Source organism: Furipterus horrens, unplaced genomic scaffold (assembly GCF_987537825.1).
Source record: "Furipterus horrens unplaced genomic scaffold, mFurHor1.1.pri manual_scaffold_6, whole genome shotgun sequence".
Taxonomy (NCBI): Eukaryota; Metazoa; Chordata; class Mammalia; order Chiroptera; family Furipteridae; genus Furipterus; species Furipterus horrens.
In genome coordinates this window covers 126,112,754-126,256,932 of record NW_028327176.1, presented here as the reverse complement: position 1 = coordinate 126,256,932, position 144,179 = coordinate 126,112,754, and the positions used below count along the sequence as shown (strand labels likewise).

The window sequence follows — 144,179 nt, the reverse complement described above, 5'->3', positions numbered from 1 at the left end:
CAAAGAGGATATACAGATGGTCAATAGACATAAGAAAGATGCTAACATCACTAATCATCAGAGAAATGCAAATTAAAACCACAATGAGATAGCACCTCACACCTGTCAAAATGGCTATCATTAATAAATCAACAAACAAGTGCTGCTAAGGATGTAAAGAAAGGGGAACCCTTTTGCACTATTGATGGGAATGCAGACTGGTGCAGCCACTGTGGAAAGCAGTATGGAGATACCTCAAAAAATTACAAATGGATCTGCTTTTTGACCCAGTGATATCACTTCTGGGAATATCTCTGAATGAAACCAAATCACTAATTCATAAGAACATAAGCACCTCTGTGTTCACTGCAGCATTATTTACAATTACCAAGATATGAAAGCAGCCCAGGTGCCCATCAGTAGAGGAGTGGATAAAACAACTATGGGACATTTACATGATGGAATACTGCTTGGCCGTAAAAAAGAAGAAAATTTTACCCTTTGCCACAGTATATAGATGGACCTGGAGAACATTATGCTAAGTGAAATAAGCCAGACAGATAAAGACAAATACCATATGATTTCACTCATGTGCGGAATCTAATGCACAAACTGAACTAACAAGCAAAATAGAGACAAACTTATAAACAGAATGACACCTAAGTTGGGGAGGAGGTTAGGGAGTAAACGGACTGAGCTCAAAGGTCAAAGGACTCATGCACTTGGACAACACTGAGCTTGTTGCTAGGGGGATGGGTATATAAGGGAGCTAAAAGGCAATGGAAAAAATACAATTTAAAAAAAGACCAAAAATTCTTGTAGCACAAAGAATAAAAATGAAAATACTTCTATTGTTTATCTGAAATTCAACTTAAACTGAGCATCCCGCATTTTACCTAGCAGCCCTGGTTGTGGGTAATAGGGAGAGGGGTAGGTAGTGGTACTTGAGTCAAGAATTCAAGGTATCAGTACCTTAACTATATCTCCTTTATCATGTCTAACACATGGCCTGTTTAACAATCAAGGTGATTATTTTCACAGCTGTCTATATCCTGAGGGTCCAGATCTCTTGGAACCTGAAACTGTAGGCAGCTGTACTTCATGGCATAGAGATAAATATTTTACCAGGAATGAATACTTGTAAGAGAATCTAGATCATGTTTTCTGGTTAATGTGAAATAGGCAGTAATCAGACTATTTTAAAACCAGGGTATGCAGATAGAATATATCAATATATATTACATATTTTATACAAACATACAAATATATGCACATATACATAGTAAAAGCTAGAAGACACCAAAAATGTTAATTCTGGTTATTTCTAAGTGATGGGGTCATGGTTGAATTTTTTTTAGAGTTTTGACATGTTCCAAATTTTCTATATAACTTCAAAAAGTATAATCCTAATATTTCTCAGTCTCAATGTGGAATTTTATTTACAATAATGTACAGCATAACTTTTTAAAAATTCCATTTCCCCAAATGCTCTCAAACACTCAAGATATATTCCAAATTCTTTCTTTTTCTCTCACACCTCAAAATCCCCTCAGATCTGACTGCATTAGTCAAAACACCAAGTCTTAAATAACCAATACAAAGTAATTTACACTTTTAAAAAAATCATATTGGTTTATATAACTAAAAAGTTATTTTAAAAAAGTGCAAGATGGTTTGACTACAAGCATAGCTATATTGTCAAATTGAGTTCTTTTGAGGCCCTAAAAGTGGATTTTGGGAGCCAGAATAATTATTCACTGAGAAACTTGGTATATTAATATTCCATTTTTAAAAGTAACCAATTCAAAACACTCCTTTCAATTTTTATTTCATTTATAAATTTTATTCTAATTATCAATTGAGACTATTTTAATCCTTTATAATAGAAGTTTTGCCATGTAATTATGAATATTCCCTTAAATACTTTTAAACTGTAGCTACAAATGTAATATATTTTATTTCCTTTTGAAGTACACGCAGATTACTAAAGAAGTTTTTTTATGTACTTCAGTAATTCTCATTAAGCTATACTTATAAATATAATAAACTTTGGGATTTCCTATGTTATAATATTTTCAAAATGCTATAAGATATAATGAAAAAGCACAAGTTTAAGCAAATTACTCAGTTCATTACTGACTTATTCATTGCTCTAGTAAGATAAAATGTCTCATTTGAAAATAAAAGTTTAAAATCCCCAAAACTGCACAAATTGTATTTCAACACACACCAAAAAATTGCAGTACTGTATATTCGGTCTGTATTATCACTCTAGCCTCAATTTTCAGAGCTAGAATTTAAATTCACTTTAAGAGTTAACATTACTTAAGCCTTAGAAGGCAACTATCTTCTCAGTTAGCAAGGCTGAGGTTGTTTGAAGACCAGGAGTATTACCTTGAGGGTGAAATTTGGAATTGTAGACATCCGAGGTAATATTTTTCGTAACCCTAAAAACTAAACTAAACTTTCTTTTATTATTACTGTGTCATGGGGTTTGTTTAGAAGTCCACAGAGTCCACCTTTTTGAGATATATTCTATCAAGCCCTAACACTTCCACTTTATTGCAGAAAGTTAACATTTTTTAAATTAACTATTTTCTGAGTGACTAATATTTACATATATACTGTAGTGTGTATGTATGTCTTTATACTACATATGTAGCTATATGTATATGTATATACACACCACAACTAAATTCCTTAAATGATCTGTTGTTCTCACATTCTTCAGTTCTCTAGAAATATTTATGTTGCATCTATTGTAGTTCTATGCTATACATGCAATAACTCCAAGAGGCACCATAGACCATAATGTGAATTGGGCTTTCTGAAATTGTGAGCTTAGGACCTCTAGAAAGATACCAAAGCTGTTGCATGGGTTCTCGACATTCTTTTAATTTGAAGAAATCCTGCAGCATTTTATATTATTCTCATTAGCAAGATTTATAACTCTTAAAAATGATTTCTAAAAAAACACTTAAAATTAAATTGTGTCATGTGTCTTAACCTTCACTTATAGCTTCTGAGGTCATTCTAAGGACAACCATGGAGGAAATCATAAGTCCAGGAGCAGTCACTCTTCAGATACAACTTGACCCATTTCAATGAGGGCTTTCTCTTTTTGTCTCTCAGTTCTGGTTTCTTTTTCTCACTTTCTTGTTTTCTCTTTCTCTCACTCCCTCTCTCTGTCTCTCTCAGCTTCATTTTAAGGCACTTGCTTCAAGAATGGCAAAAAGGTAGACACTGGCAGAGCAACTCTAAGGTAAAGGTTAATAGAGTTAGGATCTTATCCCCATCACTAAATATATGTGAGATTGAGGCAAGATATTTTACCTTGGGTTCCTTATTCATAAATGAGGATAATAAGAGGTCTTCTATTACATAATTTTGTGAGAATTAGCAAGGTATACATAAAGTAATTTGACTGAATACAAATTAAGTTCACCACAAAATAAAGAATTTTGTATTATTCTATTCTCTCTTTACCTTCTATATTGTCCCATTGTTTTACCAGTTTCTTCTGGCTTATGTAACAGACTCCCTGAGACTTTTGAGGCAACCAGGAACTTGCAAACTTTTATATTCAGAAATTATCAATGCTCTAATTTTTAAAAAAAACAAATACTTTTTTTAGAAAATATCTTTAAAATGTTCTCCATAAGCAGAAATTTAACATAAAATGATAAAAGAAAATAATAGCAAAAACTTTAGAAGTATTTTCTATATTTCATTTACTCTCAGAGAGCTTTCTTTAATAACTAGGTTTTGTTGATTTACACAACTATTTAGTACCATCAGGCCCTATATCTCTTAGCCACTATATTTCTCCTTTCTTCCCCTAGAGGCATCCACATTCACTTGCTATTCTCCCTGCCTAGTTTCCAGTTCCTAACTTCAAACCTTCCTTCATTTGAGCTAGCCTAGCTTTCAACATTTTTAAAGTACCTTCTCTAATAAAAGATGCCCCAGTTGACTCTTGATTCCTCTATACCAAATTTATTTATTCCCTATTTAGCAAATCTATAATTGTCTGCTATGTAATTGTAAATACTGTATGCTCAATATGTATTCTGGATCTGCAACTAAATTGTAAGTTAATGACCCCATTTTCAGGATGGCAATATTGTACATAACAGTAATTTTAACAACTTTAATACAAACAGAAGAACATTTAAAGGACAAAAAAAAGTCTAAGTGAAAGCTAGGTACCATATTTTTTACTCATCTTTGTATTTTCCTCAATATCTAGCATAGGGCCATGCCTACAGTAGCCATGCATTTAATCTCCTGCAAAAAAAAATTATTAAAAAATATGTAATAAGTTTATCAAATTTAAAAAATGACCTAAAACAGAGAGCACTACCCATTTTGATTAATAGACTAAAAAAAGATTTAAAGAGGTCTAAGGACATTGTAGAATGATGAGAAATTCCAACAAGATGAGATGTAATAGAATAAAGTGTTGCCCTTAGGGAATGTTGAGAAAACATGGAGTAGTATGCCCAGAAATCAAAATTAGAATACTTCTACTCACTACAAGAAAAACCATCCTAAAAAAGTCTTTGTAGATTCATCAAAACAACGTATTCTATGTTCCTATCAACTTGTTCACACTAGAAACTTCCTCTATATTCTTTCCACCCCTGGTTCCCACCCCATAACTTCTGAACTCAACCTAAAATTGAGAATGACTGGTCTTAGGTACAACATTAAATTCTGAGCAGTTTTCTATCATATGTCAGCTTTTTCATTGAAAATAAGAGACTATTTTAACAATAAATTTACATAGCATTTACAAAGTTGTTTTACAAATGTCATTTTATTTTATCTTTGTGGTAATCCTTTAAAGTAGTAATAGAGATATTATATTCCTCATTTTTATGAGAAGTTTGAATTTCAGAGAGAATTGTATTTTCCCAAGGGCATAATAGAACCAAGGTTAAAACCAAAACTGACAAAAATAAAGTTATTAAATTCCTAATATGGGTGTATCTTAATAATAAGGGAGTAAAAATATATGCTCCATGTGGAAATACAGATGGAATTCATTGAAGGAAGCATAAAGAAAAGCTGCCTAGGAAAAATCATACTTTACCTAGCTCTAATAATACCTTTGAGTGAATTCTTTATCTTTTAAATGCTCCTTCTTGCTTTCTTGTCTGTCTCTAAAATTTAACTACTGTATAACTAATAAAAGCTAGTAGTTATATACAAGATATCAGCCAATAAGAGATAAAATAAAAGGTGAAAGATTTATACAATCTGAAGAGACCCACATATTTGCTGTCTACGAGAAACACACCTCAAAACAAAAGATTTACACAGACTGAAAGTAAAGGGATATAAAAAGTATTCCAAGCAAATGAACATGAAAAAAAAAAAAAGACGGGGTAGCAGTACTTATATCAGACAAAACGGATTTCAAAGCAAGGGCAATAAAAAGAGACAAAGAAGGACATTTCATAATACTTAAGGGGACAAACCATCAAGAAGATATAACACTGATAAACACATATGTACTCAATATAGGAGCATTCAAATACATAAAGGAAATACTAGAAGACAACAAGAAGGATATTAACAGCAACACACTCACAGTAGGGGACTTTAACACTCCATTATCAACAATAGACAGATCTTTGAAGCAAAGAAACACCAAGGACATACAGGCATTGAACAACACACTAAACCACATGGACTTAACTCATATATATAGAACTTTTCACCCAAAAGAAGCAAAATATGCATTCTTTTCAAATGTACATGGGACATTTTCAAAGACAGACCACATGATAGGACACAAAACAAGCCTCAACAAATTCAAGAAAATTGAAATCACCTCAAGCATCTTTTCAGACCACAATGCCTTGAAACTAAAAATCAACCTCAGAGAAAAAAATCAAAGACATTCAAACTATGGAGAATGAATAACATGCTATTAAATAATGAATGGGTTAACAATGACATCAAAGAAGAAATCAAGAAATTTATGGAAACTAATGATAATGAACACACAACAGCCCAAAACCCATGGGACACAGAAAAAGCAGTCCAAAGAGGGAATTTCATAGCAATACAGGCATATCTGAAAAGAATAAAAGAATCTCAAATAAAAATCTAACGCTAAGGCTACAAGAACTAGAACAACAACAACAAACAAAGCCTAGGGCAAGAAGAAGGAAGGAAATCATCAAGATCAGAGCAGAATTAAATGACATAGAGACTAAACAAGCAACTCAAAAGATCAACAAAACTAGGAGCTGATTATTTGAAAAAATAAACAAAATTGACAAGCCTTTAGCCAGGCTCATCAAGAGAAAAAGAGAGAAGGCCCAATAAACAAAATCGGAAATGAAAGAGGAGAAATCACGACTGATACCACAGAAGTACAAAGGATTGTAAAAAATTACTACAAACAACTGTATGGCAAGAAAGTTGACAACCTAGAAGAAATCGACAAATTTCTAGAAACATATAACCTTTCAAAACTGAATCAAGAAGAAGGAGTAAGTCTCAACAGACCAATAACAAAGAAGGAAATTGAGACAGTAATCAAAAATCTCCTGGTACACAAAAGCCCTGGACCAGTTGGCTTCACAGGCAAATTTTACAAAATATTTAGGGAAGAACTAACTCTTACCCTCCTCAAACTATTCCAAAAAATCCAAGAAGAGGGAAAAATCCCAAACTCTTTCTATGAAGCCAGTATTACCCTAATTCCAAAACCAGGTCAAGACACAACAAAGAAAGAAAACTACAGGCCAATATCACTGGTGAACATAGATGCTAAAATCCTCAACAAAATATTGGCAAACAGGATCGAGCAACACATTAAAAAGATCATACACCACGGTCAAGTGTGATTCATCCCAGTGAATCAAGGATGGTTTAATATTCACAAATCAATAAATATAATACATCACCTAAACAAAATGAAAGACAAAAATCACATGATCATATCAATAGATGCAGAAAAAGCATTTGATTAAGTACAACACCCATTTATGATGAAAACACTCAGCAAAATGGGAATAGAAGGAGCATACCTTAACATAATTAAGGCTATATATGAGAAGCCTGAAGCCAACATACTTAACGGACAAAAACTGAAAGCATTCCCCCTGAAATCAGGAACAAGACAAGGATGTCTACTTTCTTTACTCCTATTCAACATAGTGTTGGAAGTCCTAGCCACAGCAATCAGACGAGAAAAAGAAAAAAAAGGCACCCAAATTGGGAAAGAAGTAATAAAACTATCATTATATGCAGATGACATGATAGTATACATAGAAAACCATATAAACTCCACTAAAAAACTACTCGATATAATAAGCAAATCTAGCAAAATAGCAGGGTACAAAATAAATATACAGAAATCTAAGGCATTTCTGTACACCAACAATAAAATATCAGAGACAGAAACAAAAAAGAAAACATCATCTACTATAGTCGGTAGCCGTCCGTCTCGAGAGACGATGGTGTAGCTTCTTAAGAGTCTATCTGCACCGCCGAGAATGGTTGTGCAGTCCGACTCGGGAGTGACACGGTATCTGTCTCCTCCCGTGTTGAATCGACCTCTTACGATGACGCTGGAGTGTCCTCTCCAGCTAAGCTGAAGCTACAGAGCCTGGGCAGGGTGATATGGAGGGTCTGCTGTTGCCCATGCAGCAGACCCCCCCTCTCTTCGCAGCTGAAGGGTCCAAGGGGAAGACGGAGTCGATACAGCTTGGCTTCAGGTGCGCCGCAGGAGTTGCCGGTGTTGACTACAACGTCAAACCGCCTTAGGGACTCCGGCTCCGGATTTTCTGTCGGGGTTTACTCCCTTAGCCTTTCCCCTGAAGAGGTATGCCGCAAGGCAGCGGAGGTTTTTTGGAGTCAGAGTTTTCCTTCTCTGATGTGCCCTAACTGGAAGATCGAACCAGCGACACTTAGCTCGCAGGCCGACGCTCAATCCACTGAGCCAAACCAGCCATGGTAAATCATCTACTATAACAATAAGAAAAATAAAGTACCTTGAATAAACTTAGCCAAAGAGATAAAAGACCTGTACTCTGAAAATTATGTAACATTGAAGAAAGAAATTAAGGAAGATACAAATAAGTGGAAGCAAATAGCATGTTCTTGGATGGGAAGAATCAACATCATCAAAATGGTCATACTACCCAAAGCAATTTACAGATTCAATGCAATCCCTATTAAAATATCAATGACATATTTCACAGACCTAGAACAAATACTCCAAAAATTTATATGGAACCAAAAAAGACTCCAAATAGCCAAAGAAATCTTGAGACAGAAGAACACAGCAGGAGGAATCACAATACCAGACATCAAACATTACTACAAAGCCACTGTGATCAAAACAGCCTGGTACTGGCATAAGAACAGACATATAGATCAATGGAACAGAATAGAGTCCAGAAATAAATCCAGGACTATACAGTCAGCTAATATTTAATAAAGGAGGAAGGAACATAAAATGGAGGGAGAAGAGCCTCTTCAACAATGGTGCTGGGAGAACTGGATGGGGACATGCAAAAAAATAAGACTAGACGACCAACTTACAGCACACATGAGAATAAACTCAAGATGGATCAAAGACTTAAATGTAAGCCGTGACACTGTAAAAGTCCTAGAGGTAAACATAGGCAGGAAAATTTCAGATATCCCACATAACAATATTTTCATGGATACATCTCCTAAGGCAAGAGAAATAAAGAAAAAAATACACAAATGGGACTACATCAAACTAAAGAGTTTCTGCTCAGCAAAAGAAAACGTCAGCAAGATGAAAAGGAAACCAACCATATGGGGAAACATATTTGCCAATGATATCTCAGACAGGGGACTGATCTACAAAATATATAAAGAGCTTGTACGGCTCAACATCAAGAAAACAGACAACCCAATTTAAAAATGGGCAAAAGAACTGAACAAACACTTCTCTGAAGAGGACATACAGAAGGTCCATAGACACATGAAAAATGCTCAACATCATTAGCCATCAGAGAGATGCAAATAAAAACCACAATGAGATACCACCTCACACTGGTCAGAATGGCCATCATCAACAAATCAACAAACAACAAGTGCTGGCGAGGATGTGGAGAAACAGGAACCCTACTGCACTGTTGGTGGGAATGCAGACTGGTGCAGCCACTATGGAAAACAGTATAGAATTTCCTCAAAAAACTAAAAATGGAACTGCCTTTTGAACCAGAGATTCCACTGCCAGGATTATACCTGAAAAATCCTAAAACCCTAATTCCAAAGAACTTATGCACCCCTATGTTCATAGCAGCACTGTTTACAATAGCTAAGTGCTGGAAACAGCCTAAGTGCCCATCTGTAGATGAGTGGATCAGAAAACTGTGGTACATTTACACAATGGAATACTATGCAGCAGACAGAAAAAAGGAACTCCTGCCACTTGCAACAACATGGATGGAACTAGAGAGAATTATGCTTAGTGAAATAAGCCAGACAAAGAAAGAAAAATACCATATGATATCACCTAATACAAGAAACTAAAGAACAACATAAACAAATGAACTAAATAGAACAAGGAGCAGAATAACAGTCAATAGGGGGTATGGGAGAGGGAGAGAAGGGGCATAGGTAAGGGAAGGGTTTAGTCAAGGAACGTGTATAAATGACTCATGGACATGGACAATGGGGAGGGATATGACTGTGGGAGAAGGTGTGGGCTGGGTGGGGGGAGCAATGGGGAAAAAATGGGACAACTGTCATTGAAAAAACAAAAAATAAAATTTAAAGAAAAGAGATAAAATAACCCAAAATGTGTTTCCTTGAATATTCATATTTATATAGTTTTTCACTATATGTAGTGTATCGTCGTCGGCAGCCGTGCGTCTCGAGAGACGATGGTGTAGCTTCTTAAGAGTCTATCTGCACCGCCGAGAATGGCTGTGCAGTCCGACTCGGGAGTGACACGGTATCTGTCTCCTCCCATGTTGAATCGACCTCTTACGATGACGCTGGAGTGTCCTCTCTAGTGAAGCTACAGAGCCTGGGCAGGGTGATATGGAGGGTCTGCTGTTGCCCATGCAGCAGACCCTCCCTCTCTTCGCAGCTGAAGGGTCCAAGGGAAAGACGGAGTCAATACAGCTTGGCTTCAGGTGCGCCGCAGGAGTTGCCGGTGATGACTACAACGTCAAACCGCCTTAGGGACTCCGGCTCCGGATTTTCTGTCGGGGTTTACTCCCTTAGCCTTTCCCCTGAAGAGGTATGCCGCAAGGCAGCGGAGGTTTTTTGGAGTCAGAGTTTTCCTTCTCTGATGTGCCCTGACTGGAAGATCGAACCAGCGACACTTAGCTCGCAGGCCGACGCTCAATCCACTGAGCCAAACCAGCCAGGGATGTAGTGTATATACATATATAATTATATATTTATTATATCATATATACTTGTAGACAATTCAACCCTATAAATAACTTCATTATACTCATTAAACTAAAAAGATATTTTTCTATAGTAATAGTGATCAGTCAACACATAAGTAGCGACAGCTGAATTTTAGAGAATTTGAGTATGTAATTTGAGGGCATGGTTTGGCTCACATTACTGGGTTGTCCTACTGAAAGCATGACCAGACCATAGGAACTGAGAAACACATTTATCAAAAGTGAAATGTTCAAAGACTCCTTTTACTATGTACTAAATACACTATGCACCTATCATGATTATAAGGTTATGACTGAAAATTTAGTCTCCTGGTTTTGAACATAAACGAAGGTCTTCATTTACACGCCAGATAATATTTTTCAGGTGATGTGTGAGATTCCCAAGGTAGGTAAATTGAGAATATCCAGAAATCCATGTAAATACCAGATGATTAGTAATGAAAATTCCATCCATATTTTTAGAAAGTCATTTTTATAACAACTGAAGGGAAATTACAAAGTTGTAAGTAACAGACTAGAGATGTATGGATCATAACTGAATAAATTTTTACTTCTTTCTTACTGTATTTTTTTTCTATAATTGAAAATACCAAATCCAACCAGGTTAAATGGGGCTGATTCACTTCTTGTCTTTAATGTTATGTGCCACAGGTAAAGGAATTGCTTTCACAACATCAACACAAACTTCATCATAATTCACTGTACTTTTTGCTCACCTCATTTAGCATGGCTTGAATTTTATATTTATGTGACAGTTTCTTTCAATCTTATGTTCCTACCCCTCACCAGATGCTACAAAGACAGGACCATGTTTTTTATTTGCCTATCATTGACTCTTAGAACCTAGCAGAGGTATTAAATGGGTAGATGACCAGAGGACTAGAAGGTCTGGAGTAAGACAGGTCTTCAATACACAGAATGCAATAATGGCATATCTGAGATGGCCCAGTTGTCCTTAGAAGTAGTGGTAACCAGTCCCAAAGGGGGGAAAAATGTAAATATGCTTGCAATGTCACAGAACTTTAGCACTCTTAGCCAAAATTTTCTAACCTTCTCATTTTCTTTGCTACATTTTTGTTTAAAATATTTTATACTCACAAATAATGGCTATTCCTGACTATTTAAAATTGTGTAAAAATTGTGACGTTGAAGACACTGGAAACTACAGCACTGCTCATGGAAGAAGAGTAATTTGGGACCCTCATGGAAATAAAAAAAAATGAATGGGTCAACAGAGTCCTGTGGCTAGAGAAAAACTAGGGTGGAGTTTTATAAAAGAACTGAAGCACTGTGTAGGAATGAAAAGAAGCCCAGTATAAAGTGTACCTAAAACTGACAAAAGTGGCCTCTGGTCTACATGCCTCTCTCATAAAGCATATGGTACACTGAAGGAAAACTTCTGGCTTCCATAGACTTCAGTCCAAAACAACTGCAAGAGAGCATGTTGTGTTCTTTAGAGACAGAGGAAGCCTGTTATCTTAACCTATGTTATTTCTTCACCATTTTGAAAACGTCAATTCTGTAGAAAATGAGTCTTTTTATGGTAGACAGTTCTACTTGTTCATAATTCACAGAGTTTTTTTTTTTTAAATAGGAAGTTCATACAACAAGGGAACGCAATGGTAGTTGCCTATGCTCATATTCACAGCTTCTCCAATCCTGTATTTTTCTTTTCCTTCGTTGACTCTTCCCATTTAGATGAAGCCCCACTGTGTCAGAATCACAGGGGGTTCAGGGACCTGAACTTTCATGTGTCTAGGCACACATTCCTATATGAAGCTTCACAACCTGTTTTCTTTACTTTCATATCATATTTTTAAATTTCCTTCTATTTTGTGCATTTTCCATTTCTTCAGTAACATATGTGTTGTATTTAATGGGAAAAATCAAAGTACAAATATAATAATGTCTCTGCTTTACTGGACCAGGTCCAGTGCCCTTGCTAGTCAGTCACCTCCATGCTAGGGATTCCACTACAAATGCTCTTCTTTCTCTTATAGGTCATGGCCAGCATTTCACCTCCATCATTTTTTCTCACCTACTTTGATGGTAAACCTCCCCTATGAATTCAGCTCTTGATCTAGAATTAATGTTTTGAACATATTTCCTACTTTGAAATCCTCATCCCAGTCTCTTCAAAGGACTCAGATCTTTTTGCTTTGTTCACGTCTGCAGCCATAATCTAGTTCAATCCCATCCACCCCAAATTTCAGGAATGTCTGAGTGGGTCACAGCCTGGGCCCCTTTACTTCCCCAACAGGGTCATCCTGTGCAGGGCCTGGGAGGGGTCCTGATTTTAAGGGAACCTCTGAGAATTTAATGTCTGAAAGTTCAAGTCAACATACTAATAAAAAAAACGAAATTAAAAATCAATTTTTAAGGTTATCACTGGGTTAAACCCCAAAACATCCTCAGAGTGCTGTTGGAATTTCAGTGTTTTAAACTGACATTTTAAAACTTCAAACTTCTTGTAGACCAAAGAAAGAAATCTGAATTGATTATCTTCTACTTATATATGTGCTCTAATGACAAGAAATTCAGTTATGATCTAATGTGCTTCATAGATTCAATCAGGCATGGAGTTTAAAAGTGAATTCAGATAAACGGGAGATCTCCCTAAGGCTCCCACAGTGTTTCTCTATCTAAACCATTTTGCAGGTGGACATGTATATTCACTAATATCTGCTTTCAAGGACCAATATCAGGATTTTCTTGACATATTGTTGAGTTTATTATTTACTGAAACTCAAAATATAAATATGTTGCCCAGAATCAGTAGAATGCCAACCCCCTGACCACCACTGGTATATTACCAAAGGAGATAATAATCAAGAACTCCCAAAGGGCTAGAAATCAGAACAGTTAAGTCAGATTTCACTAGAAGTTGGAAACTCATGGTGAATCATGACATGGGTGACTTGAGGGAAAAAAGCAGTTTAGTTTAGTTTAGTTTAGTTTAGTTTAGTTTAGTTTAGTTTAGTTTAGTTTAGTTTAGTTTAGTTTAGATTAGATTCCTAGGCTATAGATATAAGAAAGGACAGGGCAGGGGAGAGAAAACCAGAACACTGGACCTACCTAAGACCACTAGAGGAGGGAGAGTGAGGATATATAACCATTAAGCGGGCTGTGTTTCCTTCTTAGTTGGCAGGAAGATGCATCAGACTTGAGAGCATCATGAGCAACCTGAAGGGAAAAATGCTCAATTACCTCATCACACAGTACAGGAAACATGCACAGCTGCTAGACTCAAATCATGGATGTTGATGTTTGATGGATTCTAACTATCAGCTGATCTTTGAAAGCTGAAGTGATTTTCTCAGTGGCACAGAATGTAAGTGACATTTCTGAGACTAGAATTTCTGACTCCTACTTCAGAAGCCTTTCACGCAAACCATGGTCTAATGACAAATCTGTCAGTCAATCCCCACTCTGTTGTCCATGTCCATTAGTCATTTATATATGCTCCTTGACTAGACCTTTCCCCTGCTTTGCCCACTTCTCCCTACACCCTGGTTCTGGTCACTGTCAGTCTGTTCCTTGTTTCCATGCCTCTCAATCTAATTTGGACATTTCTTTGCTTTGTACATTAGGTTCCTGTTATAGGTGAGATCATATGGTATTTGTCTTTCTCTGCCTGGCTTATTTCCCTTAGAATAATAGTCTCCAGTTCCATCCATGCTGTCCTAAATGTAGGGGTTCCTTCTTTCTTTCTACTGTGTAGTACTCCATTGTGTAAATGTACCAAAAAGGGGCCCTGCAAACCTCACCATGCAGGCAGAGCCTGCATTGCGTCTCCTCCACCTCCTCCTCTGACCACAAGCCCAGGGCCCCCCATTTACTGATGGGCAGTTAGGCTGTTTTCACCACAGGGCTATTGTAAATAACACTGCTATGAACATAGGGGTGCATAGGTCCCTTTGAATTGGTGTTTTACGATTCTTCTGGTATAATCCCAACAGTGGAATTTCTGGGTCAAAGGCAATCACACTTTTAGTTTTTTGAGAAAATTCCATACTGTTTTCCACAGTGGCTGCACCAGTCTGCATTCCCACCATCAGTGCAGTAGGGTTCCCTTTTCTCTGTATCTTTGCCAGCACTTGTTGTTTGTTGATTTGTTAATGATGGCCATTCTGACTGGTGTGAGGTGGTATCTCATTGTGGTTTTAATTTGCATTTCTCTGATCATTAGTGATGTTGAGCATCCTTTCATATGTCTGTGGGCCCTCTGTATGCCCTCTTTGGAGAAATGTCTGTTCAGGTCCTTGGCCCATTTTTTAATTGGGTTGCTTGTCTTCCTGGTGTTGAGTCATATGAATTCTTTACATAAATGAGTTCGAACCCTGTCTGAGGTATCATTGGCAAATATGTTTTCCCATATGGTCAGTTCCCTTTTCATTTTGCTCATGTTTTCTTCAGTCATGCAGAAGCTTCTTAGTTTGATATGGTCCCATTTGTTTATTCTTTCCTTTATTTCCCTTGCCCTATGAATTATATCAGCAAAAATATCGCTATGTGTGATACCTAAAATTTTACTGCCTATGTCTACCTTAGGACTTTTATGGTATCACAGCTATGTTTAAGTCTTTTATCCATTTTGAGTTTATTCTGGTATATGATGTAAGTTGATGGTATAGTCTCATTTTTCTGCATATCCCTGTCTAGATCTCTCAACACCATTTATTGATGAGGCTATTTTTACTCCATTTTATTCTTCTGTCCCCTTTGTCAAATATTAATTGACCATAGAGACCTGGGTTTATTTCTGGGCTCTCTATTCTGTTCCACTGATCTATGTGTCTGTTCTTGTGCCAGTACCAGACTGTTTTCTTTACAGCAGCCTTGTAATATAGCTTGACATCAGGTACTGTGATCCCTCATACTTTGTTTTTTTTTCCTCAAGATTGCTGAGGCTATTCTAGAACATGTTTAATTCAATATAACTTTTTGAAATATTTGTCCTAAACCTGTGAACTATGTCATTGGTATTTTAACAGGGATTGCATTGAATCTATAGATTGTTTTGGGTAGTATGGACATTTTAATGATGTTAATTCTTTTAATCCATGGGCACTATATATGTTTCCATTTATTTGTATATTCCTTAATTTCTTTAGTGTTCCGTGGTTTTCTGAATACAGGTCTTTTGACTCCTTGGTTAAGTTTATTCCTAGGTACTTTATTTTTACTGTAGCTATAGTAAATGGGAATTTTTTTCCTTAGTTACTTATTCATTGTCTTTTTTCCCTTTGTACCTGTGTTCCTCTTTCTCCCTCTCTTTTTCTTCATTTCTTAAAACAGTTCCTTTAGCATCTCTTGCAATGCTGGTTCAGTGGAGATGTATTTCTTTAGCCTTTTTTGTCTTGGGAATTCCTTATTTGACCTTCCATTTTGAATGAGAGCCTTGCTGGGTAGAGCAGTCTTGGTTGTAGACTTTTGCCTTTCATTACTTGGAATATTTGTTGTCATTCCCTTCTGGCTTATAATGTTTCTGTTGTAAAATCAACTGATATTCTTATTGGAGTTCCTTTGTATGTTACTAGCTGTTTCTCCTTTGCTGCCTCTTTGTATTTGAGTTTTGCCATTCTAATTATGATGTGTCTTGGAGTGGGAATCTTTGGGTTGATCTTGATTGGGACCCTTTGTGCTTCCTGGACTTGCCAGACTCTCTCTCTCTCATCAAGTTAGGGAAATTTCCTGTCATTACTTTTTCAAACAGGTTTTCTATCCCTTGATCCTCTACTCCTTCTGACATCCCTATGATAGGGGTATTATTATGTCTTCTGTTTTCCTGAAGCTCCCTTGAATGCTCTTCATTCTTTTTCAGTCCTTTTTTCATTTTGTTGCTCCATCCAGAAATGTTTTTCTACCTTGTCCTCTAGCTCACTGATCTGATCCCCTCCTTCTTCTAGCCTGCTTTTAATTCCTTCTAATATATTCATTTCAGATACTGTATTCTTCATTTCCTCTTGGCTCTTATTGGTAGTTTCTATGTCCTTTTTAATGCTGGTGTAGTTCGCAGTAAGTTCCTTGTAGCTTCCCTGGAGTTATTTGTAGTTCTCACTGAGCTCATTGAGAATCCTTACAACCATTATTTTGACTCAGTATCTGATAGTTTGTATACCTTTATTTCATTTAGCACTCTTTCTTGAGATTCCTCTTCTTCTTTCAATGGGGGTTGTTTCTTTGTCTCCCCATTTTAGGAGACTCTTCCTGTTTTTTTTCTGCATCTTAGATTAATCTGCTTTGACTCCCTGTCTTTGTAGTGTGACCTTCTGCAGCAGGAGTCTTGTGAGATTCAGTAATGTAATCCACTTGACCTCCTGAACTTGATGCTTTGGGGATGCCCTTTATGCCATCTGTGTGGCCTTTCTGGTTGTAATTGGATTTTGGTTGTTGTTGGGTCATTATTTGGTGGGTCCTTCCCTCTGGCTGGCTTACTGAGTCACTATATCTATCATGTATTGTATGCTGTTGTACAGGTGCAGCCATAACAAAACCAAACAGCCCACACCCACAAAAATAACCCCCACTGACAATCACACTATCAACAGAAAATGAGTCAGTATTAATAAAGGCGTAAAGGGATTAAAACTATTATAAAAAATTAATATGAGATGACTACCTGAAAGAAAAATGATTTTGAGATGGTAGAGGGAAGAGCAGTATAAGAAAAAGGAATAGGGAAAAGGCGATAAGAGAAAGAAAGTAAAATTTACATTGTAAATAAAAAAGGGAGGGAAGAATGCAGAAGCAAGTAAGAGAAGGGAAGTGTATAATATTAGGTTTAAACAGAAGTTAAATATATATGTGTGTGTGTGTGTGTGTGTGTGTGTGTGTGTGTGTGTGAGGGAGAGAGAGAGAGAGAGAGAGAGAGAGAGCAAGAACAAAAAAAAGAAAAAGTAGGAACCAAACTGAAGAAAAAGATCCACCATAGCTCTATCAACAACCAATGAGCAAAGACTAATATAGGTGGGTTGTGAATAAGAGTGAAAAAAGAAAAATAAAAGTTTAAGAGATGTCTAGAGGAAAGAAAAGTGATTTTGAGATGATAAAAAGAGAAGGAATAATAAGAGTGAGGAATGAAAACCAAGGTAAGACAGGGAAAAATTCAAATTTAAAATGAAAAAAATAAAGGGCAGGAGAAAGGCAAAATGGAGTAAGAGAGGGGAATGGTAAAATTTGAAATTTGAAATACAAAAGTAGTGAAGATCTAAGAATAAAATTGAGGAAATGCAACAACCACCACCATACCCACAAAAAAAAAAAAGCAAAGATTGATAAAGGTGGAGGAAGAATAAGGGTATTTTAGGAACTGGAAAAAGAATGTAAGATGACTGATAACAAGAAAAATTATTTTGAGAGGCTGGAGAGGGGAGAAATAATAAGAGTGCAGAATGAACACAAGTAATAGCAAGAGAGGAAATAGGCTATAATATAAAAACTAGTGACAAACTTGTGCACAAACTTGAAGGACAAAAATGAATATTAAAAAGGGGTGCAGGAAAGAAAATAATGAAAATCATAAAGAAGACCACAGTGGTTTTTGTCTCAGTAGAATCTAGCATTTACCACTGTTTTCTCTTCCTGGATCTGCCCTTGGTGCTGTCAGATTGTGTAACAGTCTGGGCCTAAGCAGCCTGTTTGAGACTACCGGGGACCCACAGTCTGTGGCTATCTCCCTCAGATGTTAATCTAGTCAATCTGTATTCAGCAGTCAGGTTTAAAGGACCACAGGATAGGGCAGAGTAATTCCTGCAGGCGGGGCTATTGCTTCCCATCAGACTGATACCACTTATGGGGGACTGCTCTGTGTGAGTAAGATGGCTCAGTACAGGGATCCTATCAGTTTTTCCCTCAGTTCTTTCCCCAAAGCCACCATTCCTAGACTCCTTAAGCATCTCTAGTACACTCCTCCAGAGCCTAGGGTAAGTGGCTTTGCCAGAACCCAGGATAAGTGGCTGCAAATGAAATTTTATGCACTGGCCCATTAAAAGGTTCTTTGTGGCTCCAGACATCTCTCCCTGACAGACAGAAACCCTGCTGCTTTTTGCAGCTAGATGTTGTCTGAGTTCCTTTCCAGCTCTGATGCTGTAAGCTGGAGGGGCCAGCTTGGAGTTTGGACCCCAAACTTCTCAGGGAGATTCCCCCCCGCTGCTGCCAGCACTTCATTTGCCACCTGTGGGAGCCCAGCAAGCCTTCTTGTATCTCCTTTGCACTCCATACCAGTCATGTTGTGGTGAAGCAGTTTTTTCTGTCTGTCCATAGTTACAAGGCTTCTCTCCAGCTATTGTTCAGTTGGTTATTACAGATGATTTCTCCACAATTTAATTATAATTCAAGATTGATCCTGGAAGGAAGTTAGTGTAGCTACGACTTACTCCTCTATGATCTTGGATCTGCTCTGAATATTTTTAAAAGGCACTGTGTCATCTGACTATATTTAACCTTTTTGTTATTTTACCTTAACCATCTAGAACTTTTCTGAAAATTTTCTAAATACCTCACGCATGAACAATTTACAATTGCATGGATTAATCATAATAATATTATGTAAAGAAGAGGATTAAAGGCAACAAAAAATTTACTGTGTAATTAAACTGTTTAATTAAACTCAACACTTTGGAAATTTAAATTTAAAAAGCAAGGCTATATTCCTCCATTGTTTACTTTTATAAGAAAATTTTACAGATGAAGTTATGTCAATAGGAAATAAATCATATAATTTATTGCTTTAGTTCCTCATCTGCTTTGTGAATTATTTGAAAAATAAAACATATATATGTCATTTAAGACTACCGCTAATAATTTTAAGTAATGAGTATTATTAATTTGAATAAGCTTGTTATTTGTATCTTAAAAACATAAAAGAAAAGCATATATTCTCTATGAAAAAGTAGCTAGAATAAAGACAAACTTCTGCAAATGTTTTCTTCCCCTACTCCCATTTTAATTTACATTCCAGTGGTTTGTGCTCAGAGTTGGAGTATAAAATCAGGTGTTCAGTTTTAATTGCCTGATGTTAACTTACAACCCAAACATTTTTTATAGTGCCAAATTCTTGAAACTACAGCTGAACCAGAAGCAAGGCATACAAAGACAGTCCAGGAGAATGCCAACTATGACAAGGAGGCAGACCCAAAGGGATACAGCAACTCATAACAAGAAACTCAGCAAAGGAATCTGCTCCCTGCCAGATCATTGCAGTCATCACAACACTTCCAGGCCTTACATCACCTACTGAGATATTTGCTAACAATTCAAAGCAGATATAACATTATCATAGTACCGTTTTATCTAAGGACCACACAAAATCTCTTAAAACTAAAATAGAAAACTTTACTTAGTTATCCCACATCTATCACAGAAAAAAATGAATTAACAATAAAGCAAACTGAAATTGTCACTTTGCAAAATGTGTGAAATTAAGGGAACTAAAAATGTGCACTAGTGTTAACCACCACCACCCCCCATTGATCTGTAGGAATGGAGAACAGGTATCTAGAAAAATTTTGAGTGATAAGAGGGGCAGGAAAACACTTTATACTATACTTCTCAAATGGCAAGAGCTCAAATGATTTTTTTTAATTCAAAATTATTTTCTTCAAGTTTGTTAACAAAATGAAGGTCTGTATCCCTCATAAAATACACAGAGACATATTCTTATCCCAGAACCTCTAGAGAGGATAGACCTGTCATGAGTCCCATATTGAAACAATTTGTTCATGAATGTTTAGTTACAGATTTCATATTTACACCAAAAAAAGCAGAACAATATTTCCATGTTACAAAGTATGTTGGGAATAATTTATAGTCGGGCATATGCTATATTCTACTCATGCTGAAAGAAAAAATGTCAGATGCTTCTAAAACATGTTATTTGTCAGATTATATTCCCTTCCTTATTTAATGAAACTCAATCAACTAAGACAGAAATCTGGAAGTCCTCCCATTTCTTTTGCCTCTCCTCTATCTTTCATTTTACATAGGTCATAAAGTTCTGCTCATTTCCTTCTTTAGCATCTTTAAAATCTCTTCTCTCTTCCTTTATCCTCACTGCTCACAATTACATCAGTTTCTCCTCTGGACCATTGGAGAGCCTCCTAAACCTTCATTCTGCCTCCTTTCTTTCTCCCATCCCTTTCACACTGTACAATCTAGCCAGCAAAATAACTCTAGATGTTGAATGTGATTATTTTATTCCCTTATGGATACATTGACTTTATGATCTGGTTCTGTCTGATTCAATTTTCATTATAATCTCCCCACCCTGTGTACACTGCATGCTACCTACTGAAATAGCTACCATTCATTGAGCACACGCTGTTCTCTCACACTTTGCTCTTCTCTGTTTATAATGCCCTCGCCTCCAAAATTTAACTTTACCTTCCAAATATAGCTTATCCTTCAAAACTGCAGATATCTCTCCTCTTTAAAATATTTTATGCTCTTTTTTTCCCCAAATTCACTCCCTTCCCGATGTTCTCCCAAACCCCTGTATGCCTTTATTAACCATAGCATTTAAACTTCTTTCCACTGAGGGCTATGTGAAAGCAGGGTCTATTCACCTATGGGTTCCCATGGCCCACTGAATGCAGTCCCAAGCAGACACTCAATAAACACTTGCAAAATTGAATTGATTTAACCAAGTTGAATATTTATAAAAACTGCTCTTAAGTAACATCTATGAATAAAAACAAACAAAAAAAGGATAGGCAAAAACATAATTAGGAGACTAACACTGCAAGAAATTGAAAGTTCATCTTTTGATATTTTGATACTCATGGACTTAAACTATATACAATACCAAGAATGTTCACACAATAGAAAGAATTGTCCTAGATAGAATGTCTTAGAAAGAATGCCCATACAATACAAAATAAATAAATAAGATCCTTTTAAGGTAAAAATGTCTAATTTATTGACTGTTCTTCTGAAATTACCATTGTTCCAAGCAATATGCAACCTGAATTCCAGACCTAAATTCATGCAGGATGTCTGAAATAATAACAGGGCGCCTGAAAGCCCAGAACATTTTCTTCAGCCTAGGAGAGTCTGGGGTAGAGGAGGCCAAAAAGAACTCTAACTTGAGTCCCAAATGTTAAACCCATGTGCATTAATCCACAGGAAAGCTATCGTCTACTCCCTTACTCCAGCTAATCCTTTAATCCAAGGTTTCCTGAAGTCTTTGAGACTATCCATTCATCCACTGAGTGCCGTCTGATAATTTTTTTAAATACTGCCAAAAGCAATGCTTTCCAGACTTGCTCCATTATAAATAAGTGGGGGGAAAAATGGACATATTTTTTCTCATTAATTTGGTGCTCAAAAGTCTTGAATGTCTTTTTAGTCCTTTTTCCTTATGTACTGGATACAAATTACACACTTGGAGACACTGCAAAAATTTAAACTTCTGAATATCTCAACTATTTTGCTACTTGTCAATTTCTTCTGCTTTTCTTCTTCACTCAAATTCCTTGAGGTCCTGCTTTCCTTCTTTGTTTCAGAAGACAGAATTCATTGAAGGAGCCCTCTCACATGTGTACACTACTATACAGAATTACTCCAGATGTTCTTTGCAGCCTTAATAATCCTAAGATATTTTAAAATCTTGTATAATTCATATTTTGTGAACTTTTTAAAATAACACCTGAGAGCATCTATTCATTTATTCACTTAATAAATACTAATTAAAGCCAGAGGTTTTTCCTTTGATGTTCATTCATTCTCTGGGAATTTAATAACTCTTCCCAGAAAGCATGCCCATACACACAAAAATATTACCTATAATTAATTTCAAGTGCTTTAAGGACCTCTGAAGCTTGATCAGAACTGTTTCTCAAAGTTTTGACATTCATTATCCACTTAATGTGTTTTTATTCTCATGCAAAAAAAATACATAACAATATAGAAAAATTGAAATAGCACCCACTTTGAAATTATTGTTAATAACTGTTTCCTATCTGTGGCCAGCAGCAAAGCATTTGGTATCTTAGTCAGGTAATTTGCATAACTAGATAGACATGGATTCAGGAGTAATAGAATAATGGCTTACTAAAAAGTACTATTAAAGTTCCATTAGTTGATAAATAGATGATTATTTCCTTCTCAAATACTGGGAGGTTGATTGTCATAACTTGAGAAAGACATAGATTTCTTATCTACTCTCTGGAAAACTATTTGACTCTGGAAAACTATTACTTCATATTCTGTAACAACATTATGACCAGGCATATGATCTCAATTTATCTTTTAGATGAGTGAAGAAATTTATAAATCCTTGGGCACATGCCTCTAGCAGAAGCTATAACACTCACTGTATATGCCCACTAATTATTCTCATACATTCCCCAGTCTCCCTGAATTAAGTAGAACCATGTGACTCATTCTGGCCAATGAAATAAAAGTGACATTGGCACACAGCAATTCCAAGTTGGAGCAATGAGAAGCTTGTGTGTGAGTATCCAGATTCTCTCCTTCTCTGTTATAGTGACTGGGAGATTGTACATTCCAGATGAGGTAACTAGAGGATGGTAGAACTTCTATCATATTTGATTCCTTATAGAGCCATCACAGCCCCACAATGATCAGAAGTAAGAATAATAAATCAATCTTTATGATTTTAAGCCACTGAGGTTTCAAGGAAGCCTTTACACTGAAATGTAGCCCTAACTTAGTCTAACAGTAATGTGATTGTAGCTACCGGGACATTTGCACCAAAGTCCAATCTATTTTAGTAATCTCAATGTCCTCAGCCTTCACAAATCATGATATTTTATAGTATTGAAAATAGTTTGCTTTACGTGTGACCATTGAAAATATTAAACATGTTTTAATACCTTTTATGATATTTTAAAATCTTTTAATTTTTTCCTCATTTCAAAAACATTTTGTACCTTTTTTCCTTCAACAGCAGGCACAGTTCAATGTCAAAAGCAGAATCGTCTTGTAGTTGCAATAAGTGTTATAATATGCATGTTGAAAAGACATATGTCTAGTGACCAGGTTCTCAGTTTTGTGCTTCTTTTATACCATTGAATCAGGATTCAGAAAAAAATTGTTGTCATCAGTAGCTAAACAATATATGGATTAGAGTTCATGTTATATAGCAGAAGCTCTGTGACTAGCAGTCTACCAAAATATTTTCTTTCCTTCATGTACAGCAGATTTCAGACTGGAAAGTGGCTTCCCATCCAGGCCTCACATTTCTCAATTCCCAAGGAATTAAATGTGACCGTATCATGGAGTTCCAACCACTAGGGCATGAATGAAAATAATGAGTGCCACTTACAGGTCTTGCTCATAAAGTCTCCAGTATGGTGGTCCTTCATACTTTTCTTTGTTACTGGCATGGAGAAGACCCCCGGAGTAACCTTAAAGAGGACAGAGACTCTGTCAGTGTTGGTCCTTGAAGAACTATGTCAAACAGGGATACCCACAATATTTTCACCCATCAAGTGCTGCTAGCAGATCAAGGAAAATCTATTACATTAAATATTAAAATATTTGGGTATATTTGATATAGAAGTTAAGTTTTTCTAGCTAGTATAGATAGAATCTCTTGTGTTCAAATGCCAATTGCATTCCTTGCTGAATACATAAATAGTACCCAGAGGATAATTATCTTATACTTTTTCAAGTGTGTATTAAAGAGTACAATATATATTTTAAACTAATTTTTTAAAATTCTCATATACCATGAATTTTTAATGTTGAATAAAACAAAAAACTCAGAAGTACCACTCTCTCATATAGGCATCAACCTATTCCCAGAAGTGATTCACATTCAGCATATTATCATGCTTGTCTACTCCATATTGTCACTAGTTTTCTATTATTGCCATTGGCTCAACTTTCTAATTTGTGGCACTTCAAATACTATTTCCATGATGACGAATATAATTATGCTTTAATTATTTAGTGGTAAGAACTACTTAGGGCACTAGAAATACAAAGATAGGCAGGCCATCTGGATTTGCTCACAGTCTAGCCCAACAATTTTTAAATGTCTTTCCACATACCCCTAGGAATGTTAGTAACTTTTATATGAACAAAATGCTATTGGTCAAATGAACTTAGGATGCTATTATATAAGAGCATCAGCTCTGAAATCAGATTACAAACTCTACCCCATCCAATTCTATGACTTTAAAAAATCTGTTTAACCTCTCTATTCTTGTTTATTTGTGAAGTGGAAATAAAATTTTACTCCTTACTTAAAGGATAAAAATCATATTTAAAGTGATTGCCATGGTGCTTGACTCATAGAAGAGCTCAATAAAAAGTTTTGATTGTTATTCTCCTTTCATTTCTATCTTGGAGACTCATCACATACACCAGCCTAGTATAGTCTCTGAGATATCGTGCAATACGCCAAGTCAAACATGAGAACAACAATAACAAAACCTCTGCTTACCAGGGTGAAGAGAGACAGATACATGATAGATAGATAAACAGATAAGTAGATAGATAGATAGATAGATAGATAGATAGATAGATAGATAGATAGAGTGTTCTGAGGAAAGACTTTTTTTTATCATTACACTTACGTGTGTACATGTATATGTATTTAGTTATTTGGGAAAGTCTCTATTTTTCTTATCATTATACCTATTAACATTCAACAGCACTATTTTCCATTAATGAAAGTTTGGTACCCACTAGTCAATTTAGATATCAGAAGGGCACCTGCTCAACACAGAAACAATCTTCAAGAAGAAAATGTCTTCTCAGCTAACTGCTTCTTAGAAGATTCTCCTTAACTTAAGAGTGTAAGTTAGTTGGGCACTTAGTGAAAATTTAGTGAACAAACTATATTATGTTCATTTCTGCTTCATCAAAGAACTTTCTTCACAGATTGAACTTTCCCTTGCATATTAACCCAAACTGTCCCAGCATGAGCTCACCATGATTGCTCAGTTTTGACATTTCTGTCATTTTCACCTGATCAGCTCCCCCCCTGGAGAGAGCTGCTAGAATGCTTCACAGTTAAAGATCCTTTGAGAGTACATTTCGTGACATGTATCTCTATACTTTCTAATTTTCTTTTGCAAATTTCCTAGACAAATTGGCAAGATAAATATTTTTAAGTCAAGTACTGCATTTAAGTCTAATAAAGTACCAGACCTAGAGTAGACACTCAATAAATGATAGGGATTTTCCCCCTATTTTGTGATTCCCCTTCATGTATCATGTTAATGGCACTATACAGTAATTTCATGATAATAGGAAGTCTTTATAAATAGGTTTAGCTGATTAAAACTCCCAGATTTCAAAGTAACTGCCTTTATTCACCGATATTCTTTATCCTTCAACTTAAAAAAACAGTTGGAATATTAGTATCACTTTAACTTTACTTAAATCGTGTTTAACATCTTGTATCATTATTATAAATATCAGTTACTAATAGTATTATATTTGCAGGAAATTATTAAAGGACAGAAGTTTGTCCCTGAACTAAAGAAACCTAAATTACTGTTCTATGGTTCTTTTTCTTGTTATTATTTCTTTTGTTGTTGTTATTATTTGATTTGGTTTATAAGAGAATAACAACTACATAAATGTTTTTTTAAATTTGCATTTCCCTGTACTCTTTCTAAGATCTTCCCTCACTGTTTTTATTGTGTCTGGCCACACGAGCTCTTGTTTCCACTTCAATATTATCTCTAAATTTTTGTTAACTTGAAAAATAAATAACCAACTTATTAAACTTGAGGTTAAAATGTACATAAGTTAGGTATGAGTGTAGGCCTGAAATATTCCTTCTACAAAGTACTTTAGGCACATGAAATCTGAGGGTTTTTTTTTTGTTAATGATTAGATTCTTGTAGAATTTTAGAAAATGATGTTGCTAGAAACATAAATTCTAGATATTATTATTCTATAATATTAATGAAACAAAAACACTAAAAGGAAGAGACTTGTAAAGGTAGAGTAACTCAAATGGGAGATATTATATATTTGTTCATGTAACTTGTTATTTTGCAGCTAAAAATATGTGGGTACTAAATCAGTTGAGTTTACTTCTATAATTTGAAAATTTCTTCTGCAATCTATTAAGTAACATTATCATTTAAAAATCACTTTCTATTTGTGGAACATAAACAATGAAAATGTGCCTTGAAAAATTTTGAAACTGTTTATTTCTTATTTCAGGGCATTTTTAAAGAAGTTTTATCAGTGAACAAAAGCAGTTTTGCTCTCTACTGTGCATAAAATAGATTCTTTTCAACATGGAATGTGCTAATATAAGACAGTAGGAACATAAAGCCTAAGGTAGTTATCTTGTAACATTTTAAAATATATTTATACACCAAAATATGTGGTAATTAATGTTGATTATTACTATTTTGGTTTGTAAATACATAAAAACATGAGTCAATGGAATCAAGCTATTGAAAATGTCCCAAAAAGTATGTAATAAACCAATGGAATACAGTCAATAATTCCTAAGATGGCTAAATTTAAAGTCTGCCTGATTCGAAATTCATTATACCTATTCTAAAGTACAAATTTACAAAATAATTTAATTAAAAATCAGATTTTGAAACTATTTCTGTACCTTATATTTAGGAGTCATAATTACTAATTTAGATCCCTATTATACCTTTAGCTAGCTATTCCTACAATAATTTTTTAACAGCATATTGGGAAAACATAATTATCTCAGTGAGAAATATGATAGAAATAGTTACATAGATTATCTAGAAGATGATGTTCAGCTCTTAGAACTTTGGAATATTGAGTAATAGATTTCCCATTTGATTTTAACTTAAGAGGGTGAATTTTAATCTGCTTTCTCTCAAAATTTATGAAAGAGTCCAGAGCAATTATTTAAACTTAATAAAGCCTATAATCACATGCATATAAATAAAATGTATTGTCATCCTCAAATAAAAGCATGTTGTAGCACTGTGGTAAAGAATACCAGTAATAAAACTGACTTCCTGTTATCAAACAGCAGTTTACCCACTTTACTCATTTATTTCACAAAATATATTATATGCTAAGCATCATGTTAGGGTTGCAGATATGCTCATAGTCCATACCATTATGGATCATCTAGTGATCAAACAGGTGCTCAAAAAAGTAGAGATGCATGATGCAGTGAGAGCAGAGCACAGGGCAGCTGCAGAGACCCTGCCCAAATGAAGAGGCTGGGGAAAAGCTTCTCCAGGAGAGGAAAGCTAAAGAAAGGTAAGGAGTTACAGTCTGCTTGCTTGTTGGGTGACCTTGGGAAAGTTACTTAGATTAAATAAGCCTCAGTTTTCTTATCTGGAAAATAATAGTGCCAGTCTCATAAATTACTCAGAGAATTAAATTACATCACACTTATAAATCACTTAACATAATTCTTGTCATATACAAAACAGTCAACATGTTTAGGAAGGCAGGTCCTCATGCTCTTTGTTAGCAACTGTCATTATTTCAGTAATAATCAATATTTTAAATAAAACACAATTAACGAATATTACCTTTTAGAGACATTACCAATGTCTTCAAACATTTGTCAATCATACTCAAAATAAATGAAAAATAATATATGATTTTTTAGAAAGTGGTATCAATTAAGTTTTATCATATGAAATTGCCAGTTTTATATGTCAAAATGGTCAAATAACACAATTCACATTTCTCAGTATGAATGCTAATGTTATCAACATTTTCATCAACCTTAGGGAAGGGATAGTTAATATATATTGACCCATCTCAGGTGTTTTGCAAAAAAAAAAAAAAAAAAAAAAAAAAAAAAATTTTACTCTATCCAAGAGGCCAGAAATTTTCTTGTACTAAATTTTCTTCAGACTTAGAGTCCAGTACTACAAACCATTTCACTTCAAAATATGACCAAAATAATAATCACTTGTGACAAGATAATGTTAAGAAAGAGCATACATTTTCCTTAGAAATTTGGATCTGAATTGCAAAGTCACTTTCTTGAAAAGAAACATAAAAAGAAATTGCTTTACAATTTTCCTGTGATCAAGTAATTGAGGGAAATTGTTGTCTCCCTCACTATTCTGAGTCAAACAAGTTCATGAATCTTTGTTATCCCAGATGTGAAAAAGGAAGTTCCATATAAAACTCTCCAAGATATAGATGAGAAAAAGAATGTGAAAGATATATCTTTATGGAATGATAAATTTGGTACATTATATATGATTAATGGCACATTTCTACAACTGTAAAATTCAAGGGCCCCTCAGCCACAAACACAAATTGCTAATGTGTTTCACCTCAGTTGAATACTTAATTTAATTTGCTTCAACTCATTGTCATTTAAAAACACAGGTAAATATTTCCTGTTATAATTTAATGAAACATCTCTAGGTTTATATAATCTTTTGAATATTTGGTAATCACTGAAGAGAAATATTTCGCTAAAAAAGGATTATGACTTAGTCCCTCATGCTACCAGTTTCAGAAGTGCCACTTTCATTTTATTCATAGAAAGATGTATCCAGTGTTAAGTTTGAAAACTATTGCTTTATTTGGAGAAGGTAGCAATCAAAAACATGTTGGATTATGCAGTAGATATATCAAAACTTTAGTTATTGTCTTGACTTTAAACATCCATAAGTGAAGGGTTATCATTTTTTTTGAATAAGGCAACAAAACTAATTTAGTGTTCATGTTGTAGGGGTGCTGAAGTATTGTTCTAGAATAGCAGTGTGCAAATACAATACAATGCAGATTATTGAATATGATGTACATTATTGTGTATTCTTATGTACACTAATATAAATATTTACCAAACACTATCTCTAAAGCAAGTACAATGTGAAAAGCTAGAAAAAATAGACAAATAAAGCTCATAACCTTTCTAAGAAGTAGTTATGTAAGCATCAACACGTAACATGGTAAATTGGTTCTTGTTATTTGCAATAGTTTTCTTCTATAAAGTTGCCAGAACACTGAATTAGCAAAGGAAAACAGCTGATTCACAGTAAGAATAGTGAACTTTGTAGAAATTTAACTTACCCTGCTCTTCTTCCTCTTTCTCAGCTCAGAAAAATAATAGTGTGCATTCCCAGTATTGGGGGGAGGAGAATGGATCTAATTCACAAGTAATTGTAATTATTTGTTTTGACCTGTGTGGTAGCTCCCTACATGATCAGCTTCATTTTGCCTAATTTGAAACTGACTCAATGCAAAGTTGCATCCTGGAGACAATGGTCAAAAAAAATTGTAGGCTGATATGTTGGTTGCTGCTGCCTGAGGCAATGGACAAATGCTGGGACTGTCACAGACTGTTATGAACTAGCCAAGAAGCTTTGAAGGGAAGGCTAAGAAATGAGATGTAGATAGATGCTTTGAAAAGTCTCCAACTAATTCTCGGAAATACATAAGTCCATACACATGGTTAGGCATATGTACATGTTCAGGAAAGACCTGAGAAGATCCTTATCTCTTACTTATTGCTGACCTTGAGGGTCTGTAGAAACAGGAAGCAAAACCTAAGGCTGAGCTTTTTTTTTCCAGAAGGATATTTCATTTATTAAAGAAAAGCAACATAGTTGGTTAGACTTGTGAGTGAACCTCGACACCAGGGAGGAGGCAGGTGGATGCTGGTGAACATCATCTTAATTGGCTGCCCCCTACTGGCAATCCAAGAGAGGTCATCTGTAGTCAGTCTTCAGCTGGATGCAGTCATTCATTCACTCACAAAGTCTGTATGTACAGGCTCATGCTAACTATCTCCAGCACAGTTTTGGTCTTTGGCTATTTTCAATGATAGGTCCTCACTCTTCCCACAAAGCACATGTCAACTTGGCCTCTCAAGCTGAAGGTCAGTATTTCTCTAGCAAAAAGTACACAGATTATCTGCACACAGAAACAACTGAGCAAAGACCACATATGTGTAAGTAAAAGTCTAATGGATCCAGAGAAGAGAAACATACCTGAAGATCAAATGTAGCCAGCCCACATGTTAACACCAAACTCCAAGCAAACCTACTCAGAATGAGTCCCATTCAAACAATACTTATCAAAGTTTATGCATGCTATTCACAATTTTAAAGTAAATTCACTTTATAAGCAGCAAGGGAATTCTTTATTTAACACATAAAAGTTAATATAAATGCTTTCAAACCATGAAAGCATGAGCTGTATGGCAACCTAGAAATAGAAACTGAAAGAAGAGAAACATAAAACCTTAGAGATTCAGTAACTTTTAAAAACTGTCCCATAATCATCAAGTGAATACCATTTGGATGTCAGCATACAAGGTATACAAGTTCTTCAGGAAGGTGAGAGACCTTTTGACTGCCCTTCATTTGCCTCCAACTGCTGGTCCTGTGGAACTTCTTTCAGGAGGTGGTTTTGTTTCTAACTCAGTTTGGGGTTTGACACCTGTGCATTCAGATTTCTGGGAAATGTGATCATCCTGTTGAGCCCTTGCTTAAAATGACACCTTCTACCAATAAAGCCTTCCCTGTTTCCACAAATAATTTCCCTTTGTCTGTTTCTCCAAGTTTCTGTAACTCAATGTACTTCTCCACAAACCATTGACAGGTAGACTTTAAGTCTGGATTGAACAGATCAAAAGCTTTTTGACCAGATGCATACGCTGAATAAAATTTCATTCAAATCCAACCTTGGGGGGAGAAGATGTCCTGGATGAGAGCTTTGGCTTTGCCATATCAAAAGCAGGGCCTTCAGAAGACTGGCTCCCTCAGCAGAGGAAAGGGCTTATAAATGTTAAAATCAGAGGGACCTCACCTGAATGAGGTCCCGAGTTTGTGAGAAAATGTTGGCCATGGTTTCCAGCCAGCTCCCTGCCACGTCCGGGCCTCTTCCCCAGCTGGGTTAGTGGGTAAGGCTGTTTTAAATGCTCTGGTTTAGCATTAAAGGTGAGAAAATATTCCCAACATAGAGCCAAACTGAGAGACTGGGAGATATTTTGTTAGTTTGTTTACTTTTTGCTACAGGTACTTAATGAAACTCTGTCAAATCACTAGCTAACAGAATAGAGACTTCAGAAGAAATTGCAGGAACCACTCACAACAAAGAATATAGAATTTGCAAAATTATTTTAGCAAAGTCACCAAACAACTACAAAAAATAGCAACAACAATGAAGCTGTAGAAAGGAGAAAATCTGATTTTCCAAATTGGCAACATCATAAATTTCAAAATGTCTGATTTTCAATGCAAAATTATAAGCCATTCAAAAAACAAGAAAGTATGGCCCATACACAGCAAAAAAAGGGAAATCAATAGAAAGTATCTCAAGTTCAGATATTGAGAGACAAACATTTAAATGAGCTATTACAAATATGGTCAGTATGCTAAAGGAAATTATGCCTGAAAAACTAAAGGAAGTATGAGAATAATATCTTATCAAGTAGAAAACATCAATAAAAAGATAGAAATTATAAAAAATAAATTTTGGAGTTAATAAATACAATAAATGGGAAAAATTTCACTAGAAGGACTCGAGAGCAGATTTGAGCAGACAAAAAAATTCATGAACTTTATGAGGTCAATTGAGATTACCCATTTTGAAAAACAGAAAGGAAAAACAATAAGAAGAAATTAACAGGACTTCCGGCCAAGATGGAGGCTTAGACGGACACGCTAGGTCTCCCTCTACAACTATAGAGGAATACAACTACTTCAAAACAAAGGATAACTAGAAATTCCAGAAAATAAAACTACACGGAAGTCCAACATATGAAGTTATAAACCAGCGGTGCCATTTGGGCAGATAAGAGTTAAAGAGGGCAGCGCTGTTTGCGGTCGCACCCCGGAGCGGCGGGCGGCGAGCGGGGAGGAATCCCGGCTGCGCAAGCCCCTGGCGGTGCGCGACCCCGGCGAGGAATCCCGGCGGCCAAGCCCCTGGCGGTGCGCGACTCCGGCGCTGGGGAGAGCGGCCGCCGCATTGCCTTGAACAGTGAGGCCCAGGGGGGCGGGAGGATGGATCCTGGTCTCCTAGCTGAATAACTGTGTGAATCCATCTTGGACCCCCGCCCCCAAAGAAAGCACCACAGGGCTGCGAAATAGGTCGCGGACAGGCAGGCGCCGGTCGCTAATTTGTGACGCGTACACAGGCACTGCCCCCGACAGCCAGCCCAAGAAAACAAAACGCATCTGTCAAAATGAGGCAGACAACTATAGAAATCCCGGTGACACAGCTCACCAGGCAACAGATAGAGAACCTGACAGATGAACAGATAAGAAACCTGTCAGAGGCTCAGTTCTGGGCCATTGTTATCAGGTGGCTTACAGAATTCACAAAAGAGCAGGAAAAAGATATGAAAGAAGCGAAAAACTTTCATAACGAAAGGAACAAAACCGTATACGAGACAGAAGGAAAGGAAATAAAATCCAGAGTTCATTTCAACAAACTGGAATATGGAGAAGGAACAAGCAGTCAACCAATGCAGCGAGAGGAAATGGGAAGCAACAATGAAAGGATCAGAAACCTCTGGGACAGCTATAAAAGGCCCAACATAAGAATCATTGGTTTGCCAGAGAATGAGGAAGATGAACTAGAACTTGAAAAACTGAGTGAAAATATAATAAAGGAGAACTTCCCAGACTTGGGGAAGGGAATAGACCTGCAGGTCCAGGAAGCAAGGAGAGTTCCCAAGAGACTGGACCCAGGGAGAACCACTCCAAGACACATTATAATCAAAATGTCAAAAATTAAAGATAAAGAGAGAATCTTAAAAGCAGCAAGAGAGAAGAAAAGAATTATGTACAAAGGGGTCCCAATTAGACTATCAGCTGACTTCTCAAGGGAAACCCTACAGGCAAGAAGAGACTGGCAAGAAATATTCAAAGTAATGAAAATCCAAAACCTACAACCACGAATACTCTATCCAGCGAAATTGTCATTCAGAATAGAAGGACAGAGAAAGTGTTTCCAGGACAAAATAAAACTGAAAGAGTTCATTAGATCCAAACCACTGTTATATGAGAAGTTAAAGGGACTGGTTTAAAAAAAAACAGAAGCTAGGGAGATGAAACAAAGGCAAACTAAATAGGCAACGAGAGTGGAAGAGGAACTGTGGGTACGGGAAGCATATTGGGGGGAGGTCAACAGGGAGGGGGAATGAGGAAAGGGAGGGAGATGATATAGGAATTGGGGATCAAGGTAGGAGGGAATGGAATAGACGGAGAGAGGTTGGGAGGAACTGTATGCACAACTAATGGACATAATCTAAAAGGGGGGGACAACTGGAGGGAGGGGGGCCACCGGGTGGAGGGGAGCAGAGGGAAGGGAAATTGGCACAAATGTAATAATTTAATCAATAAAACACATTAAATCTGAAAAAAAAAAAAAAAGAAAGAAATTAACAGAGTGTAAGAGACCTGTGAAACACCAGAAAGTGATAACATACCCATCATGGGAATCCTAGGAGAGGAGAGAGCAAAAAAGGCAAAATTAATGTTTTGGAAAAAAAAAAAAAAACCCTAAACTTCCAAAAGTTGATGAAACACATTTATATACACACCTTAAAAGCTCAACAAATTCCAAGTAAGATAACATCAAGAATAACCACACAGAGCACATTATAACCAAACTGAAGAAAATTCAAGACAAAGAGAGAATTTTGAAAGCAGAGAGTAGCAAGTTATCATATAAAGTGATGCTCCAAAAAGATTAACAGTTGACTTTCCATCAGAAATTATAGAATCAAAAAGGCAATGGAATTACATATTTAAAGTGCTAAAAGAAAAAAATAATTGTCAAATAAGAATTCTATATCCTGCAACCTATCTTTCAACAATAAAGAAAACATTAAAATATTCCCAGGTAAACTAAAGCTGAAGAAGTCATCATTATCATGTCTACCCTACAAAAAATTCTAAGTGTAGTCCTTCGAGCTGAAATGAAAAAACACTAGACAGTAAGTCAACTCTAAATGAAAAAATAGAAAACACTGCAAAAACTAACTCACATAGGTAAAGATAAGACACTACAAATGTATATTTTCTTTTCAACTTCTTTTCTCTATTTTATTTGAAAGGGAACTGCATAAAGCAACAATTTTAAACTGAGGTTGATGGCATACAAGGTATAAAGATAAAATTTGTGGCTATAAGAACATAAAGATTGGAGGCAAGCACTATAGAAACAAAGTTTTTATATACTATTGAAATTAATTTGAGGATAATCTGAACTAGGTTGTTATAAATTAAGATGTTAGCTGTAATCCCTACAGTAACAATAAGAAAATAACAAAAAAATATAGTAAAAGAAATGGCAAAGATATGTAATTTTTTAACCTCCCCTGAGGAATTTTCTTCATTTTTTTAAGAGAGAGGAAGGGAGAGAGAGAAACATCAATGCAAGAGAGAAGCATCAATCAGGTGCCTCCCATATATGCCCAGACCAGGGATCATATGAAATGGTGCTCCAACCAACTGAACCACATCAGCTAGGATGAAAAAGATATTTAAAAGGTACAATATAAATAGCTGTGTAACACAAAATAAAGAAATAATGGAGAAAAAAGGTGGTGGCGGAGTAGGTAGCAGTGCTGTCTGCTTGCTCCCATCGCAGAAGTAGAGTGAGGGAGTGTGGATTTCAGACAGGATGAGTGGGGAAAGGAGTGTGGGAGTGGAGTGGAAAGGGGCAGAAAGCTCAGCCTGCACTCTCCAAGCAGAGTTGCTGGGCTTCCCAGCCTGGAGCCTCTGCTGCACCACACTCGAAAGGGGCAGCTGACTGGCTCATTAACTGGGATCTGCTTAGAAACTTTCCCCTGCCATAGGCGCCCTGACTAGCAAAGTCCTGGAGGGAGTCAGGTTTGGTTGAAACAGCCAGAGGTGTGGGAAGACAGAGAACAGCCTGGACTGTGAGAAGCTCTGTGAACTGAATCTTGGTGGGGACCCCCTGGGCTGGCTACCCAGGGGCACTTACATCAAAGGCTCCACCAAACAAAAACAGAGAACTGAGCTGCAAGACACAGGCCAGTGCTGCAGCTTGGAGGCAACACAGAGATTCTTTTGGTAGAGGAGCAGACACAGGACCCGAGGCTGAGCAGGGACTATGGGCATGTGCACTGGCTCTCCAGCAGAGTAGCATTGCTAGACAAGCCTGAGGAGTGCTGGAGGGTGCTGCAGGGCAAGTGAGGGGGACCCAACTCAGTGCAGCTCACAGCAGAGTGGTGGCAGGCCCTCGAGTGAGAGACTAGCAGCCTCAGAATCCAGCTAGATCTCCTCACAGCCAGCCAACCAGGAAAGAAGATTTGAAACCCATGGAATTTTGACCAGGGTTGGATCCAGAAAAAGAAGACAGCACCCAAAGGTTGTACTGGGGAAAGTTCTTTCTTTAATCTGTTTCCTACCTTCTTTCCCTCCTATTCTTCTTCTTTAATTTTTTTTTTTTGGTCTTTTTTGCTTATCCTCCCTCTTGCACTAAATATATAATACATAACTGCTATATAAACCTAATACTACACACTTCCACTTTCTCACTTCATTCTTCATTCTTCCTTCCCTTTCTCAATATACAATATAAATATTACTTACTGTCTTGCATAGCCTTGACACTACTATTATTATTCTACTGTCATCCCTCTCAAAAATCATCTTTCTTTCAGTTAAAAGAACCCTTATCTGTTTTTCCTATAGTATAATAGTCTTAACCTCTTTATATCTATATTAATACTGGCTCATTTGCTGCTGATAGTGTGATTGTGGGTGGGGGATACTTTTGAGGGTGCAGGTTTCTTGCCTGGGTTGTGTGTTTAGGTTTTAACAGCATCTCCACAAAAGAACTCAAGATAAGATGGGCAGAGTGACTCTCAATCAACTAGCTGGGGAAAAGTTACACCAAAGAGGAACTGAAATACAACCAGACAGCTTAAAAAATTGTATAAAGGGCGTCCGAAGAGCATCAAGTTCAGGAGATCAAAGAGACTGCATCACTGAATCTGCCAGGTATCCTATACAGAATCTCATACCACAAAGGTGGGAAATCTAAGCAGACAAATTTAAGAAACAAAAACAAACAAGAAGCATCCAACATGGGTAGACACAGAAACAACCTCCCAATGAAAGGAAAAGAGGAATCCCCAGAAAGAAAGATAGATGGAACAGATGTTAGCCAACTATCAGACATGGAATTCAAAAGAGTGGTTTTAAGGAAGCTCAATGAACTTGACAAACTCAGAGAAAAGTACAACAAACTCCAGGGGAACTACAAAGAACTCCAGGGAAACTACAAGGAACTTATGGAGAACTATATCAGCATCAAAAAGGACATAGAAACTATAAATAATAACCAGGAAGAAATGAAGAATACAATTTCTGAACTGAAGAACACAGTAGAATCAATTAAAACAGGCTAAATGAAGCAGAGGATCAGATCAGTGAGTTAGAAGACAATGTAGAAAAAATTTCCAAACAATACAACAAAATGAAAAAATATTTAGAAAGAATTAAGAGGGTTTAAGAGAACAGCAGGATAACATGAAATGAAACAATATCCGTATCACAGACATACAAGAAGGAGAAGAAGAGGAGTATGAAATAGAACCCTTGATTTAAATATAATGACAAAAAAATTTTCTAACTTGATGAGAGAAGAAGTCATGCAAGGCCAGGAAGCACAGAGTGTTCCAATGATGATGAAACCAAAAAAGCCCACTCCAAGGCACATCACAATTAAAATGGCAACATTCAAAGACAAAGAGAGAATCCTAAAGTCAGCAAGAGAAAAACAGCAAATAACATACAAGGGAGCTACAATAAGGCTATCAACTGATTTCTCAACAGAAACACTACAAGCCATAAGGAAATGGCAAAAAAATATTTCAAGCAATGAAAAACAAAGGCCTACAACCAAGACTACTCTATCCAGCAAGGCTCTCGTTCAAAATGGAATGTGAAATAAAAGTTTCCCAGACAAAAGAAGACTAAAAGAATACATATCCACCAAACCAGCATTACAAGAGATGCTAAAGGGAATTCTCTAAGAAAAAAGAAGAAAAAGAGAGGGAGAGAGGAACACAGGTACAAAGGGAAATGAATAAACACCTGTTAATAAAAACCTTAAATGTAAATGGATTAAATGCTCCAATCAAAAGACATAGGGTAGCAGAGTGGTTATGAAAACATGACCCACATATATGCTGTCTACAAGAGACACACCTCAAAACAAAACATTTACACAGATTGAAAGTGAAGGGATGGAAAAAAGTATCCCAAGCAAATGGAAATAAAAAAAAAAAAAAAAAAAAAAAAAAAGCTGGGGTAGCAATACTTATATCAGACAAAACAGATTTCAGAGCAAAGGCCATAAAAGAGACAAAGAAGGGCATTTCATAATACTTAAGGGAAGAAACCATCAAGAAGATAAAACCCTGGTCAACATATATACACCCAACATGGGAGCACCCAAATATATAAGAAAAATATTGGAAGACTACAAGAAGGATATCAACAGCAACACACCCATACTACGGGACTTTAACACCCAATTATCAATGATAAACAGACCTTTGAAGCAAAGAAACACCAAGAATATTGAGGCATTGAACAACACTCCAGATCAAATGAACTTAATTGATAAATATAGAACTTTTCACCCCAAAGAAGCAAAATATACATTCTTTTCAAATGCACATGAAACATTTTCAAAGATAGACCACATGGTAGGACACAAAACATGCTTCAACAAATTCAATAAAATTAAAATTATGTCAAGCATCTTCTCAGATCACAATGACTTAAAACTAGAAATCAACCTCAGAGAAAAAAATCAAAGACATTCAAACTCATGGAAAATAAATAACATGCTATTAAATAATGAATGGGTTAAAATGACATCAGGGAAGAAATCAAGACGTTTCTGGAAACTAAAGGTAAAAAATACACAACAGCCCAAAACTTATGGGACACAGCAAAAGCAGTTCCGAGAGGAAAGTTCATAGCAATACAGGCCTACCTGAAAAGGATAGAAGAATCTCAAATAAAAAATCTAAATCTACAGCTACAAGAACTAGAGGAACAACAACAAACAAAGCCCAGAGCAAGTAGAAGGAAGGAAATCATCAAGATCAGAGTAGAATGAAATGACACAGAGACTAAACAAACAATTCAAAAGGTCAATAAAAGTAGGAGTTGGTTCTTTGAAAAGATAAAGAAAATCAACAAGCTTTTATCCAGGCTAATCAAGAAAAAGAGAGAAGGCCCAAATAAACAAAATCAGAAAAGAAGGAGAAATCACAACCCATACCACAGAAATACAAAGGATTGTAAGAAATTACTACAAACAACTGTATGGCAAGAAACCTGACAACCTAGAGAAATGGACAAATTTCCAGAAACATATAAACTTCCAAAACTGAATCAAGAAGAAGCAGAAAGCCTGAACAGACCAATAACAAAGAGTGAAATTGAAAAAGTAATCAAAAAACTCCCAGCACACAAAAATTCTGGACCGGATGGCTTCACAGGCAAATTTTACAAATATTTAAGGAAGAACTAACTTTCATACTTCTCAAGCTATTCCAAATAATCCAAGAAGAGGGAAGACTCCCAAACTCTGTCTATGAAACCAGTATTACCCTAATTCCAAAACCAGGTCAAGACACAACAAAGAAAGAAAACTACAGGCCAATATCACTAGTGAACATAGATACTAAAATCCTCAACAAAGTTTAGGCAAACCAAACCCAGAAACACATTAAAAAGATGATACACCACAACCAACTGGAATTCATCCCAGGGATACAAGGATGGTTTAATAGTCACAAATCAATAAGTGTAATACACCACATAAACAAAACGAAAGAAAAAAATCACATGATCATATCAATAGATGCTGAAAAAGCATTTGATAATGTACAATACCCATTTACAATGAAAACACTCAGCAAAATGGGAATAGAGGGAGCATAGCTCAACATAATAAAGGCCATATGCAGGAAACCTGAAGCCAACATCATATTCAATGGGCAAAAACTGAAAGTATTTCCCCTAAAATCAGGAATAAGACATGGATGTCCACTCTTTCCACTCCTATTCAACATAGTCTTGGAAGTTCTAGCCACAGCAATCAGACAAGAAAGAGAAAGAAAAGGCATCCAAATTGGAAAAGAGGAAGTAAAACTGTCATTATTTGCAGATGACATAATAGTATACACAGAAAACACTATAGACTCCACCAGAATACTACTCAACCTAATAAGTGAATTTGGCAAAATAGCAGGGTACAGAGTCAATATTCAGAAACCGAAGGCATTTCTGTATATCAACAATAAAATATCAGAGATAAAAACTAAAAAAAATTCCCATTTACCATAGCAACAAGGAAAATAAAGTACCTAGGAATAAACTTAACGAAAGAGATAAAAGACCTGTGCTCGGAATACTACATAACACTGATGAAAGAAATTAAGGAAGATACAAATAAATGGAAGCATATACCAAGTTCATGAATTAGAAGAATCAACATCATTAAAATGTCCATACTACCAAAGCAATTTACAGATTCAATACAATCCCTATTAAAATACCAGTGACATATTTCACAGACCTAGAACAAATACTTCTAAAATTTATATGGAACCAAAAAAGACCCCGAATAGCCACAGCAATCTTGAGGAGGAAGAACACAGTAGGAGCAATCACAATACCTGACATCAAACTATACTACTATACTACAAAGCCACTGTGATCAAAACAGCCTGGTGCTGGTATAAGAACTGACATATAGCTCAATGAACAGAATAGAGAGCCCAGAAATTAACCCAGGTCTATATGGTCAACTAATATTTGACAAAGGGGGAAGGAACATAAAATGGAGTGAGAAGAGCCTCTTCAACAAATGGTGTTGGGAGAACTGGACAGGGACATGCAAAAAAATGAAACTGATGACCAAGTTACACCACACTCCAGAGTAAACTCAAGATGGATCAAAGACTTAAATGTAAGACATGACACCATAAAAGTCCTAGGGGAAAACATAGGCAGGAAAATTTCATATATCCCACATAGCAATATTTTCACACATACATCTCCTAAGGCAAGGGAAATAAAGGAAAGAATAAACAAATGGGACTACATCAAACTAAAGAGTTTCTTTTGCTCAGCAAAAGAAAACATCAGCAAGATGAAAAGGGAACCAACCATATGGGAAAACATATATATTAACCGTGATACCTCAGACAAGGGATTGATCTCCAAAATATATAAAGAACTTACATGTCTCAACACCAAGAAGACAGACAGCCCAATTAAAAAATGGGCAAAGGACCTGAACAAACATTCTCCAAGGAGGATATAGATAGGATCCATAGGCATATGAAAGCATGCTCAACATCACTAGCCATCAGAGAGATGCAAATAAAAACTACAATGAGATACAACTTTAAACCAGTCAGAATGACCATCATCAACAAATTAACAAACAACAAGTGCTGGAGAAGATATAGGGAACCCTACTGCACTGTTGGTGGGAATGCAGACTGGTGCAACCACTATGGAAAACAGTATGGAATTTCCTCAAAAAACTAAAAATGAAACTGCCTTTTGAACCAGAGATTCTACTGCTAGGATTATACCTGAAGAATCCTGAAACCCCAATTCAAAAGAACTTATGCACCCCTATGTTCATAGCAGCCCTGTTTACAATAGCTAAGTGCTGGAAATAGCCTAGGTGCCCATCTGTAGATGAGTGTGTTAAAAAAAATGGTACATTTACACAATGGAATACTATGCAGCAGAAAGAAAGAAGGAACTCCTGCCATTTGCGACAACATGGAGGGAACTAGAGGAAATTATACTTAGTGAAATAAGCCAGGCAATGAAAGAAAGAAAAAAAAAAAAAACGTATGATATCACCTAATACAGGAAACTAATGAACAACACAAACAAATGAACAAAATTGAAGAAGGAACAGAATAACAGGTATCAGAGGGAAGTGGGGGAGGGAGAGAAGGGGGTAATAGGGGAAGGGTTTAGTAAAGGAACTGGTAAATAACCCATGGACATGGACAACAGGGTGGAGAATGATGTGGGAGAAGGGGTGGGCTCGGGGGGGAGCAATGGGGGAAAAATGGGACAACTGTAATAGAAGAACAATAAATTTTAAAAAAGAATAAATAATGTAGAAATTGAAGAACAAAACAAAGATATAAGACAGATTGAGAAATAAAATCTAGAATATGAGCATAGGAGTGGATAAAAAAAGCATATGGAGAAAAGTATTACTAGAAATGAAAGGTCAAGGAATGAACAACCTGTGGTAGTAGAATTTTTATCCCCACGGGTATTAAAGTGGCAGAAGAGATAAGAGGTATCAGATAGGCAGTGAAGGTCCAGGAGCAAATATCTCCACTGGGTGAGAAAGAATGAGGAGAACATAGGCAGTAACACAAACAAGGAGACAGAGAAAATATTCTAGTCTCAAAAGAAAAGTAGATGGGTGCCAAAGTTACGGTTCACAGCAGTGAAAGAAAGCAGGAAGACACAACACCTGGTGCTGGCCAATGGGATGTAAGAGAAAAGAAATATACTGTTAAAGAGAGCAGTGGGAAAACAAGAGTCCTCTCGGGGGAGGTGGGATAGGTTTCAGCTAAGCTAGTAGGTGATAGAAATATTCACATACACCAAAAAATTAAGTTTATTTTCCCCCTTTAGCACTATTTCTTCAGTTTCCTTTTCCAAATGCCACAGTGGTAATACTTGCGTTCTCCAGCAATAACCATTAAGTAGAACTTTGAAGAAACACAAAAAGAGTAAACTAACATAGACAATTCATTAGGACAGTGTTCTAAATAACAATTTTTAAAAACTCTGTTTTAAAACAGGCAAAATATTCTCAAGCATCCCTATAGTAAGACACTAGCTATTATAGTAAAAACAAAACAAAATTATTTGGAAACAAGTAAATGTTCCATATTCAAAAGACAATCATGTAAATTTTAATTGAGAAAGGAAATCTGAACAGCAAAATAGTTTGGTAGGCTGAATAATCATGCAGAGAAAACTGCAGTTCATTAAGTAAAGACATTCATTCAGATGATGCTTATAATTATGTGCTATTATTAACTTTCAAAGAGCTAATCTACTGAAATGAGCTTCTAAAGCTAAAATTGTGCAAAAGATAAGAATATTCAAATGAGAGGCCTCTGCCTCTGTGTGTGTACTGATGCATTGACTTCTGTCTGCTTTGGGTTTTGTTCTTGCCAGCTCCTAATACAAATGACATCACATTTTCCTAGCAAATTATTTAAATTCTAAAACAATCCCCGTATTCTAATATGTTCTATTCATATTTTGAAATAGCCACTTTTTTCTCATTCTGTGAATTTTACCACCTTAGTGCATGGTTAAAATCACAAACTAGGAACATGGCATTTAATGTATATGTAACATTAGCCTAGTTTCTTAACTTCCCTGTAACTCAGTTTTCACATATGTAACATGCAAAAAAAATATTATCTATCTCATAAAATTGTGGTAAAATTAAACAACTTAATACACATAATATATCATATAAAGTGATCAGCACCTATCAAGGATCAAATAAATGTTAGCTGATGGTGCTTAATAGACAAATGTTTATTTTCTGCTTTATTTTTATATAAAGTTATAAATGTGTATGGCTAAAAACAACATTTTTAATAGTCTTTTCTATGTCTAGACTAATTTCCCCAAACCAACACCTAGGCCAATAATAAAAGCCCAAGATTTAGTGAAGTTACATGGTAACCTCTATGGTTTTTGCCTGATAGAGAATGTAACCAATTTTGGTCAGGTGGAAAGATAATCCTAAATGATACAATTTATTATCCTGTAGGCCATTAAGCAATTTTGTATCTAACTCAGCAATCTTATTCTAACACTACTTCCATAAATTGCATAACTATATTTAGTAGTTCAAATGCTCTCTGAACTACATTTTACTAATTCATAGCATCTTACTAATTCCCTCTTTAATTAATGAACTGAATAAAATATTTGACACATCTTCATTTTACAACTGCATGAGCCATAATTTTACCTTTTTGAAAATTATGTTTGAACATAACTAATCTTAAATTTTCCTCCAAGAGCAACTCAAAATATGTAAAAATTATTTCTAGTGTTACTTCTGAATTTATCAGATTTAGATATCTAAGCACTAATTTATTATTTATTATTTATTACCTAAGGACTTCCTGCTATTACTAATGAGGATTCACTCTCTGTAGGGCCACAGCTTTTAATATATTTCTGATTAATAGTTTAATTACTCTCTAGCTTACTTTTACAACATTTAGGTAATAAAATAAATTTATTTTTTGTTTCTTTAACTTACAACAGTATCATTTAATCATTTTATAAGATATATCTATAAATATCATGCCCTACTTTTCAGATCTTTATCTCGTTTCACCTGTCTATATTTTTCCATTGTCCTTAATGAACAACAGTTTGAATAGGACATGTAAAGGGAAATTTTTTTATTCCTCATGCTTGCCATTCTCTGAGATCTTTGTATGTGTAGTTTAATACCTTGCATTATTTAGGGCATATTTCTTCTCTCCATCATCTCTTACATTTCTTGGACTTCGATATCATGAACAGTACAATATTGTCTTATACTCCATGAATTTCTCTGCCTTTTTAAAATGTGTTTCCTCTCCTTGCTTCCACTTTAATAATTTCTTGTAACTTATCTTCAAGTTATTGAATTTTTTTCTTTTGTTATGTTAACTTTTCTAACAAAGCTGTAATGGAATTCTTGCTCTCTGATATCCTGTTTTCGACATTTCTATCATACCTATTTGACTCTTTATGGTTTTCATTTCTCTGCTGAAATTCTCCATATGTTCATGAATTCATATTTTCCACTACATGATTTAACATATTTTTCAATTATTTTAAATTCCCTAAGAATTGTCTCATCTGGGTCATCTCCATGTCTAGTTATTTTATTGTTTACCTCCTGAAAATGTGTATGGTTCTTTATTCAGTGTTTGTGTATGTGTGAGCTAATATTATTGCTGTATGCATTTCATGGTATATAAAGCAGTAGAAACCATCTCTTCTCTGTCTTTTCCTGTGATATTCACTACTTATACATTTAAAATATAAACTTGTTGATCCCTACTATCATTTCTGAAAATGAAATTTAACTTGTAGAATCACTAGATTCAGACATAACTATTTTACTTTTCTAGAATTATCCCTCATGCTACTATTACTATTTTACTCTTTTTTTAAAAATCTGAATTGAATTGCTAGAACCCATCAAATATTCCTCTTCCTAAGTTACTTGTATAAACTTATTTTTGTATATGTTTCCCAGTGAAAAGAAGTCATCAACAACATACACTTGGTCAATATTTCCAGACACTACATAGAAAATGGTCATCAAATGTAGTTCAACTCCAATCTAATTTCATCTTGTATATAAATGAATACTTCTGAAGAGATTAAATAAATGAAATCTATTTGGCAATGTCCCCTTTAGGGTAAGTCATAAAAAATCTTTGCATGATATTTATTTTCAAAATATTGTATTTATTCAAAAGGATACAAATATTTTAATAATAGATTTATAATAACCATGTTAAAGGGAAAAATCAAACAAAGATATTGTGACTCATTTAGAAACTGATTAGAACTTGGGACAGTTTGCTCTAATTTAGTAATTACTGATACTTTGAATTAATAGAAATAAAAATGGTTAAAATATCTCAGAATCATGCAATTTTCACTCCATGACACTTTAAAAAATTGGATAGCCTTTCAAAAATTATCTACATAAATATAAAACAAATTAAAAAACCAGTTTGGTTGCCAGATAATAGACAGACGATCCAGTTGAGTTTCAGATAAATAACAAACAATGTTTTAGTTTAAGTATGCCCCAAATACTACATGGACCACATATTTTGTATATTTTTTTAAAAAGATAATTGAGTGAAAATTAAAACATATAACATAAAGGGGAATATATGAAAAAATTGGAGTTAAGACAGACAAGTTTTGTCTGTTAGCCATAAGTACTTAGAAGCATTCTTCAGCTTGTCTGATGCTCAATTTTTCTCATCTGTAAAATGGGGCTAATAATATGATCCAAATATTGATATATATGTGGTGTGTATGTGTGTGTGTGTATTTAGAGAGAGAGAGACAGAGAACCACTTCCAAATACTCTCTACTAAGAAACGGATACAAATCCTAAGTCAAAGAAATGTAAAATGATACAGCCATTCTGGAAACCAGTTTGGAAGTTTCTCAAACACGTAAATATACAAAACATACACTAATCAAGTGACCAGCTATCTCACTCCTAAATATTTACCCCAGAGGAATAAAAATTTATGTTCACCCAAAATTTGTATATGAAGGTTTATAGCAACTCTATTCATAATCACCAAAATCTGGAAACAAATGTCCTTCAAAGAGTGAATGAAAAATCAAATATAGTTAATCAACACAGTTCCATGGCTTAATACTAAGCATTAAAAAAACTGAACCATTGATACATCAACAACGGGTATCAATCCCAAGAAATGCTTCAAGTTTATCTTCAGTATGACCTATTTCTATGACATTCCCAAAAATACAAATCTATAGTAACAAAGCACTGATTTGTAGTTTCCAGAGCTTAGGGGTGAAAGCACACTGTAATTTTAAAAATAAAGTGAGGATTCTTGAGGTGTTGAAGGTACTGTCTGTATCTTGATTTTGATGTTGGTTATATAATTTATAAATATCTTAAAATTTATAGAGCTATATATCATAAATTAACCAAATGCTAATTTAAAAATAATATGAAACAAATAAATACTTTAGTGGTCTGAAGATTTTAATTCAAAAGCAAAAGTTTTTGAGACTGAATACAAAATCAAAATGCAACTATATGCTTTCTACAAAAACAACAAAAAACCCACTCTCAATATAAAAGTAAAAGAGTGTCAAAGATATATCATGCAAATGCTCATCAAATAAAACCTGGTGTGGTTATATTAATATCAGAAAGAGCAGGTTTTAGATAAAGAAATAATATCAGAGATAAAGTTGAATTTTTATAATGATATAAAAGTTAATTTATCAAGAAGTTATAAAAATCCTGAATGTGGATGTGAATGTGGATGTAAAATCAGTTTTAAAGGACATGAAGCAAGAACTGACATAACTGAAATGAGAAATAGAAAAAAAGTAGATATAACTGAAAACTTCAACCTTATGCTTCTGAGAACTGATAAAATATGAAGACAAAGAAATTGACAGGAACAAGACTTGAATAAAATTATCAACCACCTTGACATAGTAGATGTTTATATAACACTCCCCAAGAATAGCAGAATGTACAATTTTAAATATCATATCAAACAGTCTCCAGGATGGAATATATAACCATAAAACAAAGTAACACTGAAAAAATTAAGATTATACAAAGGATATTCTTTAATCACAGGTAATTAAATTATATAGCAGTAGTGAATTCTATCAAAGCTTTAATAAAGAAATAATACTAAGCTTCTAAAAAAAATTTTATAATATAGAGAAGGGGAACACTTCCCAAATAATTTTATGAGACTCTATTACCCTGATATTAAAACTATTCAAAGACATTAATAAAGAGAACTGTAAACTTTATAAACATTATGCAAAAAAATGGAGAGGTGAGCGAGGGAGGCAGAGAGGTAGACCAACACACATATGATCAGTTGATTTTCAACAAATGAATTAAATTAACTTAAAGAAGATAATCTTAACAATAAACGGTGCTGTAAAATCTGTAATCAGTTCATATGGAGAAAACAATGGCAAACCTTACCTCCCACACTGCACAAAAACTGGCACACAGTCAATCACATATCTAAACCTAAAGCTAAAACTATAACCACAGAAGAAAATCTTTGTGCTGTTTGGAGAAGCAAAGACTTCTTACATTAGTCACCAAAAGTTCTAATAAGAAAAAAACAAAATTTGTAAATTGGGCTTTTTAAAAAATAAAAAATTCCATTCTTCACAATAAAAGAGCAAACTCTAGACTTAAAGGAAAAAAAAAATATATATATATATATATATATATATGAAAGCACCAGTAACCAGAACATAATAACTTTCAAAACATAAGACCAGAAAAGCAGAAAAAATGGACAACAAATTTTAACAGATATTTCACAGGAGAATATATATGAATGCTTAATAGGTACATAATAAAATTCTCAACAGCATTAGTCATCAGAGAAATGTAAATTAAACCATAATGATATACCACTATACACTTACCAAAAAGGCTAAAATTAAAAAGACTGAATACTGACAAGCATTGACAAGGATGCAGAACTACAAGAACTCTCATACACTGCCCTGTTACGGAATATAAAATGGTAGAAGCACAGTGCAAAACGATTTTTGAGAGTGTAGCTAAACTACTCCAAGACATTGCTGCCTCAGCATCCATTTATGTGGCCAAGCAGCCCTTGAGGTCCTGAAACTGTCTCTAATCCCTCCCTCAGTCCATGTTGTAGAACAGCCTATGGAGGCATAACTAAATGTAAGTTCCTGATATGACTCCCCCCAAACCCTTGTGATTACAGTCCCCCCACTACCTCTGTTTCCCAGCACCTTCCCCTTATGTGCCCCTTAGATAAAACTCCCAAAAGCTTACCAAAACCCCACTCTTTTTGGTTGAATTGATCTACTCAGCCTTATCCTGGGAATCCCAAAGCACTCTACCCATGAATTCTAATAAAGGCATGTACCCCAGGTCTTGCCACATTCTCTGCCTGCACCATTCAATGTGCCCCATGTGGCCCTTCAAGGCATGCCATGTACTTCTTCTAGAACCTGGGAGTAATAAACATCTCTATTTTAATTCCTTGTTGTCTTTTCTTAAGTCATCTGACACCCCAGGGGTCTACTTAACAAATGTTAGCCTAACACAGTCACAATAACCAAGTATAAGATTTCATATAATGATATTAACTATTAATTTATTATATGCATACAGGCTAGGACTATTTAGCTTTCCTAGGAATTACTCAGAAGATATAAAGACATATGTCCACACAAAAACTTGTACTCAAATATTCAAGGCAGCTTTGTTTATAATAGACCAAAACTGGAAACATTTCAAATGTCCATCAAGGCATAAATGATGAATACATGCTTTCAGTAGAAAAATATGAGGTTAATTATGCACACTGCCTGATGTGTCTAAAAAGAGCCTCCCCACAAAATAGCAAACTTACTGAATGAATCTGAGGAAGAAACAACTCACCAATTGTGAGTGAAGTCTGTCAGCAGCAGACTTTGCAATGAAATGGCTCTTATCAGTCCAAATATAAATATTAATAACATCCTGAGGCTCACCATTTTATGTCAAACAAAATATCTCATGGGAATTTCTAACGTGTATACCAAATTATGGCAATGACTAACAGAAAAATGATAGGAATCATGACTCATAAGGATTTATGTGAAGGCATTGATGCTGATGGTTAGAAAAATTCATGGGTGTTCAGGAATAAGAAAAGAAAGTGACCTGATCTAATACATTTTTGTGTATGTGTGAAAATTTGACCATCATGGGAGTGACCATACAAATTGACACCTTTCCCTGTTAATTCTCACACATTCTTATTCAATGTCAGTGTTCATTAACATGACATCACAGAAAGACAAAAAGAGGTGTCTTGAATTTCATTAAAGAATAATAAAATAGTTTACTCTTTTAAACTCTAATTATGATTTGTTCTTTTGCCAGGAACTACCCATATAATTGTCACTTATATAAAACTGTTACTACATTTACACATTTTCTGACACTATTTATTTTACTAATTTATTTTCATACACACACACACATGAGTAATTGCTGGGGAAGTGTCATGTTCCCAGAAATCGCAGATGAAAGAAGGGAATCCAAGTAAATTGAATTATTCTATTTCTTTGAATTATCTCAAGCTTATCAGCCCATGCCTATTCACCAAAGTCATGATAAACTAGTTCATCTAACATCAATCTATTAAGTAATTTCTCCACTAAGATAAATTTGCCAGGCATGCCAGTGTGATGTCTCAAATGAGGGAAAGAAAAGCTGATTCAGAAGTAGCTGGTAGTATAAACACAGTCAAGCAACACTTACAGTCTCTGCCTTCACAGTCATGGTGATTAATGAAAGAGGTAACTAAAAACAACTACACGACAGATGGTAAGAAGCATAGCAACAGCACCTGACTTTCTGCAATGCCTTCTGTGGCTGCTAACCTGCATAAGGCATAATGAGAAAACTGACACAACTTTAATAAAATGAGGCAGTGTAGGTAAAAAAATCTAGATGTTAAAGAGTAACACAATAGCATAATAGATAGTAACACATTAGATAAATGACTTGCCCCTAGCTACTGGCTAAGATTTTAAATTCCAGGAGCTTAGGAAATCCAGCCAAAGGATGTAGTCTTTTTTCAGAGTCTGTCACAGGATCCTGCAGCCACTCCAAAGACTGCACACACCATGTGACCAACATGTAGAATCACATCTTGGCACCACACCATTGTGTGAAATGTTACAACTTTGCCACAGCAGCCAAGAAAAATATGAAATTAAATGAGATGTATAAAAACAAGCTTGTGCGAGCATGAGAACAGCTTTTGAAAAAATTGGACTCTTCCTCCATAATCAGTTCAGGCCAAAAAAAAGAATCTAACCATTTGAAGCTGGTTCCATAGTGACCACAATCTCAAAGACAGCCCTACTCATTAATTTCCTAATTGTTGCCTCCTTTCTCCTGCACTTTCCTGTTCTTCTTTGACCAGAGATATAGACTTTTTATTGTCAGGATGATACTGTATTTTGTGGGGTGAGGGGTGGGGGTAAAAGAAAATCTTAATGGCATTTTTCTCTTTATGATTTAAAAAATAACCTTGCTGCTTCAAACAAAGACTGAAATAAATGCAACTATTGCTTGAATGCCTATTACTAGTTATATAAGTACTTGATTTTTATGAGCAGGGTTATTACACAGTTGTGCAGTTGGACATATGTGTACCCAGCCAAAGTGCAAGTAGGTGCTGAAATCTTCCTCCAGGATGAAAAGCCTCTTCCTTCTAATTTGCCTGTCCAAGGGTGGTGCCTGTTTGTAATTTGTCTGCTAGTGGGGAGGGGATGTCTTTTACTAAGGCACACATGTAGTGTTATGCAAGCAAGGATCCTAAATACGAAGAGAACCTAATCAAAATTTTAAAAAACTTGATAGGTATAATAAGGGCTAAAGAAATAAAAAAGGGAACCGAAAGTGGTAGGTAAAGTTTTTATAGAAGATCCAGAAGGCTGGATCTTGAAGAAAGGGCAAGATTGAATATCTAGAGAGAAGATTATAGGTATCATGAGCACTGGAGCTAAACAGGAACACAATCAGCATATCTCCAAGCTCCATCATTCATTCAAATTTGCATGAGATTAGAGCTGTGCTTAATAACTGAGAAGATGCATTTTTTCTACACATGTACTTTTATCAGTATAGGAAACACTTTAATCTTTTTAAGAAAAATATCCCCAGAGACCATAAGAATATTTATTTGCTTAAAAGATAATATATTTCCACTCTGAATTTTGCCTCATAATAGTATAACTCAGGGTTTTATAAAAATAAAAATTGTCAAAGAAAAAAGTGGGTTTGTTGGTTGTTTTATGAAAAAGCAGTTAGTCCACTGAAGAGTGACATGTATGTATTCTAGAAAAATAAGTTAAGTAAGGTAATCACAAAGTACTGACAAAAAGATAGGAGATGCAGGCCATGAAGATACACAATGCATCAATGTGAATGATATTTAATATGAGAAAATTGTGGGGAAAATGCCTGCTTTTTTTTCCTTCTATATATAGATGCATTAGTTTAGAATAACTTTTTTCATTTATTGTATTTTTGTCATTACCATTTATCTCCCTTATGCCTCCTCCCCCTGCAATCATCACACTGCTGTCCCTGTCCACGAGTCCTTTCTCCTTTTTTCTCAGTCCCTGCACCCCCTAACAGCCCCCCGCAACCGCCCCAGGACTGTCAGCCTGCTCTCTATCTATGAGACTATCTCTATTTTGCCTGTTAGTTCAGTTTGTCCATAACTTTTACGTAACACATCTCACAACAATGACAGAAGACTTCCATGTTTCTATCTAGTTTAATACTTGAGGCTATGATTATCCCACCATTTAAGTTCACCTATATGAGGAACCTTATTCATTTTCTTCCACGCCTTTAATCCTTCAATTATCATTATACCCTCCTTTTCTTTTCAGTGTCTTTATTTTATGCTTGCACTTTACTCCATTTTCTTCCTCACTAGTGTCCAATGTCTCAAGTCACTTCCTAACAACCAACATTGTTATAATCCAACCTAGTACAAAGTATGTCTTTTACACCCATGTATGTATAGAAATGAGGCCAACTATTTCTGGTGCTCACTGAATTCTTTTTGAATAAACCTACACATAAAAAGTACTGAAGTGTAGCCAGATTGGAACAGATACAAAGGAAGCAACCAGGACAGAAAGGATAATACAAATGCAGCCTCCTGAGGAAGAGAAGGGCTCCTCCCGGGTCATCCATAAATTGTTTCTCCACTTAGAACCCCTCCATGACCCCTCCCACTTGGCGGGGTTTCCCACCATTCATTCTCTAACTTGGTGTCATCCCTTCTGCAAAGATTGACCTGACTTCTCCTTACTTCTGGGGCTCTCAGAGCCCTTTTAACTAATCATTACACATACCATGATTCCTTGGGGGGAAAGAATCATGCCCATGCCCCCATGTAGATGAAAATGTGAAAGAAATGGGAGGGAGGGAGAGAGGGAGGGAGAGAGAAGGGGAAAGAAGGGAAAGAGAGAAGGAGGAAAGAATGACAAAGATAAAGAGAACAATGTTTAATTCTGAAGGAGAAGCCATTAAAAATGTAACAGCTTTATTAAGACATTTGAAAGAGTTTCATGTAGGAAAGAAGTCTTATACTTCATGGTTGAATGAACAGAAGAGTGGCCAATGGTAAGAGGATTCAGAGAGGCAGTTTTTGACTCACAATATAAGAACTGAAAAAGGAAAAAGTACCATGTTCTTTTCTCTGGGCATATTAACATCGTCGTCGGCAGCCGTCCGTCTCGAGAGACGATGGCGTAGCTTCCTGGGAGTCTATCTGCACCGCCGAGAATGGCTGTGCAGTCCGATTCGGGAGTGACAATCCCTGCCGCACTTGGTACAGGTGAAGGCAGATGGCTGTTGTTGCTGCTGCTGATGCTGCTTCCGCCTCGATCTTTTCTGGACCGCCTCCTCGTTGCGCGCAGCCTCCGCGCGTGACGTGCCTTGCCTGACCGCGAGCCTCCAGGCTAGGCGGTCGTCTGCTTGAACTTCCCATGTGTTGAGATTGATGGAGCATTGTGTCATATCCTTTTTGCAGATGTCTTTGAACCGCAGTTTTGGGCGCCCTGTCATCCTCTGGCCTTCTGCTAGCTCGCCGTAGAGGAGGTCTTTGGGAACACGGCCTGCATCCATTCTTTTGACATGGCCGAGCCACCTGAGGCGTCTCTCGCTAAGAACTGCATGCAAACTGCTCATATTGGCTCGCTTCAGCACCTCGGTGTTGGGGACCTTATCCTGCCAGGTGACATGCAGGACGCGTCGCAGGCACCTCATGTGGAAGCTGTTGAGTTCCCTTTCGTGCCTTGCGTAGGTGGTCCACGTCTCGCTGCCATAGAGGAGAGTGCTGAGTACACAGGCTTGGTAGATGCGCAGTCTGGTTTTCTCAGTGAGGCTGGAATTGTTCCACGCTCGCCGGTTCAGTCTGGCCATAACTGTGGCTGCCCTGGCGATTCTCCGGTTGACCTCCAAGTCGACTGACAGAGAGCTCGAGATGGTGGACCCGAGGTAAGTGAAGTCGTTGACAACCTCCAGGGTGTATCCGTCGATGGTGATGCATGGGGGAGTCCCCGTGCCTTGAGCCATAACATTCGTCTTTGTCAGGCTGATGGCTAGTCCGAACTCCTTGCATGCGTGGGAAAGGCAAGTGACTAGCTGCTGGAGTCCTTCTTCGGAGTGTGATGTCAAAGCTGCGTCGTCGGCGAAGAGCATCTCACGGATGAGCACCTCTTTGACTTTGTTCTTGGCTTGTAGACGGGCCAGGTTGTAGAGCTTGCCATCGGATCTGGTGTGAATGAAGACACCCTCGCTGCAGTCCTTAAAGGCGTATTGGAGGAGCATGGAGAAGAAGATTCCGAACAGCGTAGGCGCGAGGACGCAGCCCTGCTTCACTCCGCTGCTGACTGGGAAGGCCTCAGAGGTTGCGCCGTTGTAGGACACCGTGCTGTGCATGTTGTCGTGAAAGGACATGACCACAGCAAGCAGATGTGGTGGACAGCCAATCTTCTGTAGCAAGCTGAAGAGTCCGCTTCGACTGACCAGATCAAACGCCTTCGTGAGGTCAATAAAGGCGAGGTAGAGTGGTTTATGCTGCTCGTGACACTTCTCCTGCAGCTGGCGTAGGGAGAAGATCATATCCACTGTTGATCGGCCAGCTCTGAAGCCACACTGGGACTCTGGGTAGACGCGGGAAGCAAGGGTCTGCAGGCGGGCAAGAGCGACCCGGGCGAATACTTTGCCGACGACGCTGAGGAGAGAGATGCCCCGGTAGTTGTTGCAGTCGCTGCGGTCTCCTTTGTTCTTGTACATGGTGATAATGTTGGCGTCTCTCATATCCTGGGGGATGTAACCCTCCTTCCAGCAGAGACAGAGTAGATGGTGGAGCGGCTGTAGCAGAACTGGTTTCCCACTCTTTAGGATTTCTGGAGGGATTCCGTCGCTTCCTGGTGCTTTCCCGCAAGCGAGGCGGTCGATGGCTTTGCCGAGCTCTGCCGCAGTAGGTGGGGTGTCTAGCTCCTCCATGACTGGTAGGTCTGGGATGGCGTTAAGAGCAGTGTCTGTTACGGTGTTCTTCGTTGCGTACAGCTCGAGGTAGTGCTCGGTCCATCGCCGCATTTGCTGTTCCTGGTCAGTGATGACCTCACCTGTCTTGGACTTAAGGGGGGCGATCTTGGAGGGGATTGGGCCTGTTGCCTTCTTGATACCCTCATACATTCCTCGTGCATTGCCTATATCGGCGGCTTCCTGAATGCTTCTGCACAGGTTTAGCCAATAGGTGTTGGCACAGTGGCGGGCGGCCTTCTGGACTTTGTTCCTGGCAGCCCGTAGAGCTTGAAGTGTACTGGGAGTGGGCGTGACCTTGTAAGCCAGTAGGGCCTTCCTCTTAGCCTCGATCACGGGTTCCATTTCTTCCCAGTGAGCCTCGTACCAGTCAGCGTTCTTCCGCTCTTTCTTCCCGTAAGCAATAATGGCGGAGTTGTATATGGCGTCGCGGAGACGTGGCCAATTGGATTCGATAATGTCATCTGCCGCCACTCCCTCGCCGAGTGCATCTTCCATCTTGTTGATGAATTGCTGGGTCTTAACTGGGTTGCTGGCACAACTGGTGTTGATGCGTGGGCGACCCTTCATCTTGGAGTGGTGCAACCTCTTCGGCATTATGCGCACCTTGCTTACCACGAGGGCATGGTCCGTGTCGCAGTCTGCACTGTGGTAGCTGCGGGTGAGGAGGGTGCTGCCAATATCCGTTCTTCTGGTGATGACGAGGTCAAGCTGGTGCCAATGGCGGGAGCGGGGGTGCCTCCATGACACCTGGTGGATCTCTTTGCACTTGAAGAATGTGTTTGTCACGCACAGGCCGTGGTGACACAAAAGCTCAAGCAGTCGCTGACCATTCTCATTGATCTTTCCTCTCCCAAAGTTTCCAAGGCAGGTGGGCCAGGCCATGTGGTCGGCTCCTACTCTTGCGTTGAAGTCTCCAAGGAGATAGAGAGCGTTACTTCTGGGAATCTTGGATAATGCTTCGTCCAGTGCATGGTAGAACTGTTCTTTCTCTTCGGTGGTGGCGCAGAGGGTTGGGGCATACGCGCTAAGAATGCTGACTGGGCCGAAAGTTGTTGACAATCGGAGGGTTAGTAATCTCTCTGTGCCTCCTGTGGGTGGCTCTATGGAGTTAACAAGCGTGTTCTTCACAGCGAACCCAACACCGTGCTGTCTTGGTTGGTCCGGAGACTTCCCTTGCCAGTAGAAGGTGTAGTTGGTTTCTCTGATGGTTCCGTTGTCGGCCAACCGGGTCTCCTGTAGAGCCGCAATGTCGATGTTTAGTCGTGCCAGTTCCCTATCGATGACAGCGGTTTTCCTGGCACCCTTGATCCACGGAAGGTCTGCAGTAAGTCCGGGGCACATGGTCCTGATGTTCCAGCTAGCGAGGCGAAGAGCCGGAGGCTTCTTTCTTGTTGTTTGCTTGGAATTAACTGGTGCGGGTGTTTTGTGGCCCACTTTTCGAGAGGCGCCTCTCTGATCCCCACACACCCAGTGGGGCAGGCGAGCCATGGCGAGATGGTAGCTGTCCAGTGAGGTGCGATGACCTCTCCCACCGTCAGAGGAGACCCCTGGCGCTCGTTTCCTTCGCCAATCGGATGAGCTTATAACCGGTATCTGTCTCCTCCCGTGTTGAGTCGACATCTTGCGATGACGCTGGAGTGTCCTCTCAAGTGAAACTGAAGCTACAGAGCCTGGGCAGGGTGATATGGAGGGTCTGCTGTTGCCAGGCATATTAACATAAAGCCTGGAAAATTACTTTGAAGAGACACTGACAGCTGTCAGAATGGGGTGGGGGTGGGGATGGGGCTTTGTGAAAAAGGTGAAGGAATTACGGAAAAGAAAAAACAACTCAGACACAGACAACAGCATGGTGATTGCCAGAGGGAAAGAGGCTGGGGAGGTAGGAAAGGGTTTGGGGGGATAAATGGTGACTGAAGGAGACTTGGGGTGGTGAACATGCAATACAAAATTGTACACCTGAAACCTACATAATTTTATTAACCTATATCACCCCAATAAACTTAATTTAAAAAGAAAAACATTGATGTGAGATTCATACAATAGATAACAGTTGGTCAAGAATAATATTGAAAATGCTTTCAAGCTTGGAATATATTCTTTTGTTGAATTTCAACATCTTCAGGGGAAACAAAACATTGCTTAATGTTATATTTCTCTCTCTCTCTCTCTCTCTGCTATTTGGCTCTGCACAGAGGGTAGTATTTTCAACAAATATTTATTTTACAAATTTGCAGTGGTCTTCTGAAAGAACAAAAAGCATTTCATGAAATCCTTATGGTAAGTTATCACATTACACAGATTGACATCTGAAAACAGTTTTTAAAAGGACAAGGCAATGAGACATACCCAAGTAAACATTCTTGTGCCTACTGTACATGAGACAAAAAGAAATTCAAAATATATAAACCATATTTATCAAAAAATTGCCAGAGATCAGTAAACAAAAGCTACAAGCAGACTACATACAAGTAATGATAATTTCTAAATATAGTCATTACACATTAATATGATGTTTTTAGCTTGTGGATATATCTAGAATGCTTTGTGTTGATCAAAAGTTGTACAACTTTTTTGCCAATATTTGAAATTTGGCAAAACTTAAAGTGAATTTTTCCACTATTTATTAAGCCCATATGAATTTCAAAGATTATTTATGAGAATGGTTTGATTTATTTGGAAGATTTCTAGTAATGGATTTGTTTATAAAAGCATGGAAATGCCTAGAAAATGTACTCAATTAAACAAATTTTTCAGATAAGTTTTTCCCATCAGAGGGAATATTAATCTGAATTTATCCTAAGGCCTAGGATTCTAATCCCTCTCTGGCCACATTTCCTTAGCAGTTCAACCATTTCCTGGTACTCACTCCCTGCCAGGGACTTCACATGTGTACCACTGAAAACCTGGCTGAGTTTGTTTCCTAAGAAATTTATTTTTTGATTAAGAAAAGACTAATCAGAAATTGGACTGGGCTTGGTGTAGCCCCATGTGAAATAGACAGCTGATGTCCCAGATGGTCTTATTTAAGGCTAAATAGCCTAGATTTTAAGTAAAGAAACTGATTTTCAACTTCTGTGGGAACTGGGAACCACATTATTGATGCCACAGGGCCGCAATGGAAGTCTTACAAAAAAATGAGGTAAATATCCAATATTTTGCATAAGGCCTTAAAACTATGTTTTTCAGTGTAAAAGTGCCAAAGAGTTCAAAATCATTAGCATACATTATTAAAATAATCTTAGGACATGAAGCTATGCATAACCGCTAATTTCCACAGGCTTCTGAACATAAAGGAGACATAAATTTACTCCTTGATTATAGTGGAGGAAAAAGGTTGTACATAATTTTATGGATAAATGCAAACAAATGTTGAGTAGCTTTCAAAAAGACATTTCTTCTACATGAAAACTGCATTAAACTGATTATTTAACTTTCCATAGAAATCATCTTTAAATTTTTTAAAATTTTTTGAAGCTAATTTAATCAAATAGTGTACTCCAAAAAATTTTTTTACCATCTCCCTCACCCCCCCCCAAATTCTAAACATGTTAGGGTATGTTATTCACTTGGGGAACACATGGCAGCTGCCCCAGTGCTCCGTTACACCATGCACTGAATCAGCTGCAAACTGCAAAGAGAGCAGCTTTAAATAACATGATTTGTGAAATGAGTTGCTATGCATAGTAGTCACCATTTAATATGCAGAAAGCTTGGTAGAGTGAGATGAGGACCAGAAAGTTAAATTTATTTTTTTAAATCAAAAGATGATATTTATTATTTTGAATATTTCAAGTCCAAGGATTGTTTTTGGTTTTTTTTTTTTAAATTTTCTTAACCACTAAGCTACTAGCCACCATATGTTTTTTCCTTCCTCTTTCTTTCATGTGTTTTCTTTTTCCAACTCCAAATCTTACAGGATTCTCCTTAAAACATAATCTTTAAAACATGAGCACTATTTTAGAACAAAATCTGATTCTGTTACCATGAGATGAGACCCATTGTTTTCTCCTCATGTAACATAATAACAGCACCTATCATTTGTCAGAATAAAACAGAAAAGCAAATAAAACACCTTTCCTACCTCATAATACTACATATGCAAAGATCTTGAAAATGTACTTAACTACTTTTTAGCATACAAAATGTTTCAATGGCATGACCATTCCTCTGCTGCATTTATGTTCACCCAAATCTGCTGAGAGTTAGGCTGAAGACAGGGAATGAAATCAAGGAAACAGTGTTTAAGCTGTTGGCACTATTTTCTTCCTTTGCCTAAACCTGGCATTCTAAGAATAAAGAAGGTATCTGAGGCAAGACTTGAGTCTATTTTTTTTAGTTCCCTTCCTCATAACCTTCTCATCTGGTTTGTGCCTGATACTCTGACTCTGCCCACTTTACTCCTCCTTTTCTTACTTCCACTGGATGCTAAATTCTTGGCTTGTACATAAATGCTTAGTGATGCTTCTTGAATTATAAAGCTTGTGTTAATAAAAACAAAACCATAACATACTATCAAAAGAGCAAAACTAAACTTTCAAAAGAATATTGATTTTAGCTATATCCCTATAAGAAAGCAAGGTGTTTTGTACTTAGTTTTCTATAATGTCATGTGCACAGTAAGCTCACTAAGTGTTGAATTTCCACTGGTCAGAGAATGCATGTGTAGGGAAATTTAAAAACAAACAAACAAAAAAACAGGCAAGAGAGAGAGAAGAACTTTGGACACCTTAATTTTAAAATTATCCCTCAGAAAATTAAAAAGATAAAATGTATTTTTACTTCACCAAATGAGGCTGCTGAGCAAAAGCCATTTCCTTTCTCCTGCTCTGCTGGTCATCTCCCTTCCTCCATGATAATCTGAAAATTCCAGCTATTCAATTTACTTGCCTCACTTGCCAGTAGGTGGGACATGAAGGGATTCCATAGAGAGGCTCTTGATGACAATATCCACTCCCTGATTAAAAGAGCAAGACCCCTGAAGATGCTAGTGTTACCCCGCATCCTCTTCCTTCTTGTCTTTCTGTAGGTCCTGTCCTCAAGCAGCAGCAGCAGTCATCTTACAACCATGAAAAATATACCAAGGACCAAAGGCAACACACAGCCCGGCAAAGAGTAAGGACTGAAGGAGTCAGGGACTCCCAATTCTAGTGTTTAAGTGATATTTACCTGATTGTTCTGTATCATGGGTGAGGTGGGTGCTCTGCCAAATACTTTACATGCACTTTATTCTAAAAACACCCTGTAGGAGATGCCTGTGCCCGGTTTCAAAGAAGAAGAAAACCGGTTCTCAAGGGGTACAGTTCCATCCCAACATCATACTAACTGGCAAGCTCGAGGTTCAAAACCACAACTGTCTGAGACAGAACAGTCTATAATTCAATTACATTTTAACACATTAATCTGCTCTTCTCGTCGTTTCTCAATATGAAGAGGAAAGAGTGTACAAGCAACTATTTCAATGCAATTGAGCCTTACTTCAAAAAGATGACGTATGAGAACAATATAGGGGAAAGGTCTTGGGGTATGCCTGATAAATCAGCATGACATGATTTAGAGTTTGCTGCTTTTGCACCCAGTAACCTGGGCAGGTAACATAATCCCCCCCAAAAATGTCGATCTCACCTCAACTCTAGGACTATGCATTTCTAACATTCAATAGGATAGTTTCATAGGCGACACTCAGTAAATGTCCATGTATGGACAAATAACTGAACAAATGCTGATGATTGGAACAGGTGAGGAAGTAAATATATGAGGATCAGGTCAAATTAATTTTTTTCCACAGGAGGCTAAAGTAGCAAGTAGTAAGCCAAGTGCTTCCTGAAGGAAGGAAAAAAAAGAGAGGGGTAGGGAAGGAGAGAAGGATGAAAGAAGAAACCTAACAAAAGCTCCTGCCATAATTTATTATAACTGCAGCTACATCTGAATATTGTAATGCTGGTCTAGGTCCCTCACATTACTCTCATTGATTTTTAGGGTTCCAGTGATCACATAGATGAGGACACGTCTTGTTCTTCACTCCTGCAGTGTCTGCCAGTGGCTCTCCTGATCTTGGCTTCTGATTTCTCTGATCTTTTATGGCTGGAAACATCTGAGCCTCTTTGATGGCATCTGGCTCCATGAGAGTTTCCACACATGCCTGTTATTTGGTCATTGACCTAGTGCTCAGACTTATACTGATTTTCCAATTCTTGTATTTCTGTCCTAACATTAGTATACGCTACTACTGCCCTTTCTACCATTCTCCTTGGATTACTCTTTCCTGATTTTCTTCTGGATCTGAACCCAAACTGTTTTAAGGCATTTTATCTCACTCCCATTTGTTATGTCTAAATGTTGTGTCTTCCCAAATTCACATGTTGAAGTCCTAATGCCCAATTGTGATAATGTTAGAAGGAGGGGCTTTGGGGAGATTATAAGGTCATGAGGGTGGAGCCCTCATAAATTAGGTTAGTGCACTTATAAGAACAGATCCCACGGGGCTCCCTATTCTCTTCCACAATGTGAGGATAGAATGAGAAGTATGCAACCTAGAGGAGGACCCTCACCAACCACATTGGCACTAATCTTGAACTTATAGTCCCCAGAATTGAGAGCAGTTAATTTCTACTGTTTATATACCACTCATCTGTGGTATTTTTTGTAGTAACCTGAACAGACTAAGACATCATTCATTCCTTTCAAGATATTGCTTGAACATTAATTAAAGCACACTAATGCAGTGGTTCTCAGAGTGTGGTCCCTGGACCAGCAAAATAAATGTCACTCGAAAACTGGTTAGAAATGCACATTCTTAGGCTTTCCCTCAGACCTACTGATCAAATTCTGGGAATGGGTCTCAGCAATTTGCATTCTAACAAGCCTTCCAGTGATTCTCATGATTACTAAAAAGTTTGAGAACAACTACATAAATTATACTATTGGATACTTAACTTGAAAGAAATACATTTATCATTCTTGTTTAAGTTCAGAAACGATGAGAAACACTTCTAATGAATTATTGCAACAGACAGATACTATGCTGAGTTATTAGGCTTAGTTTGGGCTTGAAAGGAAAGTCTGAGACAAAAATTAAAATGAAGATAGCCTTTCTAGGAAATAATAGCTGGAAGAAAAGGTGAAGGAGTATCGGGATCACAGTTAGCAGCAGAAATTCAGCTTTGCCAGGGCTTCTCAGATGGGTACAGAAAATATATATATATTTATAAATATTTGATCCAAAGTGTGGAAGTGTAGAGCACTTACCCACTGATTCCAGTTCCCCATTATTTGAGGGTTTGCCCAAGGATTACCAGCACCCTGCACTATAGGTTGCACCTGCATGAAGCTGAAGACAACAGCTCTGTCTGGAGAAAATCCTGCAGCAGAAGAATGGAATGATTCATGACAGATCCCTGAGGCAGGATGCTCCCTATGCCCAGATCTGCCCACCATGGCTGGGATTCATATTCCACATGGGATGAGAGGATGGAACATGAAGCACCAAATACCTCTCCTACAGTTCCTGTCACAAAATTACAATGAAGTGTTTTTAAGGTTTCAAAATGACAAACCTTAATCCTGGGAAAGAGAAGACTGCTAAATTGCTTTTCATGTTGTTTGTTTTTAACTCACGGTAATTTCATCTTTACTTTAGTTATATTTGAAGTGACTGATGAGAGGTACACTTTATGAACAATTACTATTTCCTATTTGAGTCATGTTTTATAACTAGCCACAATTATTTGGCACATGTGTCACCAACTTTGACAATCAGATAACCTTAAATGGGAGTCAGGTCTGAGAACATATCTTAGATAATTGTGGATAGTTACAAAACATGATTAATGAGTCTACTAATTAAAGGGTTTTTTCCACTGCTTCAAAACTCAGTTTATTTCCAAACACAGAGTAGATACTTTAAGCACACAATCATAAAGAAAGAAAGAAAGTTTGGATGAAATTAATCATTTCATAGTTTTTTTAATTAAAAATTTCTCATTTGACAGGAAGATTGGGCTCTTTGGTGTAGTTTATTCCTAAATACTTTATTTTTATTGTTGATATACTGAATGAAATTTTTTTTCTAGTATCTATCTCTGATGGTTCATTGTTGGTATACAAAAATGCCTTCAATTTCTGAATATTGACTTTGTATCCCACTATTTTGCCAAATTCACTTATTATGTCAAGTAGTTTTCTGGTGGAGCCTATAGGGTGTTCTATGTACACTATTATGTCATCTGTAAATAGACAGTTTTACTTCCTCCTTTTCAATTTGGATGCCTTTTATTTCTTTTTCTTGTCTAATTGCTGCAGCTAGAACTTTCAATACTATGTTAAATAAAAGTGATGAAAGCAGACACCATTGCCTTGTTCCTGATCTTAAGGGGAAAACTTTTAGTTTTTGCCCACTGAGTACAATGTTGGCTTCAGGTTTCTTGTATATAGCTTATATTATATTGAGTTATGCTCCCTCTATTCCCACTTTGCTGAGTGTTTTATCATAAATGGGTGATGTACTTTATCAAATGCTCTTTCAGCATCTATTGATATGATCATATGATTTTTGTCTTTCATTTTGTTTATGTTTTGTGACAGCACGATGGAACTGGAAAGTATTATGCTAAGTGAAATTAAGCTAAACAGCAAAAGACAAATACCATCTGATCTAACCTATAAGAGGAATCTAATAAACAAACAAACAAACAAACAAAAAAGCAAAAGAGCAAAACAAAACCAGAGGCATGGAAACAAGGAACAGACTGACAGTGACCAGAGGGGTGGGCAGGAGGTAGGGGGGAATGAAGGAGAAGGGTCTAGTCAAGGAACAGGGTGGAAACTGACAGTGGGAGTGGGGGTGGGGAGAGCAATTGGGGAAAAATTGGGACACCTATAATATAAAACTAAAATTTTAACAAAAGGAAAAATAAAAGGAACATTGATATTTCTGCTTCTTCTTTCCTTTATCAAAGAGGAGGGCTATAGTATATTGTGTTCAAAGCAGACATTTCTCTATGGTTTAAATAATAGAATTTACTGACATCATGCCCCACCATGTAATCAGTAAATTCTGTTTCCCTGCTTCTTTGTCTCTAAACTCTGCATACTACATGCCAGAGCCTGCTGGTTGTCCCACAGTGTTTCTTTTCCCCTTCCTCCGCAAAGAACCCTCAGTTTTTAGCAAGGTATTTGGTGGATCAGAATGAAGACTACTTATCACATCCTCTCTTGCAGCTATGCGTAATCATGTGACTAAATGTGATCAATTAGATATAAGTGAAAAGGTCATGTGACAGCCTTTCTTAAAATCCAGCCTATGTTTCTTAATTCCTTCCTCCTTCTTGCTAAGTTATACAGCTGTGAAGATTCAGCAATCATTTGATGCTTTAGATATTCTGGGGCAGGGGTCAGCAAACTACAGCCCCTGGGAGAAATTTGGCCAGCTGCCTATTTCTATAATATTTAGCTGGCAGGCAAAGAATGGATTTTACATTTTTAGATACTAAAAACAAGAATAGTATTTCATGACACATTAAAATCATTTGAAATTCAAATGTTAGTGTTGATAAAACATAATGTATTGGAACACAGCCACATTCGTTAGTTTACTTACTGTCTATGGCTGATTTTGCATTACGATGGCAGAGTTGAGTACTTGCAGCAGAAATCATATGGCCCTAAATATTTAGTATCTTGACCTTTACAGAAAAAAAGTTGTAGAATTCTAATCTTGGCAATAGAGACCACGCTAAGCAGAACAATAAATACAGAAACTATCAGGAGCAGGAGCCAGGTCCTTCAGGACTTTATTTAGTGAAGCTGCCATGTAGCCCTGAATCAACTACCTCCAGACCTTCATGTGAGAGTAACATAAATTCCTGTCTTTTTTAAGCCACTGTTACTTAATATAATAAACTGAATATTGGCCCCAATTCCTCACCTCTCCCTGAAAATCCCACCTGCCATGTGTCTATACAGTTCCTCCCACAATAGACAGAGTATACTTTCTCAATCTTTACCTTTGGCCTTGGCCAACTGGATGTTACCAGCCAATACACAAGCAGAGGCTTGAAATACATTTGTTCAGTTTAGCTTTTCCTATTATGCTACTGCCATTGTCATGAGAAGAAATTCTCCTAGTAACCCACAGGTCCCTGAAGGAGAGAAAGACTGATTGGAAGCTTACCTTCAAATCTGCAACTGAAGCAGAACCACTCCAGCTGACCCACTGACCATCAGTTTTAGTTGAAACAACCCCACCGGACCCGTGAATATGATAATGCTTGATTGCTGCATGCAACAAAGTTTTGAGTGGTTTATTTTGCAGCAACAATTGACTAATACAGGAGGTAATTTTTAGTCTCTGATTCTTGCAGAAACTTAAACCTATGTTGCTTTTTCTGGCAATTATCCTAAACTGAGAAGAGAGGAAATTCCAAGCTTTCAGAAGAGGTATCACACTATGGAATAGCAGGCTTAGGTAATAATAATAACGCATAAATTCAGCTCTATCACATAACATTTGTGTAATCACAGATGTGTTATTTAACCTCTCTGAGCCTAAGTGCCTCATCTGAAATATGACAATTATTCTGTGTACATTCTGGTGTTCTCTAAAATTTAATAAGAAAATCTAGAAAAAACTTGCTATGTAATACAGTTATAAAAATTAACATTTATTGAGGGTTTCTCATGTGCTTACCACTGGGCCCAAACAATCACTTAAGAAATATTCTGTTTTTATTCTCACATTACATATTAGGAAACCAAGGCTTAGTGGATTTAAGTAACTCATCCACAGATACATTGTTAGAAAATAGCAGAACTGGTGCTCAACCCCTGAAAGTCTCACTCCACAATTTATGATCTTAACTTCCATTATTTAACATCTTCATCCTCTTTCCTTTCTTATATTCCTTGTATTCCTGGTAGCCTCATTAACATCTGCTTTAAGGACAAAGTCATATATCTGATAAGCTAAATGCACCAACTAAATGTGTACATGGAAAGCAGAGTCAATTACCACATTTTTATTTTAAGAGCAGACTTAGTAGCACTCAGGTATACCCTTGAACTTGCGGTGTCCTGGTAAATGTTTAACAACTAACTCACCTTCCCACCCCTAACTTTTTGTAGCAGTTGTAAATTTCCAGGATGCAGTTCAGACTACAAACTCAGGCAACACTGATCATAGCTTGAGAAGAAATGTAGATGATGGGCTGTGAGGGTTCTTTACAACATAACACTGCCCTCAAACCCATCACATAAAAGAAAAGTCAAAATAAAGATTTTCAGCAACTCAGTTTTCCTTCAGATGGTGGAGGCAGGATGAAGTCTGAGGGGTTAAAAATTTGCACATATACATGGCTTCAGAGCCCAGACAATTAGTATTACTGCAATGCAGGGCAACAGTGTTGAGAGTAAAAATGGTGAGGCCAGTGATGAGCCAGAGATAGTGTAGAGTCCTGCAAAAAAGCATTCAAAGTCAGGTTTGTTTAAAATACGAGCTGACTCTACACATTTGCAAACACATACAAACAAATCTAAATACTGGAGTAAGGTGTGAGCCACCTGTTTTCAAGTTCTGCTTCTCTGTAACTCAAAAATTAGTAATAGACTGTGTTTGAGGACTGTGTGCGAACCAGTTACTCAGGAACCTCCAAAATAAATTTTGCTCATATAGCCTTTCTCATGGTCCTATGAAACAATATTATTTTCACTATAACAAAACAAAAACAAAATGACAAAATTCTATTGATGTCTTCATTGCCTGTTATCCTTAATTAACCCAGTATAGCAAGACAAATGTCTACTTTGAATTTCAAGCTGCACTTTTTGTAGATCTATACTCCTCATGAACACAAAGGTGCCCTGCTTGAAAACATTAATCTCAAAGCAGTATTAGTTACTAAGCTACCAACTCTATTTCCATGGTTTTAAAAAATACCTCAGACAGAGATTTGGAATGAAGAGATCCAAAATCTGGGACCAATCAAGAAATCACTCCCTAAAAATCTTGTTAGCTCCATTAAGTGTTTCCATCTAAAAACTGAGTTTTACTTTAGAACAATTCCAAATCCTCTGAATTAATTTTCCATTTTCCTTTTCACTGTTCCAGCACTTCTTTTCATATATGCCTCTGTTTTTTCCAGCCTGGCAGATGTTTTAAAATTTTAATGAGTAAATTCAAGTTCTTAAATTAATTCAGGATAGGATTATACCAATCTATTTTGGCCAGTAAATTACCACTTTATATTAAATCACCAAGCAACCAAAGTCCATATTCTTGTAAAAACAATCCAAATCCATGTTTAAACTGTCTAAACATTTCATAATATTTTTTGAGATTTGCTGTTGCCAAACATATGGCATTATGCCAAGGAATGCAACCATGAATGGTCAGCTCTTCAAATCTTATCAAAGCCCATCCAAAGCACATGCAGGCACCCATTCCTGCAAAACAAGGACTTCCATGTTGTGTTCTAGGCTTCTACAGGTGGGTTTTAAGAACAAGGCCTAGCCAAGATAGCAGATTTCAGAGTCTCACAAGAAGTTTGGCCTTATATATTGGGGTTCTACCAAAGATTTCACTAGAAAAGGAAGGTTTCTGATGTTTAAAATATCTGAAAACTGTACCTGAATAATGCTATATTTTATATTTAAATCAATCCTGAGCATAAGAAATCTTTGTGATTACACTATAGCATACTGATTCCAGGACACTAATGATCTTGAGTATTGTTATAAAGAAGCACACCAAAACACTATACTGTAAAACCTTAAATGTGATTGCGTAGTATTTACTGAGGTCTCTGCACACCTCAGTGCCCTCATATGTAGCAATACTTGAAAAATATATTTTAGAGTTAAGTTGGATAAGTGCAGCTTTAATTATGATATTCAAAAAAATATATCTAATCATATATGTCTTTTTACTTCTAACTTGTATAGACTTGGAACAAAATCCATGTCACAGAAATAACCAGTTTATGTACACAACTTTCTGACTTAAGTTCTAGTTTCTATTTTTATCTTCATATATTAATTTATATTTTCACAAGGCTAACATGTTTTATTTATTTACTGCTTTATGATAGTTACATTATTTCAAATATAAGCTTAATTTTATGAAGATCTGCTCAGAAAAAGTCCAGCCATTATTAATATAATGAGAACAGTTTACACAACATCGTGTAACCTTGCAGCCAATAAGAGTGGGGTGGAATGCTCATTCGTGAACAATGACAACTATATTGTACTAGTCAGTGGGGGTGGTAGATACCATTGAGTGAATATGTGTGCTGTGTGGCCATCACATTCAAAATGAGCAAGTAGAGCAACGAATCTGCATCAAATTTTGCATTAAGCTTGAATATTCCTCTAGGGAAACTATTAGGATGAAACAGAAGGCTGGCTGCAGCTATAAGCAACGGGTGATGGGCAGCTTCATCATGACAATGCAAAGTTTTTTTTGAAACATCTAATCACCCAAGTGACTCAGCCCCACTACAGCCCAGATTTGGCACCCTGAGACTTCTGGCTCTTTCCAAACTAAAAATCACCTTTGAAAGGGAAAATATTTCAGACCATCAATGAGATTCCGGAAAATATGAAGGGGCAGCTGATGGTAATAAGGGAGAACTGTATGAGGTTCCAACGTGCTTTTGAAGGAGACTAAGGCAGCATTGTCCTGTGTACAATGTTTCCTGAATCTTCTTCAATAAATGTCTCTATTTCTCATAATCCCTGGCTGAATACTTTCTGGGCAGACCTCTATAACAGAAACATGAAACAGCTAGGTAGAAATATATTTCTCTTTCATGTGAAAGGTTCTGATCCTTAAGAATATCCAGGGCCTCAAGTTCCCTCTATCTCTCCCTTAGATCTATGATGTGGTCTTTATTTGCTTGATCCATGATGGCGCACCCACCACATCCACATCCTATGTAGCAAGAAAACGGCCAGGCTAGAAGAGCAGCACAGACCTTCTCCTTAAGGACACCATCAGGAAGTTGTACACATCAGTTCCACACATATCACATTGGACAAATCCAGTCACACATATAATCTTATATCTGGGTCTGTGTCTGTGGATTCTATTACATAAAAAGGAAGCAAAGAACAGATATTGGAAGAAAAAAAGAAATTAATACATTTTCCTAGTATCATGGCCTAAGTCATTGCTTCTCAAACATTAGCAAACCACATATTTACCAGGAATGTGCTTATTAAAATCACAAATTCCTCAGCAACCAGTCCTGACTTGCTGAACAAGAATTTCACAGAAGAAGGCCTGTTAATCTGTATATAGTATTCCCTCACTTATCGCGGGTATTATGTTCTAGACCACCCCAGCCGCAATAGGTGAAAATCCACGAAGTAGGAACCTTACATTTATTTTAGTATTTATATATATTTTAAGGCTTTATAAATCCTTCCCATACACTTATAAACCATTCCCAGTCCCTTATTTACCTTTCCTGCTCCCTTAGTAACCTTTTCCACACATTTGTAAACACTACTTATGTTCTTAAACATACTCTACACTCTTAAACCTGCATAACTTTAACAATATACATATACAGTACCGCAAAATTTCATAATATAGCAAAAAATCTGCGATAAATGATTAAATATAATATTTTTTAAAATCCCACAATACAGTGAGGCTGCGATAAGTGAACCACGATATAGAGAGGGACTACTGTAGTTAATAATCATTCCATATGATTTTGATGATTGCGTATATTTGATAAGCCATGAAGTTAATTAATTTTGTTTTCAATAAGAAATCTATCCTAAACTAAGTGCTTCAGCTATCATTATCTCTTTAAATCATTTGGAGAATAAAAAGAAACATGATAAATAACATCACCCCAGTGCATAACCTCCTAATGGCCTCTTCTTTTCCCATTCATCTCTTTTTAATGCATACCTGCCATTTCCTCCTATATTAGGGTTTTTCACCACAGTACTACTTGAGCTCACCTCCATATTCCTAAACACAGCCAGTCATAATTCCAACATTATCCTTGACAGTACGTGGTGTCATGAGGAAACAGCACATTAACAAATAATTACATTGCAATAAATATGACAATTACTATGGTGGAGGCATGGGAAGATTGATCAAAATGATGAATAAAGTGGTGATATCATAGAATCCTCAAAATAAGCCTCAATATCAAGTCTTGGAGTAAATGGAGAGAAGAAACAAAACCAAAGATGCCCAGGCTAATATGAACAGCAGGGTCATCAAAGGCCAAAGATGTGCAAAGGCTTTTTGCAGCTCACAAGGTGACATGGAAAGCCTGATCTGAAACCTCTGGGGAAATAGTATATCCCCTCTTAAATCTTCACAAGAGCATTTTCCTCCTATTGTTAAGGTGGCTCATAGACTGGCAACTCTCCAGGAAGCCTCTCCCTCAGGTCTCTATGATGGTGACCAGGTCATCATTAGACTGGATCTTCCCTGCTTGAATTCTTAAGTCAGACAATTCAGAGAGACAAAGAAATTTTTTTTAAAGTTCTCATAGACAGGGCTTCTCACTAGGCTCACAAACCTGTGGGTTATACACAAGTGGACATCATGGCCAGAATAAACGGTGCTTCTTCCCAGTGCCCCATTAGCCAATTCCTGATTTGCTCCAACAAGTTTGCACTTAATCACACTAATTGTGTGTTTAAAACTCCAAAGCATTCTAAAGTTTGTTTATTTACAGTTGAAAATTATTCTCATTTCTAACTTTACAAAGAAACAATAATAAATGTGAATAATATTACAGAACTACACTAGCCCCCCCTTCTACACTTTTGCTTTCCATGATTTCAGCTACCTGTAGTTAAATGAAAATATTAAATGAAAAATTCCAGAACTAAACAATTCGTAAATTTTAAATTACACATCATTCTGAGTATTGTGATGAAATCTCACACCATCTCTCTCAATGTGAATCACCCCTTTGTCCTGTGTATCCATGCTCTCTATACGCTCTAGACATGGAACAACCATCTAAGTTATCAGATTGACTGTCACAGTATCACAGGGGTTGTGTTCAAGTAACCCTCATTTAACCTACCACTGGTCCCAAAGTGTGAGAGAAGTGATGCTCGCTTTTCGGATATGCCAAAAAGAAGCTATAAACTTTATCTTAGGTATGTATGTAAAAGAAAAAGAATAGTATATATAGAGTCCAGGACTAGCCACAGTTTCAGGCAGCCACAAGGGGTCTTGGAACTTACCTTGGATAAAGGAGGACTACTGTGCATTTATTGCCACATTTTGAGGTTCACATATATTCCAGAAAGTAAGATTTTATCCTTCTATCTCCAAGCTAAAACATATGCACTTTCAAAACCATACTTATCTGGAGGTTAAGAATATAGGCTGACACATATAGCTAGTATGGAGTTCATGCTATGTTACTAAACAAGTGACCTAGTGATCTAAAGAAGAAAAGATTCCCACCCTAGGTATCCGAATAAACCTTAACATAAAAAGGAGTCACCAGACAGCAAAATATTCTCAGAAATAGAGCCTCTGTAACCAACATAGATAGAAAAAAAGAATTTGGAAGTTCATGCCCAGGTATGTACATTCAAAATAAGCAGGTCCAAACCGTACCTGGTATTAAAAAATAAAAATATTTTATCTGATTCCTTGCTTTATGTACAATTGTAACACTTAAGGAGGTGTTACAATATATTTCATATTTCATATATAACTGAAATTAGTTTGTGATACACAATTTAAAAATTCACAGGTTTTGCAGTAATTAAAACTTAATCTCATTTTCTATCATAAAATTGGCATACAATTTCTCACTAGAGCTAAAATAATTCAGAAATATTTTACCATTAATATTTTTGCAATGAAATATAATGAGTTAAAAATATTATAAGTCAGGGATTAAAGCATCATATTTTTCAGATCATAGAATTATTTATTCAAAAAATTCAGACAACATGAAAATTATTAGACTTAATAAGAAAGTTCACTAAGTGACGGGATACCAGAGAATAAACAAATATAGAGAATTTTCTTGCATGTCAGCCATATTATTTAGAAAATAAAACTCTGATTTAAATATAAAGAAAATATAAAATAATTATATAAAATGCCTGGAAACAAGTAAATATTAATTTTAAGAAATCTATAAAAATAAAAGTCTAATATTTGAGGAATGTAAAATGGATCTGATTAAGTATGCACCAAATTATGTTCATTATTTGGAAAACTCAGTATTGTAAAAATGTTGATTCTCTGTATATTTGTAACTGAACAGAAATTGGGGTTCTACTGCTCACTGCCACCCTCTAGGGAAAATTCCCCTTCCCACTTTCCCCTTTCCTCTTTCCCTTTGCTCCTATGGACCTGCAACGTGGACTGGAAGTCACCTTTCCTCTGTTTCCCTAAAAAAAAAAAAAGATTGAAACCATATTAAAAAAAGAAAATATAGGTAAATAGTTACATGATTACTGGAAAGAAAAAAAAGGTTTTAAAAACAAATAAAAATGATAAAATCAGTTGATTTATTTTATAAAAACTTAGTTCTATGCATTAAAAAGAAACCATAATAAAAACATTAAAAGGAAGATGACAAGCCAGGAACAAAATATTCATAAAATGTATTGCTGAGAGGTAGAAAGGCTGATATTCTTGACGTATTCAAATTCTTTAGAGAATAGAAACACTCTAAAAGAAAAATGGCCAAAGAAATTCTAATGGCCATCAAGTAAGTGAACAAAATCTTGCACCATCATAATCAAAAGCCTACGGATTTAAACAAGGGTAATATTTTTTTAAGTTTGGCAATAAGCCAATTGTATGCATGGTTTAAAATGTTTTAAGGAACTAGGCACATTTTTCTCTTTGTGGAGGAATATAAATTGCCCGTTCTGAAGGGCATGTCAACAGTATTTATGAAAGCCTTTGAAAAGAGACCAATGTCAATACTAAGGAACTGTTAAGGTATACCTAGGCTCATTCATTCATTCTTTATTTTTTTAATTTCTTTTTTTATTGTTGTACTATTACAGTTGTCCCATTTTCTCCTCATTGCTCTCCTCCGCCCCTCTCCAACAGTCAATCCCCACCCTGTTTCATTCATTCTTAAAAGGGGTTCTGAGCACCCAATTTCATTATAAAAAGGGGAGTCTCCCTTCCTCATACTACCAAGCAATGCTTCAGGACATCAGCTGGGTGTCTTAAATTCAACTCAATTCTCATACTATCACCTGGATATAGCACTAGATTCCACAGATTAGCCCTCAGGCCTACAAGACTGCCTCTGATTGCACTTTGAATGCCAGTTACAAGCTCAGGTTATCACCTGTGCTGACTGACTGGCTATGTATAGTTCAGAGGTTCTGAGGACCCCCTCATAAGGTTTAATTTAATTTGCTGGTAGCTCACAGAACTCAGGAAAATATTTTATTTACTGGATTACCAGTTTATTATAAAAGGATATACCCCTGGAACAACCAGATAAAAGTGATACATAGCACAAGATATGAGTAAAAGGCACTGAGTTTCCGTGCTTATGGAGGCTTCGTTATGTATACATGATTGATTAAACCTCTGGCCATGGAGACTGATTCAATCAATCTCTGGTCCCTTGCTTCCTCCTCTTCCCAGAGTTAGGGATGTAGGACTGAAACTTCCAACCCTCCAATCACAAAGTTGGCTCCACTGGCAACCTTCCCCCATTCTTGAGTTTTGCCTAAAAGTTACCTCATTAAAATAACAAAAGACACTTTTGTGAGTTTTAGGAGCTTTGTGTCAGAAACTGGAAAAATACCAAGTATTTATTTCTTATTACAAATCACAATATCATAATATTATAAAGTAAAAACCCAAATGTAGGAGTAAATACATTTTTGACATAAAATATGACAAAGAGCTAAATGAGTAATAAAAAAACAAGTTACAAAACAGTATATGAAAAGCAATTTCTTAAATAAATAAATATATGACTACAAAGAGCTATAATAAAAGAGTAATAACTGTATTCTCTGGATGATGACATTTTCAATAATTTTGTTTAATTCTTATCTTTGTTTTCCAGATTTTTTGTACTGAAAATGTTTTCATCTAGAATTGTGCAAAAACTCTAAATAACAACAAACCCCACAGAGAAATAGTGTGGACCCTGTGACAGTTAATTTCATGTGTGAACTTGACTGGCCACAGGACATCCAGATTAATCCACTCTGGGCATGTCTATGAGGATGCTGCCAAATGAGATTCACATGTGAATTTGTGGACTCAGTAAAGCAGATTACCTACCCAATGTGAGTAAGCATTAATCAGCCAATCCTTTGAGGGCATGAATAGAACAAAAAGAAGAGAAAAGAGGAATTTGTCCTTTTTTTCCCCTCTGACTCATTGATTTTCTAGGAGATCTCACTCATCTCTTTGGCCCTTGGACTGGGATTTACACCATTGGTTCCCCTGGTTCTGAGACCTTCAGACTTGGAATGAATCACACCATCTGACTACCACCTTTCCTGGGTCTCCAGTGTGCAAAGAGCAGATTGTGGAATTTCTCAGTTTACATAATAGTGTGAGCCAGCTCCTCATAATAAGTATGTGACTATTCTTACATAAAAATATATACACACGTATATATATGATCTATCATTGAGATATGCCATATATATCATTATATGCTGGTTTTGTTTCTCTGGAGAACCTTGGCTAATACACCTATAAAGCAATCTAAGCACTGGAGAAGCATGGATTCCTATGCTTTTACTTTAACAATGGAAGTTAAAAAATGGTTATTAAGCTAAAGTAAGTAATCCAGCTATTTAGCATCACTCAAATAAATACCTAGGTAGGTGGTCCCATTTTTCACTTGTAAATTGTTGGCCTGGTTTTAAATGGGCACAAGTTGATCAGTAGGTCCCGAATGTGCCCAAGTACCACTGACCATGGGATTAGATTTCTATATGAAACCAAACATTCAGACCAGTTGAGGCTTTCCTCATTAAGAGATCACATAAATCATTTCACCAAAATAAAAGTGGCAGCCATTCTCAACAGTCTTCTGCTACCACGAGAGGAGCCAGAGGAGGTACTAACTCAGTTACCAATTGAGCAACAACCTGAAATGTGAAAAATCAAATCTTTGGATCTGGGAAGGACTAAAACATTAATGCACAGCTTGGAATCAACAGAAAAGTTTATATTTCATCAACTATAGAGCTGTTGAAGAAACGGCTTTTTTGCTATTGCTGCTCACAGTTTCTTCTGCATTAGCTGAAGTTTATGTCAGAGGGATAAATTCTATAAATCTTACCTTCTATTTAACTTTGCTTCCCTTGTTCTAGTTCACAAGTATTGTTTTTCTACTTGCCTACTTCCATGACCTCCTCATATGGCTCCTTCTATCACTCTAACCTATCTCTATTCTAGAGGTGTCCACTTGACCCCACATGCCCCAGGGGCTATGAAGTCAAACTCCTAGAGTAATGAAAGAATTATTAGGTCTTCTACTTATATTTACTTTCATCCCCCAAATTTAATACATATAAATTAAGAAATAATTCATGTTTTTATCTATACTAGGAGGACTAGTACTTTTACTCATAGAGCTTCTATAATGATTAGTTAATCTAGAAGAGTGCCTGGAAAAAAAGTAAGGTCTGAATAAAGATTGGCTATAATTATTAGGTAAGTCAGTGCTAACACTCTCTGTTGCAGGATGCCTGCCCCCCATTCCTAGTGACACCGTAATTATCCTGAAGGGAAAGAGGGCATTCCACGTATGGGGAAGTTGACAGGGAAGGGCCTTTCAACATAATGTCTCACAAAGCTGTTAAAATAGGGTTTTGATAATATTCTTCAGTTTTAATCAATCTGGTCATCACTGAATCATGAGAACAAGATTTTTAAAGCAGTATTGCCAATGGTGAAAGTAGATCTCAGTATCCGAGTTCTGGCTAAGAAATAATTCAAAGCCAAGACCCAAACTTGCAAAAGAAAGTTTATTCAGCAAGCAAAGCAAAAGTACACTTGAAAGAAAGTTTAAAAGAGCTGCCCTGGAGTGTGGGCTAGGGCTCCTTTTAACCCCTTGAGGGGGTTCACTAATTTCTTCTTTGAGTTGACCTATCATGGCCTGTTCCATCAACCCCTATCCTTGTAGGAAAGTCATATGGGTTTTTCTCCAACATTCTTGTTCTTTTGTAAGCTGAGGGGAGGGGGGAATCTACCACATGACTAGCTATGCTACATGCCAGGGAGAAAAAAATCAGTGGGAGGATCTGACCCACACTCCACATGACCAGACCATCAAGGGGAGGAAAGGGTACCTTAGGGTCAAGGTCCTAATTAACAATATTTATTTCCAGTACTTGCTCTCCCAGTTCTGCTCATTGCTAGGTGTCCATTGCAAGGTTTCTGGAACTTTCTACACTGGTGACATTTATACTAGCCTGTTGTCCCACTCTGCTCATGCCTGTCTGACTATCTACCATATAATCAGGATTATAGAGCTGATTTATTAAAAATTAAAAATCTTACATCTTTTAATTAGTAATAAATGTTTGATATCAGGAAAAAGAAAATTTTTCTAGTCAAACTTTAATACAGAACGCTTCAGAATTTTTTTTTTAAATGTTTTTTATTGATTATATTGTTACAACAGTTCCAATTTTCTCCCCCTTGTTCCCCTCCCCCCAGCACCCCCCTCCCCCAGCGATCCCCCCCAAGTCCATACCCCTGGCAGAACGCTTCAGAATTTAAAAACAGGATTTAAAAGTGAACAAATACCACTTTGTTTTTTTGTTTTTGTTTTTGTTTTTATTTATTGTTTTTATATTACAGTTGTCCCACTTTTTCCCCCATTGCTCCCCCTCCATTCCAACCACTCTTTCTTGCAAGTCAATCTCCACCATGTTGTCCATGTCCATGAATCATTTATACTAGTTCCTTGACTAGACCCTCCCCCTAATTACCTCCTTTCTCTCCCTCCCCTCTCCCCCTTGATTACTGTTAGTATGTTCCTTGCTTACATGCCTCTGGTTCAATTTTGCTTGTTTGTTTGTATTGTTCATTAGTTCTCTGTATTAGGTAATATCATATGGTATTTGTCTTTCATTGCCTGGCATATTTCACTAAGCATATTTCTCTCTAGTTCCATCCATGTTGTCGCAAATGGTAGGAGTTCCTTCTTTCTACTGCATAGTAGTGCATGGTGTAAATGCACGAGTTTTTTTGATCTGCTCATCTACACATGGGCACTTAGGCTGTTTCCAGCATTCGGCTATTGTAAATAGTGCTGCTATGAACATAGGGGTGCATAGGTTCTTTTGAATTGGTGTTTCAGGATTCTTCAGGTATAATCCTAGCAATGGAATTGCTGGTTCAAAAGGCAGTTCTATTTTTAGTTATTTGAAGAAATTCTATATTGTTTTCCATAGTGACTGCACCAGTCTGTATTCCCACCAACAGTGTACTAAGGTTCCCTTATCTCCACATCCTCGCCAGCACTTGTTGTTTGTTGATTTGCTGATGATGGCCATTCTGACCTGTGTGAGACGGTATCTCGTGTGGTTTTTATTTGCATCTCTCCCATGGCTAGTGATGTTGAGTATTTTTTCATATGCCTATGGAACCTCTGTATGTCCTCTTTGGAAAAGTGTTTGTTCAGGTCCTTTGACCATTTTTTTAATTGGGTTGTCTGTCTTCTAGCTGTTGAGTAATTAATATAAGTTCTGTATATATTTTGGAGACCAAACCCTTGTCAGAGGTATCATTGGCAAATATGTTTTCCCATATAGTTGGTTCCCTTTTCATCTTGTCTATATTTTCTTTTGCTGAGCAGAAACTCTTTAGTTTGATGTAGTCCCATTAGTTTATTCTTTCCTTTATTTCCCTTGCCTTAGGAGATATATCGACAAAAATATTGCTACGTGGGATACCTAAAATTGTCCTGCCTATGTTTTCCTCTAGGACTTTTATGGTGTCACAACTTACATTTAAGTCTTTTATCCATCTTGAGTTTATTTTGGTGCATGGTGTAAGTTGGTGGTCCAGTTTCATTTTTTTGTATGTCCTGACCAGTTCTCCCAGCACCATTTGTTGAAGAAGCTCTTATCATTCCATCTGATGTTCCTCCCCACTTTGTCAAATGTTAGTTGGCCATATAGACCTGAGTTTATTTCTGGGCTCTGTATTCTGTTCCATTGATCTATATGTCTGTTTTTATGCCATTACCAGACTGTTTTGATTACAGTGGCTTTGTAGTACAGTTTGATATCAGGTATTGTGATTCCTCCTACTTTGTTCTTTCTAAAATTGCCGTGACTCTTTAGGGTCTTTTTTGGTTCCATATAAATTTCTGAAGTATTTGTTCTAGATCTGTGAAACATGTCACGGGTATTTTACTAGGGGTTGCATTGAATCTGTAAATTGCTTTGGGTAGTATGGACATTTTAATGATGTTGATTTTTGCTATCCAAGAACACGGTATATGCTTCTATTTATCTGTGTCTTCCTTAATTTCTTTCTTCAGTGTTCTGTAGTTTTCTGAGTACAGGTCTTTTACCCCCTTGGTTAAGTTTACTCCTAGGTATTTTATTCTTCTTATTGCTATAGTAAATGAGAATTTTATTCTAGTTTCTATCTCTGATATTTTACTGGTGGTGTACAGAAATGCTTTCAATTTCTGAATATTGACTTTGTACCCTGCTATTTTACCAAATTAACTTATTAGGTCAGGTAGGTTTTTCTGTGGAGTCTATAGGGTTTTCTACGTACACTATCATGTCATCTTTTTACTTCTTCTTTTCCAATTTGAATGCCTTTTATTTCTTTTTCTTGTCTGATTGCTGTGGCTACAACTTCCAATACTATCTTGAATAAAAGTGGAGAGAGTGGACATCCTTGCCTTGTTCCTGGTCTTAGGAGAAATGCTTTCATTTTTTGCCATTGAGTATGATGTTGGTTTCAATTTTCTTGTATATGGCCTTTATTATGTTGAAGTATGCTCCTTCTATTCCCATTTTGCTGGGTGTTTTCATCATAAATGGGTGTTTACTTTATCAAATGCTTTTTCAGCATCTATTGATATGATCGTGTGATTTTTGTCTTCCATTTTGTTTATGTGGTGTATTATGTTTATTGATTTGCAAATATTAAACCATCCTTGTATCTCTAGAATGAATCCCACTTGATCGTGGCGTATGATCTTTCTAATGTGTTGTTGGATCTGGTTTGCCAATATTTTGTTGAGGATTTTAGCATCTATGTTCACCAGCAACACTGGCCTGTAGTTTTCTTTCTTTGTTGTGTCTTGACCTGATTTTGGAATTTGGGGTTTTTCCCTCTTCTTGGATTTTTTGGAATAGTTTGAGAAGGATAGGAGTTAGTTATTCCCCAAATGTTTTGTGAAATTCACCTGTGAAGCCATCCGGTTCAGGGCTTTTGTGTGCCAGGAGTGTTTTTTATTACTGCTTCAATTCACTCTTTGTTATTAGTCTGTTCAGGCTTTCTGCTTCTTCTTGATTCAGTTTTGAAAGGTTATATGTTTCTAGAAATTTGTCCATTTCTTCTAGGTTGTCAAATTTCTTGTCATATGGTTGTTTTTAGTAATTTCTTAATATCCTTTTTATTTCTGTGGTATCAGTTGGGTTTCTCCCCTTTCATATCTGATTTTGTTTATTTGGTAAATTTCTTTTTTTTTTTTTCTTGATTAGCCTGGTTAAAGGTTTTTCAATTTTGCTTATTTTTTCAAATAACCCACTCCTAGTTTTATTGATCTTTTGAATTGTTTGTTTAGTCTCTATGTCATTTTATTCTGCTCTGATCTTGATGATTTCCTTTCTTCTACTCGCTCTGGCCTTTGTTTGTTGTTGTTCCTCTAGTTCTTGAAGCTGTAGGGTTACATTTTTTATTTGAGATTCTTCTATCCTTTTTAGGTAGGCCTGTACTGCTATAAACTTTCCTCCCAGAACTGCTTTCATTGTGTCCCATAGATTTTATACTGTTTTGTGTTTATTGCCATTTGATTTATTCCTTGTTAATCCATTCGTTATTTAATAGCATGTTATTCATTTTCAATGAGTTTGAATATTTTTGAGTTTTTTCCTTGAGGTTTAAAAAGATGCTTGATATAATTTCAATTTTATTGAATTTGTTGAGGCTTGTTTTGTATACTACCATATGGTCTATCTTTGAAAATGTTCTATGTGTACTTGAAAAGAGTGTATATTTTGCTTCTTCGCAGTGAAAAGTTCTTTATATATCAACTAAGTCCATTTGATCTAGAGTGTTGTTCAATGCCTCAATATCTTTGGTGTTTCTTTGCTTCAAAAGCTGTCCATTGTTGACAATGGGGTGTTAAAGTCCCCTACTATGAGTGTGTTGCTGTTGACATCCTCCTTGTAGTCTTCCATGAATTTCCTTATATATTTGGGTGTTCCTATGTTGGGTGCATATATGTTGACCACGGTTATATCTTCTTGATGGTTTGTTCCCTTAAGTATTATGAACTGTCCTTCTTTGTCTTTTTTTATGGCCTTTGTTGTGAAATCTATTTTGTCTGATATAAGTACTGCTACCCCAGATTTCTTTTTCATGTCTATTTGCTTGAAATACTTTTTTCCCATCCCTTTGCTTTCAGTCTGTGTAGACCTTTTGTTCTGAGGTGAGTCTCTTGTAGACAGCATATATGTGGGTCATGTTTTCACATCTATTCCACTACCCTATGTCTTTAGATTGAAGGATTTAATCCATTTACATTTAACGTTATTATTGACAGGTATTTATTCATTCTGACTTTTCTCCTTTGTACCCATGTTCCTCTCCCTCTCTATTTTTCTTCTTCTTTTTAAAAGCATTCCCTTTAGCATCTCTTCCAATGTTGGCTTGGTGGAGATGTATTCTTTTAGTCTTCCTTTGTCTGAGAAACTCATTATTTCACCTTTCATTTTTGAAAGAGCTTTGCTGGGTAGAGTAGTCTTGGTTGTAGGCCTTTGTTTTTCATTGCTTGAAATATTTTTTGCCATTCCTTTCTGGCTTGTAGTGTTTCTTTTGAGAAATCAGCTGAAAGCCTTATCAGAGCTTCCTTGTAAATTATTTGCTATTTTTTTCTTGCTGCCTTTAGGATTCTCTCTTTGTCTTTGAATGTTGCCATTTTAATCATGATGTGCCTTGGAGTGGACTTCCTTGGGTTCATCTTCATTGGGACTCTGTGCTTCCTGTACTTGTGCACCTTTTTCTTTCCTCATATTCAGGAATTTTTCTGTCATTACTTATTCAATCGAGTTTTCTATCCCATGCTTCTCTTCTTCTCCTTCTGGTGTCCCTATGATGCAAATATTATTACATTTCATGTTGTCCTGCAGCTCTCTTCAGAGAAGGAAAACTCTGACTCCAAAAAACCTCCGCTGCCTTGCGGCATACCTCTTCAGGGGAAAGGCTAAGGGAGTAAACCCCGACAGAAAATCCGGAGCCGGAGTCCCTAAGGCGGTTTGACGTTGTAGTCAACACCGGCAACTCCTGCGGCGCACCTGAAGCCAAGCTGTATTGACTCTGTCTTTCCCTTGGACCCTTCAGCTGCGAAGAGAGGGGGGGTCTGCTGCTTGGGCAACAGCAGACCCTCCATATCACCCTGCCCAGGCTCTGTAGCTTCAGCTTCACTGGAGAGGACACTCCAGCGTCATCACAAGATGTCGATTCAACACGGGAGGAGACAGATACCGTGTCACTCCCGAGTCGGACTGCACAGCCATTCTCGGCGGTGCAGATAGACTCTTAAGAAGCTACACCATCATCTCTCGAGACGGACGGCTGCCAATGACGATGATGCAGCTCTCTTAAACCCTCTTCATTCTTTTTATTTTCCTTTTTCTTTTTCTTTTTCTTTTTTTTTTCTTTCTTTGTTTTGTTTTCTTGCACTGTCTGGGAATATTTTTCTATGCTATCCTCTAGCTCACTGACCTGATCCTCTGCTTCATTTTGCCTGCTTTTGAGTCCTTCCACTGTGTTCTTAAATTCAGAAATTGTAGTCTTCATTTCTTCCTGGTTCTTATTGATAGTTTCTATGTCCTTTTTCTCACTGGTTTTGTTCTTGGTAAGTTCCTTGTAGCTTCCCTGGAGTTCTTTGTAGTTCCCCTGGAATTCATTGTAGTTTTCCCTGAGTTTGTTGAGTTCACTGAGGTTCCTGATTACATTGTCTTGAATTCAATGTCTGATAGTTTCATCTATCCCTCCTTCTTGGAATGTCTCCTTTCCTTTTGATGGGGTGTTGTTTTTTTGACTGCCATTTTAGGTGGCTTCTCTTGTTTGTTTCTGCTTCTTAGATTGATCTCCTTTTATTTCCTGCCTTTGTGGTATGACTTTCTGTGGTAGGAATCCTGTGTGATTCAGTGGTGCAGGCTCCTTGATCTCTTGAACTTTATGCTCTTGGGATGCCCTTTATGCCTTTTATTTGGACTCTCTGGTAGTATTTGGTTTGGGTTGTTGTGTTGCTCTTTGGTGGGACCTTCCCTCCAATTAGCTGACTGAGAATCACTCCTCCCACCTTGTCTTGTAGACAGTTGTTGAGATGCTGCTAAAACAAAGCCACAGGTCCAGGCAAGAATCCCACACTCACAATGCTATCCCTCTCCCTCAATCACCGTATCAACTACAAATGGGCCAGTATTAATATGGATGTATAGAGAGCAGGCAACAGAAAACTCCTGTAGAAGATCTCAGTGGAATTGGTCTCTGTAGTATCTGTTTTTTTTTCCACTTTCTTCTCTTTCTGGATCCACCCCTAATGTCCCAGTCTGGATCTAGGCAGGCTATCCGAGCCTATTAGCATTCTAGTGCCCATATCTGTCTCTTTCAGTTGTTTTGGCTCTAGTTGCTCTGTAATTTGCAGTCAGGCTTAAGCACCATGGTGGGTGGGGCTGAGTAATTTCTCTGAAAGGGGCTACTGCTCACCCTCCAGCTGATGCCACTTGGAGGGGAGTAGTCTGCTTATGAACTTTCTCCCATAGCACTGGGGCTGAGTCTGCACTGGGATCCAGACTGCTGCTCCCCCAGCTCTCTCTTCAAAACCAGCACCCAAAACTTTTCCAAAGCACCTCTAGTTCACTTCACCCTCCTTCAGCCGCAGCCCAGGTCAAGTGGGCTGGGGTCACTCCCGCACACACATACCACTCATCCCAAGGTGGAGGCCCTGTCCACTCCTGTGCCTGCACTCCTCAAGAATCTCACCCCAACCCCAACCCCTCCTCCATGATCCACAAAAAACAATAAAATAGACATACACACACAAAACAAACAAACAAACAAACAAACAAAAAAACATGCTGTTCTTGGCCTCCCAGAGCCAGACACCACCTGGCCAACTCCTGGCTCTGTCAGCAGGCACAGCCTCAATCTCCACTCCTGACTCCTCTCAGGGAAAACCTAGAAGCATTGAAAAAACTTTGTGCACCACCAGCCACTGCCCAGAGAGCCAAGCCAGACATAACGTATCTATCCTATGTCCCCTCCACTATCCTCACCAGACAGGTCACTCCAAGGTGGCCTTCTCCACTGCCAGCAACGCCAAGGCTCAACTCCCACCCATATCCAGATGTTAACTGAGATGCTCTGTCCACATTTAGCTGAAACTACAGACCAGTCTCAGGAGCAAGCAAGCTCAACCTCCCATCACTCCTCTGCCATGTTTCCTTTTTCAAATACCACTTTGTAATGTATATGATTGTCTGACCACTTTGCTGTAGATCTGAAACTAGTAGAAAGTAATATTAAATGTAAAATACATTTGAAAAAATAAAAACAAATTTTAAAAGTACATAAATATCATGAAAATTGAATAAAATTATGAAAATTGAATAAATATTATAGCTACAATGGCAGGAACAGAATTAAAGCATCAGACAAACTGAATTTAGACCAGCACTTCATATAGCTCCATCGCAAAGTATAAACTACAGGGTTTTTTTAAAGAAATATATTTAATCACACTGTCCTCAATATAAATATACATAAATTATATTTAGAAGTAGACTTTTATCACTATCTAATTTTATATTAGGAAAGAAAAGTATTTTACTTTTAATAGGAAAATTTAAAAATTAATAATGAGATTAACTTTTGTACAATTTTATAATATACATAATCTTACTACTATAACACTAGAAATATAATTTATAAACAATAATATAAAGGGGGTTCATGAGCAGTCAAAAAAGCTGGAAAAATAAACACTGCTCTAGTCTTTAATTCTCACAGCTGCTAAAGTTATTCTCTTAATACACTTGAATCCTGCCTTATGCTTCTTTAAAAAGCTGTTAATGGCTCCCTATGGCCTAATGAACAAAATACAAACTCCTTAGCAAAATACATGAGTGACCAGGTCAAACATTTTCAGCCTAATATCTATCGGGCCTCAAACATGACTAATTCCCCATATTTCCATAGCACTTGACCTGTAACTTCAGCTCAGTATTCATTATACTCTGCAGTATTATTAGAAGTTTCTGAGGAATGGTGAATAAAACAGTGAGCAGAGTCAATAAACTTCTGATTGCATGCAGCTCTACTTTTGCATAATCATAAGACTCTGACATGGTACTTTATCTATCTGGGCTTCAATTCCTCATCTTTAAAATGGAGATAATGAGAGACTGGTAGAAAATGATATACATGCATTCTAGTTAAGTTTTTGGTCTTTAGTAGTCACTCAATAAATACTATTTGAATCAATACACCAATGAGAAATGAACTTTTATGTAGAATTTGACTAAAAATGAATTAATTGTATTCTTATTTATACAGATCTCTAATGGACTTAGTCATTTTGACTAATGAAATACAAAATTAATACAGAGACTATGTGTTACAAGGAAGAAAACTAATTTTCAAAAACATAAATGTAACAAATTCATAATACTTGTAACTTCATCTTAATCACCTTTATTTCCAATGCACATTTAAATTTTGTTGCCATTTAATACCTATAGCATTTGGTTTGTTTTTGTTTCTGGCTATTTTATTTAAGAGTTGTCTCTATTTGGTTTTCAAAAATATTCACCACTTCTCACCACTTATTACAGAAAAAGAGTGTTCAGGTGTTAAAAAACAATGTCATCTTTTTCTTCACTCTACATACTCACAGCAGAAAGCAATATTTAACCACACAACTCTTCCAAAATGCATACATATGTATAAATAATGAAAAATACCCAATGAGCATATGAGCCATTTAAAGGACAAATAAAACTTCAAACTTGGCTGAGCTCATGTTGATTAGTAAAAACAGTGTTTATGACATAACAGGAAGGCATATATATATATATATATATATATATATATATATATGTATATATATATATATATATATTAAATAAATATAATGTGACCCATATTTTGAGTAAAATAAAATATGAACATGTATCTGTAAATATTCCAGAGGCATTTCTCTAGGTGTATTACATGGATGTATTTCTCAGAAAGTGTCACAGAAATTCATGTGTGCTTGGGGTCAACAGAAAGGCAAAGCAATTACTCAATCCCTGTAGAATACTGAATGGTTTTAATGCCTCCAGTTGAACCCAAGCCAGGAATATACTGAAACACTCTGGCTGAAAACATTATTAATAAAATTATTTACTATGAAATTATTTCTTGGTTCTAAAAATGCTGTAAGACCCTGGAGAGCTCACCATTGAACTTTACTAGTATGCTTCAGACCGGAGAGCATTCACATTTAGTTATCCACCAAGCAGAACAAAGACAAATCCTGAAACTCATGAATTTTTGAAACAAAGAACAAGGATGTGGAGAAAAAAGAAGTATACAATTAAGTTCTAATATCATATGCAGACTTTAACTTTCAACTTTTATTTCAGTAGGTGGATGGAAGACTCCTTGACCATTGATTGAAGATACCCTATAAGAACCTTAGCTATCAAGGTAAATAAGACTTTTTAAAAATCACAATACAAATCTTGGGGAAAGCATTTTAATAAATTTCAAATGCACTTACACTTTTCTAATTTTGAATTTCCAAATGACATTGAGCCTGCTGGTATTAGAAAACTACTTTGGAAATACAAGTTTTGTTTCTAAGGAGAAGTATTGAAAAGACATGCCATGATAACCCCAGCCTTGTCCTCCACCCACAAAACTACCCTTAAATGAATAATTAAATTAATGAATAGTTAAATTTTTTCCTAAAATTTATATGGATTTAAATATCAAGTTGAATATATCATGAAATTTATTTTAAACTGTTACACTCACTTTTGTAAAAGCAAGTGTTAATCATTTGATAAATCTATCAAACCAAGTTTGGTGTATTGGGGTGTATTTGTTGAGGTGACAGTAAGAATGTTATTTAGCATATCTTATGTTGAGGTAATTTATGAAACTGAAAAGAGCATTTTTCCCAGAGTTAATTTTTCTTTCTAAAATATATCCTAGGGATATGCTCTAAAGTGTAGAAAATCTACAGAACTAGATTCCTTATGCTTTAGAGATACATACTATTGGGTTGGCCAGAAAGTTCATTCGTTGTTTTCCATAAGAAGGCTCTAGTAGCACTTAGTTTTCTTTAACTTCATGCATTGTGACAGCTATCATGTCAGCACAAATTTTTTTTTAAAAAATCAAAATTGGTGAATCTTTGTGTAGCCATTTTAATACTGAAGATGAAAAAAATATGCAACATGTTTGGCATATCATGCTTTATTATTTCAAGAAAGGTAAAAACACAAAGGAAATGCAAAAAAAAGAAAAGAAAAAATTTGTTCAGTGTATGGAGAAGGTGCTGTAACCAATCAAACTTGGTGGTTTGCAAAGTTTTGTGCTGGAGATTTCTCTCTCACTGGATGATGCTCCACAGTTGGGTAGACCAACTGAAGTTTACAGCAATCAAATTGAGACATAAACTGAGAACAATCAATGTTATACCATCTGGGAGATAGCCAACATTCTCAAATTATCCAAATCAATAGTTATTGGTGAAAATGAAAGATGTTTTTATATTATGGAAAAAAACTAAACAAACTTTTTGGCTAACACAATAAAATGGAAGGTGCATTAGTGAATATAACATGTTCTCATTTGCAGAAAATGTAGAAATGGGTATATATATATATATATACATACATATATATATATATATACATACACACAGATAGATAGACAGATACTTATATCTGTATCAATAGACAGATAAGTTACTAGTTTTCTAATGCTGCTAAATCAAATTGCCTCAAATTTGGTGGCTTAAAACACCACAAATTTATTCTGAGGTTAGAAGACCAAAATGGGCCTTACAGTGCTAAATCAAGATATTCATATAAAAGGGGTTGCCTGGAAGACCTAATGAGCTCAGTAAATGAAAGTAACCACACAAGATATTCCGATCATAAAAATTCCTATCTGAGCAGGTTATAATGAGAAGTCAGGTCCTAAGATTGTGTGACAGAGTAATCTTTACTTTGAGCAAGGCCTATCTGTTGTTTTTGTGCATCAAGGATAATATGCTTAATATGTCAGGATGATCCAGTCCTCCAGAGATTTACATCCTGATACCAGGGCAAGATGATGTCAATAGTCCCTTTATCTTTTACTGGCAAACCTCTATAGACCAAGTATGTTAAATATTAACCATCCTTCACCCACCACTGTAAAAGAAGCATGTATCTCCCTATTTTACTTTTTATCCAATCCTAGATATTTCCCCACTTTACTTTTTCCTACCTCCTTAATCTAACACCAACGGGTGTCACATAACCTTCTTTAAATCTTCTCCTTTGATTTTAATGTATACAATAAACTGCAAAACTACTCTTCTTTGGAGCACATTCTCAACCTTTTGAGATTTTGCTCCCAGATCTGGCCTTTATCCTTGGCTCAGATAAAACTCTTGAAACTTTTTTCTCTAGGTTTAGAATTTTTCATCAACAAAGGTGTGGATGGGTTACATTTATTTTATATGTTCTAAGGAGAATTCATTTCCTTGCATTTTCCAGCTTCCAGAGTTCACCTGCACTTCTTGGCTCATGGCCCTTTGCACCATCTTTAAAGCCAGCAGTATAGCATGCTCAAATGTCTCTGACTCTGACCCTCTTGCCTCCGTTTTGTAAGAAAAGGACCTTTAAGATTCCATTGAGCACACCTGCATAATCCAGAATGCTATCCCTGTCTCACAACTGTTAAAGTACAGTATTCCCTCACTTATCACAGGTATTACGTTCCAGATGCCCCGCGAAATAGGAACCTTAAATTTATTCTACACTCTTAAACTTACGTAACTTTAACAACATACGTATATAGTACTGCAAAATCCTGTGATATAGTGGAAAATCCATGATAAATAATTAAATATGATATTTTTTAAAATCCCGTGACACAGTGATGCCATGATAAGTGAACTGCAATATAGCGAGGGACTACTGTATTCATATCCACAAAGTCCCTTTTAGCATGTGAGGAAACACAGTCATAGGTTTCAGAGATTAGGATGTGAGTATCTTTGGGACAGGGACATTATTCTGCCTAACAGACATACAGGGTAGGGCAAAAGTAGGTTTATTTGTATGGTATATACTGCAATAATCAATAAATAATAATACAAGAATAAATTCTGTGTTTCATGTACTCATAACTGTAAACCTACTTTTTCCCACCCCTGTATAGATATTGTATATGGTGGTCTGAGATAGGAAAGTGATTAACTATTTACTGTATATTATTTTGCACTTTGAATCTTTCCCTTGTGTATGCATATTGTAAAGCCTTATGTTTAAAATGTCACCAAAATAGTTGATCATTTAGATAACATTTTAGGGAAATATAACAGTACCTGTCAAACAAAATTAAGAGTAAATGTTATATTCAGTAGTTTTTATTTGTTTGTTTTTCTTTTGTTTTTTTTTATTATTGATTATGCTGTTACAATTGTCCCAATTTCCTTCCCCCCTGTTCTCCGCCTCCCTTCAGTTGTCTCCCCCCTTAGTCCATGCCCATTGGTCCTGCATGTAGTTCTTCTCAACATCTTCCTGTCCACTCCACTTACTTCCACTATGCTTCCCAATTCCTGCACCATCTCCCTCCCTCTCCCCCCTCCCTCTCCCCACTGACCTCCCCCCAATATGCTCCCCTTACCTATAATTCTTTCCACTCTCATTGCCTACTTAGTTTGCCCTTGCCTCAGTTCCCTAGCTTCTGCTGTTGGTTGTTGTAATACAGTTTTCATTTTAATGTTCATTGTCCTGATCCTCCTTCTTCTAAACAAGTCCCTTTAACATTTCATATAACAGTGGTTTGGACCTAACAAACTCCTTCAGTCTTACTTTGTCCTGGAAACACTTTCTCTGCCCTTCTATCCTGAATGACAGCTTCACTGGATAGAGTAATCGTGGCTGTAGGTTTTTGATTTTCATTGAATATTTCTTGCCAGTCCCTTTTTGCCTGTAAAATCTCCTTTGAGAAATCTGCTGTCAGTCTAATTGGGACCCCTTTGTACATGATTCTTCTCTTCTCTCTTGCTGCCTTTAAGATGCTCTCTTTATCTTTAATTTTTGACATTTAGATGATAATGTGTCTTGGTGTGGTCCTCCCTGGGTCCAGCCTATCCAGAACTCTCTGTGCTTCTTGGACCTGTAAGTTCACCTCCTTCCCCAAGTTAGGGAAGTTCTGCTTCATTGTTTTTTCACATAATTTTTCAATTTCTAGTTCTTCTTCACCCTCTGGCAACCCAATAGATAACCCAAATGTTCATTCTCTTATAGCTGTCCCGGAGGTTTCTGAACCTCTCGTCATATTCCTCACTCTTCGTTTCCTCTTTCTGCACTGGTTGACTGTTTCTTCCCTCCATATGTGCTGATTTGTTGGTTTGATCCATGGCTTTCCCTTCCTCACCACTTGTCTTGTTTGTATTTTTATTCATTTCAGCAGGGCTAGCCTTCATTCCTTCCCGGTCCTGATTCAGCCCCACTGTTAGGTCTGTAAGCTGCCTTATGACTATAGCTCTGAACTGAGCCTTGGAAAGATTCGTTATTTGTTCCTTGGTCAAGGCTTTATTTGTTTTTTCGTTAGCTGTGTGATTGGTATTTCAATCATTAATTCTGCCATTCTGACCATTTTGTTTATCTTTCCCTCTTGGGCGGGGTGTTGTGACACCTCCTACGCTGTATTGGGCGGCGCCCCGTGTGCTCATCACAACCTGGCAACCTTTCTCTCCAACCTGTGGTGCTTTGCCTGGGGGTGGGTGCTACAAGATGGATTCCTGCTGTTACTCTCTGCTGGGGAACAGGGCTGCCTCCCAACGGGGTCTGCCCTCTCTGGCGTTGGAATTGGGAGCGGAAGGATTTGGTCTGCAGCTGGGGCCAGCCCCCAGGCGCCTCTCTCCTCCTCCCAAACACAGGTGTCTGATCACCAGGTCCTGCCGTTCGCAGCTGCGGCTGCTGCCTCCAGCGCAGTTCGATCTCTCTTAGTCGCAGGCTCACATTTCCTACCCCTCCGGACAAGCACCGCTTTTATATGACTTCATACGTTGGACTTCCATGTAGCTTTATTTTCAGGAACTTTTTATTATTTTTAGTTTTGCATTAGCTGTAATCCTTCTTAGTTGTAGAGGGAGACTGAGCGTGTCAGTCTATACCTCCATCTTGGCCGGAAGTCTATATTCAGTAGTTTTAAAAGTGACTTTAATACAAAAAAGACCTTTGTGTGGTTGGAGATTAATTTAAATATATCTTAAATTCTGAGTTTTTGGTAGCCTTTGTCTCCATTTATTTTAAGATGACTATAATCTGTTTTAAGCATAAATGGGCATTTAGGAAATATAGCCATACATTTAGAAATACTGATCATAAGGTTAGAATATGTTTTTACTTATTACATTTATTTATTAAGTTTAATTAATTAATTAGTTTAATTAATTCAAATGAGCATATTCTTGGAAATATGAAAAATGGAAGATTATTAAGTTTAATCAGAATGAACACGTTGTTCTTAGAAATATGAAAAAAGGAAAAGATAAGTTTATTATGGTCTATGCCAGATATCACCTTCACTCTCAGGTACCACAAAGTAATAGGTATAGTAGTATAGGATGTGGAAATGTGCTCTCATCTGTGGTTAAGAGAACAAAAGTGGGGCAATACCTACTCTGTTACATGAAGATAGATAACATATGTGGAAGCAGCAGTCAGGACAGTTGACAAAAGGACTTTAAAGCCTCAAAAGCATAGAAAAAAGAGTCAGAACCAAGCCTAAATGGGCATGAGCAGTAGTAGATGGACAAATAGCAATCCTAATATATGCCACATGCACAGTTTGGTTTGCTGAGTCCTAACAGGAAAATGACCAAAAATAATGAACTCGATTTTCTTTCAAGAACCTTTGTTTTTTACAATGACCTAGAAATTGCAACAACTAAATCTCTTTTCCATTGTTTTGCTCCTTTTCTCCTAGATATTAAATGTTGCAATGAAAACAGCAGTTTTAAAGGTTCCTCTATTTCTGTTTTTGGTCATTAACATTCCGCACAACATGCTCAGGAGACATTCAGATTCTAACTCTCATGGAGGAATTAATGAGGAAGCCAGAAAAAGGTGGTAGCTTAGATACCAGATTCATGAATGAACAATGTCATGTCTATGTATGAGACTGATATCTCAGCTGCAATTCTTCCCACTAACTTCATTCTTAAATCTTACTAAAACATGTCCCATGTTTTTAAAATTAATTAATGGATCACTATCAGGTTTGTACTTATACAATTTTGTAATTTATCCCATTTGTGGTAATAAAAATTGTATTTATATTTTTTAAATTACTAACAATTCTATATTTTTATGACAGCATATACATAAATCTAAGTATTCAACTGAAAATATTTTTATATTAACTGTTTCATCTTATAAAAATATATATATACCGATGGGCTGTTCCTTAATGGCACATGGTTACTCATAATTGCAACAGTGTTTTCCCACCCCTTATTAGTAAATTCAAACTATAAGCGACTTTTTCCCTAGAGTAGGAAATTAAAGACAATATTCTGAGCCCTTGTTATGTGCCAGCACTATCTATTTTTAACGTATGTCATTTAATCCTGGTGAAAACCTTGTAAGAATGGTTTCATCCTCAATTTAGAGATTAGCAACACAAAACACAGGAATTAACAAATTAATTTAGTTTAAGAATTCTCAGGTGGTGATTTAAACTCAATTTAACAGATCCTAAATCCACACGTGCCATGTCCCCAGCACAACGTGATCATCCTCAGAGTACTTCCTTGTGGAACCAGAAATGCGTTACTAGGAATTTCATTTTGCTCATTTATTCAAGTTAAAAAAATGCATAAATCTACACAGGTAGTCTTTAATAACATTATATTCTATTAAAATTTTAAGTATTAGTCATCTTTAAAGTTTTTATTAGAAAAAGAATAGGAAGACAGTAACAGTTATCCAATCCTGATACCACTTTGATACATTACAATTATATGAATGACTTAAATTATATCTAGAATGAGAAATGATAGCAAATAACAATCTAAAGACAGACTAAAATTTGACAGTAGATGGCTAAGGTTGAAAAGTTTAAGGAACTGATGCATTCTTTAAAGAGTTTCTTGGTTTAAGAGACAGAAATTGCTGACTTCCACCATGGTAAACATGCTATTGGTCAAGTCCCCCTTATCTCTACAGAGGTTATTTGGGCTTATTTCCCCTATTTTTGTGGGAGACTCTCAGCCAACCAAGAACTACACATATCCCACTTCCCCTAAGGGGTGTGCAAGATGATTCACAGCATAATAAACACTTGTTTCAATTAACACTTCATTGCTATTTCTACTTTGTTCCAATGATTAGCTTTTACTGCTTCCTTTCCTATTGGTTTCTTATAGCCTTAAAGACAACTTGCACTCAAAACCTTCTGAGAGAGGCAGGCTGGGAAAACCACAGGCATTTCCTACAACCACTACGCCCAGAGTGCGGTGAATTTTACAACCGAGATCCGAGCTGTAGGGCCTAATGTGTCTGCTGGCAAACGGGACTCGGTATTCTACCCGCTCTCATCCTTTCTATCCTGGCCCCAGTCATGCTGTGTAATTCCAAAAGTGTCTCATAACACTATTCAATTTTAAATCAGTCTTCATAAATCTCTTTCATAGCTTCATCTACTTTCACCAGCAATTTGTGATTGCCCTTTCAAAACCTTTTGACACATTTCTTTCTCATAGCTGTCCTTGTGCAGCAATTTTTACTGGCAATAAGATGAAGTCTATTGAATCTCTGAATGCCAGTCCTTCTACCATGTTCCTGTGTCATTATAAACTCATTCTTCACAGTCCACATCCTCTGTGGGCAGGCAAAGGCAATTAAGATTTCCAAGTCATATTTATGAGTTGTATGTGAAAGCGATATATGTATGACATTTTTTAGCTGTATTTTTGTCCAAGCAAGGTTTTCATAAAAACTAGGGTCTGCTTTACATTTGCAGGAGGTAGTCAACTTATTAATTAACCATACTAACCAATTTGTAAATAATAATACACTAGAGTAAGAACTTGAGAGATTCACCTTCAAAGCAATCCCTAGTAGTTCAGGAGGGGCTATTCATCACTGATTGCCATCACTTAAGAAACCTGAAAGGTTCTGAACCATTTCCATAGATGCTCCTATTAAAGAGATGTACCAGAGGGGGAGATAAAAAGAGAAGAAACTCTTCATCTGTCACCCCATCAGCCTAGCCCCAAGGCTTGGCTCTTCTCACCATCAGTGTGAATCTGTGTTAATCAGCTTTATTTCCCAGTCAAGTTCTCACATTGAGAATAAAGCTATATAATCCAGGATGACAGAGTGGACTTTTTTAAAAATTCATTTTGGACTCTCACTTTTCTTCTTCATCCAATCTTGATGTCAGCACTACCTTGGTTCAACAAGATTCATGATACTTTAGTGTTTTGGGTAGTTATAATGATAACAAATGTTAATATTAAACCTTTCTATTTAACTACTTTATTATTTATTTGAGCCTCACTGTAACCCAGTTGAAGCTTTAAATCATCACCATTTCACAGATGATGAACCAAGGCTTATAGAAGGTATGTGTCTAAATTAAAGGCAATCAACTATTACATATAAAGGTGGCTTAAGCCCAATTTTTTATTATTTCAAAGCTCTCTTCTGCTTCAACTATGTCATACTAGATTTTCCTTGATGAAAAAGGGTGATCCACTCAGGGAGACTCTTACTGACCACAGAAGCTATTTTGATTCTGCATGTGAATCTCTATTTCAAATATGCCTAGTTCAGTATTATATTGATGTTATTCGAAATCAAACAAGCAAAGATATATAGTTCTTTGTATGTCAAATTCTGTTTTAACATTTATTTTTTTCTAGAGAATACATATGAATCAAGGAGAATCTTTTTTAAAACTCTATAAAAATGGGAAGTATAATGATCTTTAGTTTTGCTTTTTGACAATACGTGTCAGTGTATGTCAGACATCTTTCTGATTCAATGACTAGTGCCTTAATGGCTATAAATTGAGGAACTACCAACATAATTAGCAACCAAAAATACACATCCAACAGGACTCCTAAAGGATACATAGCACCTTGAGTTTTAACAGATTAGCCAAAAATATATTACCTACCTTCCCTTATCCAAAAACTATGCTTTTAAAGTGCTTGCTAAAGGTCATTTCACTTTCCTTAGATGTGAACACCAGATCTAATTAAAAAGGAAATTAATTTCAAATAAATAAATAAGTAAAATATACCTAGCTCAATAGCTCTTAATACAGCAATAATATTTTACTATATGCTATTATCCTTATGTAATGTTGATTTTTAAAAAACATTGTTCAAAATATTTAAATAACCTGCCTATGGATCAGAGAGTTTAGTGTAACTATGCCTGTAGTATCTATGACAAAGTCTGCTCTATTTGTTTGAAGACTATTAACTCTTGAGGAGAATAAATACAGCAGAAAAATAGCTTAATTTTATCAAAGAACTTAGATATCACACTTGGACTTGTTCCCTGAGATATCAGAAAAACTTCACATAAAAGTCAAGGGAGAATTTAGAACTTAATTGTGAAATGTTTATAAAATTTTTCTGACTCAAAGCCAACATAAAAAAATTGTATTCCAGAAAACAAAGAAAGGACTATGAAACTACTGTGTTGTTAAGGAAATGGAACAAACATTTATTGAACACATAAACAGACACTCAAAATTAGTACAAATATTCATAACCATAAGAGATGGGTTGTCCCAGTTTCAAAGGAACTGAAGAGCTTTCAAATGGTCTTTTCAATTGTTAATGGCAAAACTCTAAATTGACTATAGGTCTAACAGATAAAGTCTGTGCCCTTTTTTGCTGAGTGCTTTCAGCCATCGTCCTACCACTGTTTTCCTCAAATATTAAGTGTTTTACACTCTGCAAGTGAAAATAAACAATTTCCACAAAGACAAGCTTTTTTTTTAGTGGGCCCCTCCTTTCTTCTAGTAGGCCTCTGGCTACCACCACCACCTCTGCACCATTCCCTTTCCTTCTTAATGTCCTTTGACATCATCAGCATAGTGACTCTTTTAAATATGGTCCCCTTAGTTTATTAGAGTTCTAGATCCAATATAATTTATTTTCCCAGTGCTTTAGTCCATTAAAAACTTGCTCAAGCCAGATGACAGTTGAATGGTGGACATTTTTTGTACCCTAGCAGTCCAAGCAGACAATTTGTTTCCCCTAAATTGGGTTATGAACAGAAATTCTTTCGGAGAAGGTGCAGAGATATTTTAATCTCTCCTTTACAAATGAAGGTATCCTGAGTACAAAAGCTAAGAGGCAGAACCTGGTTAAGTAGGTTTCGCAGGATACCATTTTCTAAAGGCTTCACTGGCTTAAATAGATGTTGGAGGGTAAGTGGATTTTCTATTTTTATGTTTTCTCTAGAGAGGCAAGATGTAGTTACACATATTTGGGTGTAATCCCAACTTCATCTAGTTAGCATTAACTAACTTTCTCTTTATCTCTCTCTCTCTCTCTCTCTCTCTCTCTCTTGCTCTCTCTATCTATCTCTCTGAAATACTATTTTGCTTTCATCTGTAGAATCATGATAAGACCACATAACTTGGGTTGAAGTGTAAGCAAGGTCATGTGTGTAAAGCTCTTAATACAGTACCTAATCCATAAGAAATGTTCAGGAAATGTCCAGTCTTCATATCTGAGTTCACTGGCAAAATGTGGCATGTTGTCCTATTTTCATGATACCTATCCTACACATTTCAGGGAATTCATTTCAAACAATTAGTTTAACTTTAGGAATGATTTAAGTTCAGGTACAGAAGTGGAAAGTGAAAAGACAGAGGTCTAGGAAAGAAGACAATACAGAATTGTGATGAGAGAAGTGATGTAATTAATAGTATTGCCAATCAAAATAATTTGAACAGTTACAGAATCAATAAAGAGTCTCCTGCCTGAGCAAATATCCTCTAACTGAAAGATGCTTGTGTATTTGCAGATCATATTAAGCCACCATGGATTTCAAAATTGATTGAAGACCTTAAAAACAAAGGAATCATTCAACTGCTGTTATTTTACTGTGAGACTTTATATATAAACCATAATGGAAAAATCCATGTTTGGTTATGATATAATTTAAAATACTAGGATACATCTATGCCCTTTACACAAGACACAGCAAGACTGCAAGAGTAACTATCAGCATATGTACATCAGCTTGGATATAGCAAATGAAGCATCATATGCAATGAACTGTAAATGTCATCCCTCAGAACACACTTTACCATTTTTCTGGTCTCTAACAATGGAAACAAGTGAAAAAATTAAACCTATAACTTTATCTAGGCAAGCTTTACAAATTCGGGAAGAAGAAAAAAACTTACCTCTCCTGCATGATAACTAGTAAACAAATCATCCTAGCACCAATGGATATTAATGGGCCAGGACCTAATAAATCTATTCAAGAACATGAGAAAAGACATGAAGAGGGGGAACTCCTTGAATTCACTACTCAAGCCCACAAACAAGAATTTCAGTAGACTTCCCATGATGTTCTGGATCACACCAATGTCCACAGAGCACCGACACGTGAAACAACATCACGATACCCACACCACATCTGAATGTGATGAATACACAAAGCCCTGGATTTTAAGGCCTAGAACTACATTCCAGAAAACAGTGATATTTCTGGTTGCCAATAACTTTCTTCTTCATGTTCAAAGATTAGATTAAGCAAACTAATCTGAGGCTCCTTTGGAAATTCCTAGGCCGAGGGAAGAACAATTAAGCCTTTCGTCTAAAAAACTAGGGATCTGCCATGGCCTCTAATAATTGTGCTGTAATTACCTCTACAGCAGAGGGTATGCTATTGCCAGAAAAATAAGCCAAGATAATGGTGCCAGAGCCTGGTTTAAGCTTCAGTTAGCTCATTCACCCACCCTTTGCAAACCTTTGCCTTGGCAAATTCAGGTAAGTGGAGTTGGCATCAAGAGTTAGCTCTAGGCAACTCTGTGAAGCTTATGCAATTTGACTGCAAACATTATTTCCATCATCATCTTTTACTTCTATTTTCCATAACCCCCTGTAAAGCTTTAATAAGCCTTCTGATTCCCTTTCTATGTACTCCCCTCCACCCCCAAATCTAACTCTCCTGGGTTTCATTCTATAAGCAATGGGGTAAATTGGTTTAATCACCAACTTGTTTCTAAGCCCTATGTTCTGAGCCTCTAAGAAGCACTAGGGATATGACATTGTTAAGACTTCATATATACTGTAAATGACTAACAGTTAGTTTGGAGGAGAAGGTAAGCATATGAAACTATTAATAGTATACAATAAAATGTTAATGTGAGCTATGCCCCATGTGCAAAAGGACTTAAAGAAGTAAGAGATCAGTATAAGAATACAAGTAAACTGATTTTTGGAGGAGGTCAGACAAGAACCGAACTTTGAAGCATGAAGAGAATAATGTTATATGCAGGGAAAGTATTGCATATGGAAAACAGTTTGATCAGAGTAAGAAAAAAATAGAGGCAAGTGAATTTGATACTATTCTGCTTAAACAAAAATGTGACTATTTATTGAGATTTCATTTCTTCAATTCACACAGACACTAAATGGCTAGTACAATATTGGTGGGGGTGGGAGGAAAAAGCCTTTGAATCCTTGAATTCATACCTTGTTCAAAGTTGTCTAAACACCCCACCCCTGCCTAGCACACAGGGGCAAGCCTTGGACAGCGCTAAAACCAGAACCAGCTTTGGAATTACTCATCTGTACCCCCCAGAAGGTAGGATCAACTGTGGATCTAATCCTATTTGCTTTTGTTGCTTTACCGAGACAGAATCTTTCTCTCTTAATAGCACATACACACACACAGAGACATATACACATAATTTTGTTTTGTATGTTTTGTTAAAAGTCATGTCCTAAGTATTTCAACGTGGTAAAAAATAAACAAAAAGACCTTAGAATAGACACTTTTACCTGGAAAAATATTAATGCCTTACCATGCACTAGCCATGTTTCTACTATAGTAAAATAATGAGTTGAAAAGTGAAAATCTTTTTCAGAATGTGTTTTGGCAAAAGGCAGAGAAAAAACTTAAAAATTCAGTTGCTTTTCTGATTTCAGAACCCATTCAGAGGTTGGTTTATTTTTAAAGCTGAATTTGATCAAATGGGTATGTGTGTGAAAACTCTTTCCATGTGGAACTACTTACGGGACTAAAGAACAGCTTTATTATGGAGAACTTAGTAAAATGCAGGTTCCAGTTCAGTAGGGCTGGGGTGGGGCCTGAGACTCCCCATCTCTAACAAGCTTCCAGGTGGTATGTACACTGCTGATTCATGAGCCATACTCAGAACAGTGAGGCTGTGGATTATGGGAAATAGTTTTACATCTTTTATACTGATATTCACTTTGCATGCTGTTTTAGGTTTTAAAATTGATATGCTTTACAATTATTAAACTGTAACAATGAATATTGTTTGTGGAAATATACCTCCCTCAAAATATTTCTACTGGGAAGCAGAGAGATGCCCTAAGTACATAATAGCGGAGTAGAGACCACCTGCAGGTACCTTTAGGCCCAAAACAATTCAATTCCACTCACCTGCTGAATCCTCCAGAAAGTACTAAAGTAAATACTATTAAAAGACTGCTGTCTCCCACTAAAATGTAAGCTCCATGAGGGCAAAAACTTTCTTATTTGTGACTTTCCCCCAGGACAGAAAACATGGCTTGGTTTACTGTAGGCACTGAACGTTTGTTGAATGGCCGAATGAATTAATAAATGGAAGGCAAAATAATGCAATGTCTTAACTCCACTAGTATTTCTTCCATGCTAGTAACTCTTAGTTCAGCCCCTGAATACAATCTGTAAGATTGTATTTAAATTTGATCCTTCCTATAATATCTTCTGCAATGAAGGCAGCTCAGGATCTTCCAGAGCTAAAAAACAGTCACTTCCTCTCCACATTTCTATTAAGGCAAAGTGAAAATTAAATCATAGCCTAGAGTCTGTTTTTCCATGAATATCTCAGCACATTGCCCTAAGCCAGCCCCACAGCTCGATTTTCCTAACATTTCTTAACTAAATTATATTATATTATAAAAGTGCAAAAGCAGGTAAAAACAAGCTTAATTTCTCATGGAACTCAGGATTCATGCACATCTAACATTGAATGCACAGTTTCGCCTATATTTCCTCTACTATCTGCCATTTGTAGCGGTTAGCACTAATAGTGGGAGAATACAGTACTCTTACCACTTGGAAAGAAAGGATTTCAAATAACTCTATCGAATCATGTTTACAGAAGGAGTCTAAAATCAATGAGCTTAAAATCTAATCTTAATCCATTCTTAATGACCTACAAATTCTGTTTACCAAGAATAGTACTTGTCAAAAAGAAAAAAATTAAGAGGCCAGGAACAAGTTTAAATTTGTTTTTTTTTACAGTACCACTTTCATGACAAGAAAATATTCACTGCCTCTCAGCCTATTATTTTCTATGTATTATTTCTCTGAAATTTTAGAAACAAAGCTTGGGTGATTGTGGCTTTTCATGATTGCAATCACAATGCCTTTTCACTTTTAGTTTTTGGCTACTACGTGTCCTGCAGTGGTATATAAAGGGATACTCTATACCAGTACAAGACAATCCAGTATGTATCCGGTCTGGCTTAGTTCAGGTTTCATAGATCTTACCAAATTTGGCCTTATCATTCCTTTGGTATGTGAAAACACAAAGTGCTTTTCATGAAACTTTTTTTCTTTTTACCGCAACTCTCACCCAACAATAAATCCATTTTCCCACTTTGAAATACTTAGCTAATTTTAAAGAGATATTTTTTTATTTCTCCTCACTCTATATTTCTGGTTAACATATGTAAAATATTGAAGGAGATTTCAAAATTTCTGCCAATGGCCATGTCTGAATCAGGAGAAAGCAGGAATGAAACATACAGAATGGCATAAATTCTTTTCACCCAATTTAAAATTGCCTCTGTTATTAATCTCAGGTGATGTTGGTAAAAGCAGTAAAGCATCTCAGTTAAGAACATGAGTTACCAGATTTGAAACTCTTTGGTTCAAATCACTAAGCAGTTGTGTTCTTGGGTTACCTCCTTACCCTCTCTTCCCAGTCTCAGTCTTCTCACATTTTAATGTGAGAGAGACAAGAGAATAACCCTCAAGGGACTGTTGTGAAAATAAAATGTGATCACACCCATAGAGTACTCAGCTCTGTCTGGCATGTAATGGGAGTAAGCACTCAATAAATATTAGCTGTTAGTAGTATAGTAGTAACAAAAGAATTCAATAAAAACAAGAAAAACCAGTGAAGCAGTTATAAAATATTAAACAACATATCAAACGAGTAAGCATTGATAAGTGGGAGGTTAGTACTATTTGTTGGCATAAAGCTCTGGTGTGAAAATCATTATTGTCATATTTAAAAGAAAGATAACTTGCTTGAAAATGTTGGCTTCTATATGTTTTAAAATCACAATTCCAATTTCAGGGAAGAAATGCATCTCTTAAGAATGCTGACATCTAGCTGACTATGTTTCTTTTGTGCTCACAATGTTAAGGCTTCTCATTGGTTGGTAAGTAGTCACCAGCCTCAGTGAGAGAATCAATATAGGGCCCACTTCCTAAGGAGACAATGAATTGAATTTGAATAGGTACCATTATTGATTATGACTTTAAAAAAACTCCAAGATTATTGCACTACATGTAATTTGCATGATGTTGCCACAGAAATCTGGATATACAAATAAGGTCATATATCTCAGAAACTTCCCCTACATGTTATCACAGACAGCCCATCTGCTTGTCCTGACTGAATTGTTCATATAACAGTCAATATACCCAGCACAATCATATTGACTATCTGATAATTAAGTGTTAACCAGGATGGACAGCTTAATTAGTTTAAATTCTCAGTGTGACAACCCTAACCAGATGTTAGGAGAACTCTGTAGGAGAAACTCCTGTGCAGAGTTCTTTATCATAATGCTAGAGGACATAATTTGGTCACTTTACTAACTAGGAAACAGAGCCAGAGATGAGAAATGACCAGTTCAAAGTCACACAGCTTATAAGTGGCATAGCTGGGATGATATGGGTTCCTAGTTTCCAGTCTCAAAGAAGTATCCTCCTCATGTTATACAACATCCTCCATGTATGAAGTAAAATATATTTATTTTTCTTATTAAGTAAAATATAGACCATTTTAATAAACTATTTCTATTTAATATAAAATTGCAATGGTGCAAAAAGCTGCAACTACATAATAAGTTTTAAAGATTTTTTTCACCTTATCGAAGTATAATTAACAAATACAATTGTAAGATATTTAAAGCATACACTGTGATAACTCAATACACATATACATTGTGAAAGAATTCCTCCCATCTAGTTGAGTTAATTAACACATCCATGTATGTGTATAGATACACATACATGATAAGACTATTTAAGGTCTAATCTCTTAGCAAATTTCAACTATACAATACAGTGTAATCAACTATAGTCACTGCAATGTACATTAGAGCCTCAGAACTGATTCATCTTAAGAGTTGGAAGTTTATACCCTTTTTCCACTTCTCCCTATTTCCCCAACTGCCCAGCCCTACAATGATTTTTCTACTCTCTTTTCCTATGGGTTTGACTCTTTTTTAGATTCCACATAGAAGTGATTCTATGTAGTATTTGTCTCCTTTTTTCTGACTTATTTCACCTAGCATAATGTCCTCAGGTATATCTATGTAGTTACAAATAGCAATATTTCTATCTTTCTCATGGCTGAATAATATTTTACTATATATATATACATCTGTCTTTTTTATCCATCCATCAACAGGCCATTTAGGTTGGCTATTATGAATAATGCTTCAAAGAATATGGGAGTGCAGATATTTCTTTAATATCCTGTTTTCATTTCTTTTGGATATATACATACCCACAAGTGGGATTACTGCAACAAATTATGGTAATTCTATCTTTATTTTCTTGAGTAACCTTCATACTGTTTTCCATAGTGGTTGAGACAATCTACATTCCCACCAACAGTGAACAAAAGGTTTCCTTTTCTCCACATCCTCCCAACACATGTATTTCTTATCTTTTTTATAATAGCCATTCTAACAGGTGTGATAGCTATCTCATTGTGGTTTTGATTTGTATTTGCCTGATAATCCATGATGTTGAGCACCTTCTCACGTACCTGTTGGTCATCTGTTTGTCTTCTTTGGAGAAATGTCTATTCAGATCTCCTGTCCACTAATAATCACATTGGAGTTTTTTTGTTTTTGTTTTTGTTTTTGCTATTGAGTTATATGAGTTGTTTATATATTGAATATATTAGATATAAGTTCCTTATCAGATACATAATTTGTAAATATCTTTTTCCACTCAGTAATTTGTCTTTTCATTTTCTACCAAAACTGCTTTACTAAAATTTTTGTGATGCAGAGAAGAATATTCATGGCTTCAAAATAAGGGTTCCATGCATATATTCGAAGTGTGTTTTTAGATAATTCTCTGTAGGTCTCTTACATACCTGCATACCTTATGAGAGAAACACTACTACCTTTTTTTTATGAACTATCATTTCAAGGATAATTGTATAATGAATGCACTTGTAAGACAGTAACAATGTCTCCCTTTAAAACAAGAGTTCTCCTCCCTGGATGCTGTGGCTCTGTGGATTGAGCGTCAGCCTGCAAGCCAAGTGTTGCTGGTTCGATTCCCAGTCAGGGCACATGACTAGGTTGCACGTCAGGTCCCCAGTTGGGGGCACAATGAGAGGCAACCACACAGTGATGTTTCTCTCCCTCTTTTTCTCCTTTCCCCTCTCTCTACAAATAAATAAATAATATTTTTTTAAAAAACAAGAGTTTTCAATCAAGAGTGATTTTGTCCCTTGGAAGACATTTGGAAATGTCTGGAGACATTTTTTATTGTCATGACTGAGGGTGCTATTGGCATCTAGAGGGCAAAGGCCTGAAAGTTGCTGAATAACCCACAATGCACAGGACAGCTACCCACAACAAAGGTTGATCTGGCTCAAAATGCCAGTAGTGCTGAGCTGAGAAACCACACTACAGCAAAGAGAAGACATGCTAACTTCCCATTATAAAATACCCAGGTTCCCTATGTTCAGAGTTCATCTCCTGTGATGCATCCTACTGTTTGTGCAGGTGTCATATGGAATAAAGGAAATGTAGATGTAGGCAGATAGATAGAAGACAAAATTAGTGAATGGGACAATGAAAAAGCAAATGGCACATGGCTCTGAATGTACAGCATTTAGAATCAAAATCAAGATTTTCTGCAGTCATGCACACATGTGAAAATAACGGCACTGGAATAAAGGTGGAAAGGATATCAGATAAAATAGTGTCTGTGAATCCTCTGCATTGGATCAACTTGAGGTAAATCTCAAATTATATTTTGGCAGCCTTCTCCATACACTCACCACCACCCCCCCCAACTGTCCCTGCTTTTCTTAGTCTTCTGATTCAGAACCTCTGGGTCCCTGGGCTCAGAAATTGGCACTTGCAACAAGTTTTGCAGGTACCCTTGACCTCACATTGTCTGAAAATCGATAGAAATGCTCTCAATTTTACAAGTAGAGTATGTTGAAGCCAGAATCTCAACTGCTTTACCTCCTGGCTGTACCATCCATTCTTGTTCAAAGCCCACTCTTCCATTCCTCCTATGAAAAGGAAAAGGTATCCCCACTCTTTACTAAGTTCTTCTTAACTTCTACCTGTTGATGATCAATACCCCCCTTTCTCCTTCCTTAGTCCACACACCTTTGGTAAACATAAAAAGCCACTGAATTGTATTTCTGTTGGCTTGGAGGTATGGCTGTTTTAAATTATAGTCTGAAGTGGCAATATAAGATGAATGCAGGGTGAAATTTTTTAAAAAGCTAATATTTAAACATCAAGTTTTACATACACAGCTGGGTCCTTCATGAATTTCAGTCTGTAACAGTCCTTACACAAAAAGGAAAAAAAGAACAAACTGACAGAGATAAAGGCTACCGCCCAAACAAGCAGCAACTTTTAGTTTAAAATGTAAAGTTAGGTACAAAAGAAGAATGTTTACCAAACAGAGCTGCGGTTCAGGGTCTCTTTGCTTTAATCCTTCTGAGTGCTCATGGTTACAGCTGCCAAGGAGATTTCATAATAAAAGACCTGCTTCTAAGACCTACCCATCTTTGCAGTTCTAAGTAATTTTTACTAGTATTCAATTTAGATTGTTATGTCATTTTTATAGCCATAAAAGTAGAAGTTTCCTTTCCATTAAGTTTGCTAACCATTTAAAATGCTTTTCATTTTTATTTACTCTCATTTTGGGTTTTTTCTTTCGGTATGTGTTTTTAAGTATATTTTTTGGCATTTCTAGAACTAAAATGTTGGTTGCTACATTTTTAAATGTAATGTCCTTTAAGAAATTAATTAAAGGTTATGTCCAGCAAACCAAATACTTATTGCTATTCAGTGCCCCTCCCAACTTTTAAATGTCTACTGACATATTCAGCCATTTTTTTCTTAGTACTTGGTGTAGAATATCAGTGATTTGCCTGAGCAACTGCTTTGTTTTCATCCTATAGACACATCAGTAATCCATCATATTGTCCTCTCTACTTTGATTTCCTCAAAGTTCAAAGACAAATCAATGGCCTCCCTTTAGTACCCATTAAGAAAGTCTCCATCACAAAAACTGTGAACTCACCTCAACCCACATATTATTTTTCATGTTTATTTTCTCTTTTGCTAAATTTGCTTACTTGGTTGTTTCATTTATTATTTCAGAGTGGCTTAAATAATGTTTGGAGCCAAGCAGAATATAAACAAATAAGTTAGACTTGAGCACTGCAACAGTTCTCATTGAAACAAAGTTTTGTCCCATTATGCTCACCAACTCCTGGTTGACAAAAATCATCCTTAAAAAATAAAAATGTCCCTTTGTGGATGCTTAGCCACTCAGCAAGGCATTCGTATCATTTGTTCAGTAGCATACATTTGAAATTACCATTTGGTTCCATTAATAGTCCAGGTACACACCGTCTTCCCAGAGGCTAATCATAAAACTGTTTCCTCCATCTGCTGCTTGTTGCCTAGTCAGTGCAGTGAAGCATTCCTAGGAAAGCCCTAGAGCCACAAACTTCTCCTTGTCTTTTACTTGCAGCACCAGCAATTAGGAAGGCACAAAACAAAAATAAACTAACAAAATCCCACTGTGCCAGCCTCCTGTGGGGCAGCATTTACTGTTTCGTACTCTTGGCTGCTTAGTGGTTCTTGGCATTACTTGCCTCTTAGTGGCATGTTTCTTTATATTTGTACAGATAAAGCAGGCTTGCTGTCTACTCTATTTGTTTGGCTTTCTGTTCTTGATAAAGCAATATATTTTAAAAGGGTCTGTACTCTTAGCTTAATACTATTCTTTTAAGAGCATTTCAACCTGGATGCAGAGCCCATATATGGGAAGGTATGTGCACAGACGATTTCACAGGTACAAATCAATGCATCTTTTTAAGGGAACTCCTCCAGATCAGCAATTCTCCCAGCAGTATGCAACTGCAGGACTGTGACTTTTACCCAGACTGTTAAGGAACACGAATCTTTGTAGTGACGCAGGAAGCCCAGGAGGAAGTGCCAGCTAAATGTATTTGGTGACTCATATCCATTTGCTCTCCAGCTCACTTGCAGTTTGCTCATTAGCATCAGTGCTGGGGGCTAATGGATACTCAGTAGGAAGTAATTTTTCTTTGGAAATGTCTGATAAAAAATAGAAATGAAAACCCTATGAGGGCTCTCCTCCTGAGAAAGCTTTTCAAGGCCAACAGAGATTGTGTTTGGAAAGGTCTGGTTATAAGGAGCAGTTGTAAATTTGGTGTTCTTAGGACTGATTATCTTTCTACTAAAATAGGTTTTCAATCACAAATACATAGTATGAAAAAAAAAAGTATAGCTAAGTCAGAGGTTGTATGTAATTCTATTGTTGGTTTGTTTCTTTTAAATTATTAGAGGGAAATTTTTAACCACCACGCATTCATTATGTATCCAAGATCCCAGTGGTGTGTTCATCAATGTTTGACAACTGTCTCTGGGAAAAGAGAAGAAGCCCTGATTTCCACTGTTTCCTAATTTCCATGGTGTAAATACTCTCACCATGGATAATTTCAAGCTATAACATGAGCCACTAAATGCAGAAGGAGAAAAAATTCAAACATTCAGCACCAGCTCCAACATGATAGGCCCTTTAAATGAACATTGGGGCTCGTCTCCATATGGAATGAAAAATCATGACCTTTTTTCTCACAGAGGTCCTCCAAAAAACCAAAGTGTGATTCTGTTTGGCTAAAGGCCACATATATAAATATTTATTTAATTTTTTCAAGTATCTATATTTTTATTCTCATTCCTGACACATTCAGTTCTCTTGGGTCCTACTAGTTGTCCTAGAAGTATTAGGTAATAGAAATGGTCAATTCACTGAAGATAAAAACTGAGGTGCCTTCTGATATTAGGAAGGTTTTCAAAATTTATTTTTTGTACAAAAAGACTCTAGCACCATGGCACAAAACCAATGACACACTAACCACATGGAGTAGTACCTTATTGCGTACTATTACAAGGTTTTTTACATTTTTTAAATCCAAATGTTTAATGCTTCTGATGGTGATTAGTTGTATGGTAATTAAAAGAAGCGATATATAATTATTATATAAAAATAATTCTGGGAATATGCATAGACTCTATGTCTTTATTTAACTTTGAAAAATGAAGTGAAAATATTGCTACTTAAATGAATAAAATCCAATACCCAATCAACTTAATGTCATGGTTGTGGATCTATTGTAAAAAAAAAAAAAAAAAAAAAAAAAAAAGATGGGCTATACGTAAAGTACTACCAAAATATTCTGTGTTAAAACTCTAGAATGCATAGACTTTTAAGACAAAAGGCAACTAAGAAGCAAGATTGCGAGTCAGGCTAGCAACATGTTCCTCAAGGGCTAGAATACTGGGTTAGAGTGTGGGCCCTGAAGGTAGACTGAAGGCTAGCTCCCCACTTACTGGCTGCACCTACAGCTCCTTTTAGGGGTAACCTGTAGCCCCCTAAAAGGAGTTTGTGCATGTCTCGTGCCCTCAGAAAATGCACCCTTTGATCACCTGGCTTGGAGAGCCAGTGAAGCTTGTGTTTGAAGGTCCTATAAGACTGTACTAAAAAGAGAAACAGTTCTTAACTGGTTACATCCCCAGGGTTCAGAGGGAACACACAGAAATGCCCCGCTCCCAGAATTTCCTAAAAGAGGCCTATTTGCAAACTTTTAAAGTTCCCACTTCCAATCAGCCTGCATCTAAGTAGATTGAGATCCCCTATTTGGGACAATGACAGGTTTTTACACACTCTCCACATCTGGCAGCCACTAAGAACAAAGAAAACAACTTGGACAATCACAAAGGTTTGAGAGACAACCAAGATCTATAACTGGGCTGACAAATGCAGTTTATCTCCTACAGTGCTCATTCTACCAAGACCGGAAGATGTAGCTGTTGTATCTAATGCATAAAAATCAATACAGATAACCAAGGAAAATAAAGAAACAAAGGAATATGTTCCACAAAAATAAGTTAAAGCTCCAGTAACAGATGTTAATTAAATGAAGATACTAAATGTTTTATGTTGAAAGGAGTTCAAAATAAGTCATTAAAATGATAAGGTCAGAAGAATAACAAAGTAAGAACTTCACAAACAGATAGAAAATGTTTAAAAAGTACCAGACAGAAAACCTAGAGCTGAACAATATAATAACTACACTGGAAACGTCAATAGAAGGACTCAACAGCAGACTAGATGAAGTAAAAAAGAATCAGCAAACTCAAAGGCAGAGCAGTGTAATTCATTTAGAAGAGCAAAAAAACAAATTAAAAAAAAAAAAAAAAGCTTTAAAAACAGTAAGCAGTGACCCTACACTGCTGCAATCTGGCTCCAGGAAGAATCTGGGACAGACTGAGCTGTGTAGCTCTAGGACAGGGAACGTTTTTCCCTCCCACATCTGGTCAGTGAGGAGCCCTCCCTTCACACAACCAAATTTGGTCTGTTTGGGCTTGATAACTCTTCTGGTCTCACCCTGATTACTCCCTGAGATCCTGCCCCACCAAAAGTATACAAACAATCTACTGAATGGCAGCAAAACTTGGTATACCCTGGAACAATTACTGAGTGGCCTCAGATCCAGCACTAGCACTGAGTTTGAACTTGTATTGATCTGGTGAACACCAGTCATCACTACCTGGTGACTCACTGAGAACCTACCTTGTGCAAGTCATGTACCACCAGAGGCTCTTTCAGTGACTGAACTTAACTGGATCAGCAGGCAAAGGGAGGAAAAGGTGGATCTTGGGTGCCTCAGGATTTTGCTGACCTGCCCCTGGTCCCAGTGCTGGTAAAAACCAGTCTTGGTATGCAGCTTCATCTGTCCATAAAACCCCAAGCCCAGTAGACGCAGCCACAAACTGTGGATTGCTTTGTAGCTCCAAACAGGTTGCCCAGGGCCAGTCACAGTCCATGTCCAACACTGTTCTGCACCAGACCATGTCCCAAGAGGCCACAGAACCAACATTTGCAGCTTCAAAGATCTTCAGAGCAGGATTCAATTAGGTTCACAAGCAGAATATCCAAAGGAAGATCTTGGCAGGCACTAGAGCCTGCTAAGGCAAATTTTGCTTCATGTGGTCATGACCTGCACAGAAGCTTGTACATTGTGTTCAGGGTGGATCCTCACAGTCAACCAGCCTATCAGTTGACCCCATGCATGAATGATACAGTAGCAATCAAGACTCAATTGCCAAAAAGGGCCCACATCACCCACACAAGGAACATTCCTGTAGCACCCTACTCAAGTGATGAAAGACTGACACAGAGTCCCACAGGACACCTACTACATAAGGCTACCCAACCAAGACTGGAAGCCATAGCAGATCTACCTAATACATAGAAATAAACACAAAGAGGCAGCCAAAATGGGGAGAAAAAAAAATGCCCCAAATGAATAAATAGGAGAACTCTCTAAAAAAGGAGCTAAATGTAATAAAGGAAAACAATTTATCAGATATAAAGTTCAAAAAAATGATTATAAGGATGCTCAAGGAACTTAATGAAAAGTACAACAGCATGAAAAAGGACATGTAAACCATAAAAAATGGGCCAAAAGTGAAGAATACAATATCTGAAATGGAGCATACACTAGAAGGAATAAACAGTAGGTTGGACGAAGCAGAGGATCAAACCAATCATTTGGAAGATAAGGTAGCAGAAAACACCCAATTAAGGCAGCAAAAGAAGTTATTTAAAAAAGAAGAGGATAACTTAAGGGACCTTGGAGATAGCATAAAGGGTACCATAAGGAGAAGAGATAGAGTGAGGAATCAAGCACCTATTTGAAGAAATAATGATTGAAATATTCCCTAATTTGGTGAAGGAAAAAGGCACATAAGTCCAGGAAGCATAGTAAGTCCCAAACAAAATGGACCCAAAGAGACCTACACCAAGATACATCATAATTAAAATATCAAAGGTTAAAGACAAAGAGAGAATCTTAAAAGTCACAACAGAAAGGTAGTCACTTATAAGGGAGCTCCCATAAGATTGTAAGCTTATTTTTCACCAGAAATTTTTCTGGCCAGAAGGGATTGGCTTGAAATATTCAAAGTGATGAAATGGAAAGAACTACAATCAAGAATATTTTAGTCAGCAAGGCTATCATTTAAAATTGAAGGAGGAATAGCTTCCCAGACAAAAAAAAAAAAAAAAAAAAAAAAAGCAAAAGAAGTTTGTTACCACCAAACCGGCATTACAAGAAATGTTAAAGGGTCTTATTTAAGGAGAATAAAAAAGAAGAGTAGAGAATAAAAAAGGAACATAGTTAAAAGAATAAAATGGCATTAAATATGTATCTATGAATAGTCATGTTAAATGTAAATGACTTAAATACTCCAGTTGAAAGATATAAAGTAGCTGAATAAATAAGAAAACCAAATCCATATATATGTCTCAGAAAAAAACAGATATACACAGACTAAAAGTAAAGGAATGGGGAGGGAGGAGGTTTTAAGGGGAACAAAAAAATATATACAATAAAAAAGAACTAAGGCTCCAGGTCACACATTTAGTAAGAGGGGGAGCCAGGATTCAAACCCAGGTGGGCAAATCCCTGAGCCATGTATTTATAAATAAATAAATAAATAAATAAACAAATAAATAAATGTAAAGGGATGGGAAAAAAGATATTTTATGCAAATGAAAAGGAACAAAGCTGGAGTAGCAATACTTATACCAGACAAAATAAACTTTAAAACCATGACTACAGTAAGAGACAAAGATGAGCACTAATGAAAAAGGAAGCAATCCAACAAGAGAATATAATCCTTGTAAACATATATGCACCCAACATAAGTGCACCTGAATACATAAAGTGAATCATTTTTTCTTTTTCTTTTTGTTATTCACGTAATATTTTATTTATTAATTTATTTATTTTTAAAGAGACGGAAAAGGGGAAAGAGAAGGAGCGAAGCATCACTGTGTGGTTGCTTCTCACATGCCCCCAACTGGGGACCTGACGTGCAACCTAGTCATGTGACCTGACTGCGAATCAAACCAGTGACACTTGGTTTGCAGGCTGACGCTCAATCCACTGAGCCACAGCAGCCAGAGGGACATAAAATGAATCTTGATGAACATAAAGGAAGAGATTAACAGTAATATAGTCATATTAGGGGACTTAACATCCCAAAAACATCAATGGAAAGATCTTTCAGGCAGAAAATCAACAAAGAAATGGCGACATTAAATGATGCACTAGATCTGATGGATTTAATTGATATCTTAAGAGTATTTCACTCCAAAGCAGTAGAATATACATTCTTTTGGAGTGCAAATAGGATAAACCACATGTTAGGACACAAAACAAGTCTCAATAAATTTCAGAAGATTGATATCATACCAAGCATCTTCTCTGACCATAATGTTATTAAACTAGAAATCAACAACAAGAAAAAACTGAAAACACACAAATTCATGGAGGCTAAATAACATGTTACTAAACAATGAATGATTTAATGATGAGATCAAGGAAGAAATGAAAAGATGCTTTGAAACAAATGAAAATGAGTATACAATACCCCCAAATCTGTGGGACACAGCAAAAGCAGTCCTAAGAGGGAAATTCATAGCATCAGAAGTCTACTTCAGAAAACAAGAAATATCTCAAATAAACAATCAACTTTACACTTAAAAAATCTTAAGGAACAGCAAACAAAGCCCAAAGTGAATAGAAAGAAAGAAATAATAAAGATCTCAGCACAAATAAACAAAACAATACAAAAGTCCAATGAAATCAAGAGCTGGTTCTTTGGAACAATAAACAAGATTTACAAACCTATAACCAGGCTCATCAATTAAAAGAGAAGACCTAAATAAATAAAATCAGAAATGAAAAAGAAGTATCAACTGACACAAAAGAAACACAAAGAATTGTATTAAAATATTGCAAACATTATATGCCAACAAGTTGAACAATCCTGAAAAAATGGATAATTCCTAGAAACACACAATCTTCCTAAACTAAATCAGAAAGAGTAGAAGAATCGGAATAAACAGACTACAACTAGTGAAAATGAAGCAGTAATCAAAAAACTCCAACAAACAAAAGTCCTGGACAGGATGGCTACACAGGTAAATTTTACTAATAATTCAAAGAAGAACTAACATCTATACTTCTCAAACTACTCCAAAAACTTCAAGAGGAGGGAGTACTCCAAAACTCACTTTAAGAAGCCAGCATTATTCTAATTCCAAAACCAGACAAGGGAACTACAAAAAAAGGAAATTATAGGCCATTATTTCTGAACAGACATTTCTCCAAAGAGGACATGTAGATGGTCAACAAATATATGAACAGATGCTCAATGTCATTAATTATCATTGCAATGCAAATTAAAACCACAATGAAACATCACCTCACTCTTGTCAAAATGTCTATCATCAATAAATCAACAAACAACTATTGGCAAGGATGTGGAGAAAAGGGAACTCTCATGCACTGTTGATGGGATTACAGATTGGTGCAGCCACTGTGTAAGGAAGTATAGAGTTACTTCCATAAACAATTCCACTTCTGGGAATTTATCTGAAAAACCTTGAAACACTAATTCAAGAGAATATGTGCACCCCTCTGTTCATTGCAGTGTTATTTACAATAACCAAGATTTGGAAGCAACCCAAGTAACTTCGAGTGGTAAGCACACAATACAATATACAGATGATGTACTATAGAATTGTATACCTGGAATCTATATAACTTTGTTAACCAGTGTCACCACAGTAAATACAATTTAAAAAAAGAAAAGAGTAAGCAGCTAAGCCAAAGTCACAGAGCTGTAAGATTGGCACTTAGCTTTCCTTGATGCAAAAGTCATGCTCTTTCCACTCCTCCATACTGATTTTATAGACACATACACATACCATGTTAGCTCTGGAAAAGACCTTATGGAGCATACACCATAAATTCTCATTTCAATTATGAGGCACCTGAGACTCAGAACAGTTAGACGATCTGTCTTCCTAAAATATGTCCAAGAATGAAATAGAACAATCTAGTGCTCTCATCAATGAATATACTCAGAAATTATTGGTATAAAGCAGATGGAAAATTAAGTTGAAGCAAAAATCAAATACCTTTGATTAAGAAAAAAAGAAAGTGAGATTAAGACTCTTGAAGAACACAAGACTAAAAATATAAGTTCATTACAACAGATTGTGTCGGCAGTGATGAAGTGTGTTGTTACGAGAAGCAGATTTGGTATCAGAGAGAAGGATCTGAGGATTTCCAGGAAACAGAAAAGCTGTGCTATAACTGAGGAGCACAGCCTCTAAATGACCCAATGGTAGCTCTTGCCAGGAAGGCCCTGGTAAATTTCACTTGTTATATCTTACACTGGCAAAGCCAAACAAAAATTAGCTTCTAAGATGAAAAAAGTCAGCATTTACTATGTACCTTTTGAATGTCTATAGTCCAAGTCTCCTTTCTTGCTTCACAAACTGTATCACTGTGCACATCTGTAGGGAAAAAAGCAGACTGTTAGGTAATGTACACAATAATATAAACATGTATGCATGCATCCATGCACACATGCACATACATAGAGGCAGACAAAGGAAAAAAAGTAATCTTTTGAAATGTCAATAGTTACAGCTGGAAGATAGGATCATGACTGGTTTTTTAAATATGTCTCATTGCTTTTCTATATTTTCTAAATATCTACACTGAATATATACTACGTTTATAATAGAAAAGTAAATGAAAACATTTAAAGATCCATTTGATGACTGCATGGTGCTACAGTTACAATGTAAATGGGCAAATTGACCTTGGGAGTTTTAAATATATTTTCACATTAAATATCAATCTAATTTTTACAATAAACTAACATATATGATGTCCAATAAAATGATTCAAAATCAGTTACATTATATTTGTTCACCATTTTTGATAGTATAAGAAATGGAAAATATATCAGATGTGATAAAAGATGCTTTCTTTAAAAACTAGATCACTATTATTTTGTTTAATTTTCCAAGACTGAAGTAAATTACAACCATATTTTATATTTGAACATATAAATGTGCACCAAAATTTTAAAAACCAACTACTTTCACTTAAAATAAAAGTTGGTTTAGTTCATCAATATAATTATTGAGCATTGAAATCATTCATTGGAAGGTGTTTGTTTTAGAAAAATGCATTTGAATTTATAATCTCTAATCTAATGTTGAGGATGAAGTATTCATGGTATATACTAAAAAGAATTTTATCTCAAAATATTGAAAGAAATCTTTTATATAACCAGTTTTGAATGTTTATTTTTTAAATATTTTTATTGAGAAAATAGAGATGTCAGTACAGATATTATTTAAATTAAAAAAATCACATTCAGTTCATAGATTCACAGATTCAGAAATATTTTATTTTCAACAAAGTGGCATAAGATATATGAAAAAGACAACTTAAACTTTTTAAAACTCCTGAAGCAAAGAAAAATACATAATAGCAGACATTTGTCCTTTTGTCAAGATGTTCTCTTATTTGAGGCAGCCCATAACTAACTAAAGAATCCAAAGTGGTAAAATATTCCCTTTCTCAACTTCTAGGCTTGACAACTCAGACACTCAAACTTGGGACTTGACTTTTCTGCAGGTGACTCACAGCCTTTATTCAGTCTGCATTATTTGTGGTGCCTGGTGCTGAACTGAAATTCCTGTGCCATGATGATGAATTTCCCTGGGGAGCAGGCTTCAGAGGTAACAACATTAAGTGGCCATTAGTGATGGCACCAGTATTCATACCACAGAAAGGCTACTCCTTTGGCTACATTCTTGGCTGACTTTGTGTTCATTGGTTCCTGCCCATTTTCCAAGTCTAATTCTTCAGGGTCCCCATTAACTTTGTGAACTACTCAACAAATATTCTCCTTTTAAGAAAATGTTTATGCATTTCAACTGGCCTGGTCAAGACTGACCATAAGATATATATGACTGCATAACCCAAATTGCATTAGGTAAGGCAAAAGCCTTTGAATTGAATGAAAGAGGTTATAAGAAAAAAAATTACATAAAGTTTATATTGATTGCAGCAACTAAGGCAGTGGACTTTGGTAAATATTTGTCATTTTGAAAGCCCAACAAGCAACACACTTTCTATCTGGTGTCAATTCTAAAACAATTGGGAATCAAGATTTCACCTACCAAAATGGAAGTTAATGAGGTTTCCTTCAGATCCCAGACAAGCAGCATATAGGCTCAACCAATCAAGTACTTCCAGCTAGGACCTAGAATATAGAGTTCATGACCTAAAGCCTCAGAAAAATTTATAGATTACTCATTATGGGTTTGGCACAATTGAAAGAATATCCGCAGGCAGCAGGTATCCAGGAACAGCAGAGGTGAGTCATGGCAGCTCCTCTTCATTGTAACAGCATAGCATTGCTGTGGATTGATCTTGAGTGCCACTGGCCTGCTTGGTGCCTGCCAATTTCCTAAGCCTGGTGCTCCAGTGTCCCATTGCTTTTATGAGCTACCCAATTAACTTCCAACAAAACTCCTTTTCCATCTTACTTAGCTGTTTGGGTTGCCTGCAACCAAATACACTGATTGTTAAAGAGCCAAAGACCCAAAACTCCAATACTTAGCATGTATATTTTCCATAAATACTAAGTTCACGGGTGTTCAGTTCATGGGTATGTTTTCCATAAATGTTAAGTAAGTGGCTAGTAGCTACCATATCAGATAGCATAGTAGTAGATCAGATTGGCCTTCTCAGTCATGGTAAAGTTTGAAATTTAAGTAGAGTGAGAACCCACTGGATGGTTTTCAATAAGAAGATAATAAAATGTGAATTATCTGCTGGTAATTTATGGATTCTTTTTTCTAACATTCAAACATAATAAAAAATACATTCGAAAATATTTTGGCATGATATACGAACCTAATATTCTTCCCCCAGATAAAATCAATTATACTGTACCACTTTTGGGAATAATGGAATATATGGAAACCAATCAATTCTCACCATTCCCACTACTGCTGTCCTGGTCCAACCACTATCACCTCTTTTCTGGGTCAGAGATGTCCCTCCCTGTTCCTCTCTTGCTCTTCTGCAGCCTATTCTCAACCCAGATGCCAGAATAATCTTATTAAGACCTAAAGCAGATCACAAAAAAAAAAACCTCAATATCTCCTCATTGCCCTCTCTACATGTCTACTAAGGCCCTAACTGCATTGGCCTCCTGTTAATCTATCTGTGACTTCATCTCATACTAGGTGCTGCCTTGATGTCGCTTCCTCAGCCTCTCTGGCCTTCTTGATGTTGTGAAAACACACCAGGCATTCTCCTGCTTCAGGACTTTGCCCTTGTTCTTCTCTCTTTCCCTATAAATATACCTCTTATCCTCACCTCCTCCTCTTCTCTCATTTATGTGAGCTGTTTTCCACTTTCATTGAAAGAAAAGAAAAAGTCTGAAAAATGCTAACTTGAGTTACCTTTATTTTTCTTCAATTATGACAGCCCTCTATCAGGTATATAAAAGTGAACCTAGTGTCAGAGATGACTACCATTTACCATAGATGAAAAGAATTTAAGAAACAGAAAAAGTGAACACCTCAAGTAAAAATGCTCTAGTCACTATCAACCATTCCTATCTAGATAACTGAATGAAATTTTCTTCATAAAACTGAGGATGTCAGCATACAAGTGACCCTTGAGCAATGCTGGGGTTAGGAATTCTGACCTTCCAAGGAGTATAAAGTCTATGGATAATTTTGACTCCCTAAAAACTTTACTATTAATAGTCTATATTGACCAGAAGCCTTACTAATAACATAAACTGTCAATTAGAACATATTTTGTAAGTTACATGTATTATATACTATTGTTACAATAAAGTAAGCTAGAAAATGTCATTAAGAAAATCATAATGAAAATCGTCGGCAGCCGTCCGTCTCGAGAGACGATGGTGTAGCTTCTTAAGAGTCTATCTGCACCGCCGAGAATGGCTGTGCAGTCCGACTCGGGAGTGACATGGTATCTGTCTCCTCCCGTGTTGAATCGACATCATGCGATGACGCTGAAGCTACAGAGCCTGGGCAGGGTAATATGGAGGGTCTGCTGTTGCCCATGCAGCAGACCCCCCCTCTCTTCGCAGCTGAAGGGTCCAAGGGAAAGACGGAGTCGATACAGCTTGGCTTCAGGTGCGCCGCAGGAGTTGCCGGTGTTGACTACAACGTCAAACCGCCTTAGGGACTCCGGCTCCGGATTTTCTGTCGGGGTTTACTCCCTTAGCCTTTCCCCTGAAGAGGTATGCCGCAAGGCAGCGGAGGTTTTTTGGAGTCAGAGTTTTCCTTCTCTGAAAATACACTTATAGTAATGTATTCATTTATTGAAAAAATCCACATAGAAGTGGATTGCACTGCTCAAACCCATGCTGCTCAAGGGTCAAATATAGTTTCTTTTCTATTTTCACTTGAATGTGTTAAAATGCAGTTAAAGCAATTATAAATGGATTTAAATTTGTATATCACTCATAGCATTTTGTTGCATAATTAATTTTTCAGGAAAATTGAAAACAACCAAAGATTTATAATGTGCCCTGCTTCCCTGCTGTGGAATAGGACATACACGTTGGGTAATTTTTTCCAAGTATGAGAAGGGATTTGCACTTCTCCAGCCACACTGTGCTTTGCCATCAGCTAGTAGAATGCATTAGCAAGGAGAGGGGCTGAGAACAACAGTGCAAGCATGACTGCATAAACTGGCCCACCCAGGGACTGAATCCATAAACATGATTTCCTTTATATAGTGCTTTAATCAACTGAATTAAGCAACCACAGTTAATTAAAGATCTAAACCTGTCTACCACTCGCACACCTCTAACCTACAAGTCAGTCCTTTCATTGTCTCTCTTTATCATCGAAACACTTCTGGTTTAAGAATGGGCTTAATTAGCAGTCAATATCATAAAACAGTTATAAAAACTACATTACATATTTTTCCTTAATGCTTTACTTAGCAGAACAAGAGCACACTAAGAAAATTGTTGTCTTCCCAAACTGACAATTTCATGAAGAAAAGAAACATCAAAATTAATATTAATAGTAACACAATCTGATTGGTTTAAAGAAGCAGTATAGTGTAACAGAAAAGCACACCGGAGTTCAGAACTTTGAAGTTCAATTTCTGGCTTTGCCTCTTACTGTCATATGACTCCTGGTCAACTAGCCTGCTCTCAACCATAATTTCCTTACCTGCCTTACCTGACAAAATGGAGTAATGACATTACTATGAGAACTAATTGGTCTGATGGATGTTAAGTGCCTGGCATATAAAAACCAGTCAATGCATTTTATTGTTACAGACACATTACTCTGGTTCCTTTCATAAGGACAGATTAAATAAATCAAGAATGGAGGAAGGGAAACAAGCAAAGAGGTTGTTGAAATAATACTGATTTCAAAAACAGATTTGAGAGATATTAAGGAGACCTAATCAATAGTTGGCATGCGGTGGCAAGGAGTAGTGAAAGCAGTGAAATGCAGAGAAGGGGTGCCTAAGAAATAAACATCCTAAGTGGGTCTCATGAAGACTATATTCTACAGAATTCTGGAAGAGGGAAAGGTGATAAAGCCAGCAAAATTTATGTGAAGTATCGTCTTTATGCTGAAATTCAATGTTCCTAGATTCTGGATTCGAATTTCCTGGAAACTAGATTTATAATAAGAAATATATAAATCTATATGAACTTCAAAATAGCCTTGTAAATAAATATTATTCTCCTCATATTTTATCACTATTTTATAATCCATGTCAATGCTGCAGTGATTAATAAATTACAATTTCTAAAAAATAATTTTGTTATTATTTACATGTTTTAATTGTCAAATATCATGCCATGTTTTAGTAAATGGGTCAGAATATATTTCTCTCTTTTTATTTTCTTTAAGAAGAGTCCTGAATCAGAGCATTGAGAAGAAACCGAAGGTAGCAGGCTCTGAGTCACATGACAAGTAGAGAAATGATGATGACGACAATGGTGATGGTGATGAAAATAACAGCTAACTTCTTAAAACAAGTCCTATGTGTGGGTAAAGACCAGACTTCAGGGAGACAAAAGTGTGGAAAATGGAGGTAGTATCTAAATGACAAGATGCTCAGAGATGCCTGATAGATGAGCTCCTGCAACCTATCTCAGCCTCAGTGGGTGAGGGAGGGAAATAGGGAAGAACAAGAAAAACAATCGGGAAAAGAAATGAATGCCAGAAGCAAGAAGTAAGATTATCTGACAAATGAGAGCATGGGAAGTTCAGTCTCTGGGAACCATGGAAGACACAGAAAAACAGGAGGTAGAACCACTTCTAAGGACACCCAGCAACCAGGTCTCCTAATTCCCAGTCTTGACACATAGTGCCCTACTTTGCTGGGGAGTCCTGTGTTGGACTGGATCTGCATAAAGATGATTCCAGTCTCCAAACTTCTCTCCTATGAAGCCCATCTAAAGGGTTTTAAATTTCCATTAGGGGAGATGAAAATATTTGAAAACTTAATTGTCATAATAGTTGCACAACTTCATACATTTACTCAAAAGTCATCAATTTTACTAGGGGTGAACATAATAATATATAAATCTTATTTCAATAAAATTGTTCAAAAAAAAAAAAAGAAGAGTCCTTGTTCTTGAAAATAATACTAATTAGGATTACGCAGTTCTTGGTAACCACCTTCTGATTTCAGAAATTTTTCTGATTATTTGAGAGTTAAAAAAAATACAACCATAATGGAGAGGAATTAAGCAGAAAGCTATGGAGTATTCTGCTGTATCCAAACAATGGCATTTATGTTTGGTAATTGTTTTTCTTTGCATCAATTATTTCAGTTGCTGTGATTGTTCTCATAAATATTTGTACACAGCTGGACATAATTCTGCAGTGCTTATTGCCCTGTTAAAACCTCTCCTCAACCCAAAGGTCTTCTAACCAATACTTGAGTGAAGATTCCTCCAGGTAATTGCAATAAAATCTGTATTCCCTATAAAAGGGTTTAGCTTGATGGGTTAAGAGGAGACTAATGAGAAAAGATGGAGAAGGAGTGAGGGGAGGCTGCGCTTTCTGGCTCCCAAGACCCGTCTGTAGTTTGGGCTAACTGCAGACAGAACATTTCGGTGAGCAGCTGGACACAGGCAGGAATTGAGCATTGGCAATGCTGGATTAGAGAAAACCATCTGGGAGCAACCTATTTGGTGAGGATAGAGGAGGAAAGAGACAAGACGGGATTTCTGACTGGGGAGGCTCCCTGAGCTGCGGCTGGAAGTACACAAAGGCTTTTTAGCGACTACAGGCTTCCGCAGAGAGGAATCGGGAGGAGAGCGGATCTCTGCCCACTGGCAGAGACAGGAGAGGACCAGGTGGCATCTGGCACTGAAAGACAAGAAACAACATACTGCTGTGCATGTGAGAACGTGGTTTTCCTTTATTTTTTTCTCTTGTGAACTGCAGAGAGAGGAGGAAAGGTTGAGGGTGATAGGACATTCTTGAGGAGCGCAAGGGCAGAAGTATGCTCGCCCACTCCCTAACCCTCCCCTCGGGTAGCACAGGTGCGCACAGGGAAGTGCCCTCATACACTGGCCCAGGCGCACAACCAGGTTGCCAGCCGCGTGTCTGGATGCCCCTTGGACACACCCCAACAGACATAAAATCAGTGCCCCAACAGTGCAGGGCTGGGCACACAGAAGACTGTGCACAGAAACCCCTGGCCAGCCCCAGTGGGCACCAGGCGGGAGCAGAGCCCATTTGCACTAGCTCTGCTCATGCCCACGCAGGCAGGTGTGGGAACAGCGGGCGGCTGTGGCGCCAGAACAGCAGGCAGCGGCGACTCACAGACGCCCACTTCCACAAGTGTCCGAGGCCCCGCCCCAATGGGCGAGAGACCGACTCCCGGGGCGCAGCTTGGCAGGCCTGAGGCTAGCGCGCAGGCCACCTTGCACGAGCATGTGCATGCACGCACAAGCACCCCGGCCAGCTCCAAACAGGCGCCAAACCTGCAAAGATCAGGAACCTCTGGCCCCCCTCATTAGACCAGCTGTGGATCCAGAAAAAGAAGACAACACACAAAAGTTGAACTGAGTAAAAACTTTCCTTCTGTATATATATATTTTTAAATTTTTATTTCTATTTTCGTTTTTTTATTTGTATTTTATTTTATTTTAATTTTTTTTACTTTCTTATATTTTATTTTAATTTTAATTTTTACTTTTATTTAAAAAATTATTTTTAACTATCTCTTTCATTTGTTTCAAACCATCTCTCATTCTTAACCTTACCCTTTAATTTTTGTTTATTTGTTTGTCTGTTTTGTTTAGCCTCCCTTTCACTCTAAATAAACAGAATGTAACTACTATAGAAATCTAATACTATACAATTCCACTTTCTTACTATATTCTGCATTCTTCTCTCTTTTTATTTTATTATTATTAACATACAATGTAAATATTACCTACTGTCTTGCATAGTCTCGACACTACTTGCTACTATTATTAATCTATCATTTCCTCTCTCAAAAATCATATTTTTCCTCTTTAAAAACAACTCTTATCTATTCTTCCTATAGTATAAAAGCCCTAACCTCTCTGCATTTATATTAATACTGGCTCATTTGCTGATGATAGCGGGATAGAGGGTGGGGGATATTTTTGAAGGTGTGGGTTTCCTGCCTGGGCTGTGTGTTTATGTTTTTAGCAGCATCTCCACAAAAGAACTCAAGACAAAGTGGACAGAGTCTCTCAATCAACTAGCCAGAGGGAAGATCTCACCAAAGAGCATCTGAAATATAACCAGACAGCATAAACAAATGACATAAAGGGTAACCCAAGAACATCAGGCTCAGGAGATCAAAGAGACTGCACCACTGAAATCCCCAGATCTCCTATAAAGAATCTCATACCACAAAGGTGGGAAGTCAAAGCACATAAACGCAAAAAACAAAAATGAACAAGAAGAATCCAACATGGTAAGACACAGAAACAACCCCTCAATGAAAAGAAAAGAGGAATCCCCAGAAAGAGAGGTAAATGGAATAGACATAGCCCAAATGTCAGACATGGAATTCAAAACAATGATGGTGAAGAAGCTCAGTATACTCGACAACCTCAAAAACAACTATGACAACCTCCAAGGAAGTTACCAACAGCTCCAAGAAAATTACAGGGAACTTACGGAGAACTACACCAGAATTAAAAAAAAGGACATAGAAACTATAAACAAGAACCAGGAAGAAATGAAGAATGCAATCTCTGAACTGAAAAACACAGTAGAATCAATGAAAAGCAGGCTAAATGAAGCAGAGAATTGAATCAGTGAGTTAGAGGACAATGTAGAAAAAAATTCCCAGACAATAAGCAAAATGAAAAAATATTGAAAAAGTACAAAGAATATGTAAGGGAATTACAGGATAGCATGAGGAAAAATAACATCCAAGTCATTGGAATTAAAGAGGGATCAGAAGAACAAGGAATAGAAAAGCTGATAGGAGAAATAATGACAGAAAATTTTCCCAACCTGATGAGAGAAAAAGTTATGCAAGTTCAGGAAGCACAGAGAGTCCCAATGAAGAGAAACCAAAAAAAAAAAAAAAAAAAAAAAAAAAAAAACCCACTCTAAGGCACATCATAATTAAAATGGCAACATTCCAAGACAAAGAGAGAATCCTAAAAGCAGCAAGAGGAAAACAGCAAATAACATACAAATGAGCTCTGATAAGGCTATCAACCGATTTCCCAACAGAAACACTACAAGCCAGAAGGGAATGGTCAAAAATATTTCAAGCAATGAAAAACAAAGGCCTACAACCAAGAATACTCTACCGAGCAAGGCTCTCATTCAAAATGAAAGGTGAAATAAGGAGTTTCACAGACAAAGGATGAACATAGATGCTAAAATCCTCAACAAAATATTGGCAAACAGGATCCAGCAACACATCAAAAAGATCATACACCACGATCAAGTGGGATTCATCCCAGGGATGCAAGGATGGTTTAATATTCACAAATCAATAGATATAATACATCACCTAAACACAATGAAAGACAAAAATCACATGATCATATCAATAGATGCAGAAAAAGCATTTGATTAAGTAAAACACCCATTTATGATGAAAACACTTAGCAAAATGGGAATAGAGGGAGCATACCTTAACATAATTAAGGCTATATATGAGAAGCATGAAGCCAACATCATAGTCAATGGACAAAAACTGAAAGCATTCCCCCTGAAATCAGGAACAACACAAGGATGTCCACTCTCTCCACTCCTATTGAACATAGTGTTGGAAGTCCTAGCCACAGCAATCAGACAAGAAAAAGAAATAAAAGGCATCCAAATTGGGAAAGAAGAAGTAAAACTATCATTATATGCAGATGACATAATAGTATACCTAGAAAACCCTATAAACTCCACTAAAAGACTACTCAATATAATAAGTGAATTTGGCAAAATAGCAGGGTACAAAATAAATATACAGAAATCTAAGGCATTTCTGTACACCAACAATAAAATATCAGAGACAGAGACAAAAAAGGAAAATCTCATTTACTATAACAACAAGAAAAATAAAGTACCTAAAAATAAACTTAACCAAAGAGATAAAAGACGTGTACTCTGAAAATTATGTAACATTGAAGAAAGAAATTAAGGAAGATACAAATAAGTGGAAGCAAATACCATGTTCTTGGATGGGAAGAACCAACATCATCAAAATGGTCATACTACCCAAAGCAACTTACAGATTCAATGCAATCCCTATTAAAATACCAATGACATATTTGACAGACCTAGAACAAATACTCCAAAAATTCATATGGAACCAAAAAAGACGCTGAATAGCCAAAGCAATCTTGAGACAGAAGAACACAGCAGGAGGAATCACAATACCAGACATCAAACATTACTACAAAGCCACTGTGATCAAAACAGCCTGGTACTGGCATAAGAACAGACATATAGATCAATGGAACACAATAGAGTCCAGAAATAAATCCAGGACTAAACAGTCAGCTAATATTTAATAAAGGAGGAAGGAACATAAAATGGAGGGAGAAGAGCCTCTTCAACAAATGGTGCTGGGAGAACTGGATAGGGACATGCAAAAAGATAAAACTAGACGACCAACTTACACCACACATGAGAATAAACTCAAGATGGATAAAAGACTTAAATGTAAGCCATGACACTGTAAAAGTCCTAGAGGAAAACATAGGCAGGAAAATTTCAGATATCCCACGTAACAGTATTTTCACGGATACATCTCCTAAGGCAAGAGAAATAAAGAAAAAATAATCAAATGGGACTACATCAAACTGAAGAGTTTCTGCTCAGCAAAAGAAAACATGAGCAAGATGGAAAGGAAAACAACCATATGGGAAGATATATTTGCCAATAATATCTCAGACAGGGGATTGATCTGCAAAATATATAAAGAGCTTGTACGGCTCAACATCAAGAAAACAGACAACCCAATTTAAAAATGGGCAAAAGAACTGAACAAACACTTCTCTGAAGAGGACATACAGAAGGTCCATAGACACATGAAAAATGCTCAACATCACTAGCCATCAGAGAGATGTAAATAAAAACCACAATGAGATACCACCTCACACTGGTCAGAATGCCCATCCTCAACAAATCAACAAACAACAAGTGCTGGCGAGGATGTGGAGAAATGGGAACCCTACTGCACTGTTGGTGGGAATGCAGCCTGGTGCAGCCATTATGGAAAACAATATGGAATTTCCTCAAAAAACTAAAAATGGAAATGCCTTTTGAACCAGAGACTCCATGCTAGGATTATACCCCAAAAATCCTAAAAGCCTAATTCAAAAGAACTTATGCACCCCTATGTTCATAGCAGCACTGTTTACAATAGCTAAGTGCTGGAAACAGCCTAAGTGCCCATCTGTAGATGAGTGGATCAAAAAAACTGTGGTACATTTACACAATGGAATACTATGCAGCAGAGAGAAAGAAGGAACTCCTGCCATTTGTGACAACATGGATGGAACTAGAGAGAATTATGCTTAGTGAAATAAGCCAGGCAAAGAAAGAAAAATACCATATGATATCACATAATACAGGAAACTAAAGAACAACATAAACTAATGAACTAAATAGGACAAGGAGCAGAACAACAGTCAATAGAGGGGAGGCTGTGGGAGAGAAGGGGAATAAGTGAGGGAGGGGTTTAGTCAAGGAACGTGTATGGAGGACTCATGGACATAGACAATGGGGAGGGATATGATTGTGGGAGAAGGGGTGGGCTGGGTGGGGGGGAGCAATGGGGGACAAATGGGACAACTGTAATTGAAAAATCAAAAAAATAACATTAAAAAGAAAAAGAAAAAGAAAAAAGAGGAGACTAACATTAATCTAGAATAGAAGGAAATGGTAAATAGAGAGATGAGTTGCAAACATTGCCTTCCTGTCATTTTAACACAGCCAGCATATTAGTCATTGGATCTGCATTTTCAGTTGGGTTGTACATAGCAAGGTTAGTATTATCCAAGTCAGAAAAAAATGAGAAAATAATTGCTACCAATTCATCTTTAACCACCAAAACAGAAATTAAAAAAAAAATCCAACAATTATTTAAATACAATGACAGTTATATTTATCTTATTTTTTCCTGAAAGGCCGGAACAATAGTACTTCTGGCCTAGTTAAGTCAATTAGAGTGTACATTTCCATTCCTTACCCAACCCATCCCACCACTATGATCACCATTACCAGCTTACACACACACACATCATGTACAACTTTTTGTTTATAAATACATTGGTGGAGTTTAGTTTTTGGAAGAAACTTTTAACATGTGCTATGCATTTTCAACTATACAGCTCTGCATTTCAAAACCGAGGACAGTAGTTGTAGACTTCTGTTCTTGATGAAAATAGCACAGGTGAATTTGAGACAAGACTCAACTACTGTAGAGAGGTCTGAGAGGCCCCAAATTTAGCATAAAACTTAAGAGGACAAAGAGACAGGAGGCCAGGCTTAAACCTAGTTCAGCTACAACTGCTGCCTCACCTGAGGCCAGTAACTTTGGCAATCTGGGCCTCTGATTCCTGGCACAGAAGAAGAGACAAACACTAAATGGTATCTATAGTGTCTTGAAGCTGTTGAATTCAGTCTCCTCTGACATGTCTGTCCATTCTTGACAGTCTCACATATTTTGTATTTTCTCAGGCAAGAAAGAGCACTGTTTAGGTTCTAAGAAAGTGCTTGGGTCTCTCCTAAAGAATACAAGTTTAGATCCTTTCTTCTTTTGCCTTACCCTGTGATGAAAACCTAATTCAAGCACATAATTTGCCACATAAAAAGCTGTGTGGAAAATACATATGAAACTGTGAGTAGAATGACACTATATGTATAGCCATATCAAAACTCCTAGTTGACTCAAATCAGTAAAATACCTGAAATATTTATTGAAGGGAAAATTGGGATAAATGATGTATTCAGTAAAAAGAGTTAGTTGAAGAGGTTAAAACAGCAATAATTACCAAAGTGTTTTCCACAAAGTGTTAAATATGTTCCTGTTTTAAAAATATGGGGGTAGGGGTGGTTATTGCAGTCAAATTAGTTTGAAACTAGCTGGGTTAAATGAGTTAAACAGCTTTTTGCAGGATTTTCCCCCTGCAGGACCTCTGATAGTAGAATGAAGCCTTTTCTAAGCTCACTGTCCACAGCAACCTTCTTTCCCAGAATATCTCATGGGATCACTATGAAGGAAAGACCTTTTAAGATATACTAAAATAAATTAGGAAAAAATTCATTGACAAAACATGTCAATCTGCTTTCTGATACTCACGAATGAATTGACATCTTTAAGAGACACATCCAAATTTGATGTCTACTTGAAAGTTTATTCATCCAGGAAGAAAGTCATTTGTTTCAAACTGACATTTATCAAATGTCTCAATGGTTCTAAAAATCTCTGCTATTATATTTCATACAAATATGTTATGTGTACCTTTCAAAAGTAGGCTTTAATACTTATGGATGAAAGGACTGAATAAAAATGAGAGAAAAATGATTTTTAAAGTGATCTATGTTTGTCTTCCATGGAATTTTTTCCATCTTTTTAAAAAGAAGTTTCTTGGCCAATTCTGGCATCTCTCAGGAAACTACAAGCCAGGGTAAACGAGGAGCCTGCTATAACACTTCATTCTTATGCATCATTTAAAAGGCATGTATGCTTCATGTGATTCCAATAACACTAGGCATACTGAGAATGGGGGTTATGTTAGGACCCCATAAATAATGCTTCATCGCGTCATTTACGCTTGACAAACAAAGAAACCTTGTGTAAGAGAGAAGGTACATTTTAGAATAAGGTGTCCTTCCTTGTAAATATATTTAAGAATACTTCAAGCCTACAACCACAAAGATGAGTAAGAATCTATCAAAAAACACCTTTAATTTTAAAATTGAGATTGATATTTTTGCAAAAATTGTGGTTGAGAGAGCTGACCATGACCCATAAGTGTATGAAGTACACAAAGTGTATAAAGCACTACTAGAAAACAGAGAGTCTTCTCTTTTTCTAAGAACCCAACTGAAGGGAAAGGCTTTAAGAGAGTATGATAGATTTTACTGCGGTATTTTATGTATAGTAAGTGTATCAATTGAAGCCTAAACAATATTCACCTGTGTCTAGCAGAAATCTAAGGTATACCTGCTAGGGAGTATTACATAGGAGACTGAAACCCATCCTGGGTAAAACTTACAGAAAAAAAAAAAAGGCAAATATATTTGGTTCAAGGATGATATGCCAAAATCAAAGGGAAGATTTAACCATGAGGAGAGCACAATGTCAGTCACTCAGATTCCCCACGAGCTTTCAGACTCATAGCCAAGTACCAGAACATGAAAGAATCCACAGAATAACAAGTAAAAATAAGAACTGCTGGGACAGGTATGGCGCACACAGGCAACTGCAGCATTGGAGCTAGTCCCATCCCCCACAGTAAGAGATATTGGCAGATGATGCTATGACAGATTCATCAACACACACAGTAACAGACACTGGCAGCCTGGGCACAGACACCGTAACTTCTAGAATCATTTCCAATTTTTCATTGGCATTAAAGTTGCTGTTTATGGAGTCAAGGTGAGAGAGAAAGAAAATATAATATAGGATAAGTTTGCTGACTGTAGATGACAACAATCTTAAGAATACTATAACTATTTAGTAGACACATAAGGATGGTCTTACATAGTGAATAGGAGCCGAGTCAGAGAAATACAAATTTGCAACAATCAAAATATTTCAATTTTTCCCTTTGCTAGCGTGGCCCCAGAATCGAGAATTACATAAGAAAAGATTACATGATATTGAAACTACTTGTATTGGAATAGAGCCTTGGTTGGCTGTAGTAGTCTTTGTAAACAATGGAAAATCACATTTAATAGAATTGGCTTAACTGGTCCATTGTGAAAGGTTGTGAATTTGATAACCTATTAAGGTCATCTCCCTAATCACCATAAATATCCTAATGAACGCTCTTTTTTTTTCACCCTATTCACAAAGGTCAGAGCACTTTGGCTTACTCCTATTTAAGTTTTATTACTTCCAAACTATATAGAGTATAATAAAAATGCATTTAAAATAGCCATAATGATCATCTACTTGAGTATTTTTAATATTAAAAATAATGTTTATAAAGATAGCTCATATTTTAATAGCATGCTAGGTATTTTCAAAGTTCCTTCATTTTATCATGCTATTCTATTTTTTTTTTAAAGTAAGCTTTTGGGAAGATAAGGAAACAAATTTGTTTAACTGGCCAAGGTCAAGCAATCACTAAGTGATGAAGTTGTGTCTAGAACTGACATGCCTGGATGACTAGTCCAAGCCAACTCACTGAACCATACCAGTCCGACCCCTCTCCAGCACCTTCCCCCAACCTTTGAATCACTTCAGCAAGCTTGAATATTATCCATACCTACTTCACCAAAAAAAATCTAAAACAATGGGCTTCTTTAAGCTACATTACTAAGAAGCACTAGACAGTGAAATCTCCCTAGGGGTTTAAATTATTTTAAAGTAAAAGGTGCTTTTTGATTTTGAGTTTTCAAACTCTACTTTATTAATGTCTTTAATGAAATGAATGCCAACATTGGTTTATTCATTTCTCTTCTGTATGTTCTTACAAAACACTCAGTGAAGCATTCTTCTCAAGGCATAATGCTGTTCTTTCCCCGAGTTGCACAACCTAATCACCCAGCCAGAAGACGGAGATGTCCCCCATGGAGGTCCAGTTACAGAGATTTTATGTCTCCAGCACAGAGAATGACCACATTCTAAAACAAACTAACTTGCTACAGGATAGAAAGAGATGGGGTGGGGAGGGGATTTTCACAATAGTTATAAAGTTTGTTTCTTCCTTGAGGCAGATATTAAAAATATTTCTGTTGTTGATCAGTCATACAGACACAAGCACATGCACACACACAAACTTCCCCAAGTTCACCTCCTCATAAAAATTATCTCATTAGCCTCAGTCAGGGGAATCTCTATATGACTTGTTTTGGAAAATCAACTCAAATAACTAAATCTGACATAATTCCACCCAAGGTCAAAAATTATGAGAATAATGAAGATGTCAACCATGCCCTGATACCTCGGAATCCCCAGAGTATGTTTACATTTTGTTGGTGTGATTTTATACATCCCCAACACAAACCACACAGATACAATTTATAATTATTTTCCCTTTAAAAATGAAATGTATGATAATGTTTCCCTTTCCTGATATTCTTTAGCAAGTGAATAAAAGGATTCATATTAAACTTATTAGCTTTGCATTATCACAGATTTTTCTTCTTTTTTTCTTCTTTACTTCTCTTGTGGCTGTAGGTTAAGATAACTATTAAATTTGAAAGACAGTTTTGGATATAAGATATAATACATTCAGTGAGCCCTCATATTGAACTTATAAAAAAGAATGCAAGAAATGGCATTCTTAAAGCTTTTCAATGAATTCTATAATCCACACACGTCTTTGGTCATCTGCATGACTATACTTGACAGAGTTGTCTAAACTAAAATGCCCCAGGATAGTAAGAAGCTCTTTTGACCTATAATGTTTTAAAAGACATTTTACATGAGAATGTAGACACATGTTATATATAGTAAATTTACTACATATGTATACATAGATATATTTAAAGATTATCTTCAGATGGACCTTCTCTTTGTTATTTTTCTAATCATATAGAAAATACAATTTTATTTTGATATAGTAAAACCTCCATTATGGGTATGTAAGAAAACCTACTGAAAGGTTTTAGATAACACAAAACATAGCAGAAACTTATTAATATCATCTGTTCTAAGTAATAGCTCAAAAGCTAATTATTTTATTCACTCAAAATTCCTGAGTTTTCACCTAGTAGCTTTCAAGGTTTCCATGGGACTCAATATTATAGAGAGAAATCCTGCAGACAGAATTTCTTAGAATTGAATTCACAGTTAAGTGGTAATTATACAGTAAAATTTCTGCCTTGGGATTAGAGGATATAGATATTAAAATATTGCCTATGCTCTAGACAATAAGCATCATGGCAAGTCCCTAAGCAGAAACAGGGACTTATATATCTCTTTTGCTCCCTCTGCTGGTTAGTTTTATAAAATAAAGAATGGGTGGTTTGATTTCTTTCCAGAAATGCTGAGACATTTTAATGTTCCCAGACTTTCAGAATTTGGATGTCAATACTTGTCTATTTGGCTTGTCATAATTGAGTTGTTGAATCTTTGCTTGTCTAAATTCTAAATGAGTATGAAGTATTAGATAAAAAGAGGTAGCATGGAAATGGAAGTTCCATTAGATTAATAGTTCAGACGTTATTAAGCATAGCACAAAAGGGAATGTATGACATCCTCACCTTAAAATAATATGATCTCAAGGAGAGTAAAAGTACTAATAGAGAAAATTACTTAAAACGAAGGTAATATATAGTTAAAGACTAAATTGTATGGCATTGACTACACGTTGTAGACTACGGAGAGTAGAAAAATTAATAAACAAGAGATAGGAGCTGAACCAAGACTCAAAACGACTGATACAGAAAACAAGCTAGAACACGATAGAAACAGTTGCTGGCGGTGCATGATATACAATCACCAATAATTAGACCTTTTGATGTCTGCACCCAAATACAACTTTCTTCCTATACATATAATTACAAACAACAGCAACAACTGACACAAAGAAAATACTTATATGTCAAATGAAAATATGTGCATCCTTTTCCCAAAAGTGGATACCCACAACAATTTGATCACCTTATCTATCTCTGAGAATATTTAGACCTTCCCTATCTAGTTTAGTCAAAAACTAGTTTTGATATCCTGCTACTTATGGATCAAATAATAAATTTCATCACTAATAATACACTCTTTAAAATACTAGAAAATTACTAGAAAAAAAGATACACTTGATACTGCTAGAGGGTCCCTTCTTAGTGAGACTCTGAGACTATGATCTGATGCAGGTTTGGCAAGTGTGGAAGAGATCATGAATTTCCATTGCAGTGGGCCATTACGGTCACTGCCAAATGAAGAAATTTTTTAAGTAAGACCTTAGTGGAATATCATCAATTTCAGTTCTAGAATCTCCATAATCAATTAGCAATTTCCAATGTCTTATGCATGTCAAAGTTTATTATTATCACTCTCACCCTGCTTATTATTATGGAAACCATACCACTTTGCCTGGATAATTAAGTACTGCTATTCAGCCTAGGTCAATATCAAATACTAACACGTGGTGGTATCATCCCACTTAGAGATAAGAGCCAATGAAGTCTTTTTCAAGAATGTTGCACTCCCCTTGCCAATGAATTTCTTAATGTCTAGTGAAGAAAGTGTTTATTTTATAGCCTCTGAGGAATAAAATTGGGAGATGCCAAATCTCCCTAAATTTTTTAGATGATCTTTCTACAAAATACCAACTTATTTCTGGCATTTTAAATTCATTTGGCACATTCCATTGATGAGTCCTGGTTTGGGGCAATCAGCCAAATAATCAATTAGAATCATTTTCAGGTGCTCAAGCTATTACATTGAATCTATCTAGTTATTTATTTCTTCATTTATTAATATACTTATTCATTTGTTCAAAAAATTTCTTTTCACTATGTATCTGACAGTAGTCTAGCCACTGGAAATACAGCATAGTATAAAGCAAACAAAACCCCTGAGAGTCTACATTTGATAGGGGAGAGGGAAAATAAACAAATAAATTTTTAAAAGATATAGTGCACTGAAAGATGATTAGGTTCATGCTCTAGAAAGAAACAGAGCAGATTAAGGGAGACTGGGAGCACTGGAATGTGTAATTTTAAGTAGGGGGATCAGATTAGGCAACTCAGAAGATGACTTGAGCAAAGACTTGAAGAAGGTGAAGAAGTGGACGATGCAAGCACCTGAGGAAGAGCAAGCCAGGCAGGGGACACAGTAACCGTAAGGGCTCTGAGACATGAATAGTACTAGAACAGAACAAGCAAGTAGAAAAATAATTGTTAGCTTTAGATAAATTCATATTTTTCTAAATAAAAGTTAATACAAGTACCCTTCCCCACACTCTCTCAAGTCAGTTGCAGGTTTGTTAGTATTGTGTGCTAAAACTTACCATTTTGTATTAGCAAATAATACATAGCAACCATTTATCTCTGGGTCTCTAAAGCATATGGGTTAAATTAGCAAGAATAATTCAAAGTTCTTTCCATCTTAGTCAACTCACAGCAAGTCTATCAATTGTCTGTTATGATTCCCCTTAATCACCACAAACTACAAGGGAATTATCATTGTGAACTGGGTGTGTATTACAAAGTAGAAACATAATGCTAAGACTTAAACATCTTGATCAAGGGCAATTAAGATTTCTTTTCATATAAAGCAATAATCTTTAGAGAGCTTATGAAAAAGCCTAGCAACATCTTCCCACTTGTCAATAAACATGTTTTTTTTGCAGTTTGGATTTTCTGTTTTCAACCAGCATGCTTTAAGGGAAACATCCAAGTTTCTGAATGGAGAAATTATTGATTTTCCTCTAGGCAAATAACTTCATTAAAACTATATGCTAAGTACCTTTTTAGCTTAAGAAATTAAATACATAAACTGATTTTGTTTTAAAATTTTCTGATTCACCTCAGTTATCAAAACAGATAGTATTTTGTGGAAACAATAGATTATAACAAGAAATTAACATATAATAATAATAACACCAATAACTTCTTTTTTTTTTCTTTTTAGAGTAAAGCCTCACTGAAAATGCCAAGGCTGCAATCTCATGTTAATGGATGATGTTGCAGAGAAATTACTTTTTTCATTTTTTTAATTGTTGTTCTATTACAGCTGTCCCAATTTGTCCCATTGTTCTCCCCTACCCCACCCACCTACCCCTTCTCCCACAGTCAATCCCCACCCTATTGTCCATGTCCATGGGTCATTTATGTTAGTTCCTTGACTAGACCCTTCCACTTCTTTTCCTCCTTCTCCCCTCCCCCCTCACCTCTGGTCACTGTCAGTCTGTTCCTTATTTCCATGACTCTGGTTCTATTTTGCTCTTTGAGAAATTACTTCTTCAATGAAGTTTTTCTTATGATAACCCGCTGACTTAGTACTAATCATATATGTACAGAACTTTTTTAAGTAAATCAAGATGGAAATGATAGAGTTTCTTATACCCCATTTCAGTCGAAAAGTTAATTTTCACACTGTTCGTCGAATCTAGCATGTGTTTGCTATGTACCTATCCTTATCATTGCATTAAATTATTTGCAAACATAATCTCTGTCCTAATCACAGCAATCCTATTGGACAGGTATTACTACCCCCTTTTACATATAAGGAAACTGAAGCCTCAGTGTAGATGGATCTTCCTGAGATCAGACACACAGTAAGTGGCAGAACCCTCTGATCCTACTTTTTACCACACCCCAAGCTTCCCCTAACACTCTGCCTCCTGGCACCAAGAGCATTTCCTGGAGTGCCCTTATCACTTTCCCTTATCACCTTTTTGCATTCCCCAATATTTTTTTCAAGTTACTGCTGATTAAGAAACCATGTCCACAGCAGACAGCTATTCAGACACACTGCAGGCACCAAATTGGCCTATACTATGTTAAGAAATTTAACAAGTAAATAAGCAGTCATACTAAATATTAAAACAGTAAAATTTTCTTAACAGTCATGTTTGTTTTTAACAGAATATGAAGAATACACAGGCTCATAGAAGTATGTGGGAGGCACACTTTTGTTTCAAATATGGAAGAAAAGGTGTTCAAAATATCATGAAACATAATATCAATGTTTTGGCTACAACAAGTACGTAAGATATTTTCTATAATTTTCTAGTGTTTATATGTTGCTTTATTGTTAATTATATTTTAGCTAGTGCTATTCTAAAAAGACTTTCTTAGTCTTCAGGTATCATTATTGTTATCAATATTATTAAAATTTAGACTTATGATTATATAACTTTTAGATAATTAAATAGCTTCTAAATAATATTCATATGATCAATTATTTTAAAGAGGCCCATCTTAAATTGCAAGTCCTTAATACATAATATGAATGAATTAAATAATTTCAAATTTCCCTAAATCTTAAAACAGTAATTTCACATAGTCCTATAATTTTATTATATGCTAAGGAAACCTGTTCTGGTGATGTCATCTCATTCCAGGGAAATTTTATCACAAAAAGAAAAAATCCATCTATAAAAGACAAACCACCCAAAGAGTTTTCTATTCCTTTCATACACAGAAAGTAGGTTCTCTCCAGAAACAAAACCAAATGTAAAACCACTTTTTAGGTGAAAAATAATACCTTTTTAAAAAGTTATTCATTAAATGTGTTCCATTCTCACTTTAAGAAATCTCAAGCCACATCTCAGAATAGAAATAGCCTCCTGGTTTAATGAACCTGTTTAGAATCTTCAAATTTTCCTCTTGGGAAGATATAAGAGGTCCAACATTAAAGGTAGAGTCCTACGAGCTTCTTCAGTTAGATCTGTAAAGAACTCAGGATAAAACTAGACTAAAATGATGAATAAGGACAAAAAGCTCTTGAGGGCCACCAGCTGCACATGAGCCAGAATCATGCAGGTGCTAAAAGTGAGTTCACGATTGTGCTCACAGTGCCTTACAAGTATCCAATACAGCATGCGTGTCCTCACTTGGGCTTCCTAAAAAGCCTGAAGATTAGACAAGCATTTTCATTTCCATTTCCCCATGAGGAAACTGAGCTAGAGTGATTTGAGTAGTTTCTGGCAGTACCAAGGCATGATCTATATTTTCAGCTCCTGGTATATGTTATGCCACTGCACTGGATGCTTTCTATGAGGGGGTCAATAAAAAAGACAAGCAGCTGTGTCAAATAATCTTATCTTTCTCTGGGTAATGTGTTATTTCCACAGAGGCATGAGCCCACATGACAGTACAGATGATCCTCAATTTACAATGGGGTTATGTCCTGATAAAGTCACTGTAAATTGAAAATAACCTAAGTCCAAATGAACTTAATACACCTAATCTGCCAACCATCACAGTTTAGCCTAGCCCACCTTAAATGTCCTCAGAACATTTACATTAGTCTACAGTTGGGCAAAATCATCCTACTTCCACTGTCCAGCATCGCAAGAGAGTAACATACCACATACTGTTTGCCTAGGAAAAGATAAAAATTCAAAATTTGAATTATGGTTCCTACTGAATAATTACTGCTTTTTAGATTTTGCACCATCATAAAGTTGAAAAATTGTAAGTTAAAACCATTGTACATTGGGACCATCTGTAATGGTTAAATTAGCACTAAGATTATAGAACTACTAGAAGAAGGGGCCTCTGAAGAGAGAAATAATGAGTATTTATGGTTATATTTGAAGGTATGCTTTTAGATTCATACTTAACATACAATTGTTATATCTTCCTGATTAATTGGTGTTTTATGATTATGAAATGTTCCATTTTATCTCTGATCTCTACCTTTGTATCATTACCAGGTTTCTACATTATATACGCCCTGGCTGGTTTAGCTCAGTGGATTGAGCGTCGGCCTGCGAGCTAAGTGTCGCTGGTTCGATCTTCCAGTCAGGGTACATCAGAGAAGGAAAACTCTGACTCCAAAAAACCTCCGCTGCCTTGCGGCATACCTCTTCAGGGGAAAGGCTAAGGGAGTAAACCCTGACAGAAAATCCGGAGCCGGAGTCCCTAAGGCGGTTTGACGTTGTAGTCAACACCGGCAACTCCTGCGGCGCACCTGAACCCAAGCTGTATCGACTCCGTCTTTCCCTTGGACCCTTCAGCTGCGAAGAGAGGGGGTGTCTGCTGCATGGGCAACAGCAGACCCTCCATATTACCCTGCCCAGGCTCTGTAGCTTCAGCGTCATCGCAAGATGTCGATTCAGCACGGGAGGAGACAGATACCGTGTCACTCCCGAGTCGGACTGCACAACCATTCTCGGCGGTGCAGATAGACTCTGAAGAAGCTACACCATCGTCTCTTGAGACGGACGGCTGCCGACGACGACATTATATATTAGTATGGTATATTTTTCCATCCTTTTACTTTCAGCTTAGTTGTGTTTTTATCTTTAAAGTGTATCTCTTATATTATGATATTTGTATCTTATTTTGATATACTACCTAATATAATTTTTCACCTTTTAATTGGATCATTTAGTCCACTTACATTTAATGTAATTACTAATATAATTGGGATTAAGTTTACCATCTTTCTATTTGTTTTCCGTGTGCCTTATCAGGGTCTCTATGTCTTCTTTTTTTGTCCTTTTCTGACATCTTTTGAGTTAATCAATTTTTTTTTGTTTCTCATTGCACTTCATGCTTTCTATTAACCTTTTTGCTATATCTCTTTATATTATTCTTTAGGTGGTTTTTGTAGTGATTACAATATATGTTTTAATTTATCATGGGATACCTTGAATTAATGTTATGTCACTTCATAAATAATGTAACAATCTTACAACAGTATGATTCCATTTATCTCATTCTACCCTTTGTGATATCATTGTATTTTGCTTCTATATAAATTATAAAACTTATAATATGTTGTAATTATATTTGATTTAAATAATCAATAGTCTTTTAAAGAAATATTTTAGAGAGTCTTCTTTATTTACCATGTATTTCTCTTTTTCTGTGTACTTCATTCCTTCTTATAGACCTATCACCCAGGACCATTTTCTTTCAGCCTAACGATCTTCCTTTACTCACAGTATAAACTGCAGGTGATGTTCTCTCAGCTTTTCTGTATCTGAAAAACAGTCTTAAGTTAACCTTAATTTTTGAAGAATTTTTTGCTGGGGATAGAATTCTAGGTTAATAGTGAGGGATGTTTTTCCTTCCCTTTTCACCACTGTAAAGATGTTGTCTTCTTGTTTCCATTGCTTCTAATTACAAGTTATCCTCATTCTTATAATTGTTCATCTGAATGCATCGTGTCTTTTTCCTCTGGTCCTTTTTCACTTTTCTCTTTAGCTTTGGGTTTCAGCATGGTCACTGTGATGTGCCTCTGCGTGGATTTTTTGTATTTATCCTTCCTGTGGTGCACTGAGCTTCTTGATTCTGTAATGTTTTTAATCAATTTGAGACGTTTTTGTTTTGTTTTGTTTTGTTTTGTTTTGAGGGGAAGATCCAAAAATGGAATTTATTTATAAAAAGCTGTGTATTTACTTTTACATGTTTAAACCTCAGTCACCTTCAAAGTACTCTCCATTTGATGCAATACACCTATTGAGACAATTTTTCCACTGCTCATAACAGTTTTTGAACTCATCAATTTTGATGCCTTTTAGTGCTTCCTCCTTTTTCTTTTTCTTTTCTTTTGTTTGTTTGTTTGTTTGTTTCACCTCTTCCACATTGGCAAAACATTTCCCTTTGAGAGTTTTTTCATCCAGTCATGATGAACAGTTCTTAATCATTATTTCTCAGGTAGTTCATGTGCTCCCATTTCTATCTAGAACTCTAAAATCAAACATAACAGACCATTTGAACTTATCTCACTGCAGTTTAGTTTGAATAATCCTATTGACATGTTTTTTAGTTCACTAATTTTTGGTTCTGCTCTGTCTAGTCAGTTAAGCCCATTGAATTTTTTTTTAATTTCAAATATTGTATTTTGATCCTAAAATTTACATATTTTTTTAAGTTTCTTTTTTTGTCACTGACATCTTTTCATCCATATTGTGCACCTTTTCTTCTAAATATTTAACATATTTAAAACAGTTAAAGTCCTTTTCTACTAATTTCAACATCTCTATGAGTTTGTGTATATTTTTTATTTTTATTATGAACCTGCTTCTTTTCATGTGTCTTAGTTTTTATTGTTTGTCGGTCAGTTATCATGTATGAAACAATAACCAAGACTAAAATAAGTGATATTTTCCAAAAAACAGCTTCCCTTTTCTTCACCGGACCTCTAGAGTGAGGGGCTGACTTCTTCAATTTAATAAGTTAAATCGTGTTGGGGCTGATTTTCTACTTCAGCTGGTGTTATTTCACTTCTAGTTTCAAGTATCTTAAGGATGGAATCACGTATGTCCTTCCATTGAGGTTTGGGACCTAAATACCTCACAAAATCTCTTTTTTCCCAGTCTAGCTCCTAGGTTCCCATGCAGTCGTTTAGTCAGCAGGTGTTCTCTAGAGCAGTACTGGAAGGTAGGGTGGGTAGGCTCTGTGTGTGTATCTCCACCAGATTCCAATCTGCTCTGACACCACACTCAGAGCCATTAAACATTTAATTAGATTCATAGATCTTTGATGGCTTTAAACAAATACATTTTTTATTTTATCTAGTTTAAATTTCTCCTCATTGTTATGTCAAGAGTAGTGATGTTTTGTGACCTCCTACATTCTAACTGGAAGCAGAAACAATAGTAAGACATGTAAAGGACATTTATCCAGGCCTAAGGCAATTGCAGAGGATTTACAACTTAGTTAGGAATTGTTGTATAGATATAAGTGCACACTTTTCTTATTAAATGAAATGATTGAACAAACAAAAATCTAGACTACATGATATTACCAAAAGAAGTCATAGCTATTTTATTCTTCAAATTATGCAAAGAGAAAAATCCCTTTGGTCTTGAATTTTCCAGATATTCCACTATTTTGAAACAGAGATGATGTGAAGGCCACTTATCATATTTTGCAGTCCAAAGGTTCTAAAATTGATGACTCTTCTATTTCATCCAAAGCCCTGCTAAATGGTGTATAAATGGGGAAAAAAGAGGTGTCAAGAGAAACAGAATAGAAAAGTTGATGATGAGAATTATTAATTATTTTTAAATAACAGGAAGAAAAAATAAGGTAATGATAGTTATCATTTATTGAACAATTATTGAACCCAGGGGACTGTGTATGCTTTATAAACTTGTTTTTAGTTTTTACAGAGCAGGCGATTAAATTAAATAATGTGCCCAAATGTACAATAGGGAGTGACTGAGCCAGAATTTGAACTGAAGCCTGTCTGAGACCAAAGCATATACTTTTACTTTATATCTACTGCCTTCCTAGAAAGTAAGTGAATCCTTATAGATATCATTAGCTCTAGCATTTACTATCAACAGTGTGGATTTAGAGGGCAATGTTATACATGACATTACTTCAGTAAAAGCAAAGATCTTAAATGCTATCTGATGCTTTATAATATTAGATTACATTTTTATATTTTGTAAAAACTATTCTCCTGTCTAAAACTTAGTAACAACTTCTACTATTATTTATTTGTGTTAATCATTTTCTTAAAAAAATATTTTCCCAATGATTCAGAGCTTCATGAAGAAATTATAGACTAGATTATATGAATTTTACATGTACATGAAGAAAAATAAAAAGAACAGAAAAAATATATGTCAGAATCTAAATATTGGGGGCGGGGGAGTCCCTTAAGTTAACTTTTGGTGTTAATTATACAAAGGGACAGTTTAGGCCAATGACAGGCAACTCAAATAATAGAACCACATTTTTTCCTCTCCTTATCTTTCTCATCCTCTCATCCATAACAATTCTAACCACTCTCCTTGCAGTTAATTCTTGTTCATTCCCTCCCTCTTCCTCTCTCTCTCCCCATGGTAACAATATTTCTTTTTTCCAGTCTAATGTCTCCCTCTTATCTATTCTTCATTTCAGGTTCATTATCCTTTATATGACTTCATAGTTCCCAAGACTTCTCCAAATCATTCTTACAAGTGTTTAGACCCTTGACCTTTGAGGCATCCATCAATCCTAACTTGTTGGTAATATACAGCATTTAAATCAAACATTACTTAGTAACCACACACACATTGAAACCTGTTCATGTGAGCAGATGAACTGGGAGAAAAAGAAACATGTGCAGAAATCTGGGAGGAAGTACAACCCTTGAGAAAATAAAATTTCCATGTGCCAATCTGTTACTCATAGCAACTTCTTCACACAACATGTAAATTATTGTCAAAGGATTTTACTTTATTTTCCTTGGAGATAAACATTCTAAATTGTTCAGACATGATTTATTTAGGCTACTCAATTTTTATCTGAATTCATTAAATGAATAACTAATGAGTCAAATCATCATCATTTCTTTCCATAATCATCAAAGTAAAAGCTGAAAGTTTTCCTGGATAAGAGTGTAGAGAATAGCAACAAAATACCAGGCAGTATTGGCCTAACAACGGTGTAAGACAAAACAAAATATCTTTGCTATAAATAAGAATACTTAAACACAGTTTCCTTAAATTATTTATTAATATCATTGTTTTCCTCCTCAGAACAAGTGAACCTTTCAAAACTAACTATATTGATATCATCAACTACCTATAGCAAAGAGGCTATGGAACAAGATAGCCAAACAACAGTAGTACATAAATGACTGGCCTACAGCTGATTAAGGAAAAATAAAAAATGTTGGTATTCTATTTAATATGGTAATTATAAGTAAGTACAAAGATAGGAAAATGCATTACTTTAAAGCCCCAAAATAACATTTTTCACAACTCAGATGCATCTTGAAGGGGCACTGTAGTTAAAAAGTCAAGAGGCACTCTTCTGTTAGATCTGGAAACTATGCTGTTCATTTAAGAGTGCAACTCAGAATCTATATATAATTACTTCTTGAAAGTATAGGCAGTGCCCTGACTGGGTAACTCAGTTGGTTAGAGCACTGTTCCCATACACCAGGGTTGCAGGACACACACAAAAATCAACCAATGGCACTCGCTGGTGTGGCTCAGTGGATTTAGCACCAGCCTGTGAAACTAAGAGTCGCTGGTTCGATTCCCAGTCAGGGTACATACCTGGGTTGGGGGCCAGGTCCCCGGTTGGGGGTGTGTGAGAGGCAACCACGTAATAATGTTTCCCTCCCTCTCTTTCTCCTTCCCTTCTCCTTGCTCTAAAAATAAATAAATAAAATCTTTTAAAAAACCAACCAATGAATGAATACATAAATAGATGGAACAATAAATTAATGTTTCTCTCTCTCTTTCTCACTCTCTCAAAACCAATAAGTAAAAAAAAAAAATGTAAGAGGTAATTAACACTGTAAGTTTCATGGAACTCAAAATAGATATAAGATTGGTCAGGTAACAGCACAGCAACCATTTTCCCCAGAACATCAAACCATCCTAGCTTTGTCTGAAAGTTTCCCTAGATAAACTCTTCCTTAGGCAATTTATAATTTAAACTGTCAGCTTCATAGAAGTGTGAACTGTAAAAAGTTCACATTATTTGATGTTTTTAAAAAACTGAGGTAATTGGAATATTTGCAGTCAAATACTGAGTGTCACATATCCAAAAATAAACAGAAAGGAAGAAACAGAGCAGCCAAATCAGCATCACAGAATACATTTTCTAAAACCCTAAAGTAGTCTTATGAAGGAAACCACTTAGCATATTTTGCTATTACTTTAAAAACCTCTACAACAGATTTTCAGACCAGAACTTCAGGGTCCATATTTGAAAGTGACTGTTACACTCAGAACAGAAAGAAAAGTCAGTGACAGTATGCAGCCAGTCAGGAATAGAAGAAAGAGAGAAAGATCATACAAATAATAAAGAAAACAAGCGAAGGAGTTGGAGTCCACTTAAGTGACAAACTAAACTTTTCACTGACTTTTTCTTGTTTTGTTCTTGGAACATATTGACTACCTCCACATTAACATGCAGATGAAAGCCATAAAATTATCTTAAGAGAATAAATTGAGAAAGGAGAAAACTAGAGAAACCAGGTACCTTAGATGCCTGAGGATCTCATGAGAAGGAGAAATGGGTACTACAGAAGAGAAAAATAGTTCATGATCAGGAGATTAGGGTTATTGAAGGCAATCATCCATTTCACTTCTAATATAGGACACTTCTTACATTTAGTATTCAAATTGCTTCTAATAATTCCTCAAAGACCCATTTCTTCTTGGAAAATATTTAGGCCTATGTCACAGTCACCTTAGAATCCTAGATACTAGAACCCACTTCCATCTCCCATGAGACTATTTTCCTAGGTAATTAAAGATCCTTATGAAATACACACATGAATTATTATAGCACACTGACAAGAAGGTTGTATCATACTGTTAATTTGCATATACTGCTTGAGTTTTCTGTTCAACTGCATTTGTTGTTGAGCTTCTTTAGCATAAAGGTATAGATTAAACATTAGTATGTATTTATCATTATTTATAAAGTAAATGCAAATCAAAACCACAATGAGATATTATCCAGGATGACTATAATTTTTTTAAATGTGAAATAACAAATTGGGGAAATTGTAGAGAAATCCGAACTCTCATACATTATTTGTAGGAATGTAAAATGGTGTGGCCACTGTGGAATCTGACAGTTTCTCAAGAAGTTAGAGTTACCATGTGATCCAACAATTCTATAAGCGGGTATATACCAAAGAGATCTGAAAAGATATTCACACAAAAACTTGTAGCAACAGTATTTATGATTCCAAAAAGTGTAAACAACTTAAATGTTTATCAACTGATGAACAACCAAAATATAATACACACAACGGAATATTATCCAGCCATAAAAGTAATGAAGCACTGATATGTGCCACAACATGAATAAACTTTGTAAATATTATATTATGCTAAGTTAAAAAACAGACACAAAAAGCTACATATTGGACTTCTGGCCAAGATGGAGGCCTACACTGACACGCTCCATCTCTCTACACAACTAAGAAGGAATATAACTACTACAAAACCATAAATAACCAGAAGTTCCAGAAAATAAATGGAGGTCCAATGTATGAAGTTATAAAAAAGTGCTGCTTGTCTGGACCGGTAAAAGGGGCAAAGTCAGGGCAGAGAGGTCAAGCTGTGCTGTTGGCGGCAGCAGCGGTGATGGTGGCAGGACGGCAGTAAGCACAGACACCCGTATTTAAGAGGACGTAAGTAGCACCTGGGGAGCACCCCTGGTTGCACACAAAACCTGTCAGCTCATGATTCCAACACTAGAAAAGGCAGAACCCCATTTCCTCAGACTGTGAGGGCCAGAGTGGTGGGGATGGAGGAGGAGGCTCCCAGTCTCTTAGTGGAGAGTGAATGGAAGGAATCCATCTTGGACCCCCACCCCCGCAAAAAAACAACATAGCATGGTGGGAAGGGTTGCTCAGTTGTGACAAGTGCATGGGGCTCCGCCCCCTATAGAGTAGGAGACCACAGACCCACCCAGGAAGCAAAGGTAAACACAAAACTGTCAGGATGGCACAAATCATGATAGAGATCCCAGTGACGCAGCTGACCAGACAGCAAATTTCTCATCTAATGAAGCAGCAGATAGAAAATCTTTCTGAGGGACAGTTCAGAGCTTTGGTTATAAAAATGCTTACAGATCTAACAGCAGGTCTTAAACAAGATGGGGAAGGGATGAAGGCTAGTCCTGCTGAAATGAACAAAAACACATATTAAACTAGTGGTGAGGGAAAGAAAAAACCAGGGATCAAATCAACAAATCAGAACACATGGAAGGAACAAAGAGTCAACCAGTACAGAAAGAGGAAACGAGAAGTGAGGAAAATGAGGAGAGGCTCAGAAACTTATCGGACAGCTATAAGCAGGCCAACATCCAAATCACAGGGTTGCCAGAAGGTGAAGAAGAAGAATTAGAAATTGAAAATTTATGTGAAAAAATAATGAAGCAGAAGTTCCCAAACTTGGGGAAGGAAATAGACTTACAGGTACAGGAGGCAAAGAGAGTTCCAAAAAAAACTGGACCCAGGGAGAACCACACCAAGACACATTAGAATCGAAATGTCAAAAATTAAGAATAAAGAGAGAATCTTAAAAGGAGAAAGAGATAAGAAGAGAATTACATACAAAAGGGTCCCAATAAGACTATCAGCTGATTTCTCAAAAGAAACTCTGCAGGCAAGAAGGGACTGGCAAGAAATATTCAAAGGAATGAAAAGCAAAAACCTACAACCTCGATTATTCTATCCAGCAAAGCTGTCATTCAGAATAGAAGGGCTGAGAAAGTGTTTCCAAGACAAAGTAAAACTGAAGGAGTTCATCAGATCCAAACTACTGTTATATGAAATGTTAAAGGGACTTGTTTAGGAGAGAGAGAATCAAAACTATGAGCATTAAAATGAAAACTGTATCACAACAACCAACAACAGAAGCTAGGGAACCGAAACAAAAGCAAACTAAGTAGGCTACGAGAGTGGAAAAAGAATTATAGGTATGGGGAACATTTTGGGGGGAGTTCAGC

The 144,179-nt window shown here is 36.5% G+C and overlaps 1 pseudogene; it reads right to left on the bottom strand.

The window, feature by feature from the left end:
• Positions 1–30,641: 30,641 nt before the first annotated feature.
• On the bottom strand, positions 30,642–120,400 carry LOC150007383 (small ribosomal subunit protein mS23 pseudogene; annotated as a pseudogene).
• Between the last annotated feature and the right edge of the window lie 23,779 nt (positions 120,401–144,179).